At 42.3% G+C, this 111559-nt stretch overlaps 2 protein-coding genes across 7 annotated transcripts; one reads left to right on the top strand and one right to left on the bottom strand.

Annotated features, from left to right (window-relative positions):
- Nucleotides 1-10531: 10531 nt before the first annotated feature.
- On the top strand, nucleotides 10532-33587 carry Znf518a (zinc finger protein 518A). Of its 5 annotated transcripts, XM_013117287.3 has the most exons (6): nucleotides 10532-10606; nucleotides 12902-12981; nucleotides 23951-24099; nucleotides 25059-25147; nucleotides 26689-26771; nucleotides 27149-33587. In XM_013117287.3, the coding sequence occupies exon 6, from the start codon at nucleotides 27270-27272 to the stop codon at nucleotides 31713-31715; it is 4446 nt and encodes a 1481-aa protein (XP_012972741.1). In that variant the 5' UTR covers nucleotides 10532-10606; nucleotides 12902-12981; nucleotides 23951-24099; nucleotides 25059-25147; nucleotides 26689-26771; nucleotides 27149-27269; the 3' UTR covers nucleotides 31716-33587. The 5 variants fall into 5 exon arrangements, with proteins under 5 accessions (XP_012972741.1, XP_005063667.1, XP_021079638.1 ...); XM_005063610.4 differs by lacking the exon at nucleotides 25059-25147; XM_021223909.2 differs by lacking the exons at nucleotides 10532-10606; nucleotides 25059-25147 and adding an exon at nucleotides 10738-10881.
- A 12094-nt stretch (nucleotides 33588-45681) lies between these two features.
- Nucleotides 45682-111306, bottom strand: Blnk (B cell linker). 2 transcript variants are annotated; one of them, XM_005063609.4, is made up of 17 exons: nucleotides 111042-111306; nucleotides 91198-91263; nucleotides 86798-86847; nucleotides 80145-80185; nucleotides 78294-78450; nucleotides 75870-76033; nucleotides 71357-71438; nucleotides 70285-70356; nucleotides 64498-64567; nucleotides 61631-61658; nucleotides 60824-60866; nucleotides 57697-57781; nucleotides 56954-56985; nucleotides 55026-55102; nucleotides 53773-53856; nucleotides 51983-52138; nucleotides 45682-46038 (listed from the first exon to the last, which is right to left on the bottom strand). In XM_005063609.4, the coding sequence occupies exons 1-17, from the start codon at nucleotides 111086-111088 to the stop codon at nucleotides 45919-45921; spliced, it is 1374 nt and encodes a 457-aa protein (XP_005063666.1). In that variant the 5' UTR covers nucleotides 111089-111306; the 3' UTR covers nucleotides 45682-45918. The 2 variants fall into 2 exon arrangements, with proteins under 2 accessions (XP_005063666.1, XP_040600560.1); XM_040744626.1 differs by lacking the exon at nucleotides 111042-111306 and adding an exon at nucleotides 109883-110022.
- Between the last annotated feature and the right edge of the window lie 253 nt (nucleotides 111307-111559).

Below are 111559 nucleotides of genomic sequence, written 5' to 3'. Positions count from 1 at the left end.
ATATCCACAACCTTATATACACATTACTTTGAAGAGCACACAGACTATTTATTAATATTGACTATATTGAAGACTGTAAAGCAATCTCAACAGTTTAGGAATATTCAATATTGTGAGAAATATCTATTCTGATCGCATTGAGATTCATAACAAAAAGCATCAAAGAATAGAAAAAATAAAAGAAACACCTTGGGTTTAAATATTAAACTTATGTATTTCAAAAGAAAACCCAAGGGTTAAAGAAAAAATTCACAATAGAAGTTAGAAAATAATTTGAAACAGCTAAAGCAGTGTTAGAGGGAAATTTACAGGGTTGTGTGCATGAATAATGTGAAAAGAAATCAGTTAGTTCAGGGATTCTCTAAAGGAGTGGCCAGAAGCAGAAAACTAGCAAGCTGAAATCGTACAAAGAGAGGAAATGATGTGAACATTAGAAATGAGCAAAATATTCAATAAAGAGGATCAGCAAACTTAAAACTTTTGGTGCTTCAGATGCGGGGGCGGGTGAGAACTCAGTTTATATCAGCGACGTACAAGGGGATTTAAAAACATCTGCAAATAGGGAAATGATAAAATCATGACAATGAAATTAGCACTTCAGAAAAAACCAACATGTTCTAAGAAAATATAAAAATAAATGAACACAAGAGGAGGAAATGAATGTCTGGGAAATGGAAAATGTGTGGAAGATATGCATGTGATTCGATGACATCACTATCAATACACTTGGTTTCTAAAATTGTACCCCTCTTTGGTGTTGGAAATCTGACCTAGAGCCATATGCAATGATAGGCAAATTCACTGCCACTGAGCCACCTCCTCCAGGTAAGATTGTGCTTTCTGAAAAATCACCAACTATAATTTCATTCGATGTTGTTCATTTTAAATCTTATCCATTCTGGGAAGTGTTTGTTTATTTGTTGTCTTTTGAGACTGGGTTTCTCTGTGTAGCCCTGACTGTCCTGAAACTTTCTCTGTAGACCAGACTGGCTTCGAACTCAGAGTTCCACCTGTCTCTGCCTCCAGAGTGCTGGGAGTCATGGTGTATGCTACCACCACTCGACTTGTGTCTATGTACTTTTAGTTAATGCATTTTAAAACTACGTTCAAATGACAAACATATTTAATGTTAATATTCTTAAAACTCATGCTATTTATATGCTATTATTGTGTTTGAAATGTTTAATGTCTAGTGTTCTCAGTTTTGGGATTTGGTTAATATTTAAAATGTTAAAGAAAGCTCCAGTATGTAAAATAATATCTGTCTGTCTGTCTGTCTGTCTGTCTATCTATCTATCTATCTATCTATCTATCTATCTATCTATCTATCATTTATTTGTCCTGGTCTCAGAATGGTTTGCAAGGAATAAATTCTAGAAAATGTGTTGAAACTCTGTTTCTTAAAATTTATCCCTAAAGTAAAGAGACAGCTAATGTGATTGAATAAAGTATTTGTTGAACTATTGGTCTGACAATCAAGTCCCATTCTATGTATTTTTAAATGGGCAAAGGATTTGAGTGAAAACTTTTCCAAGGAAGAAATTCAAGTGGCCAATAAATATATATATATTTTTGAGAGAGAACACATTATTTATTTGGGATACTTACAAACTTTTCCTTTGTGTGTGTGGCACGATGCTTTCTGCCTTAAACTTGTTTTGTATTTTTAAAAATGCTCAGTGTCACTAACTGCTAGGGAAATGCAAGTCAAAACTACAATGAACGATTCTGTCACCCTAATTAGGATGGCTATTTAAAAACAAACAAAAAACTGAAATAGCAAATGTTAGTGACAAGGTAGAGAAAAGGGAACTTTCAGATAGCAGTGTGTTCCAACAAAATGGTTCAGCATGTAAAATGCTTGCTTCACACAAACCTGGCCACCTGAGCTTAACCTCAGAATGCACACAAAGGTGGAAGGAGAGAAAAGATGCACCCTGACCCCCCCATGCACACCTACTAAGAATACAATTTAGAAAAAAAATAACCGTACTGAATGTAAATCAGTACTGTTATTATGGAAAACAGTACGGAAGCTCCTTCAAAAAGTGCAAGTAAATCTGTTATACAGAATAAGTCCAAAGGACTGCATATACACCAAAGAGCTATCTGGACACTGTGTTAATTTCTTCACTAGTTACAGTAACTTAAGACAGGGAATTAACATAGCTGTTCATGAACAGGTGACCAAATAAAGAAAAGAGTATCATAATACACACAGCAGAGCATTGTTTCGTCATTAGCAAAGAAGGAAATCCTGTATTCTGTATTAAAATGGATGGAGTTGGATAAGATGATGTGAGTGAACTAATCCAGACACAGAAAAGCAGTTGCTTCATATTTCTCTCTTATGTGCAAGTTTTAAATAAAGTCGATCTGAATGTAGAATAGCGATTTTTAGAAGCTGTGAGTGGGAGTGCATGAATGGAAGGAAGCTGAATGTTATCATGCACACTGCATATATATACTGACATATTACACAAAAGCCCGTTAATGTGCTCAAGCAATGTATAGCAATAAAAATAAAAATTGCATTTAGTCGGGTGTGGTGGTTGACACTTGCAACTCCAGCACATGAGAAACAGAACAGGCAAAAGGATGGATATTTCTAGACTAGCATAGGCTACATAGTGAGACTGTCTTAAAGTGAGTTAAAATTTTGTTAATATGCTACTTATCTGTGCTCAGCTTAGAGGCAGTAATATATAAAAGAGATCCAGTTTGATGTTTTGTTGCACAAATTTTCTCTGCCCCAGGGGAGAGACGGCTCAGAGGTTAAGAGCACTGGCTAGTCTTCCAGAGGTCTTGAGTTCAATTCCCAGCAACCACATTGTGGCTCACAACCATCTATAATGAGATCCCATACCCTCTTCTGGCAAGCATGCCAGAACACTATGCATAATAAATAAATAAATCTTTAAAAAAATAAAAATCTTCTATGCGCCAACCCTGTAAGTCTCTGACAGATGTGTGCTAAGATTCCCTGTGATTGTGGATTGATCAGTTGTTTCCATTTAATTTTTAGATTTTGCTTTATAAAAAAATCTTACATTGTTATGTACAAGTTCAGGATTGTGACACTTTTTTAATGGATTGTTCTTTTGATTATTACTCTTGAGTGACTATTTCTTCATCCCTATTAAAGCTTTTGTCTTTAAATGATATTTTGGACCCTATTTTCTGTCACTGTTTTCTTGGTATGTCTTTCTATCTTTTTTTTTTTTTTTTTTGGTTTTTCGAGACAGGGTTCCTCTGTATTGTCTTGGAAGCTGTCCTGGAACTCGCTTTGTAGACCAGGCTGGCCTCGAACTCACAGAGATCCACCTGTCTCTGCCTCCCGAGTGCTGGGATTAAAGGCTTGCGCCACCAACGCCCGGCTGTCTTTCTATCTTTTGCTTTCAGACTTTCCGTATACTTTTATTTTAGGTTTTCTCTTGTACACAGCTCAGAGAAAGCATTTGGGGGCTCGGGATTCAGCCTCAGAATCTATCTTCCATTGCCTAATTTGTTAAAGTAGTTATTGATACAATTGAATTATTTTTTATTTTAGTACGGGAGCTTTATTAGGTCTTTATGTTTTCCCTTTCTCATATTGGGTGAAAAATGTGCATTAGTTTTTAATTTTCTCTTGGATTTGAAATTGTGGAATCTGTGTTTATTCTTTTAGTAGGCACCTTTAATGCTTAAGGTACATCCTTATGTATATAAATTTCCATAGTCAGTTTTCTTACCTTTATTCTGAACATAATAAGGTGTTCCCCCACTAAATACCAAGCTTAACTCCAAAATGTTTTAACTGTTACATAGTTTTGGTATCAAGATTTTTTGAAGACAAAGTTTTCTCAAAGAATTAATTTTCTGAGCCGGGCGTTGGTGGCGTACGCCTTTAATCCCAGCACTCAGGAGGCAGAGGCAGGCGGATCTCTGTGAGTTCTAGGCCAGCCTGGTCTACAGAGTGAGTTCCAGGACAGCCTCCAAAGCCACAGAGAAACCTTGTCTCGAAAAACCAAAAAAAAAAAAAAAGAATAAATTTTCTGAAATGCTTTGTAAGTTTCAGAAATCCACAATTTGTTAATTCTGTGACTTTTCCTCTAGGCTGACTTACCATTAGGCAAAGTTCAACATGTAGGAAGGTAATATTTGTTTATGCTTCCTATGTGCAAATATCTTTATTCTACCCTCATTGTACTATTATTTTAGCTAGCTGTGAAATCCTATGTTGATGTCCTCTTTACATTTAGCAGTTCAGACATTGTCTTATAGTATCTATGATGTCACTGGGGGAGGGGCTTTTACTCTGTCATTTATCTTCATTAATCTTTTTTCTTGACAGAGGATTAAATTTTTCTTTGCTTTTATTGTTTTACAAATCACTACAGTATGCCCAGATGTTTTTATTACCCTACTCAGTGCTCATTTGTTTTTTTAAATGGAGAATTATGTCTTCAATTCAGAAGAAATGCCAAGGCTGCATCTTTTCAAATACTGTTTTTTCACACACTTGTGTACCTCTGGTTTGAAACTTCTAGCCTATTCTTTGTGCTCTTAGCTTCTCTGTCTCTGTCTATCTCTCTGTCTCTCTCTCTGTCTCTGTCTATCTCTCTGTCTCTCTCTCTGTCTCTGTCTGTGTCTCTATCTCTCTGTGTCTGTCTCTTATTCCCTACATTTCAAGGCAATTCCTTAGTACTGTTTCCACATATATCTTCTTTTTCATGTTAGCTGCAGCAGACTTTTCTCAGTTTGTTCTTTGAAAATATTTCAACACCCTATTTTACAATATTTAAAGTTGTGTAATTCTTTTATTATTACTATTTTTGAGACAGTGGCTTGTCTCTAACTCAGGAATGGTCTTATATCCCTGATCCCTCTGCCTTCTCATGTCAAGCGTTGTTACAGGATGAGCCATCACACATAGCATTCAGCTGGAATTCTTTTTTTTTTTTTTTTTTTTGGTTTTTACGAGACAGGGTTTCTCTGTATTGTTTTGGAGGCTATTGGTCCAGCCCAGCCTCGAACTCACAGAGATCCGCCTGCCTCTGCCTCGAGAGTGCTGGGATTAAAGGCGTGCGCCACCACCGCCTGGCTCAGCTGGAATTCTAATTGATTATTCTTAATAATAATGGCGAAGTATTGGTATTTTAAAATATCAGCCCGTGCTCTCTTTCTGATCACCTTGTGGTTCATTGCCCATTCTTTTCAGCATCAATCTATCATTGACTCTTGTGAAGAAGTCTTTCTCAACCCACTTGGTCTTCAATAAATTGAGGCTGTCTCAACTCTATAGGGCTAATGGGTGATCCTTGTGTTTTCTTTGGAACCTCCTTTTAATATCATTCTTGAGGTTTTTATTTTTTTACTTCATCATGAGTTATAGCTATTATTTTTTAATTTCCATGTTTTGATATTTTTTGTTTAATTTTAGGGAATCATTATCTTTGAAAGATTGTAAAATTCAGAGAATTTGTTTTTCTGAAAATGTCCTAATTCTACATTCATATTTAATTAACCATGTATTTCACCACTAAGATGAATCAGAAAGCCTCTAACCCCTTAAAAAGTTGAAAACCAGTTTTATAACCAGAAAGGCAAGAAATAACCTACAGCAATTACCTATTTGATGTGGTTAGCATTGTTTTATCTGGGCATAATTTGATAGTCTTCCGTCTGGGATTGCTTAAGGGGCTAGCTTCTGGGATTGGCTGAAATTCCATTGGGTAGTTATTAGTCTGTATTCTCAGATTAGGCTTCAACCTACTTGCATATCAAGCTAACTAACTCATAGTTCACTACATTAAGATATTTCTTTGGGCCAATTCCTGTGGAGGATGGTATGGTCTATTTTATTAAGATTAACCACATTTTAAAGATAATTGCTTGAAAAATCTTTGTCAAGGATCTAGTCTTTTTCTGAAGAAATTTCTGGTTTGTTTGTTTGGTTGGTTGGTTTTTCTTCTCCCCTTTGAGTGGATCAGACTTCGCTACTGTTTGTATGCCTTGTGACAGTTGTGTCTAATGGTGTGATAACTCTGATCAGGAGATTACCTAGAACTAAGCAGCAGCACACCCCAGAGCAAATATGGGCTTCCCTCACCTCCTCCGGGCTTGCTGGGTTTTGACATTTTTTATTTTTTATCATTGTAGCCACAGCAGGAACATACAATGCTAAATGTCCACACAGGTATTTCTGAGCTTAGGCCTTTCTCTAGGAATGTGCAGTGAGATTCTAGTTACCCCTGGATGTGTGGTAAAAGGGGAAAGAGAAAAAGGAAAGGAAGGGAAAGGGGCCTTTTAGATGTCCTGGTGGTTGCTGCAGCTTGCGGAAGAGGGTATTGCAGTGTTGGCCGGTAGCAGGTTTGTGTGGCCATTGTGCAACAATGTCTCTTCCCCTTTGTGTCAGTGTCCCTGTGATTAGAAGTAATGATCAGTAATCCTAATGCAGAGTCCAGTGTGGGACCTAACCTCAGGCCTGCATGTGGACCACTGTGTTCCCATCCACCACTGCCACAAAACGTAACGTGGAAGGACAGGAGGGAAGAGGGGGAAAAGGAAAAGGGGGAACATACAAATTTTTTGTGTGTGTGAAGAACAAACACCTGTTTGTTATTGCACAGCCTAGCTTTTCCTCCAGGAACAAGAACCTGGGTGTTTTCCTAAAGGGACTACGGAGGTGGGCATGAGCTATGAGCTGAAATGGACTAAAATTACTAGCAATCAGTCTAGACAAGACTTCCTCTGGAAGTTGTAAGCCTTTAGTGGACTTCAGAGTTCCAAAATAGTTATACCAGTCAGACTGGGACAAACTGCTCTTGAGTAGGTAGTGTGGTACACATCTGGCAATTATTTTATTGCCATCTTCCCAAAATCATTTCTAGATGCCTCTCTTTTTGTAAGTCTTTTTTTTTTGATAAAGGTGAAATTTTTATTCACTGCATGAAGTGAATTTATTTTAAATGGTTAATTTATAATTAATCTCTCTGTGCCAATAATTAATAATTGTCTGGGTAAAAAGTCTTGCAAATACATGATTTTCACATAAGTGTTTAAATCCTTCTGTTATATACTTTGAGCTAAGAGTAGGATGCTGGCAGTGTGTATGTTTTTAACTACTTAAGTGCTTTGGGTTTTTAGAGAAGGCAGAAGAGGTCTCATTCTGCCTAAGAACATCCCTCCCCCTTCAATCTGTTGAGTTTCTATCTGCGGCCTTGAGATGAAGCTCCTTCAATGCAGCTGGTCCCCTGTCTCTGAGGAATGAAGGTTGTTTGGTGACTTGTCAGTTAAAGTGAAGACTGTGGGGCTACAGGTGTTTTTTTTTTTCACTCTCAGTTGACTTATTACATAATATCTATTCCCTAGATAATCTTTTCCTTTTCTTCCTTAAAAAGTTTTTAAATCTATTTTGTTGTATGGATATATATGTGTGTGTGTGTGTGTGTGTGTGTGTGTGCGTGTGTGTGTGTGTGTTATATGCTTGTGTACATGTCAAAAGTGCATCTGATTCTCTAAAGCTGAAGTTACAGATGGTTGTGAGCTTTCATGTGGGTGCTGGGAATAGAACCCAAATGCTTGATCAGTGCTTTTAACTGCCGAGTGATCTTCTTTTCCTGCTATATTCTAGTCTTCCCTTCCTATTAGGAAATCAGTAAAATATCTAATGACCTGACCATAAATCATTCAGCTTTTCTCTTTCCTTCTATGTCAAATGTTCAAATAAAAAGGAAATATTAAATGTCTTTTCTATCTCATTCTTTAGGGTCAAGAATTATCAACTCAAAGCCAATCATTTCATCTTTCATACATATTCTTTCCTAAATGCCTTCCTTTTACTTGTGAAATAAATTTCTGATAAACTATCACCTCATATGTTGAGATGCAATATAAAACCTAACAATATATCTAATATTACACTTAAATATTGAAAATTATCACTATCAGATATCTTGACTTCAAGTTTTCAATTGTCCCTTATCCATGTTTGTTTGTTTGCTTGCTTGAATCAGGATGAAAGTAGCATCCATACTCCCAACTCCTATGTAAAATTTCTTTTTCCCTCTCCTCCCATCTGTCTGGTGCACACGAGTATACTTGGGTCTGTGTAGGTGGAGACATGACGCTGGTTTTGAATGTTTTTCTTTCATTGCTCTTACATTTTTGAGACAGGGTCTCTCACTGAACATGAAACTCAGGGATTCTGCTAGGCTGGTTTGCCAGCAACCTTTAGGAATCTGTCTATCTTTTCAGAAAGGATATGCTTCTTTACTTGATATCTTTCTGTTCTATTTGTTAAATCTTATGAAGTTTTGCTCTTTCTTTAAATCAGGTTGGCCACTCTATGTGAGATCACCCAGATTCTTTATGTCTAATTTGTTCACATCCAAAGTCACTGGATTATATTTTTGGGGCATGGAGCATAGGCATGAGTTGAAAGAGCAACAGAAAGGGATTTAATTTTAGGAGAGTCTTGTTCTTTAAATACCTTTCTGGGCAGTAGTGGTGTAAACGAGGAATAGGCAGGTATATCTTTGATTTTGAGGCTAGCCTTGTCTACAGATTGACTTCTGGGACAGTCAGGGCTACTCAGAGAAAATCTGTCTGAAACAACAACAACAAACAACAAATATCTCATTTTTCATTATGTTTGCAATGCTTATGGTGTTCCAAGTTATGGTGACTTTTCTGTGAATGTATATGTAAATTGTGGCCTTTATTATGATATGTTACACGATTCAGAAGATAGAATGCCTAAAATTAAATGCATTATATCCATTTGTTTTTAGGAGCAAATGTCATTGTTTTATATTAACCTATTTCATGAATTAATAATACATAAAAAAGATTTGTAAGCAGAAGGAGTATTGTGACTGTCACCACCAGGTTTATTATGAGAAACTCAGAAATTATTGTCCTGTGCTAGTTAATAGCAGGTTGGTCTTCAGAGCAGGCATCCCCTGAATATATATGCATGTTTGTAATTTTATGGGAATGCTTCAGAGCACAATGGTTCATATTTTTTCTTGACATAAAATATAAATACTATAACAAAGTCTATCCATATTCCCAACTTTTTTTTTTTTTTGCTAATAAAAACAAGTTGGGCAGTGGTGATACCAGCCTTTAATCCTAGAACTTGTGAGGCAGATAGTTCTTTGTGAGACCAAGGGACCAAGGCTAGCCTTGTTCGCAGAAAGTGTTCCAGGACTTAAAAAAAAAAATCATTTTAGCCAATTGCTAGTCGTGATGCCTTTAATCCCAGCACTTGAGAGGCAGATCTCTATGAGTTCGAAGCTAGCCTGGTCTACAGGGAGAGAGCATTCCAGGACAGCCAGCGTTACACGGAGAAACCCTCTCTTGAAAAACTAAAAAAACCAAACAAGCTATTTTCCCCTTCTCAGCAATGTGTGTCCGCTGGTCTGGAGCAATACGAGTATTACGTTGTTAAGGAGAAAATATTCCTCACTATATAATGCCCTTTTGATATTAATAGACTTCTGCTTTGGTTTTATATTTGTAATACTTGTGAATTTCAGCTTGCCTTTTCTAGGAGAACTGTTGTACACCAACTTAAGTAGCATCCAAAACTGATGGGTTCTTAATTAAAGGGTAGAGGAAAACCTTCGTGGTGACAAGTCAACGTGTTCAAAAGCATAGTCTAGAAGCATGAAAAACACTTAAGCTGTTTTTAAGAAAAACTCCTAAGTGCCAGGCATATCTTTAAAAAGAAAAAGGAAAAAAAACTACGATACACAGTCAGAGCCAAAATTCTCGTAGTTTCGCTTTTTAATATTTTACTATATCCCTCCGCCTAGTGTTTTTTGATGGCAGCAATTGCCACGTGCTCCCGACGTGCTTTTTAAGGTAAGGTACTTATTTACCAAGGGTGATGAGTAGGCGGGAAGAGGGGAGCCATGTATGAACCCTGCATGGCTCTTGTGTGCCATGGGGGGCGGATTCTTTTGTTGGGGGCAAGGATTCCATTTCTGAGACTGCTGTGCATAGACCCGAGGGCTCCTTCGCTGACAGGTCGTCTGGCGCGTCGTGGGGAGGAGACCATCCCTCAGTGTCGCCTGTGACCCTGCTTTGGGGCTCAGTGTTGGCTCCCCGTGGGCCGCAGCTTCTTGCACCGACCAAGACTTGTAGGGGGCAGCAAAAGTTGCATGATCCGCGTAAGTAGTGGGGAGACGCCATTTGCCAAGACGGGGCTGGTTAAAAACCCAGTGTGGAGGCCATTTCCTGTCAGCCAAGGCTTGCCAAGCACACCAGCTTCTGCCCCTGGTGTCTGCTTGGAAGGAGGACAGAGCGGCCATTTCCCGCTCTTCCACCGGCAGTAGGGTCCCCGCTGCTGCTGAGCCAAGGGGAGTGCTGAGGGGGACCCCGGAGGCGCCTCGCTGAGACGCCAGCCGTGCACTCGGCGCCATGGCCTACTCTCGTGAGGGAGGCTGAGGCGCGGGCCCTTCCGGCCGCCGTTCTCTTCCGCTCGCCTCAGGTGCAGCGCGGATCCCTCCGCCGCAGCGTGCGCTGCCGGCAGCGCTGCGCTCGGCTTTCCGGCAATACCCGGATGGACGGGTAATGGCCGCCATCTGGGACTCGCAGGCCATGGGGACCACGACAGGTATTCCCTGTGTGCGGAGCCGCCAAGACCAGTTAGGAAGTCGGGACGCACGGACAGACAGCAAGGGGCCAAGGGCGACTTTGAGGGGTACCAGGGCCCCCCACAAGGTCTAGGGGTCCGCCTCTTGTGAGAGGGAGCTCATGTTAAATAGTCCCGTCCATTCAGCGCTTCCGCCCAACTTGCGGCAAAGTTTTTCTAGAGAAGCCAGTGGTTTTCAACCCGGGGCTTTTGCCAGCTGTCAGAGCTGGTCATTGTCGCCTCAGCCCGGGCTCGCTGTAAGTTTGTCTGTGTGAACTCTCCACGGTCTCGCAGCCTAGGGCTTGGGCGCGCGCGGCGGCGGCAGTATACCTCCGCGCCCGAGGGGCAGCGGAACTCCGGGGAAAGGGGCGGATCGGGCGCGGCGTTTGGGGGCGACACGGGGCGCCTGGCGCGCGAAGCCATCACTTGTCGGGTTCCGCGGCGGGTGGCGACAGGATGGACAGCCCTCAGCCCGCACCCCTGAGCTGTAGGTTCGCGGGCGCGCCTCGACGGCATCCCTACTGTGGGCCCAGTCTATGGCTCTTGGGGGCTGTTCCTTGCGTGGACTCCCCGCTCTCTGGCGCTCGCCCTTCTCAGAGTTGGGCAAAAAAAAAGTCTCGTCTTTGCAGACCTCCCCCACAACCACACCCAGTGGCAGATGGATTTCTTTGTAACTGGCTTTTTTACTTGTAGGGTCCATCTTGAATCTGTTCTTAACATGGTGTCCTCTTTGTTAAGTGTGTAGCCTCTGAGTAGATGGCTTTGGTAATTCAAAGCATACGGGCTGAATGCATATAGGGTGATGTGCTTTAACCCTTATCTAGACCAATGGGACAGATGGAGCTTCGAAGTTTTGAAAACAAAAGTTAAGGCTTAGTTTTCTCTTGAGGTTTAAGTTTGGGGCATTTAGTGTTTGTGAATTATTTTTTCAAAAGTCTTGAAAATAGAAAAAAAAGGTCAAATTTTAAGGACTTCATGAGAATGTTGAACTGTCTGTGGTTACCTCAGGGATGCAATGTGAAAATAACTCACATCGTGGTAGGAGCATCATTAATTTGAAAGTCTGTTTTTTAGGCACTCTTTATTACCAATTGAATTGCTCTTTTTCTAGCAAAACAGATCTGATTTGAGTGTGCTCTAGTATGGTCAGAGTGAACACAGAATATTTAAGTTGACTCACTAAAATTTCCAGCATTTTAAAAGTTATTCTTGCAACTCTGTGCAAAATGGGTTTATTTTCCTTCAGCAAAGCTGTATTTTTTTGAGAAATTCATAAAAGTCAGCTCATATTAACACTTTTTGGGGTATTGGCATTCTATGGTATTGGTAATCACATAGACTTTACTGGTTTTTTTTGACGAATTGTTATTACCAATTCAAAACATTATGTGTCTGGTGTTTGAAAGGATAAAAGGACAGCAATTACAATGAATGTCTACTGTATGAGCTCATACTTTATAAACTTTTAACCCGAGGATTTTGTCATTGCATACTATCTTTCTGTATATTATCTGGAGATAGTATACTATGATTCTAAAAGCTGATATACTTTGAAATATTATGCAGAAAAATTTTAATCTAAATACAGTATGATTAAAAAATACCTTACAATGCCTTTTTAATATGCTTTTATTGCTACTTTTTGCAGTTGTTTGGGATTGTTCTCACTGAAGCATTGTGCCTTATAGAGCACTTAATATAACCAGTCTTCCTACTTTCCTATTTTTTTAAATGCAAAGTTTGAATTGTGCATTTCTTCAGATATTCTTTTGAACATTTTGGGGTTTTTTTTTGCAATAAGTAGGGAAAAAGACTTATTGCAAATTATAAATTTTTCAAATTTTTATTTGTTGTCTGCTCTCCCATGTAGACTATAAATTTATTCATACTGGCTTCACATGGTGAACAATTTTCGTGGGATGTTAGATACCAGCACTGAACATCATCCAGATGCCTTTGTAGTGGTCTTGTAAGTGAACTATGTAAGTGGTTCAGAATCGGATGCAGTACTAGTTCTGCTTTTGGGTAGGGGAAGACCAGTCTTCTTTTTATTGTATTAAATGATGCTAATGTGTTAAATTTTTATACTTTGAGTTGTGACTTTTGTATTATACAAGTTGTGACATGTTATCACTGGTTGTCAGTGATATGCTTATATCCAAGTACTGAGGATCTTAAAAACAAATTTATATGCTTAAGTTAAATATGAAGTATAATTGATGAAAAACATTTTACTTTTGCAGTCAAAAATTTAAAATCTTGGTTTTTCATTTCCAGATGTCATCTCTTTTGATCACTGTGCCTGATTATGGCATTGTCCAAGCATTAAGTTGTGTGCCTTTGTTCCTGGGAGAAAGGTATGATAAGGATTGGAATATTAGAGTAGATAGTCTATTAAGTAGTAAGTTCACATGTTTTAATACTGAATTAAATAAACTGGACGGTTACAAGTATGTGAATTTCCTAAGTTACCTTAGTGTTTTATTTTTAGCCAAAATAGAAGAAAAGGTACTGGAGAATCACTAAAGAATTATGACTGGTTTCCTGGGATTAACATCTGAATATCCTGATACTGTAAGGGGAGCTATAAAAATGTAGTGGAAAATACTGTGCCCTTGTACAAAAACATGGTTTAATCTACCCTCAACACAAAGATATCTGCCACTTCTTTGTGTTAGTTAGGTCCTGATATCTTAATTCTCCTCTCCAAAAGCATTAAGTATATATTAAAATAGCCAAAGTTGATTATACTATTTTACATTGCTTGGTAATCATAACCATGTTCTTTCAAGAACTTTACCAATAGATTGGATTCTTTTTAGGGCCTATTTTTCACAAAGGCATAAATTTTTATTTATTTAGAAATTAATGTCTGACAACTCTGTTGAGTAGAACAACAAAAGTTGAGTTGAGATACCAAGTTTCCATTTGTGTTTCTTCCTTAAGTAACTTCTTTTTATATAAAATGTTTGACACCTTGCCAGATTTACATGGCACTTTGTTCTGTAGTAAAATAATGATGAATGTAGAGAATTTTCAAAATCACGTTTGATGTGTACTATGTTGGAAAAATGACTTCATGAATAGTGAAAGCACTGAATGAAGTGAAGTAAATAAGAAACTACAGCATGATTACATACTCAAATAATTTAGATTATTAGATGTTGTAGAATTGATGGTATTGCTACATGAGTTGGAAAAATAGATTGTATTTGAGTTTGAAACCTTAGGCTTCACAGGGCTCTCATTTCAAGAAGTAATAATAGATAAAAATAAGTGTTAGCTCTATAGACAGCTATTAATCCCGTTTTGTTGATGTTAAATATAAAGTATACCTAAATGGTATGAAATTATCCATTATGGTAAAAGCCTTCTTGTGTCTATCTTGAAATTAAAAAAAAAAAATGGTCGTTGTGCTAGAGCTATGGCTCTGTAGTAGAATATTTGCCTAGCATGTATCAGGCTCTGCATTCAATTCACATGCTTTCAGTAAACAAATGGTCATAATTAACTTGGAATGCTAGTCTGTTTCTTAAATATAGCTGATTTTTTTTTCTTACCTCGCCATTTTTGAGAGATCCCTTAGTAACAGATGTGGCAGTAGATAACAAGACATTTTGATAAACAGGATAAGGAATGAAATTTAAGTAATAATTGATTACTCACAGAATTCATCTCCTGAAGAGCATGCTGGGACACCTTTAATCTCAGCACTCAGACGCCAGAGTTAGGAGATTCTCGGTGAGGTCCAAGGCCTGCCTGGTCTACATAGTGAGTTCCAGGTAACCAGGGCCACACAGTGAGTACCTGTCTGGTACTAGGAAGGACATCAAAGTTAATGTGTCACCTGCTTGTTAGATGCTGGTGTTATCTATGATCATGTCTTCTATCCTCATAGCCAGATTATCTACCTCCAAATTTAAGATTGTTACTAGTTTAAGTATACCTGTGTTTGCAAACTTTTCTTATAAACAAACAAATATCTTAGGCTTATGGCTTCTGCTGCTGCTATCAGCTGTTATTGTAATATGAAAAATAGTCATAGATAATATATAGGTGACCAAATGTGGCATGTGTTTCAGTGAAATTTATTAAACAAGCTGTTGACCAAGTTTGTCCAATAGTTTGTAGTTTGCCAGCCTCCATGGTGATAACTTGATAGACATCTTGTTCCACAAGCCCTCACAGATTTGTCTGCTTGCTATCTGTGTCATTCCCTGTAGTTATTATTGATGAATTATCTGTTGTTTTCTAAGTATGATTCTGATTTACTCTAAATTCCATCCCTTCTGATCTACTGAGGGCACTGCTACTACTTTTTTTTTCTTCTATTTTCATCTTAAAAATTTTCTACCAGGCCATTTTCATAAATACTCATTCATACAATAGTTTTGCTTCTTAAAACACACACACACACACACACACACACATACCACCTCAGTTTTATCTGTAGATCTTTTGTGATAAGCTCCCTGAAATAGTTGTCTATAGGTCTTATCTCACTTAACCGAATTGATTGATCCCATTTTCTTCACCTTGCTTTTAGAATACCACATTCTCATTTAGCTTTAGTCTCAGTGGATGTTCCTTTTCTTCCTCACTGTTTTCCATCTTTTCCTCCTAAAAAATGTCATTTTCCTTTCCTCTTTTTCTCCAAGATAGGGTTTCTCTGTATAGCCCTGGCTGTCCTAGAACCCACTGTGTTGAGTTCAGGCTGGCCTCGAACTCATAGAGATCCACCTGCTTCTGCCACCACCACCTAGCAATACTGTTAATACCTTGAGACTTTAGGCTTTGAACTTTTCTGTTTACTTATGCTTTGGTGATTTAATTGTGTCCTCAGTACATAATTATAAACACAGTTATATCCTGGTGACAACTGAACTTTTATCTTTTAACTAGAACTCTGTATATTTCATGCAGTACTCATTATACAATTCCACTTGAATGTCAGAGAGATATCCTGAATTGTGCATAGGTATAATTAATCTGTTTCTATTTCTACTGCTTTTTAAAAAGATCTCAGTAAATGTTTGACATACTTTTTAGTTACAATACTTATGGCTTACAGTAGAACATAGGTCTTCTAGTTATTGGATTTGGAAGTTTTAGTTGCTTTTGGTAGATTTCTTTATGTCAGAGAAGATATGCCAATAAATCTTGTAGGTGCTTTCTCAAAATCAAATCAGAAGGATTCTGCTATGCCACTATCATCTTGTACAAGATAATTATAATACCCTTTAAATTGGTAAATTGATCTCTTAATAACTTACATATCTTCCCCAATTTTTTAAAAAATATAATAAACTAGATGGTCTTTTTTAAAAGTAGTTCAGGGGCTGGGGAATGTTGGTTAGTTGGAGTATGCTTGCCTAGCATGTCAAAGGCACTTTCAAGAAAGAAACAAAAATGACAATTTAGCTCATGTCCAATCTCTGCTACAGTGACTTCCTGTCTCATTCAGAGTAAAACCAAATTGCTTATACCTTCAGGCCCTATATCTGTCCCCATGTTATATCTTGTTTTTTACATTATTTTGCCTTTCATCCTTTCTGATCCAGTAATACTTATATATCCAGATATGTTAGGCATGATACACACTCAGGATCTTGGCACTTAATATTTCTTTGCTTAGAATGCTAGCTCTCTCAACTTCCCTTTCTTTCTTTTTATTAATTATTATTTAGAGGCAGGGTTATACTGTGTTGTTATTGACTGGCCAAGAACTAAGGCTGGCCTCATATTCACAGAGATCCACCTGTCTCTGTGTCCTGCGTCCAGGAACTAAAAGCAAGTGTATCCCAGTCCCTCCTTTTAACTTAAGACTCCCTTCTTTCTTTTGGCAGTGCCTAGGATCAAACTCAAAGCCTTATAGAGAATGCTAGACAAGCAAACACCCCAGAATACCATAACAACTTTTGAAGTGAGATTTTCCTGATAATATGGTGAAAATTACAGCACTCTGGTTCTCTCTTTTCCCCATTGTTTTATCTGCTCCTGCTCCCTTTGAATAGAGTAACAATGTGCCTTATTCTCTAAAGAGTAGAATATTAGCTCTGCAAGGGGAGGGGTAGGAGGGGCTTTTATCTGCTCCCCTTTCCCTATTGTACTCCTGATAGTTAGAGCAAGTCTGGCACTGATTTGGTGCTAACTACAAGCCCAGCACTATGTTGATGGAACAGCAAAGAACATTATAAAGTCTTTATGTAGTTCATATCATAGTATAGAGTTAGAAGATAAATTGGCAGATAGTAAAATGTTGCCAACACATTGTAAAAGTCTAATAAAAGGCATAAAATAGAGTTTTTGTTTCTTGTTGAGGAGGAGGTGATTTGTAGATTAAGAGAAGGCTTTGCTAAGGGGGCAGGTATTTGAGGTCAACTAGAAGAAAAATGAATGTAGCTCTTTGAGATAGAGCAGTTCAGGCAAGTAGTAACAAATGCAGAGGCCAAGTTAAGAAAGAAATATCTGAGCTGGGCGTTGGTGGCGCACACCTTTAATCCCAGCACTTGGGAGGCAGAGGCAGGCGGATCTCTGTGAGTTCGAGGCCAGCCTGGTCTACAAAGTGAGTTCCAGGACAGCCTCCAAAGCTACAGAGAAACCCTGTCTTGAAAAGCCAAAAAAAAAAAAAAAAAAAAAAAGAAAGAAAGAAATATCTGAGGAATTAGGAGACTATGGTGGCTTGCTAGACTATATTTACAAATGCCAAATGTAGTATGAGATGAAAGTGAAAAAAGAAAACAAGGATAAGGTGTGGTTTCCTTTACAAGTATTTGTTTTTTTAAATAGTTTTAAATTCTGCATAGGTATACATATGTCTGCATGTAGGTATGTACACTTGAATTCTGGTGTCCATTCTGGGCCAGAATTGTCAGGTCTCCTGTAGGTAGATGTACAGATGGCTGTAAGTCGTCTAACACATGTGCTGGGAACCAAACTCAGGTCCTCTGGAAGAGCAAAAACTACTCTTAAATTGCTTAACCATTTCTTCAGACTCAGGAATTGCTTTTTTGCTATGCTCTTGCAAAAAAGATTAAAATTTAAGGCTGTGATCCTATAGATTGAATAATCTTTATTATTAAGATATTATCAAGCCATTGGGGATTGATTAGATTATGAACAAAAATTCTTTATGAGTGACATTAGTGTCCTTATTAAAGAGACTCAACCAAAAAAGAAAAGGAAAAGAAAAACACAAATCATAAGCCAAACAGTGGTGGTGCGTGCCTTTTAATCCCAGCAGTCAGGAGGCAGAGGCAGGCAGATCTCTGTGAGTTCGAGCCCAGCCTTGGCCACAGAGCAAGTTCTAGGACAGGCTCCAAAGCTATAGAGAAACTCTATCTCAGAAAAAGGAGGGGGGAGGGAGGGAGGGAGGGAGGGAGGAAGGGAAGAAGAAGAGAGACCTACCAACTCTAGAGAGTTCCTTTGCTATTTCTTTTCCATCTATGAACTAGGAAGATAACAGGAATGTTAGTGCCTTGATCATGGCCTTCCCAGACTTTATAACTATGAGAAATAGAAGAAATAGATTTCTACTGTTTATGGGCCACTCAATTGATAGTATCCCTTTATTTTAATTATTTTTTTGAGATGGGTTCTCTGTGTAGTCCTGGCTGTCCTGGAACCCTCTGTGTAGATGGGGAAGTTTTTTAAAAAAAAGTTTTCAAAGAGATTAAAATAAACTGGTGAGTAGTGGCTACACTTTATATGATGAATATTCAAAGAAGAGATTAATGTGTAGGAGTTCTATACTGAGGAGGTAGAATTTGAAAGGGTGTTTGACCAGTTTTAATTGATGATGAGATGCTTGGTAGAAAAGAAACAGTCTGAACACAGGTAAATGTATTGGGCATACTGAGGGATTGGAGTTTCAGAAGCTATAAAGTTCCCTGAAGCAAAAACTGCATCTGTTTTTCAATTTTAAACTCCTTTGTAGCTGCCTTGTTGAATGGTATGTGGGTCATATATGCACTAGTGCGTTGGCATTTCCAGATCTATACTTTATCATATCTATTTTATGCATGTGAAGTCAATTGTTATGCTAATCCTCTATTTCTGTTTTCTGTATTTAAGTTGCTTATCAGCTCACACTGATTGGAAATGAGCAGGCTCTAGTTGACTGTATATAATTATATAGCTTGAGTTCCTTAGGTGGACATTTTAAAATTTTTAAGTGGCTACTGAAAGAAAAGAGAAAAGCTTCAGGTGCTTCTTTCCAAATATCATGGAAAAGACAGTATTTTGAGACTATTATTATAGGATCTGCCTTTAAAGAAATAGACAAGGTTTTTTTGTTGTCATTTTGCTTTTGTTTTTGTTTTTCTGGATTCTTAGGCAGAATAATCAGTAGTTTGAGTTTTTTTTTTCTGCCTTATGCTGCTTTGTTTTATTTTTCTCCAGTCACTTGTGTTTGTATGTCTGTTTGCACTTAGTGTCACTACAGAAAGAGGATTGAATTATTGTCAAGGCATGCAGTTGTCTTAAAGACAAAAGTCATGACAATTATTAGCTTTCTGATCTGTACTGTGATGTTTCAGAGCTGTGTGCTGAGTCACAAGCACTGTTAAGATTAAAACTAGGGCCGCGCCGTGGTGGCGCATGCCTTTAATCCCAGCACTCGCGAGGCAGAGGCAGGCGGATCTCTGTGAGTTCGAGGCTGGGCTGGACTGACAGCCTCCAAAACAATACAGAGAAACCCTGTCTGGTAAAACCAAAAAAAAAAAAAAAAAAAAAAGATTAAAACTAGGTTTTTTGTTATTTGTTATTTTTTACTATTAACTGGAATTTAGTGAATAACCCACAATTTTTCTTTCTTAGGCTCTGCAGAGTGTCTTTGATCTGTAGGAAGCAAGAATAACTCTAAGAATGGTACCTTGTGATTCACTCTATTAGGATCTCCTTATCCTTGGCATTTTGCTGTGGAATTTCTCAGTCTATCACCTACTGATTTCTAACCTGTGTCAGCATTGTTTCTTTCCTGGTTCCTGACCTTTTATGTTTTATTTTTGGTTTTGGAGATGGTCTCTCTATGTAGCCCTGGCTCTGCCTCTTGAGTATTGGGATCAAAGGCTTGTGCCACCACCTCCTGACCTAGTCCCTGACTTAAAAAACAAAAAATATATATATATATACATATGTATATATATATATTACTGTTTTTTGAGATAGGTTTTTGCTGTGTAGTGGCTGCCCATACTCCTTTTGCCTCTGCTTCCTAAGTGCTAGAATTTTTGGTGTTTACCACTGTAACCCAGTCTTATTTTGTCATGTTGATCTGATTTGTTTCCCTCTGCTTTTGCTCCTCTTCAAATTATCTTGTTTTCTAGTGCCATCCTGTTACTATTTTGGAAATCTTGCTCTTATGTTTTCTCTTTATCCACTAGCCATGCTCTGATAACCTTTCATATAAATTCAGAGTTGTCTATAATCTTGTTCTTGCTTAGCCTTATGTTAGGCATTCTCTTTGAGCTAGATCCTGTAGCACTTTGGGAAAAAATGTTTCTCATGTTTCTTGTTCTTTGGTATAGATGACCTTTTTAGTCTTTCTTGTATGTTTAAGTATTATTGTTCTTCATTTTCACAAAGCCTACCTTTTTGTGAAACAAGTACAGTTAACATTGGTTTGTCTACTATGTGTCTTGAGTATGAGTCTTTGGTTACATTTAATAGACACAGTATGAGCTATCATAAGGCAAAGAGGAGTTACTTTAAAGATTAAGGATTTCCAGGATTCACGGACAGGACTACATACACAGATGTCCCTAAAGGCTATGGTAGTCTTGTTGTCCTTTGGTTGTCTTCCATGTACTTGGGAGAGATGAAGAGTCTGCTGATTGGGGGTGTTTTATTGTACAAAATGTGCTGTTATTCATTTAAAAAATTCATTTGCTATCAGTGGCTTGGCGAGTGTCTTTCTATAGATTTATTTGCCTTTTAGATTCTTTTTCCTATCATGCAAATGATGACCTTTCCTCCTAAATTGAAAATACATTGTATGCTTTAATGTACAACTTCCTTTTTAATATTAAACTGTTATACAAACTATATTTCCCAATTCAGTAATATCTTTCTTTATAATGTTTTCTTGTGGATATTTTATAATTTACTTCATATTCTATTTTGGTTTTGGTTTTTCAAGACACGGTTTCTCTGTGTAGCTCTGACTGTCCTGGAACTCACTCTATAGATGAGGCTGGCCCCAAACTCAAGAGATCCACCTGCTTCTGCATCCCAAGTGCTGGGATTAAAGGTGTGTGCCACCACCACTTGGCTATCATATTCGTTTGTTTTGTTTTGTTTTTCAAGACAGGGTTTCTCTGTGGCTTTGGAGCCTGTCCTAGAACTAGCTCTTGTAGACCAGGCTAGTCTTGAATTCACAGAGATCCACTTGTCTCTCCCAAGTGCTACGATTAAAGGCCTGGCCACCACTGCCAGGCTTTCATATTCTTACTAACTTATGTTTGGATGATATTGATACATTCTCTTTTTATAAGATATATTCTGTTAAAACCATTTTTATATGTATGAGTGTTTTTGTAACATGTGTATGTGCACTATATGCATTCAGTGCCCGTGGGGCCAGAAGAGGGTTATGATGATTCGCTAACCAGTACAGAGTATATGACATGGTAGACTGTATTCTAGGTCATTGTTCAAATTCTCTGTAATATCAAAATCCATACAGTTAAAGATAGCATTAAAAAATTCTAAATAATACTTTATCAGGTAAAATCCAGACTTTCTTAAGGAATATGTTGAGATGTGTTCGTAGCCCACACACACTTACCCAGCATATATGAGGCGCTGGATTTGGTTTGCATCATTGTCCTCTCCTCCCTACCCTGTTCCTAAAAAATCAAAACAGTATTCTGCTGGGCATGGTGGTGTACACCTTTAATATCAGAATTGGGGAGGCAGAGGTAGAATATCTATGAATTCGAGGCCAGTCTGGTCTATATAGTGAATTCCATGACTATGTATAGAGACCCTGTCTCAAAACAATCAGATAAATAAAAAATAGTATTCTATCTAGAATAGGCTTCTTAAATTTTTTCCACTCATTGACCCCTTCTCCCAAGAAATTTTTATGTAACTCTGGGTAAATAGGCTTGTAAAAATAGGTATACAAATTAAATATTTACTGATAATGAATCATAAAAACTTGTTTTAAAACTGTTATCTGGTACACATATAATTTTATAATTTAGCAAAGGCTAAAGCAAATTTACATATTAATATGGTGGATGTGCCTATTTTTATATTAAAAAATATAGTTTCTTTCTCCAAATTTCATTTTACTTTAGTATTTCTACCTGCTTGGTACTGCAATTTCTGGGTCTTCTGAAAATTCAAGAGTATAAGATGGATCAGTTCTTAACTTTACCAGCTGTTGGCCAGAGAGTAAGTGCTCTTGGTCATTTATTGCTTATTTGCTTTTCAGCATTTAATATTTTCTTTTTATAATCTCTGCAACGGAAATTCCACTGTTAATTTTTCCCTAAGAATTTCTTATGTATTTGATGTTGTATGTTCCTTTTCTCCAATCTTTTGATTCCATAATTATACTAGTGATACTGTTTATATTTACTTATATGTTGCAGATTTTATTACATAGTCTCTGGATCTTTGTATACTTTTTCTCACTTGAGAGTTTTTATTAGATGTAGAATGAACTCTTAGGTTTCTCGTTTCCCCTGAAAACTCCAAAAATGTCTGTTCTATGTTCCACATCTCGATACATTTATAGCTGGCTAGTATTGGTATTGGGTATAGCTATTTAACTAGTTGATGCAGTTAATGAAAACTTTAATCCCATTTAAGATAACTCCTTTACCATATTTTGATAAAATTTTATTTTGTCTTTTTTTTTTTTTTGGTTTTTCGAGACAGGGTTTCTCTGTGGCTTTGGAGGCTGTCCTGGAACTAGCTCTTGTAGACCAGGCTGGCCTCGAACTCACAGAGATCCACCTGCCTCTGCCTCCCAAGTGCTGGGATTAAAGGCGTGCGCCACCAACGAAATTTTTACTAGATAAATTGTTAAGTGTTGAGTTTTATATTTTCTTCCTACTCGTTATCTGCCTAGCATTTGGAGAAACTTTGATTTTAAAAGTCAATCTCTTTTTAAAATTACTGTAATTTTTTTCTTTTGACTTCAAAATTATTTTTTCTCATTTACTTTGTTCTCTTATATAACATTAGCTGCTTTAAATATATATATTCATAATATATAATATATAATATATTTAAAATATATATATAAAACCTTGACTTTCACTGTGATTGCCAACTATAGAACTTTCCTATTTTTAACAGACTGTGATAGTCTGAAAATGGTGAATAGAAATGTCCAGAAATAATCAGTTGATATGTTGTTAATTGCATGCTACTCTGAGAGATGTGCTGAAGTCTATGTCTGTTCATCCGGGGATGCGAATTATTTGTCTAGCCTGTCCTCACCGTATATGCTGCTAGTCACTTGGGAGCTTGATGTTCATGGCATCATATTTCCCAGTATAGTAGCTGTGCTACAGTGTCTATATCATTTACCTTGCTTTGGGAGCATTGTATCATTAGACTTAACACCAGAAGAATGATAAATATAATACAATAACTACATACATTTTATTATTTTACTTTTATTGTTAATCTTTTACTGTGTCTATTTTATAAGTTAAGCTTCATCATAGGTAAATGTAAGAAGATAAATGTATATACAGGATTTAGGTATTTCCGGTTTTAGGCATCCACCCGGGGGTGTTTCCCTGTCCCTAGGTGAGATCAGGGGACATGGGGGAGCTGTTACATTACTTGATTTTTAAAAGAAATATTCTTTGTTTCTTTGTTTTTTTCAAGGGTAATAACTTGTTATAGTCATGTGGATAAGAGGAGAAAAAAAAGTTTCTCTGAATATTTAAATTGTTTCCTTCCTTCCTTTCAACCAACCATCACTTTATCTAGTTATTTGCGCTTATCCTTTTTGTTTGTTTGTTTGTTTGTTGTTTTTCTCTTTTTCTTTGATCCCGCTGTGTACCCCTGACCAACCTAGAATTCATTCTATGTCCCAGACTGGCCTCAAATTCACAGAGATCCTTCTGCCTCCCAGTGCTGGGATTAAAGGAAGATGCCACCATGTCCAGCTCCTCTTAACTTTTTTAATGACATCAATAGTTGAGATGAGATAAAACAAGATTTTCTCAGTTTTTTACTTAGAAAGTGAAATAGGCGTAACTTAAGAAAAGACAGTCTTAGGCAGAGGAAGATAGCTGTTAGTATAGGAAGGTTCATTTATGTTCAGTAATAATTTTCCCCTTACGTCTCTCCTGACAGTTTATACTAGCAATTCCTTATTCTTCCTGGCTTCTGGACTCAGCTGGAAACTCTGGATTCCTCTCTTCTTTCTCATATATTAGCCTGAGCCTTCTGTCCCCCAAAGAGCTCCAATCTGATCTTTCATTCAAGTCTCCATCTCTCCCAAGGTATGTTTAGTGGATAAAAGGGGCAAAATTTTGTCACTTCCTTGCTTAGGGTATAATTGATAGTCATTAAATATTGGTTGCATGGGTATTTCCCAGTGAACTTCTTCCACTTTCAAAAATGGTGGTTAACATCTGATTGTGATGGTTAAGCCTACCCCAGCTACTTACTAACTGAGGTGGGAAAATTGCATTTGAACCCAGGAATTTTAAGTCCAGCTTAGGCAACATAGGAAACAAAGTTTGTGTGTCACTTACAAACAAACACATTTTTAAAAAAAGTGGGTCAGCGTTTGTCTTTCTCACCACGCCATTTCCTATCAAATGTTTTGTAATATGTTTATGGAATTTTGTTTGTTTCTAGACCTTTACAGTTTTTCTTTATTAAGTCTTTTTGTTGTTTCACTGGTCAGTTGGTAGAGGGAAGAAAGTCTATAGTTTTTATTAGTAATCATGATGTAGGAAAATACAGATTATTGTAATACTTTTATAAAAGTGTCCTATTTCAGTGATTTTTGGATATTGGTAAACTTACAAGTTAGTAAAACCATAGTTAGTTCAAATAACCAGTAGTCTTTGTTGGTGGAGATGGAAATTGGACTGTAATTAAAAACTAGCTTAATAGGTAGGGGTGAAAATTATGATAAAATTTCTGTCCTGTGTTATCTGAGGTATTTATAACATAGTTTGTTTTCTTCCTTCCTTCCTTCCTTCCTTCCTTCCTTCCTTCCTTCCTTCCTTCCTTCCTTCCCTCCTTCCCTCCCTCCTTCCCTCCCTCTTTCCTTCCTTCCTTCCTTCCTTCCTTCTCTTTCTCCCCCCTCCCTCCCTCCCTTCCTGTCTCCCTCCCTCCCTCCCTCCTTCCCTTCCTTCCTTCCTTCCTTCCTTCCTTCCTTCCTTCCTTCCTTCCTTCCTTCCTTCCTTCCTTCCTTCCTTCCTTCCCCTTTTTTCCCTTTCCACCAAAGGTGGCAGCTCTAGTATAAGTTGTTCTCTGGGTGGCATTACTTACACACTTAGAGGGTAAACATGCTTCAAGATCACAGAGATTCTCCAGGTAAAGTTGAAATTTGAGTTCAAATTACAAGTCCTCAATTGCCTTAAATACATGAGCTCTTCCCACATTGTATTGACATTCTGTATTAATTCACAGTTATCAAATTTAAGTAAAAACTAAGGGCATTACTTATTTGTAAATTAAGCTTTTTTGTAGCTAGTCATTATTGAATCATCTTTAAGGTCTATCTGGATGAAGGAGAGCATTCATTTAGACATCCTTACATCCTGGCTTCCCAACAGTTCTAGTTACTTTTAGTAGCTTTTCTTCTTTTGGGACCCCATGCCCCTTATATGACCTTCACTGTTACACACACGTTCCCTTTGGGTAATATAAAAGTTTTAAAGATCCCATTCTAAGTTCACTATTTCAAAAATTTATGAGTTAGTAACTTAGTTTGCTCTCCTAATGGGCTTATCAGATCACATAGTGACTTTGCTGACAGTTGTCTTTGTTGATACTATCATTGAAAATCTTGCCTTGAAATTTATTAATATAATGCAACAAAATAGTTGATAGGAAGTTTGCTTATATAGGGTTTTTTATTTCTTTATGTTTTGAGGTTTCAGTATATTGTAATTTGCAGCCAACCGTCATTTCAGTTTAAATTCCTTTTAATATATGAGAAGATAAATACACACTTACCTCTGATGTTATTCATAGAACGCATTGTCTTTCTGTTCAGAGAGAGGCACAGAAAAATAAATATAGGCTATATATTAGAAAGAAAAATTAAGTCTTTAATTCTTTCATAATATTTCCAGTGTAGGTTTTTTTGTTTGTTTGTTTGTTTTTGGTTTTTCAAGACAGGGTTTCTCTGTGGCTTTGGAGGCTATCCTGGAACTAGGTCTTGTAGACCAGGCTGGTCTTGAACTCAGAGATCTGCCTGTCTCTGCCTCCCGAATGCTGGGATTAAAGGCATGTGCCACCACCACCTGGCTCCAGTGTAAGTTTTTAATTTTGTTGGGTATAAGGGATTTTTAGAACTGCAGAAGTACACATTAGGATGAAAACAAATCATATCTACATATCTTTCAGAAATATTATATCTGTAAATGTGACGTGGAATGATAGTTCCTGAAGCTCTCTGCAGATTTTTGTTTGCTTTTTAGCTTTTACAAAAAGCTTTTACTTTTTAAATATGGCCATTACAAGAAACAAAACACAAGAACAAAGTCATCTAGTCACAAACAGCTCAGCTTAATGTGTCCTTCTAGATTTTGTTCTGTGGTCAGAATCTGTAGCATATAGCAGCCTTTGTAATAGCAAAAGAGTAGGAGTTAAGTTCCACCAGCAGTAAGAAGTAGGCCACTCACATCCATGTTCTATAGCCATTGGAAGGGAGAACTAGATCTGTTTGCATTGGTGTTCTTAGAAAGAAGTGTATACAAAAGTAAAAAAAGTTAAGATCTTAAAAAGTCTTTTATGTAATACTTTTATGTAATGCAAGAGCAAACAGAAAACCATATTTTTATGTTGTATTTGTATTTATCTTTTCCATTCCTATTATCTGGTAATAATGCTCTCTGATTTTCTTCTAGGGAAGCATCCTATAATCCCTGATGTAAGCTCATGCTTGATGGTGCTTTATGCCTCTGGCTCCAATGAGGGGCCTATAAATCAGGTATGGCCATTCATAGAAATCTGTTTTACTGTAGGGAATGACATGTCAGAAAATTTGGGCCAAGACTGTGTCCTGCTTTTGGAGGAGTGATATGTTCTTTTATTAAATTTGTGCCTTGAAGGCTGCTAACTGAACTTGTATAGTCACTTTGCCACCACATAGAGCCTGGAGCTAAGTGAAAGAGAGATTTCAGAAGTTAATCATACTATTTCTATTTCTAGATGAAGCCTTCTCTAAACCTGGGCTTTCTTAATAGAGCTGGCCTTTGTGTCTTTAGTATATGTGTTCGATTAGCATTTCTGCTTTGTTGAGTCAGAATGAACTTAGAAGAAATTTACTTTCAATTGTGTGATGAAAATTTCAATTCTTTATTGTAGGTGAATTGATGTGAGGAAAATCCTAGTTATTTTGAAGATGTTGCAACTCAGCATTGTTTTGTGTTTAAGTCACAAGTAACTTCACAAGTTGTCAAAACAAAAGAAACTTTTTAATTAAATCATGCCATTTGAACAGACACAGCCGTTTTGTGATGAAAAACAAACTATTTTGAAAAAATTTGATTCAAGAAATGAGGCAGCTGATACTATTGGATCAATACCTACACCAAAAATTTCAGAAACTAGTTTTCATTATGAACTAAAAAACGTGAACATCAGTTTGCCCAAGGTAAATATTCCAGATGAAATCTTAAAGAAACATGAAGTTGAAAAATACAGAATATTATTTCAGAGTAAACCACAGACTGCAAGGAAATCTATCAGTATAAAGACGGTAAGCTGTGCAGAGGAGTGTGTACTGCCTTGTAAATCTGAGCGAGCTGAAGAAGAGAGTGTAAACATGTCTGCAAAAATACTCAACTTCAGTTGTTTAAAATGCCAAGACAATACTCAGTATAGTCCAAATGATTTGCAGAAACACTTTGAAATGTGGCATCATGGTGAGTTACCTTCATTTCCTTGTGAAATGTGTAGTTTTTCAGCAAATGACTTCCAGATATTTAAGCAACACCGAAAAACCCATAGGAACACTTTTGTAAAATGTGATATTTGTAACAGTGAGCGTTCATATACTTTATTGGACTTGACAAAACATTTCACATCTAACCATTGTGTTAATGGTAATTTTCAATGTGAAGAGTGTAGATTCTTTACTCAGGATGTGGGCACATTTGTTCAGCACATTCACAGACATAAAGAAATGCATTATAAATGTGGAAAATGCCGTCACCTCTGTTTTACCAAGGGAGAACTTCAGAAGCACCTTCGTGTCCACTCTGGAACTCTTCCCTTTACTTGTCACTACTGTAGCTATGGTGCCATTCATAAAGACCAACTTGTCAGACATGTTATAACTTTGCATAAAGAACACTTGTATGCGAAAGAAAAAGGCCAATATAATAAAAGAGTGGCAACTACAACAGGACTTAAACTAATACTTAAAAGATATAAAATAGGTCCAACAAAGACGTTTTGGAAGCGTAAGACAGTTACCAATGGGAATGATGAAAGTATAGGAAAAAATACTCAAGTGTTTAATACAGTGAGCAAAACACAGACTAAATCTGAAGATCAGAGTCAAGAGCAATTAAATGAAGAAAAGGGCGAAAGACTCCACTGTGAGAATGGTGATAAACCTACAGAATCAGAAAAGTCAACTCTGCTGTCCACTGGGCAATGTAGTAAAGCTGACGAGAGAGCAAATGCTGCTTCAAGTTTCTTGAAGAGTGGTGTACAAGGGCCTACAGTGTTACTGGTGAGAAATAATAAGATAACAATTCCTGCTAACTACAGTGCTAAGTTTATGGGTTTCAAGGTAGTAGATGGGAGACAGCACATTGTAATAAAACTGTTGCCTATCAGTAAACAGAATTTACCTGCACCAGCCTTACAACCAGACAAAGAAAAGGATAGTACAGCTAATTTGCCACCCCAGTCTTTGGACAACACTGAGTTTGCAACTGGAGTAACAACTGAGGTAAATGACACAGATTTTGTGAAAGCGGCTCCACTTTCATGTTCGTCTCCTGTGCTTTCTAAGAAAGAAACTTCTGAAAAAGAAGTGACTTTCGTATCTGAAAAGAATAATATGCTTCAGACAGTAAATAACAGTAAAAGTTCATCCTCTTTGCCAACAACGTCAGAATCAGTTACTGCGTCAGTGAGTTTAACCACAAAAGTTGAAGCTACAGATAATGTTGACTTGTGGGAAAATGATACCACTCAGAGTCATCCAGATGTGTTAGGTACCACCAACATTAAAAGTCCAGATAAAGTCAACCTTACCACTAAGCCAAATGCATACAGTTGTGGAGATATGCATAACTATTGCATTAATTATGTCAGCTCTGAGTTACCTGATGAATCCTCCAGCAATTGTGAGTTCTCCAGCCAAGGATCATTACCTTTTCATAATTACTCAAAAGTGAATAATAAGCGTCGTAGGTTTTCAAGAACAGCAGTGTTTGAAAATCTTCAGAGGGACTCTGCGAACAAAACAATTACTCAAGAGTCATCTAGTGACAGTGATACACTTTCCCCGCCAACGAGAAAGGAGAGCTCTGACTCAGACAGCCTGTCAGCATCTGTCAGCCCATTAGATGATAAAGATGGAACTTTAAAAATGAAAGCTGAAATTGAAGAACCATGTAATTTAGAAGGACAAAACTTTGATAAACAAAGCCTCTTCACTAATGAAAACCAAGATTTATTGAGTGTGCCTGAAGAAACTAAATGGAATGAAAGTCCCAGTGCTGGCTCCCCTATGATGCCTAGAATCACATCTGTTTTCTCTCTCCAGAGCCAGCAGGCTTCAGAATTTTTGCCACCAGAAGTAAACCAGTTACTTCAAGATATATTAAAACCAAAATCTGATATAAAGGAAGACTCTAATAACATTCCCAGTAAAAACCTTCTACTTGATTGTGACCAAACATTTAAAAAGGCTGAGGAAGAAGAAATGATAGTAGAATCTTCAAAAGACCTCCAAGTGCAAGACATCGTCCCAGGTCCATCTGCCAGTGTAGGTGTTAGTGTGCCTACAAATGATCTGAGTTTAAAATGTAATGGACAAGAAAAGCAAGTGGTTTCAGTATTACAAGATGTGAGAGATTCAGAGGTGACTGCTAAAATTCCAAGTATTATCACATTACTTAAGACTCAGTCAGATGCAATAATAACACAACAGCTTGTAAAAGACAAACTCCGAACCACAACACAAAATTCAGGTCCTGTATATATTCAGAATCCATTCCTAACCTCAGAACAGAAAAATCCTGTGTTTGTTCAAACTCCAAAAGGTTTTATTATACCAGTGCATGTTGCTAACAAGCCTGGATTCCATGTTTTCTCTGGAAGACCTCACCCTTTGGTTAATACACAGAGTGTACCTGCTTCTCTCCTTGTAAACAAGAAACCTGGAATGCTTTTGACACTTAATGGGAAACCTGAAGGTGTTCCCACTGTCAAAACTGAGAATGTTCAAAGTTACGGAACTATAACTACAGAACCTTGCAAAACGTCTTTTCTGAAAGTAGAACAAAACAGTAACTGTTTTACACCTACACTTTGTTCCAGTGTTGGCTCTTGTGTCAACATGAAAAGTTGTTCAGAGAATACATTGCCATTGAAGGGTCCTTACATTATTAAAACACCAGTGGGTTCTTCAGTGAGAACTGTTCATTTTCCTAACATTCTACCTGAGCAGCAGCAGGGCCCGAAGATGACTATCTTGGGTACAGGAAAACAACAGAATGAAAACTTGCCCAAAGCATCTCTGTACACCCTCATGCCTGATGGTAAACAAGCTGTATTTTTTAAGTGTATGATGCCAAATAACACTGAACTACTTAAGCCTAAGTTAGTCAGAAATAGTCCTTACCAGTATATTCAGCCAAAGAGACCTGAAGGAGCACCACAGAAGATACTGGTAAAATTTTTTAATCCTGTTTTAAGTGTGAGTGCTGCTAATAATCTTTCAGTTAGCAACTCTGCATCCTCAATGCAGAAAGGGAGTGTACCATCTAAACTAGCGGGACTTGGAGAGCAGAAAGAGCCAGAATCTTCTAGAGATGCCTTACCAGTCTCAAATGGTTTGATGCCAGCAAATGAAATTGTTCTTACTTCTACTACAACATGCCCAGAATCTTCTGAGGAACCAGTGTGTATCAGCAAGCATTCAGAAACAAGAGTATTAAGGTGTAAAGCAAATTGTACAACTGAGAGAAATTTCAGTAAAAGAAAGACTTGTAAAAATAAGTTTGCAAAAATTAAGACTCGTATAAGTCAAGATTCTGAAATCACCATTGTATCTAGAAACAGAAGCTGTAAACGAAAGTACATTGATAATTACCAAGAACCCCCAAGGAAAAAGTCAACATTGCATAGAAAGTGTAGAGAAAAGACTAACCTTGAAGATGTCCAGGAAACATTTGGATTTAGCAGACCCAGGCTTTCAAAGGATTCAGGTAGAATTTTGAGACTTTTCCCTTTTAATTCCAAACAGCTGGTGAAATGTCCTAGGAGAAACCAACCAGTTGTGGTTTTGAACCATCCTGATGCAGATGCCCCAGAAGTAGAACGTGTAATGAAAACTATTGCAAAGTTTAATGGACGTGTACTGAAGGTTTCATTGTCACAAACAACTATTAATGCTTTACTGAAACCAGTTTATTATAACACTTCTGAAACAACTTACAATGACTTTTCCAAGAGACACAGGATGCTTAAACCTGTTAATTCTGTAAAAGAAAGATTTGTGCTGAAACTAACTCTCAAAAAGACAAGCAAAAATAATTATCGGATTGTAAAAACTACCTCTGAAGATGTCTTGAAAGCTAAGTTTAACTGCTGGTTCTGTGGTAGAGTTTTTGACAATCAGGATGCGTGGGCTGGCCATGGGCAGAGACATTTAGTGGAAGCTACTCGGGACTGGAATATGTTGGAATAACTTACTGTGATTACCAAGGAAAGATACTTTAGAAGGAAAAAATGGGTTATGTTACCATAATTCAGGCATTTTCTACATCAATATAGTTTTTGAACATTTTAAGAGTTGGTTATATTTCTGTGGAAGAACAAAAGCTTTATGTGTGGTACTTGAAAATGCCACAAATACACGTTTTAAAAGAAAGTAATTATCCCAGATAGACCTTGATGCATCTGTGGAAAGGTAGGGCTAAGGAAATTTTTGATAAAAGTTTTCCCAGTTTAGAGACTGAGTAGAGAGAGGGTAATGGTGGATAGCCCTGTTCCCTTTCTTCTCCCACCAGCCTTATAGATGTAACAAAAGAGTTTCTCTGGAGATGGAGAACCTCTCACACGGGAGTTTCTTAGCACTTGTGAAGATGGACTGAGCTTGAATAAAGTTACTTTCTGTTACAGTTCATTTGAAAGCTATTATGTTCTTTTGAAGGGACATCTGACTGAACTGCACCTAAACTTGAAATAATACTTGAAGAGTTTTCAGCAAGTAAATCCTGTTGCTGTTAACTCTTCCTGTATCAGACTGGAATACCCTCCCAAGATGACTCCCTATTTCTGCGGCTGGCTCAATCATTGCAGTAAATGGAGCAGTCTCCAGAGGAGAAGGAAACTTTCCCTAAAATGAACTTGAAAGTAACATTTTCCTGAATTTGGTTCTATTCTCGAGTGATCGCCAACACATTAGGCTTATCTAATTTAAAAGTGTCCACAACCAGAGAAGGTTTTCTTCTCCCTTGGTTGGAACCCTTCAAAATGAACGAAAAGAATATAGAAACGCTTCAAAGGAAATGGCTTTTCTTGAAAATTAAAACAATTTATTTTTACAGAGATAATATTTTGAAGCAAGGTTAGCAAAGCAGATTGTATTTTTGCTTGTGTTTAATTACTGTTCTTACCTAAACATGTCAACTTTAGGGTAGACTATTTTCGTTAGTAGCTTTTCAGGATGACCAACAACCCCAAATAGTATTAATAGTTGGCATTTGAAAATAGAGAAGCCAGCATTAATGATGGACTCAGTAACAGTTCATAAGATTTTAAGAAAAATTCCCAAGAGACATGCCCAACAATTTCAAAATGGACTTTCATAGCAATTACCGATTTAACTTTACCCTACACATTTATAACAATTTTTTTTTGCCTCACTGGATAATGAAGTTCTATTTTAAAATGACGTACAATGTAATTTTTTTGTTTTGCTACTATACATATTAATGACATTTTCATTGATTGGATCAAAACTTCAGGGCTTCTTTTTGTATATAAAAATGTACATATTTTTGTACTTGATTATGTAAATTTGCACAGAAAGTTTAGGACGCAAAATTATTTTCTTTCAGTTCTGTGCATGCATTAATAAAAGTGGGTAATTTAAAAAGACTACCCATATTATCATGTTTTTTATTTCTGACTTTTTTTTTTGGTTTGGCATATATTTTATTTTTTTCAGGGATTAAACACTATTTTAGCAAGTGCCTAAAAATTACGTGAACAGTTTACATAAGTCAACTGTAACAGTAGGTCCTAAGTGGGCCCATTCCCCTAATAGTTTTGATTTAAACAAAGCCATAAATAAATGCTTCAAGCTATATTGCTATGCACATTATACTTGTACTGTTTTGTGCAGTTTATCTACTTTCTTAGTGGAGTATTTTTTGTATAAAACCTGTTATAATTGTGTTTCTTGAATTGAACCTGAGTGGAATTGATTGGATATACACAGTATATATTAATAATGTACATGATGTTTAAAGAATGATAAGCATTGTTCATTTCCTTGTTCACTGTTAATGAAGGTTTTGAAAGTTTTCTTCAATTAAACTTAAGCTTGTGTTTACATGAGAGTTCTTTATTTTCTTTTTAACTGAGCTAAATCTAATGGACATCCTAATGGGAAATACCTCTCCTTCTCTCTAATGTCTGTGACGAGTACAGAGTAAATACGGGACTTTCTTTTTTAATTCTAAAATTATTGATGAACTTTGAGAAAGATTACACTTATGGTAATCTATCCTTGGCTCTGCTGGGAAACACTTTTGATCTTGAGTACCTTAGTAGCAGTAGAGTTGAATTTAGTTGTTATGGATAGGTCCATAAATAGCATGTTACCTTCTGTGAATAGGAGAGAAGAGGCCACCGTGACAGCCCATAATATTCAAAAATATATTTCAGGGGCTGGAGAGAGGCTCACTGGTTAAGAGTACTTGCTGCTCTTACAGAGGACCCAGTTTCAGGTCCCAGCACCCAAGTGCTGGCTCACAGTCCCTTGTAACTCCAGTTTCATGGGTTCTGACCCCCTCTTCTAGCTTTGAAGGACACTGCATGCATGTGAACAGATGTGTGTGCAGGCAAAATGCCCATATATATGAGATGTTTTCTAAGAGCAAAATATTAACAGAAGGGCAAAATTAATTGAAGATCATTGGCTTTTATATCTTGAAAATTTTAAGATATAAACTGAGAGTTGGATTCCTAAGCAAAATATTAATAAGGAAACAGACCTATTTTATAGAAAAGGGCACAAAGTAATCTGCATGAGTCACCTAAAAGAAAAACTAAGAAAGTATTTCTCAGTGGACAATTATGTGTACTAAACTTAGCTGACTGCATTTTCCTTGGCATTGCCCTGCCTATAACTCCATCCCCTCCCTCTAGCTCCATGAGCAAAGATACTGACTGGTTCGGAGGAGGGCTAGAGTGAGCTTCAAAGACTTGCATAGTGCCTATCTCAAGGAGTTAGGTTATCTAGAGATGGAACCAGCACAAGATACAAGTATACATGACTTCTATTGGAGGGACTGGCTTCTGCAGTTAGGGAGTCTGGGAAGCCCTATAAATAGTCTGCAGACTAGAGACTCAAAGTTATTGGTAATGTGGCTCAGAACAAGTCACCAAGCCTGTGAATCCGTATGATTCTTCAGTCCGAGATCAAAAGCCTGAGAGCCAGGGAACTTTATCTCTGACATCCAAGGGCAGATAAATGTCCTAGACTTAAAGAAGGGAGAGACAGCATGCCCTATGCCCCCCACCTTTGGTGGGAAAAGCAAACAAAACCCCTTTATCAGTTCTTAGGATATTCTTTAGTACAGTCAAAGTGATTCCTTAAACCCGTCACAGGTCATGGTTTTATTCAAAACATGAGCATTTCCTACCCCATAGTGTTGCTTAAAATAGCAACTAGCAAGAACTTAGGGAAGTCCAGCAGTTGTGGATCATACCAAAGGTGCCACCTGGGAGTTTGAGGACAGGGTAAGTGAAAGAACCCAGTGAAAACTAGTACCTCTTCTAATAGAGTGGGCACTTGCTGTAAGCTATAAGTGCAGAGGAGTGACCAGAAGGATTCTGGGTTACACAGTCCTGATCAAACACAAGCAAATAAGTAAACTCCCTCAGCAGTGAAAGCTGTCTGTAAGATACGGATCTTGTAGTAAGGGGAGTACACTTTACAGATGCAGAGGGCTGACCACTAAACAGACCCAAAGCAACTCCGTGGCAAGTGAGACTTAAAAAATGGGGCAGGTGCTTGATAGTAACATCTGAGGCAGAACCAGGCTTCTGATTTGGCCCAGCCAGGTCACTACAAAATAATATATTGAAGGGTGTGTACGTGTGTAAGATGACAGGAATAAAGGTCCAGGTGCAAAACATTATATAAAATGTCCAGTTTCAATACAAAATTATGAAATACAGAATTAAAAGTGTGATCAGGTAAAGCATACTAGAAACCTTTGAGAAGTGGACCAGGTAAAAGATAAGTATGTTCAAAATCTAAAGGAAAACTGATTCAAAGAACTGAGGAAAGTTTAGTAATTCTTCATCCATAATAAATAATCTTTTTAGAAACCCCATGACAATTTCAAACTTAAAGCCAAAGCCAAATACTAACAATTTAACAGGTTCGAGCTGGTAGATGAGTCAACAAACTTAAAAATTAGAGACTTTGCAATCTGAAGCATAGTCAAAAGAATAAAGGGCAAAATCTGTCACTACACAACCCTAGATTTAAATGTAAGCAAGAAATGTAAAACACAGAAAATAGAGGTAAATATCTGATTTTCATTCAGGCAAATGCCTCTTAGATATGGCACCCAAAGAAACAAAAATATACTCTTACAAAGAATAAAATCCTTCATGCAGGAGGGTTGTAGTGCTGACCTATGTTACCACATTCAGATTAATTTCAGTTTCAGTAACAATATGTATTCTCTACAGTTTAGTTACTTCCCCATGCTGTTCTTGTCACAAAATGCTTCTAAATGGAGCGTGTGTGTGTGTGTGTGTGTGTGTGTGTGTGTGTGTGTGTGTGTGTGTGTGTGTGTGATTGCTTTTTGGAGTTGTCTCAAGTCAGGAAGAGGGAAAAACTTAACAAAGAAAAATGTATTTTACATTGTCTTTTATATGTATTTGTGTCTATCATTTTTCATTCTTTTGTGTAGATAGTGACAGATTTTGAAAAAAACAAAACACAAAACAAACAAAAAAAGACATTCACAAGGAAAGTTGCTCAATTTCGTTAGTCAATAAGAAAGTGCTAATTAAGGCCACAATGAGATACCACTAAATCCATAATTCATAGTAGAGTGTTAACATTTAAAAAGCCAGTAGAGTACTGATTAGGGTGTGAAGCAAGTGGCCACACTGTGGTACATGCATTTTGGAAGCATCCTGGCAGTTTCTGATAAAAACATACTTTTCAAGTGACCTAGGTTTACCTTCCTGTGCACTTACCAAAAAGAAATGAAAACATATCTACATTAAGACTTCTACACAAACGTGTGTGACGGTGTATTGGTTTAACTGCCATAGAGTGAATTACCAACTGAATGGAACAACACATTGATTTACAGAACAAATTCTATTGATCAGTCACCACACACTAGCGATACACACAACAATATAGTTGAATCTCAAAAGTATTGTGCTGACTTTCAAGGCCTGGAGTGTCTTTACCTAAGAAACTTCCCTCTATTTCCCTCTTTTATAGTGTCCCACTAATATGGAGCCTTAAGTATTTCAGATATGGCTTCATCCAATAGCAGGCTGCCTCTAGCCTCTTTGTCCACAACTGCATTCTTTTATTGTCAGAAAACACCACTTCTGTCTGTCACCATGAAGACTGTTAAGCTACCAGTATTCATGCTAACATTTGATGCAGCTCTCTGTGTGCCTGGATCCTAGAAAACAAACAAACAAACAAACAAACAAACGCTTTCTAAATTTCTTTTCAGACTAGTAGGGCCTCTTCCTTCGTACTAGTCAGTTTGCACTTGCATGGAAGTCTTCGGGCTCATTCTGCTTTAATAACTACCCTTGAGACACCTCTCTGAGTACTGTGTGACTAAAAATGTTGTGTGGGTCACTTGTACAGGAGACACTTCTCCCTTGGTCAGAGAACTTCCTTCTTGAAATCATCCATGTTTGATACACTGGAGTCCATGAGGGGCAGCTCTCTCCTCTGTCTTCCATGTGCAGTCAGTTAACGTCCATGATGTTCGTCCTCAGGCATGCGAACATGATGTTTCTGTGCACCCACCTATCACTACCACTGCTTAGGCCTCTGTTTCCTCAGAGAAGTTATTGGTAAGAGCCTTTGAATTGTATCTTTTACCTCAAAGCTTCCACTTGGTGCTGTCGGTTGTTTTTGGTTTTGGTTTTGGTTTTGGTTTTTACTCTTTGATCTTTGGGGCCTGACACTCAGCTCCCAAAGAAATCACACAGAGGACACTTAATTCTTGCTTATGAATGCCTAGTCTTAGCTTGGCTTGTTTTTGGTTTTTGTTTTTTAATATTTTTTAAAATTTAGATTAGAAACAAGCTTGCTTCACATGTCAATCCCAGCTCCCTCTCCTCATCCTCCTCCCCCATTCCCCACCCCTGTCCCCTACAAACCCTCTAACCCCCAACCTAATCCCCACTCCACTCCCCAGGGAGGGTGAGGCCTTCCACGGGATATCTCCAAAGTTGGTTATTTCATCCAGGGCAGGGCGTAGGCCCTCTCCCATGTGTTCAGGCTGAGAGAGCATTCCTCCATGATGTGGAGTGGGCTCCCAAAGTCCATTTGTATGCCAGGGATAAATACTGATCTACTATCCAAAGCCCCATAAATTGCCAAGGCTTCCTCAGTGACACCCAAATTTAGGGAGTCTGGATCAGTCCCATGCTGGCCTCTCAGCCATCAGTCCAGGGTCCATGAGCTCCCCCTTGTCCAGGTCAGCAGTTTCTGTGGGTTTCACCAGCCCTGTCTTGACCCCTTTGCTCATCACTCCTCCCTCTCTGCAACTGGGTTCCAGGAGTTCAGTTCAGTGTTTAGCTGTGGGTGTCTGCCTCTGCTTCTGTCTGTCACTGGATGAAGGCTCTAGGATGTCATATAAGGTAGCCATTAATCTCATTATCAGGGAAGGGCATTTAAGGTAGCTGCTCCACTATTGCTTAGTTTGCCAATTGGTGTCATCCTTGTAGATCTCTGGAAATCTCACTAGTGCCAGATCTCTCCTCAAACTTATAAAGGCTCCCTCTATTATGATATCTCTCATCCTGCTCTCCTCTATTCTTCCCCCGATTCAATCTTCCTGCTCTTCCATGTCCTCCTCTTCCTTCTGCTTCTCCCCCTCTTTTTCTCCCAGCTCCCTCTCTCTTCCCCTCCTCCCATGCTCCCAATCTTCTCAGGAGATCCTGTCCCATTCCCCTTCTCTGAGGTACCACGCATATCTCTCTTAGAGTCCTCCCTGTTTTCCAGACTCTCTGGCAGTGGGATTGTAGACTCGTACTCCCCTACATGCCTAAAATCCATATATGAGTGAGTACATACCATGTTTATCTTTTTGTGACTGGGTTACTTCACTCAGGATGGTTTCTTCTAGTGCCATCCATTTGCCTGCAAATTTCAAGATTCCCTTGTTTTTTTTTTTCCACTGAGCAGTACTCCATTGTGTAAATGTACCACATTTTCTCTATCCACTCTTCAGTTGAGGGGCATCTAGGTTGCTTCCAGGTTATGATTATTACAAATAATGCTTCTATGAACATATTGTAACAGATGTGCTCATTGTATGAATGTGTATCTTTTGGGTGTATGCCTAAGAGTAGAATTGCTGGATCTTGTGGTAGACTGATTCCCATTTTCCTGAGGAATCTCCATACTGATTTCCAAAGTGGCTGAACCAGTTGGCACTCCCACCAGCAGTGGAGGAGTGTCCCCCTTTCTCCACATCCTCTCCAGCATTAACTGTCCTTGGTATTTTTATTTTAGCCATTCTAACAGGAGTAAGGTGGTATCTCAGAGTTTTTTTTGACTTGCATTTCCCTAATGGATAAGGATGTTGAACACTTTCTTAAGTGTCTATCAGCATTTTTAGACTCCTCTATTGAGAATTCTCCATTTACTTCTGTACCTCACTTTTTAATTGGATCTTTTGGTGTTTTGGAGACTTGTTTCTTGAGTTCTGTCAGATGTGGGGGTAGTTTCAGGAGGTTCCATTTATTAGTTGTCAATCTCAGTGTCTGTGCTACTACTGGTGTTATGTTGAGGAAACGGTCTCCTGTACCAATTCATTCAAGTGTACCTCCCACTTTCTCTTCTAAGAGGTTCAGTGTGGCTGGATTTATGTTGAGGTCTTTGAAGAGGTATGGAGAGAGGGAATAACTGGATTCTGGAGTTTATCAGGTTTAGTGTATCTGCATTTATGTTGAGGTCTTTGATCTACTTGGACTTGAGGTTTGTGCAGGGTCATAGATATAGATCTAGTCACATTCTTCTACATGCTGCCATCCAGTTAGATTAACACCATTTGTTGATGATGCCTTCTTCTTCTTCTTCTTCTTCTTCTTCTTCTTCTTCTTCTTCTTCTTCTTCTTCTTCTTCTTCTTCTTCTTCTTCTTCTTCTCCTCCTCCTCCTCCTCCTCCTCCTCCTCCTCCTCCTCCTTCTTCTTCTTCTTCTTCTTCTTCTTCTTCTTCTTCTTCTTCTTCTTCTTCTTCTTGTCTATAAAGAACTGTGTTGGGACTTTAATGGGTATTGTGTTGAACCTGTAGCTTGCTTTTGACAAGATGGACATTTTTGCTATGTTAATCCTATTGATTCATGAGAATGGATGATCTTTCCATCGTCTAATATCCCTCCAATTTCTTTCTTCAAAGACTTGAAGTTCTTATCATACAGGTCTTTCGCTTGTAGTTAGAACTACACCAAGATTTTTATGTATTATTTGTGGCTATTGTGAGGATGTTGTCTCCCTGATTTCTTTCTCAACGTGTTTATTGTTTGCATATAGGAGAGCTATTGATTTTTTGTTGTTGTTGCTGTTTATCTTCTATCCAGCCACTTCATTAAAGGTGTTTATCAGCTGTGTGAGTTCTCTGGAAGAACTTTTGGGCCTGCTTATGTATGCCATCCTGTCATCTGCAAATAATGATACTTTGACTTCTTCCATTCCAATTTTTATCCTTTTGTTTTATTGCTCTAGGTAGAGCTTCCAGTACTATATTGAATAGAAACAAAGAGTGGACAACCTTGCCTTGTTCCTGATTTCAGTGGACTTGCTTTGAGTTTCTCTCTACTTAATTTGATGTTGGTTGTTGGCTTGCTGTATATTGCTTTTTGTGACCAAGATTATGTATGTCCCTTGTATCCCTGATCTCTCTAAGACTTTTATCATGAAGGGGTTTTGGATTTTGTCAAAAGCTTTTAAAGTATGAGGGGCTTTTTTCTTTTAATTTGTTTATATGGTGGATTACACTGATGGATTTTCATATGTTGAACCATCCCTGCATCTCTGGGATGAAGCCTACTTGATGCGTTAATTGTATTTAGTTTGCTGGTATTTTATTGAGTGTTTTGCATCAAAGTTTATGAGGGAAAGTGGTTTGTAATTCTCTTTCTTTGTTGAGTCTTTGTGTGGTTTTGGGTATCAGACTAACTGTGACCCCATAAAAAGAATTTAGCAATGTTCCTTCTGTTTCTATTTTGAGGAGTATTGGTATTAGCTCTATTTAAAAAGTCTGGTAGATTAATTTTGGTTTGAAGTCTATTTTGTTATATATTAGAATAGATACACCAGCTGGCTTCTTGGAGCCATTTGCTTAGAAAATCTTTTTCCAATCCATTACTCTATCTTTGAAGTTGAGGCATGTTTCTTGTGTGCATCAGAAGAATGGATCTTGTTTTCACACTCATTCTGTTAGTCTGTGCCTTTTTATTGGGGAATTGAGTCCATTGATATTGAGAGATGTCAACAACCAATGATTGTTAATTCCTGTTATTTTGTTTTAGTTGTTAATGGTGGTAGTGTGTGTGTGTGTGTGTGTGTGTGTGTGTGTTCCTTTTATTGGGTTGTGCTGGTGTGACATTATTTATTGCCTGTGTTTTTGTGGGTGTAGTTAACCTTATTGAGTTTCCTTCTAGTCCTTCTGTAGAGCTGAATTTGCGGATAGATATTGCTTAAATTTGACTTTATCATGGGATAGCTTGTTTTCTCTATCTATGGTGATTGAAAGTTTTGCTTGCTATAGTAGCCTGGGTTGGCATCTGTGGTCTCTTAGAGTCTACAGCACATCTGTCCACACCCTTCTGGCTTTTAAAGCATCCATTGGGTCTAATTTAATAGGTCTTTCTTTGTATGTTAGTTGGCCTTTTTCTCTTGCAGTTTTTAATACTCTTTCTTTGTTTTGTGTGTTTAGTGTTTTGATTATTATGTGGTGAGGGGTCTTTCTTTTCTGGTCCAATCTATCTGGTGTCCTGTAAGCTTCTTGTACCTTTATAGTCATGTCTGTCTTTAAGGTAGGAAACTTCTATGATTTTATTAAAAATATTTTTGGGTCTTTGAGATGGGATTCCTCTCCTTCCTCTATTCCTTTTATTTTTAGGTTTGGTCTTTTCATAGTGTCTGAGATTTCTTGGATGTTTTGTGTCAGGAATTTTTTAGATTTAACATTTTTTTGACTGCTGTATCTATTCTTGTATTGTGTCTTCAACATCTGAGATTCTCTCTTCCATCTCTTGTATTCTGTTGCTAATTCATACATCTGTAATTCCTGTTTGTTTATCTAGATTTTCCATTTACACAATTCCTTCAGTTTGTGTTTTCTTTATCACTTGTATTTCCATTTTCAGGCCTTGAACAGTTTTATTCATTTCTGTCAACTGTTTGTTTTGGTATTTTCTTAGTTTTCTTGACATTCTGTAAGAGATTTATTGATTTCCTCCAATTTTTTGATTGCCTTTTCCTCAGTTTACTGAAGGGATTTATCCATTTTCTCTTAAAGATCTCTATCATCATCATAAAGTTGGTTTTAAGGTCATGTGTTTATGCTTCAGCTGTGTTGGAATATTCAGGACTTGCTATAGTGAGATGGCTGGGTATTGGTAGTGACATATCACTCCGGTTGTTGTTTATGTTTTTGTTTTATTTGGTTGGTTGATTGCTTTTTTAAAACAGGGTTTCTCTCCTGGAACTCACTCTGTAGACCAGGATGGTCTTGAACTCACAGAGATCCGCCTGCCTCTGCCTCTACCTTCCAAGTGCTGGGATTAAAGGCGTGTATCACTACCACCATCTGAGTGTTGTTTGTGTTCTTATATTTAAGTTTAGGCATCTGAATTTGGAGTGATTATAGGTCTTGGTGCTAATTTCTAGATTTGTCTTTGTTGAACAGATGTTTTCTTCCTTGGTTTCTGTTTCCTCTCTGGTCTTCCAGCTGCTATGTCCTGTGGTTGAGTAGAGGATTTCCATGTGCATTGGGGGCTGAACTTCAGATGGCTTGCATGGCCTCTTGTCCAACAGGTGTTTGCTGCCCATGTTTGGGGCTGGAGTTCTGGCTATGTGCATGGTCTCTGATATGGCCAGGAGTCTTCTGGGGTTCAGGATCCTGGCATGGTTTATGATGGCATAGGATGCTTTGACTGGTTTTCAGGGAGTTGGCCTGGTCTCTGGGATTCAGGATACTAGTCTGGCATCTAGGGTTTAGGATGCTGGCCTGGTCTCTGATGGAGTAAGAGGTTTCTGCCAGATGTGTGTGTGGGCACAGATAAGATGACAAGAAGAGGTGGGGCATTGGGAGTTAAGCTAGTTGGGTGCAGACTGGGCAGGGATGAGGGAGAATGGTTTACTTAGTTTTCAGGGAGCTGGCCTGATCTCTGATGGGGCAGAAGGCTTCCACCAGAGGTGGGGGCAAGGATATGGTGATAATGAGAGGAAGGGCAGTTGGAGTTATGCTGGGCAAGCGTGGGTGGGGTAGGGGGGCAGTCCTACCTGGAGTTCAGGATGCTGGCCTGGCCTCTGGTGGAAGAGGAGGCTTCACCAGAGGTGTGGGCCAGGATAAGGTGACAGTAATTTAGTAATTCCTAAATTAAAAATTCTGCTTGACGCTTTTATAAATGGGAACTCTAGATTGAAGTATCTGAGTGGTTATTTGGGTACCTCCAAAGATGTAAGATGATTTATTTCCATACTTCATGTGCCTGACATATGTACTGACTGGCACACAGCAGGCTCAGTGACTGTAGTCTGGTTATAGCAATGAAAACTCACACTCCTGAATTTTTACAACTTTAAAACATTCTTTGAACAATCCTGTCAGATAAACTGCATTATCATCTCCATTTAATGGATGGGCAAGCCAAGTTCACACAGTCTGTGGACACAGAAGCTGGTGTTGCATTTAAAGAGTCACTCCAGAGGCCCTGTACTAACCCCATCCGTGCCTGCTTCTGACTCACTGAAGAAAGTATGTTAGGCTTGTTGAGGTCTTTTGTAAATAGTCTGCTCATTTTGATATATTAAAGTTTAAGAAGGGCTGTGAGTCATGGGCCTAAGCCTTGGATCTTTGGGTGTTTTGTCCATGAAGAAGCCCTAGCGTGCAGGAACCTGGGGAAAATTGGTAGGTTGTTGTATATATATCTAAATGTACTATTCTTCTTGGGCAAAGACTGGTAATGGCTTTCATGAGATTCAAAGAACTTCATAGTTACTGACAAAAAAATTAAAACTCATAGATACAAAGGAAAACCCTAGGGGTCTTCCTGATACATGATCAAAACAAATGTCCACAAGAAGTTTTAGGCAGATATATCTGAAGACTTTTTCACAAATCACTTTTTAATCTCTTCAAAGGAGATTTTAACTTGGGGGCTGATAGTTAATATTTAATAGGCATAACTAAGTTGTAGGTGTATTAAAATGTCGCTTTGTCCACTCTGTGTCGTTACCAAAAGAAGTTGTTTCACAAATGTAAAAGCTGATATTAACAAGGATAAGAAGAAGAATGTCTAACAGCACGCCAGAAAGCAGGACCCCAGAGCTGTCTAGCTCCGAAGCCAATACTGTCTCACCTTGTGCTCAGATGGGGTCGCTGCCAGAGGCATTCATTGCCCCTGAACTTCACAGAGCAGACCTTTACATCTTTTTGTATGCATCTTCACCTCTGCTTAGAGGTTGAGCTATACACTGTCTTCAGGTCATCTTGAGTTCGGTCCAGCTCCAAATCAATGCATCACATTTGACTAGGTTCGCTTCACATCAAGGCATTCTATTCTTAGTCAAACTTGTCCCCATTGCCATAAAGTAGTTTAGCTCCCAGGGTGCAGTGCTAATACTGGCTCATTTCAGTATAGGGCAGGCAGGCTTCTGATGGCCACAGGCCCTTTCCATCTCTGCTGTCCATTGGCACAAGCTTGCAGCCTTCCTGTTGCCACAGCGGCGATCTGCTTTTCGAAATTCTTAAAACAGGAAACAGGAAGTGGGATATTGCCTCCAGCTGCTGTGTCACTCCCATCCCATCATCGAGTTTGCCTGGGGATTTCTCTGTGAAAAATGGCTTGCTTATTAAGTATTGAAAATAAAAGATGAGCTGGGAGGTGGTGGCCCACGCCTTTAATCCCAGCACTTGGGAGGCAGAGGCAGGCGGATCTCTGTGAGTTCGAGGCCAGGCTGGACCGACAGCCTCCAAAACAATACAGAGAAACCCTGTCTCATAAAAACAAAACAAAAAAAAAATTTCCATGTAGCACTGAGCAAAACACAGAGGATGCCTGTACCTCCCAGGTGTTCTTTGTAAAAGATTGCCTTAGTCTTCCTTATTGTAAGTTAGTCTTTCTAGCACATTCCAAGCAATTACACTGTTTTTGTAAAAGGGAAAACACGCTCTATCCAAATTTTCAAAACTTCAGTGTACATACACTTAAGATTTCATTGTAAAAAGTATCTGTGAATTGTATTCATTTCACAGGGCTGTTATTACCACAAATCACTGCAATCTGACTCATTGACCCCTAATTGAAGTCTGAAGCCAAGGTGTAAAGGGCCCGCTGTTTCCTCTGAAGCTGGAGGGGATCTGCCCTTGCCCTTGCTGGGCTTTTGCTGGTTTGGTGAGTGCTCAGTTCCAGTCCCTGTCTTCACATGGTGTCCTCTGACGTCTCTTCACAGCCTTCTTGCTATGCATGACTGCCTCTGCACTCACAGCTCTTTCCCTCCTAAAGAACAAGTCGACAGGTCACCTGGTGGGTTCCTTACTGACCCCATCTTAACTTGACTTTATCTGTAAGGCCTTGGACACAATTCAACCCATAATTTAGCAGTCACGAAACTGACACATAAAACCATGCCTTGCTGTTTAACTAAAACTGGGTATGATGGTGCACACCTCTGATCCCAGCACTTGAAAGTCAGAGTCAGGTAGATCTCTGTGAGTCTGATCTACAGAGAAAGAGAGTTCCAGGATAGACAGAGCTACATAGTGAGACTCTGTCTCAAAAAGGAAAAAAAAGTTTAACTAAGACATAGCTGTCAAGCACCAGCAGTAGACAGCCTGGCTACACTCAGGGGCAGTGGTTGCTGACAGGCCTGTACTCCCAGCAGCATTGTTGCATCCGAGAGTAAAATTTTCTCAGTTAAAAATACAGCGTTGTGTTCTTGCATGACTGAAAATGCGTTACACCTGATCCTTTTAAATACATTTATTTGGAGAATATTAGTAGCATAATAACTGAACTTCCCAGCTATTACTTCATCAGGTCAGGCACTAGAAAAGTTCATGTGAGCATCTTATGAAGTTCACCACGTCAGTGGCTTCATTCATCTTCTCTGTTACTGCTGATGATTCGTATCCAGAACAGGAAGTTTTCCCAAAAGAATAAATGGGGGAAATGTCAAGAACAGTGGCATTGATGTCTCTTTCTTTATGAAACTTTCACAGCATATTTCAGTCTTGTAGAATCCTTTGTGTTATTCTGACTGTCAATGAGAACCAGGGGGTTGTGCTGATGGTTCTTGACGATGTCCACAACACTTCCGAAGTACTAGGGAAGAAAAACATGGTGAATTAACATCTGTATGTTACCTCCATGCTCTGTGCCTCTCCTCTCCTCTCCTCTGCTCTCCTCTGCTCTCCTCTCCTCTCCTCTGCTCTCCTCTCCTCTCCTCTCCTTTCCTCTGCTCTCCTCTCCTCTGCTCTCCTCTCCTCTCCTTTCCTCTGCTCTCCTCTCCTCTCCTCTCTTTCTCAAGGTGTTCACAGTTACCAGGTCTCAGTTGATATTCTGCTCAGAAGTGTCCATCTAGTTTAACAAAGACTGTAGCCTGCAGGATGGTAGGTTCTGGACCTTCCTGTATTTAGTAAGACCAAAGTTCCATGAAGAGCTTCAATTAGAATACCTACTTAGTCAAGTTACCTCACTGATTAGGATGTAATAGTTTTTAAATGTTTTGCTAAATGAGTTTAAACATTTGCTTCTGAGTTGGGTGTGTTGGAGCACCTTTGCTCCCAGGACTTTGGAGGCAGAGACAGGATGAGCCCAGAGTGAATTCCAGAACAACCACAAAGAAACCCTGTCTCAAAAATAATTAATTGAAAACCAGTTCTTATTGTCATACATGAAACTGCCATGTGATAGGCTTCTCTATATCCCCCACAAAACACAAATTTGATGTGGAATGTCCTTCTGTAGGCTGTGAATATGTGTTGCTTTTATTGGTTGATGAATAAAGCTGTTTTGGCCAATGGTCAGGCAGATTATAGCTAGGCAGGAAACCCAAACAGAGTTACAGAAAGAAAGCAGGCATGAGGTTGGGCGTTGGTGGCACATGCCTTTAATCCCAGCATTCAGGAGGCAGAGACAGGTGGATCTCTGTGAGTTCGAGGCCAGCCTGGTCTATAGAGCGAGTTCCAGGACAGGCTCCAAAACAATACAGAGAAACTCTGTCTTGGGAAAAGACAAAGAAAGAAACAAACAAACAAATGGCAGTGTTCCCACAGTGTTACTATTACGCTAGTGGACTCTTTAAGTAGCAGACCTCATTGGAAGTCTTTACTTCATTCTGGATGTGCCTTTGAGGGCATTGTGAGACCCCAATCCCTCCTTCTTGTGAGTAATTTCACTCTTCCATGATGTACTGACTTACCATGAGGTCCAAAAGTATAAGGCCAGTCTATTACAGACTAAGACCTTCAAAACTGAGTCAATATAAACTTTTTATCTTTGTAAATTGGTTATGTTAGGTATTTTTGTTATAATGATGGAAGCCAACTACAAAACAACTGAGAGAATAAGTTACTGTCAGGATCCAGTACCAAGAAAACTGATTTCCTAGCTACATTTATAATTTTGTTTTCTGAACAAGGAAGGGGAGCTTTATGAATTCTCTCATTTCTACCTATATTTGGCTGCTTGCAAGCATAGAGCTGACTTGATGACAAGGCGGTAATGAAGTTTTATTGATTGTTTGGATGACTAAGGATGCATGGATCAAGATTCACTGGACTAGGCTCAATATAGGTTAATACAATTTTATTTGGGGAGAAGCACTTACACAGGAAACAGATGACCACTGCAAGTTCCCGCTCCAAGGATCCACCCAGACTGCCCTCAGTGACCCGACCCAGAAGGAAGAGAGCAAGCTGGGGTCAGGACCTAGTCCTACCCTCTGTCAGGTCCGCACCTGTGACCACGTCCAAATAGACTCTACAGGTGTGTGTGTGGTGAATATCTCACTACAGATGACTTCCAAGATCTACATACTGAAAAAAATATATTCATAATACTGGACAGCTTCTGAAATGAAATACAGTTGTGTTTTAGATGGCTGGCTATCCGCATGTTAGACTGTGGGGGAGAGGCAAGTGGTAGAGACTTCCACACGCTTTCACTCTTATGCCCTCCTTCTCTGCAGCCACTCAGCGCTTTTGCAATGGTCAGTGGGATTCCTCTGTGAGAAACGCCATGATACAGTCATCTGGGGAGGGAGCAGGTAGGCAGGGAGAAGGCACAGAATGTTGTCAGACCCAACACAGTCAGAGATTTGAAAATGAAAGGACTAGGAGATGAGCAAAAACAAGTTCTTAGATGCTGAATTTGGAGAAGTGTGTCCTGAACTTAACACAGAAGTGGATTTGAATTGAGTTGGAACTGAGATAGAGTTGAAGCACATTTGTGGTTTAAATAAAAGATGGACTGGTGATCATTTAGTTGTTGCTTTCCCCCAGTTCTCCTTATTTATGGTCATATTAATACAGTGTATTTGAGATGCCCGTGTATGTACAGAAAATAACTTGTTCAGCAACTCAACATCTCATGGACAATAAAATAAAGTAGTCATCAATGCTATGAGGTTAATATACTAAGCAAGCCAAACAACTGCATGAAAAATTAAACAATTAATTAATTATTTTTTGCTCTATATGTTATATTCTACACAAATAGAAGTAGAGAAACAGGGGGGAGGGTCTGGGAGGAGAGAAAGAAGGGGAAACTGTGGTTGGGATGTAATATATGAGATAAGTAAAAAAAACGTAGAGAAACAATCTTTAAAAATACATGCATAGTTGATATTAAACAGCACAAATTTTCCTTTTCCTATTTTATGTTCAGTATATTGAAAACATAATTTTTTATAGTTGATCCTCAGCATTGCCAGACACCATTATCATAATCTACTACACAGTTTAGTTCAGGGGCTGCTTAGGCTAAGAGCGGAAGAAAAGTGCTGACCTGTTAGGACAAGAAGAACTAAAGAATTCTTGTTAACTAGTGTGGCTTTTTTTTTTTAAATAAGGAAGCCCAGAGCCTCTATGAGTTCAAAGTTTCTGTAAGAAAATTTCAGGACCTGTGAGTGGGACAGCTCCCAGCTCCCTGCTCCCCGTTTTCATGCCTCTAGAAGGTGAGCTATACTAAAAAGACTTGGAAAGGAAGCCACTCTGTAAGAAACGTTTTTCAAGAGGCTTTTAAGATAGCGTTCCCAGCAGGAAGGAATCAGACAGAGACTTGTACGTAGTTTTATCTTGATTCCTTCAACCATCCATACCTCTTTCATTACCAGTGAGACTTTTGTGATAAATGCCACAATACATTTACTATTTGTTTGGCATGAGGAGCTGTGAAGTCAGGCATAATTGGAAACTAAAGGGCTAGAAAGAAATAGAACAGTTATTTAACTTTGTTAAAAGACAGTGTAATTCTGTTCTTGATTAGTGTTCTCAGATTCGAAAGTTTGTCTTTTCTAATTATGACAAAAGAAAACATTGACATTGGATTTGGCAATGATTTCCTGGATGTGACACAAAGAACACAAGCACCAAAACCAATATGCATCAATGAGAACATATCAGAGAACAAAACAAACAGTTAAAAGGGTACCCAAGTAAGGAAGGGAATATTGTGATACATGCCCAAACTCAGAGCTGGGCAGTGGTGGTGCACATTTTTAATCCCAGCATTTGGGAGGCAGAGGCAGGGGGATCTCTGAGTTCAAGACCAGCCTGGTCTACAGAGTGAATTTCAGAATAGCCAGGGATACACAGAGAAATCCTGTCTCAAAGAACCAAAACCATAACAAAACAAAAATTCCCAAACTCAACAACAGCAAAAACTGTAACACTTGCTTGGAAAGCATACAAAGGAATAAACATTCTGCATGGATGATATATAAGTGGCCAACAGACATATGAAGAGATGCTGAACAGCACTAGAAATTAGAGGACTGTGAATGAGGTACCATGATGCCTCCATTGAGATGGCTGCTATAACAAACAACCCAGAAAATAGCAAGTTACAAGTACTGGTGGGATATGAAGTTGAATGTTGTGTACTGTTGGTGGGGTTGTAAGATGGTTCTGCGTCTCAAGCCTCATACCTAAACATGATCAAAATGGTCCATGACATTGCGCTATGTGTGTCGCTTTTTAGAAAACAAAATAAAGAGTATGCAAAGGCTATTTGATTTGTCTTACAAATGTTGTTCAACCAACAGTTGAAATCATTCATTTAGTGCCCACTAAAGTAAGACATTTTACAACAGTTCTGTAAAGGTGAAAGTGAAGAAGACATAATCCCGGCCTCATCATTGGAGAAGACAGATGCATTAGCAACTGTGATTTAAAAAACAAATAAGCAATGCTGGGTTTAGAAGGGTGTGGCTCTTTCCGAAAGTATCTTCAGAAAATGTTTGTTTCTTCCATACCCTCCTTCCTTTATCCCTACCTTCTTCCATTTTAAAAGTTGAGGTAGGGTCTCACTTTATAGCCCAGGATGAACTCGAACTTAGAATCTTCTAACCTCAACCTTCCAACTGTTGGCATTACAGGGAGGTACCACCACACTCACTCTTAAGTGTCTTTTCACTAGAACCTCGATTGTGCTATTTTCTCTGTTTAAACTGTCCTTTCCACCTTTCTTCCTTTTCCTTCCTCCAACTTTTACCACAGATCCAAATCCAACCCATCATTCTAGATGAGAACAAGTATTCCTTTCTGGGCCACTCATAGGTGTGGTGTGTTGACTGGCACCCACAGGACCATACATTGGAATAGTCATTAGGGAAGAGGCACTATTTGAGAAGGATTAGGAGGTGTGGACTTGTTGGAGAAGTTGTGCTGCTGGATTTAGTGATTCAAAAGCCCACACTAGGCCTGGTGTTGCTCTCTTTGCCTACAGATCAGGCTATAGCTCTAGCTACTCCTCCAGTGCCACGATGTCACCGTGCTCCCCACCATGATGATAGGACTAAACCTCTAACCCAGTTAAATTCTTTCCTTTATAAGACTTGCCTTGGTCATGCTGTCTCTTCACAGTGACTGAACAGTGACAAAGAAAGTGAGTTATTCTTACTCATACTCCAAAATTCCTTTATAGGAACAAGTTACCTAAACAGAAACACTTTGAGCTTCCATTTTGCTCTTAATTAAAGACATTTCTTTTTGTTATTTAAGACCTATGTGAATGTTTTCTTTTCATTGCATAAGCTCATCTTGGCCCAAAATTATAGTATAATGCTTCAAATCAAGTTCTGAATTCTCAAGTCCTTCCCTGGTCACCTAACTTAGTGCCAGAGTTGAACTTCTAGGCCTTGATTTTGGAGAGCCAGTCCATGACCTTGATTCTAACAACCTTAATTTGATTTGGCATTTCAGCTTCCATTTGTAAGTTTTCTTGAACTACTAAATTATACCATATTGTCTTTATTAATGATGGGTGGAAAAAGGGTTTGAGGAGACGGCTCAGTGGATAAAGCACTTGCTGTGCAAGCATGAAGATGGGAGTTCAGAGTCCCAGTGCCCATAAAAATGCCAGCTGGGCATAGTGGCTTGCCTGTAATTCTGGTACTCAGAAGACAGAGCCAGGGGATCCCTAGAGTAAACAGGTAGCTAGAGTAGTCATATTCAATCAAGAGACCCTGGCTCAAACAACAGTGCGGAGAGCCATCAAGAAAGACTCTCAAGTGTTAACCTTGGGCGTCCACATACACGTACATAGACGTGCATGTGTGTGCCACACCCGTGAATACCATACACACAGGCATACATAATTTAAAATTTAAACAAAAAGACTAGCACATATATAACACTTCCTTCTGCTTCCTCATAGGATATATTATTACGCAGTGTGTGTCATATACTATATAATATAGTATGTCAAAGCATGGCATTTCTACTGATGACACGTGTGTGTGTGTGTGTGTGTGTGTGTGTATGTGTTTTGTGTGTGTGTATTTGTATTTTTCCCTTTTTCTCTGGCACCTAATAGAGCATGGTAACACTGTGTTCAAAACATAGACATAGAGCTGAGTTAAAGAGAAGTTACCAGCCACTCATAGTGGTATCCTCCTCAGGATCCCACACTCAGGAGGATTATAAGCTCAAGGCCAGCCTGGGCTAGGGAGTCTCAGGCCCACCCAGGTTACATAATACAACTCTGTTTCAAAATAAGTAAGTTAATAAGTAAATGAATAAATAGAGAAAGAATAATTACTAACCTCTTCACCATTTTTCTTCTTTCCCAAAGCATATTGTTTGGTTGCTTCAATGAACCGTACAGGAATATTATATACTCGCTTATTAAAGAATGCAACTAGTGTATATGGCTGCTTAGAATCATGGCCAGAGCTTTTCCGAATAAGAAATGATCCGTCCTGTTAAATAAAAGTAAAGCACAGTGATAGTGTTAGTTATACTTCTGTAAGCCAGAAACTGGTTTATGAAGTATATTTTATTTTCAAATATTGATTATTATTGATTAGAATTTATTTTATTGTTTTTCAAGAATACTGTTCACAAGACAGATATGCAGACAAACTTGAGTGAAGTCAATGCCAGTGTTTGATGTGTTCCCTGAGGTATTATGCTTGTTGGGATTTAAAAGTATGTAAAAGAGCACAGTAAGATCAAGCCTAGAGTATCTTGAGCTAGGACCCATGTTTTCCAGGTCCCTTAGTGAAAGTCTAACACATTCTTTGTGCAAGAGCTATAAGAAGGAAGTCGAAGCTGGGAATTCAAGCTTTCAGATGAAGAAAACGTTTGTCTCAAAAGACATAATTATGTTAAAGTAGAAAAACTGTAACAGAAAATTTCAATTTATATTAAATATTTTATTAAAATAGTTTAGTATCACATTTTTAAAAAGTTATGAGAAAAACCTGGCCAAAAAGACAGGAAGAAGAAATGCAATAAATTGTGATCAGCTTTAGGAAAGAATTTGAAGAAAATGAAAAAAATCTATTTCAGAAACAAAGGAATGAAATTTACAAGGTCTCTGGGGAGTAAGTGAACTCCAATAGAGATTTAATGTGTGACCCGAGGGAAGCTGTGGGGACAACCATGACATCTAAAATGGAGTGCAGCAGAGTCGGCCAGACGGTGATGGCCACTGGAGAGTGACTCGGAGGCCTTGAGACAACTCTGAAAAGCTTGCCCCTGACTATCCGGGCTCCAGAGGAGATGGAGTCCACCAGGGCTCACTGGAACAGCTACAGTGACGGGGACCCTCACTCAACTCTAGATGGCCCTGCAACCATTTGGCCAAGGGGTTAGCCCTTCCCCTTGTGGACTAGCTAAGGCGATAGACACAAACCTCAGTGACTGTTGTTGATATCAAGGCAGAGCTGTTATTGGCCCACACAAACACACCCTCTCCTCCACCCTGTCTCTCTCCAGGCCACCTTCCCTGGTGTGCAGCACTGGACCACCCAAAAAGGTGGTCATTTTTATCCCTAAATAGTGTGGGCTGGACAAGAAAGTAGCAAAAAACTGAGGAAATCCTCAACTTGGAGACAGCCCTAGAAGGATTTCTGGGCTACCCACAATTCCCAGCTAGGCTGTGCAAAGGAACCCTCACCAGTCAATTGATGACACTTTGACAGGGATTCAGGCTTTAAAAAAAATGGGAGTGCAGAGGAAGTAAAAGGGGAGTTTAACCTTGTATTGTCCTATCCATCCCCAACGTTGAACTCTCAAAAACAGACTGCCAGGTAGTTTGTGCTGCTTCATCCAGACCTTGAGTGGGTTTAAATAGCCCATTCTCCCTCACTCCAAGGCGGGCTTCTGCAGCATCCCCAAACCTCCCCTGCCTCCCACTTTTCTCCATTGTGTGAGGGGCAGTGGAGCCCACAGAGCCTTGAGATTATAGGTAAATAGGAAGGAGACAGAACAAAATGCGTAGTTCCACGAGAGGAGAAAGCACAGGGAAAATCCCTGCGTCTGTACTCCTGACATTACTTAGTTGGACGTATGATGAGCTCCACAGTGTGGGATTTTTAGGTGGCCAAACCTTGTTGGATCTGTGCAGGGCCTCTTCAGCAGACTTGCGGTCACAGGCACCAGCATACCAGGGCTTCCCGTGAAGTTCGGCCTCCTGTGAGACAGGCATTGTGAAGCATGAGTTGATTCTCAAAGTACATGAGCATTTAGGGGAGGAGCGTACACGGGCAGTTTTGCAAGACCAAGACACTAGTGATGTTCATCAACATCTTCACCAGTGATGTTAAAACCAGTTTCGTGGTTTTTTTTTTATCCAACCACAAGGCTTATATGGCTAGCTCACTCCCATTTGGCATTAGCTGCTAAATTTAGTCCTAAAACATAAATGGATCTTACTAAGTTCCTGAACTATATATTATGAATTATGAATATATATGAATTATATATTCTCTTCTCATAGTGCTCTTATTCTTGATGCTTTATAGAGTGTTTCATAATTTCAGTGTGTGTGTATGTGTGTGTTCATGTGTGTATGTGTGTGTGTGTGTGTGTGTGTGTGCAAGCAGGGGTGCACACGTGCCAGATGTCAACACTGGATGCTGTTCCTCAGGAACTGTGTTTTTGAGTTAGCACTGGGCTCAAAGATTAAGCTAGGTAGGCTGGCCAGCCCATCCCAGGAATCTACTGTCTCTGTCTGGCCAGTGCTGGGATTACAAACACATAGCACTACACCCCTCTTTCACTTGTTTCCTTTCGCTCCGTTTGTTGCTTCTGGAGATGGTTTTAATCCTCGTGCTTGTGCAGCAAGCACTGTGCCAACCGAGCCATTTCTCCCATTGCCAGGGTTTCAGTAATATTATCTTACTTGATTTTGGCAAATAAGGATATTTGCTCCCTTATCATCTTCACATTTTGTCTAAGCTCAGAGACTCACTCAAGGGCACACAGGGTCCTTTCTCTGTCTTTTTTATGCTTTTCTGTTTGGTATAGCTTTAACATCATGAGCCTCCACAGGTCTATTCTGAGGAAATTATAAAGTTTAAATAAAATCTATGTGAGAGGAATAACAACAAAAACAACACATTCCCTCACGATTTTAAAGAAGCACTAACTGTTATTCAGGGTATCTGGAACAGAAACGAGAAGAAATGGGTCAAGGTCTTTCTTAATCACTGAAAACACAGGACATTGTGTATCCATCAGATCAGCTCAGTTAAGATTCAGATTCCATCCTCAGCCTTCCTCCAAATTGTCTTCTCAGAAGACATGTCCTTTCCCAGAGTTCACTGTAAACACTCTGATGACATCAAGCTCATGTCTTACCTGGTCTGCAAAAGTGGAATTAGATGACAAGCTACATAATGGTCCATCTACACCTGGGCTTCCCGCTTCTGGAAACCCTAAAAGAGATTTGACAAGTCCATTAATCTTCACGAGTTTCTGTGCAGTTCCAGTGCCTATGTCTCACTACTGAGAGAGCACTGTGGAGCATACACAGAAGCTAAAAATCCTTAGGACAAAGCAGTTCAGAAGTAGCCCCAGGACCCCTTGAAATCTCCAAGAGCCTTCCAGAGGTTTGAGAGGTCTTTGCTTTTTGAAAAATACCTATCTTTGAAAAACCAGGGTTTTCTTCTTGTTTTTCAATGAGAAAGCACAGCAATGAACTGTTAGCTCTAGAAATTTAAAAGTTCTGTCAAGTTGAACCAGGACCAGGTAATGCAAGCTGTAATACCAGCTACTAGGAAACTGAGGCAGGAGGATCACAAGTTTAAGGCCATCCTGGTCTACACATAAGACTCTGTCTCAGAAGTAAATAAGTTTTGCAGAATGTAATCCAGTGTCCCTCTATACACACTCACACACAAATAAACATACACAAACACACAGAGAGACATACAAACACACACACAAACACACAGATATACACACAAATGCACACACACATGCATTTGGTTTGAAATAGTTTTCATGAAAATATTTACATTAGTGTATAATGACTTCATGCAATTTTTAATGGCTTACTTCACAGTTTTTGTTTTTTAAGCTTTGATAATAACAAGCAATCTCTTTATGCTCCATTTTGAGACTCATACAACACATAAAACAAGGGAGTAGTCAGTCCATACACCTACTGTTCTAACCTACAGTTTGAAAATGGTCTGTTTGCTGAATGCATTCTATTTTTGTTGTTAGCGTAATTATTTTTATTTTATTATGCAGGGTCATTTTCATGAACACACAAAGTATTTTGGGCATATTTCTCCCTGTTCCTTCATCAACAGCTTTAATTTATAATATACTTATTATCAGTAGGAAGAAATGTTTGAAAATTATTTGGGTCTTCAATGAATTTTAAAAGTATTAAAAGTGGTCTCAAGGTGAAAATGCTTAGGAATCCTTGCAGGTGCTGGGAACCAGACTCAAACTCTCATCCATCTCTTCAGATCCGATTCATCTGATTCATATACAAGGTGAAGTGTACCTTGGGAAAATTACCCAGATAATTACCACATTCTCATTGTAGGGTACATTTTACAGATATATCTGAAGTTCATTAAAACATATTTCAGATTTAAATTAAACACCTATCATTTATTGAGAATCTTCTAGGTGCCAAGCACTCTATTAGGTATTTCTCATGTGCTATTTGACTTAATCTCTTTTTGAAAATAGCTGTATTGCATTTTGTTTAAATGATGATGACCAATAAGTAAATGTTCAACCAATACTAGAGACTGGAAATATTTACCTTTCAAAGTAACACTACGAGATAAATATCTCTGGCGCTAGCTTAGAGACAAGGAAGCAAATAAGAGAAGACACTGGAACTGCACAGCGGAAGTGACAGTGTTGTTAGCTCCTGTACCTGGCCCTACCCTCCACCTGTGGTTGACCTTTGTGGTAGCTAGAATGCAATTGTCCCCCACAAGCTCACTACTAGGAGGTGTGGCTTTGTTGGAGTAGGTGTGGCCTTGCTGGAGGAAGTCTATCACTGGGGAGGGCGGGCTTTGAGGCCTCTTATGTTCAAACTCCTCCCACTGTCACAGTCCACTTCCTGTTGCCTTCTAATCAAGATATAGCCAACACCATGTCACCATGCTCTCTGCCATGATGACAATGGACTGAACCTCTGAACTTAAGCAGCCACCTCAGTTAAATGTTTTCCTTAATAAGAGTTGCCGTGGTCATGGCATATCTTGACAGCAATAGGAACCCTAACTAAGACAGCCACCGTGATTTATCGTACTTACGTGGCAGAGGAACAGGCTTTTGATGGATGGGTCTGAAAGGAAGAAATGCAGGTTGAATAAAAGGCAGAGCACAGTACAAAAATCTGGAGAACCCACACCAAAGGATAATGAGATCTAAAGATGGGAGGGGCAACAAAACCTTTGAAAAACCAAGATTTTCCCCTTTAGCTTTGAAAAAGGAGGAGCCTTGACTGAAGTGCTATATTTTAGATAAGACCAATGACCTGAAGAATGGGTCTCTGAAATTCTACAGTTTCTTAAGTTGCTAACACCTTTCCAGATTTAATTAAGAAGTGATGAAACAATGGTTCCCTGTGTGGCCTTGTATGAAAATGAATTTCCATAGCAACAAGAAGAAACTTGTTTTTAAAGGGAAAGATTCTACTGCTGGGAAAAGATCTGTTACCCCACACTCTAGAGGCTGAGGCAGGAGTTAAAGGGCAGCCTGGCTACGTATATCAGGAAGGCAATGTGAACACAGCCGGGGCTACAGAGTGTGACCCCACCTTTAACAAATATTTAAAACAAAGAGGTGGGAGAGGTGGTTGCTTCCTGTTGTTCCAGAAGACCTGAGTTCAGTTCCTAGTGCCCACACTGGATGGCTCACAGCCATGTAACTCCAGCTCTAACCCTAACCCTTTTCACACACATGCAACATATACCTACGTATATACATAAAAACAAAATGAAAATGAAAACATTTTTAAAAGAATGAATAAATAAATAAATGGGAGGGTTCTTACTTCTGGGTAGGAGGAAACACTGGTGACTGTACGGTGTCTTGTCTGTGACTAGACCCTCGGTGGCGTTCAGCAGGGACAGGCTTGTCTGGATTAGGAGAGGTCTCACATTAGTATTAAAGTGAAATATCATCTGTCCCGTCCCCAAATCCAGCCACATCAGCGTGTAGGACCCTCCATGTCTCCCCAATACCCTATCTTCTGAGGAGTTCTCAGTCTGTGTACTTGTCACTCTTTTGGCATGTGTGAGCTCTTAGGACCATGACTCCCTCTTGGCAGTGTTACCATGTGCTCCTCCTTCATGAAAACAGAAGCCCTGGGCACTGGACCATAGCGTCTGAGCACAGGTGGGTACCAGGAGATGTACAGGCTCGACAGCCCTCTGCGCAGCTCATTCGCTGCTTTCTGTGTGGCCTCCCTTCAGGTGTTAGCACACCTCCCTGTGTCTTGATTAGTCATGAGATGTAACTCATTACTGGTGAGAGGTAAAATCTCAGGATTCATGAATAATCTACTTCTTTCGAAAAATTAACTGAATCATAGTCCAGTTTATCCTCCAGTGTTGATATCACTTGGAGCTCAACATGTTCTTGAGGGGGTCGGGTAGGAAATAGGCATAACGAGGGAACCTAAGAAATTTCTGTTGAAGCCCACGGGGAACTTTCCTACTGAGACATTAAGAAAAGCAAACAGCTACAAAGGCTTCGAAGGAACAGAAGCAGCGACTCAAGCACTGTAAGTGGTCAGCCCCAGTACCCTGACATTCAGCCAGCTTTGAACTGTAAAGGCATTTCAAATGCGTGGCAGGTTACCTTGAACTGTCACAACAACTTTGTGCTCATCTCTTTAAAACTCAGAAATTCCCAAAGGAGCGCAATGCCCACATTAGGTTCCCGCAGCCTTAAGCTTTGACTACACCGTGTTTTCTCTATCCTCTGTTAGCCAGGGCCTTGCCATCTTGTGAGCGCCTTCTCTGTATTTGGTAGAGCTGTGACAGTTCCCTTAATTACAGTAATTTGGTTTCCAGAACTGTTAGGTCTCTTGGGCTGTCCAAATAGCCGGAAATGAGCCCAAGCTGGACTACAGGATTTCTGGCTGGTAGATAAAAGCCTGCATTCCTCAGGAACTTGTGAAACTGGTTCCTACCTATGAAAAGGAGCATTTCCCTTACCTCTGGCAGGAGAGACACATGGCTACCTGTGGCCCCTATTAGGATACCAAAGTCCATGCTGACCTCTGGGCTCCCTTAGTACCACAAGGATCCGTTACACATTCCAAAGTCCATGCTAGCATTAGCTGCTCCCCTCCCCCGGCTACTCATCCCTCATCCCCTGGCTACTCTTGCTATTTGCTCGCTCATTCTCTCCAGGAGTACTCTATTCTCAACTTCGTGTTATCTCAGCATCTCCACTGTTCTCTCCTACTTCCCCAGTCCTGGCCATGTCCAGTCTACTTCTTTCTCTCTCTCTGCTCTGGACTCTTCCAGATGTCTCTGGCTGCTTCCTCTCATATCTGCAATAAAAACCCTAACCACATCACAGATCAGTTACATCAGCAGTTTCTTTCCTGCAACCACTCACTCAAGAGCTCAAGTAGATTGTCTCTCTGGATTCCTGTCTTCCTGCCCTGGCCCCTCCCACCCATCACGAGAGATGTCTATCAGTCATCTGATTCTTTAACTGACTACTCACTGGTCATCCCAGCAATGGTCAAATGCCAGCTGAAAAAGGAAACTTTTCAGCCTGTGCCCCAGCTTGTAAGCAGGCTGGGGGCAATGATTCTCAGAGTTTGCTCCAGCCAAACAAAGCCCTACATGGTCTCACTCTCTGTCTTTCCTTCTCACGCATCTTTCAGCGTCCTGAAATCTCCTCCCCAGGGCAGAGATGGCTGCTCCCTCCCTCTGGGTTTAAATGGCCACTGCCTCTGCTTTTGGAAGGGGTCCAAAGGAAGATAAGCTCCTCTGTGGGAAGCCTCGAGCAGCAGGGGAAAGCCAGCAGCTCCTCCATCTTGGTTTTAGAGACTCCCGGAGCCTTTAAGTTTGCACAGAGACCTGGTCACTAGGACTCTCTGCCCTGCTCCTACTCATCAGGGTGGAGGGCCTGGAAGGCATGGGAGGCATGCATGGGATGTCCAGGAACAGGGGAGGCGGGGAAGCACAGGACAGAGAGGAGGGGGTGGGGGACTGAAACAGCCTGGGGGGGAGGAAAGAAGAGAGAACTAGAACCTATTGGTCCAGTAGAAGCAGAGATGAGAGCTGGTGTGCGCTCAGAAGAAAAGGCCCCTGTCTCGGGAGCAGGGACGCCAGCAAGCTCTGCGCAGACATAGACTTAGGACATGGAGAAAGGACATGCACTGAGATGAGGCACAGGGTGCCTTCCTGAGGGCAAATGGATGGGTGCAGGACTTCATTGTCTCTACCTTCTGAGTGTTGACATCATGAATGAGTCTTACTTTCACGTTCCTGTCCCCATCCATGCTTTTTAAATACACGATTTTTTAATTTTTTAATTTTTATTTTTGGTTTTTACGAGACAGGGTTTCTCTGTATTGTTTCGGAGGCTATCGGTTCAGCCCGGCCTCGAACTCACAGAGATCCGCCTGCCTCTGCCTCCCGAGTGCTAGGATTAAAGGCGTGCGCCACCATCGCCCGCCCGGCTAAATACACGATTTTTAAATGGGGGTCACTATTAAAAAGCATGTTGGTGGGTGTTTTTGTTTTGTTTTTTGTTTTTTGAGATATGGTGACACAAAGGCAAAGAAGTAGCTGAAGATAGATTAATAATGGGCTTTTGAACTTTGGAAACTTTCCAGCAGAACTTCTTTAAAAGAACAGAGTTTTAAAAATTCATTACCTTCTTTCTCTAAGCTGTTCGGAGATTTGTAGGTGGCTCTAAGGTCATAGATTGTACCACCATATTGCTTTCTAGCTGCCTGTGGCCCTCTGCCTGCAGCCTTCTCCACAGCCCCTGCCTGCTCAGCTCAGGCTTCTGTGCTGGCTTTGCTACTCACTACTAAATGCAAAACACTAGTCGTTCAGAAGACGTGGCTTCATATTAACGTTATATGGAAATCGTTAATTGAAAACTTACTTTCAGAGTACATGCTCAACCATCAGAATAAATACGTTTACCTTCACAGATATTTGATGCATTCGGTGGAGAGGCAACTGGAGTCTGTGAGAAGGAACAAAAAGATAGACACTCAACAGAGCAGAGCATGAAGATAAAAGTCAGAGCAATATTAAATATGCTGGTAGAGATTTGATGAAGCTACTCTAAATCATGACAACAAGCCTAAAGCAGTTTCCATTCACTGAAAACTGTATGGGTGTGTCTTGTGGGAGACATTTCATTGTGAGGACATCATTCATCTGTCAACAGTGTTGATAGACACTATGACCCCCGCCCCCAGCAGCTTCCAGGCAGTAGTGCTTGTGCGGTGGGCATCAGGCACCTGGCTTTGGTCTCATGGTCCCATGTATTTTAAGTGATAGCCACTGTCAGGTTCTAATGTAAGCTCAGGTCCAGCTTGGCTGCATTGCATCATGGGCTTGCCCAGGGTCACCCCATTCTGGCCAGCAGCTGAGTTTAGTCTGTGGCTATTTATCTGATACACAGTGGTCTGCCAGTTGCTCTGGGGTCATCGAGGCAGGAAATGGACAGAAGCTTCCTGCAGTGATGGAGGCGTGGATGCCTGCACATCTTCTGTGATCTCTGCACACATTCAGGGAGGCTGACAGAGTCCATCAAGGACCAGCTGGCCAGGAGTAGAACCTTCCCAGCTACCTGAGCATTAGAAGCTCCTCTGGGTTGTCAGGGCAGCAGCTGCTTCAGTTGCTAAGCCTGCGGTGTCAAGCACAACTGGATGCATTAAGTAAGTGGCTAACAATAGATGCTGCAGGAAATGTGAAGCACTTTCAAGTGCAGAATCAACTTACTGTCTTCAGTGGTGGAGCTGTTTTCTTCCTAGGGAATAAAAGATTAGCCTTCTTAAACGCAAGGAAGATGAAGCAGAGCTACTACCTTCTTCTTAGACCTAACCACTGAAATGAAAACAGTGGGTAGGAAGACCACTCTCGAAGAACTGATAGGGATGGACAGAGGAGCTAATTGTGATGATCCTTCCAACAGGCAGAGAAAGCTTAACTGTCTTAGTCGGGGCTCTTGCTGTGAAGACCCCATGACGAAGACAGCTCTTTTAAAAGAAGGCATTTAATTGAGGGCTTGCTTACAGTTTCAGAGGCTTAGTTCATTATCAGTCTGACAGGGAGCATGGTGGCATGCAGGCAGGTGCTGGAGTAGTAGCTGAGAGCTATATCCTAAAAGCCCACCCTCAGTGACACACTTCCTCCAAGGTCACACCTCCTAATCCTTTCAAACAGCGCCACTCCCGAAGCATTCAAGTCTATGAGCCTATGGGAGGTATTCTTATTCAAACGGCCATATTAATATTAATAAGCAAGGGCGTAGTTGCCAAGAGACATCAGAACAGCTCTTGTCTCAGGTCTGCTGCTACCTGCTTGGTGACCTTGGGCCCCTTTTGGCCATGGGGCACCCGTGCACTCTAGCTTCCTCAGCCTGAACCTCAGTTCATTTACCTCAGTAAGGTAAATGCGGACCCTTCCCATACCCATGACACTCTATGGGTACCACCTGGGACCCAAGGTCCTGCAGGTGAGGTTGCAACCATCACCTTCCTGTATCCACTTCTGTTCTACTACAAGGTGACTGCTCTCTAATGCCTGTCTTCCTAGAGATCCAAAACACAGCTAGTTCAAAGCCATTGTGGTGCACGGTCCCAAATATTTGCAACCTATGCCAACATTTACCGTTACCTTGGCTTTAATAGAGCCTGGACTTACCATCACTAAGGCTTTACACTTCTTGTTGGGGTTTAGTTTTAATTCTTTTCCCTTTCCTCGATTCAGCTCCTCACTCTCTTCTCTCTTCCTCCCCACTGCACCCTCCCCTGTTTTGTCTGAAGTAAGTGAAGAATACTAATAATAATGTCTGTAAGTCTGGAACTAGGCTAAGCTCCTCACAGGTTACTTCAACCATTTAAACAACCTTTCCAAGTGTGATATATATATATATATATATATATATATATATATATATATATATATGGAAACCCTGTCTCAAACAAAACTGAAAACCTGCAAGAAGCTGCCTATAGTAGCATTGGCTTTTGATTCCAGCATGCAGGAGGCAGAGGCAGGCAGGCAGCCGGCCTAAAAAACATGTTCCGGGCCAGTCAGGACTACATAGGGAGACCCTGACTCTATTTTTTCCCTATTATTGTCACATCTTAGAGATCAGGAAACAGGTTCAGAAAGACTAAGTAACTGCTCAAAGTGAAGCCAAGAGAGGAGTGCAGTTTTGGTTAATAAGCCCCCCAAATTAAGATTTATTTGTCGTAACCGTGTCAGCCAGTTTTGTATATATTTAAGTGTGCTTTAAAAATAGATTTATTTTATTAAAATGTGGGTATGTGTGCATGTGTGTGGTGTGTAAGTGTGTATATGGTGTGTGCGTGCGTGCGTGCGTGTGTGTGTGTGTGTGTGTGTGTGTGTGTGTGTGTGTGTGTGTGTGTGTAGTGTTTGGATAGGTGCCATGTAGGTCAGATTTGTCAGATCCCGTGGAGCAGGAGTAACAGGTGACATGCCTCCTGGCTTGCATCTGGGAATCAGACTCGGGTCCTCTGGCAGGGTGTTGCCTGCTCTTAATAACTTCCCAGCTCATAAGTGTACTTTTGTAACAACCTATTGAGCCAACATAATTGTATGGAGTATATGGTAGTTTGAATAAAAATGTCTCCGATAGACTTATATATTTCAATACTTGCTTCTCAGTAGGAAGAACTGTTTGGGAGGGATTAGAAGATGTGGCATTGTTAGAAAATACGACACTGGAGGCAGACTTTGAAGTCTCAAAAGATGTGTGCTGCCAGGCAGTGGTGGCACGCATCTTTACTTCTAGCACTCAGGAGGCAGAAGCAGGTGAATCTCTGAGTTCAAGGCCAGCCTGGTCTTAGTTTCATGTTTTGAGACCATGATGGCAGAGTGAAGGAATGATTGGGAACTTATATCTTGATCCACAACCATGAGGCAGAGAGGAGAGAGACACTGGGAATGGTACAAGTTTTTGTTGGTGGTATTGGTTTGGGGGGGTGTGCATGGAAGAGGTGGGTTTGTGTAGCCTCAGTTGTTCTGGAATTCGTTCTGCAGACCAGGCTGGCCTTGAACTCAGAGATTCACCTGCTTCTGCCTCCTGAGTGCTAGAAGTAAAGTTGTGTGCCACCACCTCTTGGCCTAAATTCTTTCTTTTATAAGCTGTCCTGGTCATAGTGTCTTATCACAGCAATAGAAAAGTAACTAATGTGGTGGTGTCATAATACTCACCCAGCAGTTTCCAAAGCCATCTTAAATGCCAAAGCCATAAGCATTGTCCCCAAAACACCCTAAATCATGTTCAGATGTATGAGCACCAATGCATGTTCTGATGCCGGGCCCAGCTGCAAATGAAACCGGGGAGCAGAAAGTAAAGGTTGAACCTGACTGGAGATCTCAGAGCTATCGGTGTTGAAAGCTGGGGTGCTCACAGTGAGCCAATGAACTCCCATTGTAGCTAAAACTGACTCTATGTGAGGCAAGACTCGTCATTTCCAATTTTGGTGGCAGCTCTTCTGGTCCATCATGAAGGCTACCTTGGGGATGGAGAACTAACAGGAGTCCTCAGGGCGGCAGGACCTCACCATCCCACACACCCAGATCTCGTACAACCAGTGTCCTCAATCAGTACTCACCCAGCTCGTGGCAGCGGGGATGGCGCAGCAGGCAAAGATGACTTGGAGTCCCAGACCCCACTGTTTCGACCTGCACAGAACATACATGAGTCAGGCACTGTGCCCTGCCAGCGGGGATGGCTGTATCGGTGAGGCTAGTACTTGTGAGACACATACGCTTTGTGTTACTTTAAGTGAAGTGTTTGTATCCAGTGACACTGAAGCTAGGGGCAAATGAATGGGCACAGATGATAAGAAACTTGAGATGCCAATATAGGGGCGGGGGACAATCCAGTAGTCGGAACACTTGCCACACATGTGTGAAGACCAGAGTTCAGATCCCCAGAGGCCATGTAAATGCCAGGTGGGAGCGGCAGCTTGCTTGTAATGCCAGTCTTGGAAAGTAGAGATGAGAAACTCAGGGAAATCTAGGAGCAGGACTAACTATATTGATGAACTCTAAGTTTGATTGAGAGACCCTGACTCAAAGAATTTCATTAATCTCAGGCCATATGCACATGCACCCACACATCTGTGCCTACGCAAATAAAAAAGGAAAATAATGCCAACCTATAATCTCTTACACAGGCTGTGGGTTAGAATGCCACTGTAATGCTTCTGGCAAACCTGCTCCTTAGACTCATGGGCAAGTTCAGGGATGCAGTAATATTTTGTTTATGATCTAACAAATAAAGTTTGCCTGAAGATCAGAGTGCAAAGCTAGCCACACTAGTTAGCCGTAGAGGTGGTACACACCTTTAATCCCAGCACTTGGGAGACAGAGGCAGATGGATCTCTGTGATTTCAAGGCCACCCTGGGCTACATGAAATTGATCCAGTCTAAAAGAGAAACAGAGCTCACACAAAGGTGATCCCAGAACTTGGAGTCATATGCCTCTAATCCCAGCACTAAGGAGGTAGAGACAGGAGTGATATGTCTGGGAGAAGAGAGGAATATAAGGCGGAAGAGACGGGAGCTCAGGGCAGTCTGAGGAGCAGTAAATCTGAGGGTGCAGTCAGTCTGAGGGTGCAGTCAGTCTGAGGGTGCAGTCAGTCTGAGGACACAGTCTGAGGATGCAGTCAGTCTGAGGACACAGTCTGAGGGTGCAGTCTGAGGGTGCAGTCTGAGGGTGCAGTCTGAGGGTGCAGTCAGTCTGAGGATACAATCTGAGGAGCAGTCAGTCTGAGGGTGCAGTCTGAGGAGCAGTCAGTCTGAGGGTGCAGTCTGAGGAGCAGTCAGTCTGAGGGTGCAGTCTGAGGATGCAGTCAGTCTGAGGGTGCAGTCAGTCTGAGGGTGCAGTCTGAGGATGCAGTCAGTCTGAGGACACAGTCTGAGGGTGCAGTCTGAGGGTGCAGTCTGAGGGTGCAGTCTGAGGAGCAGTCAGTCTGAGGGTGCAGTCTGAGGGTGCAGTCAGTCTGAGGGTGCAGTCAGTCTGAGGGTGCAGTCTGAGGATGCAGTCAGTCTGAGGACACAGTCTGAGGGTGCAGTCTGAGGGTGCAGTCTGAGGGTGCAGTCAGTCTGACGATGCAGTCTGAGGATGCAGTCTGAGGGTGCAGTCTGAGGATGCAGTCAGTCTGAGGGTGCAGTCTGAGGGTGCAGTCAGTCTGAGGATACAATCTGAGGAGCAGTCAGTCTGAGGGTGCAGTCTGAGGGTGCAGTCAGTCTGAGGATACAATCTGAGGAGCAGTCAGTCTGAGGGTGCAGTCTGAGGGTGCAGTCAGTCTGAGGGTGCAGTCTGAGGATGCAGTCAGTCTGAGGGTGCAGTCTGAGGATGCAGTTTGAGGTTTCTTAGAGAGCACTTGGTCTGAGGATTCATGGGGACAGAACTGCCCATTCAGTCTGGGGTAAAGGTAAGAGTTAGTGGCTGACTGCTTTGCTTCTCTGATCTTTCAGGTCCCCACCCCCAATATCTGACCTGGGTTTTTATTATTAAGACTCATGCTACACAGGGACCCTGGTTCTGAGAGCCCAGTGAAAACACACAAAAGTCCCTTTGAGAGGGAGCCAAGAAATACCACTGTACAGGTGTGCTCAGCAATGTATCCAGAGACATAAGGGTTCGACCCACTCCTCCTGGTGCTCACGGCCCTCCCGGTTCATGCATACCACACTTGAGTGCAGTGTCTGCGCCTCATGCACATCAGAGAATACCTACTCACTCACAGCCAAGTGAGGGCAAGGGCCAGGCCGTTCCCCGTATCGCACCTTCTGAAGTCACAGAAGGGACCCAGCAGCCTGGACCTTGTATTCAGCCCTCCCCCACCTATCTGGCTGAAAACAGAGCCAGACAACCATGAAGGAAGCAGCTAGAGAGGCAATAGAGTCCCCACGTGGGTGGCTGCTTGGACACTGCTACTCGTTAAGACAAGAAGGCTCATGATGAGAACTTTGTTGGGTCAAACTGAGCTGAATAAATATTGTGTGTGGTGTATATGCACACATGTGTTTGTGAGTGTGTGTGCAGAGAAGAGAGGAGTAAACATTGTGTGTGGTGTACATGCACACACATGTGTGTATGTGTATGTGTAGAACAGAGGAGTAAACATTGTGTGTGGTGTATATGCACACATGTGCTTGTGTGTGCATGTGTGTAGAACAGGAGTAAACATTGTGTGTGTATATGCACACGTGTGTGTGTGTGTGTGTGTGTGTGTGTGTGTGTAGAACAGAAAAGGCCCCCACCTCCTCCCCACCCCCTGTCCTCCAAAAGCAGTCATTTCCCTTGACTCTCCATTGACGTGGCAACTCTCAGGATACCAACACCCAGGCTCCCTCAGTATCACAAGTACCTGTTACACATTTCAAAGTTCATGCTAGCATCTGGGCCCTTCCCTCTCCCAGCTACTCATGCTCCTAATAATCCACACGATTTGTTCACCGCACGCCCTCCCTGTCTCATGCTGCTCTCTGTCTTGCTGTCTGTCATCTTGCTCTCCTGCTGTTTTCACTGTTCACTCTCCTGCCCTGCTCTGCTCTCTACTGATAGCTCCGCCATTCTCTCCCGCTCCTGTTGCCACCCTGGCCCAGGTCATGTCTCTCTCTCTGTCTCTCTGTCTCTCTGTCTCTCTGTCTCTCTGTCTCTCTCTCTCTCATATTCTGGACTCTTCCAGGTGTCTCTGGATTTCTTCTCTTTCACTCACGGTAAAAACCTTCCCCCGTATGGTGGAGCAATCACGTTGGCAGTTTCATTACTGTGCCTCCTCATACAGTAAGCTGTACGTGTGGCATGGAAATGGAGAGAAATGTCATCAGACTATGGCTTGTGAGTCCCCCTGTGACTGTCTAACGGCCGAGTAACACTGAACATCACATTTGACAGCAGGCAGAGAGGCTAGCCACTCATACTCAGAAGAATTCAGGGCAGAGGAGGCAACCATGTCTGAAAAGGCAGGAAGCAGATAAGAGATCTAAATCAGACCCCACCCTCACTCCACCCTTCGTTAGACCCACCGCCAGTGCCTGGTTTTTCTACTGAGCTAGCCTTTCCTCCAAGTCCCCAACCAGCATGCCAACATGCCCCCTTTCTTTCCTCTCCATAAATAGCCTTACTCTAGTGAACCAGAGCCGAACCAGAGCTAACCAGAGCGAACCAGAGCTAACCAGAGCTAACCAGAGCTAACTAGAGCTAACCAGAGCTGAACCAGGGCCAAACCAGAGCTAACCAGAGCTAACCAGAGCTAACCAGAGCCAACCAGAGCCGAACCAGAGCTGAACCAGAGAGTGATGCTGGTGCGAGCCCATACTCTTAGGCTGGCGAGGTGGCTCAGCAGATAAAAGTGCCTGCCACCATGCCGGAGGACCCAAGTTCAATCCCCAGAACCCACATGGTGAGAGAGAGAACCGACTTTACAAAGTTGTCCTCAGATCTCCTCATGTGTACCAAGACATGAACATGCCCTGTTCCCTGACAAATACATTTTTTTTAATCCACCACGGTCTTGTATTAGGAAGACAGCATCCTAGTTATTCCTCTGTCATCAAAGTGGCTGGGTGACCTCTTAGAAACACTGTCTCAGGTGCTTTGTGAAGTGGGAACACTTCTCATCTTCTCAAATTCACTTTTTATGGTCAGACAACAGCATATATCTGACATTTTTAAAGAATCAACCAGACACAGCCAGAGTCTGGGAAAGAAGCAAAACTTTCTGATGGCTAAAAACTTTACAGTGAGGGAAAAGAACTAGATATTCAGAAGCCAGATGTGTAGGACCCCCCAGTGAGTGAACCTGCCTATCTGAAATGTCAGCAAAAGCAGGTTTACAGCAGTGGATGCAGATAAGTAGTTGCCTGGAACCAGGAATGGGAATAGCACTGACTATACAGAAATGGACATAAGGGATCTTGGGGGCTGGGTGGGCATGGAAATTTTCTAAAAGTAAGCTGGGGCAATGATTACACAATGTGTTTACATAAATGTCACGGCTCATAGAAATCACTGACTTTATACTAAGATGGGTGAGTGTTATATATAATATTCAAATTATAACTCATAAAGGACGATTGTAAGTGTCTTGTGATGAATACCCCAGTGTCTCCGGGTGCTGGCAGAGTTCTAGGGACTGCACACATGCTATCTGCACCTCACTAACACAGGTGGGACAGATGGCTGCTCAGAGAGGGCACGAGACAGGGCCGTGTGAGCTGTGGACCCAGGCAGACAATTCCCTCCAGCCAAGAGTTTGTATCGCTCTGCAGGTCAGGGTCACTGTTGCCTTTCTCCAAAGGAGGGTGCTAGGGTATTTCTGTGACTGTGAAGGGAGAATGGAGACAGACTGACCCCAGCTAGGCCCTTCTGCTCTCCAGAGGGCAGCCAGACCAAGAGACACATCAGTGGGGTGACCCCAGCAATGGTATAGCAGGCACCCACCTTCCTTTCTGGAGGTGCCCGGTATTTGGTTGGGACACTCTACAGGAGACGTGTGGTGGATGGTGTACCAAAAGCACAAAAGTAAAAGGGAAATCAGCTTTAGTCTCTAGCTGTCCTGAGCAGAAACTTACAAGTGTGTATTTTCAAGGTGCAGGTTGGGTGGCAAGTTCTGCTTACTTTCTCAGCTAGGAAACTCACTCACAGTGTCCTGCTCCCGTGTGTTTCCCACACCAGTCTGCTTCAGCTTCAGATTCCACCTTTGTTCTGCCAACCCCACCCCCTATGTCAGCCACGTACACCCCAGTGCTCCATCTCTTTGCAAGCATTCCTGAAGACTGCCATTTCCTGCTATTAGTAGACTATGTAGCGTCCCATCTCTGAAACATGCACACAAAAGATTCCACCCAGCAATTCTGCAAAAATTTGGGCTGCGCTAGTGTGCAATTCAGTTTGCATGTTTATGGGGATTTGTATATTTCAAGGTATTTGTTTATTTTAGTTTTTTGGGGGGGAGGGGAACAGAATTGTAAATGATACCAACTTAGAGAAAACTCAGAAATACAGATTCCGTCTATCCTTTCCTGATAAGCGATCCAGACCAGCCAGCCATTATACTCTTTTCAAATTTCCACTGGGAGATGTCCCTATGGACTGAGTGGTTTGGCTTCTTTAAACTTGTGATTCTCACCTGCCTAGAAGTTGATCCAACTCAGAGACAGTTGGCACCATGTGGGGTATTTTTGTGCATCATGTTTAGTGAGGTGACTTTGGAACCTAGTGGGTAGAGGTCAGAGCAATGGCAGAAAGTCTGTGGACATGGATGAAATTAAGGCTTTGTCCCCCATTATCAGGAAAGTTGGAAATATAGGTGATGGTTCACGTATGATCTTAGTAGTGTATCTCTTTTGGAACAGATTATAAAGCAAGCCAAATACTTTACCTGTGACATTCCCTGAAGGTGACATTGACTTTGAGGAGCCGTTTGGCTTTGTTGATCTGTTCACCATGGGAGCTGAAACACACAGATGTGAACACATGCAGTAGTTATAGGCACGTTCCTCTGAGGAAAGGTCTTGTAGAGAGAAAGATGATCAGTCAAACCAGACAATCTGCAAAGATTCCATGACCCTTATTAATCCCATGAACCATCCAAAGAAATTTTCTCAAGGGGAAGCCAGGGTTTGTGATTAAATGAATGAAATAAGACGATTAGCTAAAGTATACTTGGATCAGAATGTCACCCACCTGGGAGGGTAGGAGACAAAAGAGGGTTTGACTTTGTTCTGTTTTAATAAAAAGTATATTAAAGCTAAACATGATACCAAGTTAACTAATCCTCCTTCCCTTCCATACACAGATTCTCTTGGATTTTGAGATGTTCTGCAGTAGCAGAGACAGGACATGTAGGTATTGTTTTGTGCATTGGTTGGCTCACGCTTGGGGAGCACAGGAGAGTGTTGTCATAAAAAATAAAACAAAACAGGAGAGTTGAGGACAGTTCTCTCTGGTCTAGTTCATTAGATGGGGAGTGTCATCTGAAGAGGGTCACATGCCTGGGACTGTATTTTCCAAAGTCACTATTTCCGGAGGGTGCTGCTTCCATGTCTGATCTGAGACAACTGTTCGTGATAGCATTCCTGGCAGGATTTGCAGACAAAGTGCCCCATAGGCCTGAGACATGTGGGAGTAAAGACCAGGAGGGAGAGTACCTGGGCTCTCATTTTATCATTCCTCCACAGATTTGCTCGCCATGCACTGTTTCCAAGTCCACCCTGTGGCTTGCAATCCTGAGAGCATCAGCTTCTGAGAACCGTTCTGAGCAAAGGCAGCTGAAGATAACAGCTCCAGCTTTCATAACCTGGGTCTAAAACCATGAACGAGGAAGGAGAAAGGCTCTGAACCAGCCAAAGGGGGTGTGGTTACAGAGGAGGAGAGCCTGTCAGTTCTGAGTTCCAACCTGGTGTGGGCTAACTGCCAGAAGCTTTCAGGTACTCCAAATTCCAAATGCTTACCTTTCTCTGCAGGCAGCGGGCTGCTTTCTCTGGGATGGATATAGTTTTCATCATTATCCTCCACAGGGACCACATAATCAGCCTGAAAGAAACAGAAGTGAGTGAAGAGGATGCTTGCTCTAAGTTAAGGGAGAAAAATTTTGTTTTTCTGAACGCTTTCACGGGCTGTAATTCACATACCATAAAATTGCACCAGGTGAGGTTAACAGTAGGGTGCCTTTACTTAGTTATCTGTTGGATCTACAAGGGACTTGTCTACCAGACTCTGTCCCATGAATGCTAAGTCCATGACTGGATAATATCAGTTGTATGTTCTGTGATGAAACGTCAGAAGCAGATGCAATTTATAGGAGGAAGAGTTTGTTTGGGCTTAGGGATCCAGAGGGATAAGCATCCGTGATGGTGGGGAGACACAATAGTAAACAGAAGCCATGGCAGCAGGAAGCTGATGGCTCCCGTCTTTAATCATAAGCGTGAAACAGAGCCTTATCTGGATAGGGGAGATATTATATAAAGTAAGAAGCCCATCCCAAAGACATACTTCTTCAGTAAGGCACACCTCCTGTACCTCCCCAAACAGTGCCACCAGTTGGGGACCAAGTGTTCAAATGCCTGAGACATGGGTCCATTCTCATTCAGACCACTACATCAGTATTCAGCCGATGCATGGATACTTTAGTCTCTAGGCTTCTAAAATACCTAATATGACTTCAGGTGTGTCTTGTAGTTTGGCTCTATATTCCTTTGATGGCTACTGCTTAGGTACTTAGTGTACCTCTTAACATCCTTTCCCACTTTTAACCGTGTGGTTTACCTTTCTATTGTTATGGCATATTAGTTCTTTGTATGTCCTAGATATAAGTCCTGTATAAGATGCATGACTTGCATTTTTCTCCAATTTTGAGTCTCACTATGTGCATAGATTAACATTGAACTGAAGTCCGCTTGCTTCAGCTTCCTTCTGTTGAATTGTAGGAATGTGTAATGCTTTCATGATGCATCCCTTCTGGTACAAAGATCTAAATTATAAGCCCACTCTGTGTATCTTTTTTCTCTACTGCTTGTGTCTTGGTATCAAAAAATAAACAAAACATTGCCTAACTCAAGGCCATAAAGATTTCTACTTACGCTTTCTTTCCTCTAAGAGTCCAATAATTTCATATCTTAAATTTAGGCCTGTGATATGCCTCTAGTTAATATTACATATGGCATAAGACAGGGTTCAATTACTTCATTTTGCATGTGGATATATAGTTTTTATAGCACTGTTACTTTTTTTTTTTTTGCTGTTTCGCATCTCTTCTTCACTTTCAAGAGGAGTCATCCTATCTATACTGCCTAGAATCCAATCTATTTAGAGTAATGCTATTTCTAGAATTTCTGGAACCAAGACACTTTTATTCCAAAAGAGCAATGACAGAAAAGACTCAAGCCAATCCCAACAAATTCTGTTTGTTCAAGGAGGGGGTATATGCAATGTGCATTTCCAGTACTGCAGTTCCATGGTTTAAAATTGCTACCTGCCAGCCGGGCGGTGGAGGCACACGCCTTTAATCCCAGCACTCGGGAGGCAGAGGCAGGCGGATCTCTGTGAGTTCGAGGCCGGGCTGGACCAACAGCCTCCAAAACAATACAGAGAAACTCTGTCTCGTAAAAGCCAAAAAAAAAAAAAATTGCTACCTGCCAAAGCATGTGTATGATGAAGACCCATCACAATCTGTACCTTAAAGAGACCACCAGCATTATTGTGATGTTTTGATATAAACTCCATTATCCAATGGACAGCCTAGGACAGCCAGTGCTACATAGAGAAATCAAAAAAACCCAAAACAACAAACAAAACAGAGAAAAATAAAAAAAAGTTTTAGGGATACATGAGATTCTAAGTACTAGAAAAAGAAAAGAAAAGGTGGGAGGGTGGTTGGTTTTGTCTTTTTTGTAGATTCTCTCTCTCTCTCTCTCTCTCTCTCTCTCTCTCTCTCTCTCTCTCCTGAGACAAGGTCCCATGAGCTCCTTCTGTCAGCAAGGATGACCTTGAACCCTGGCCCTCCTGAGTGCTGGGACTACTGGACTCTGTCACCACTCCTGATCCATGTGGTGTTGGAAATGGAATCTAGTGCTTTATTCATGCCAGACACACCCTCTACAGCTGAGTCACATCCTCAGGCCCGTGTGTGTGCAGGTACAGGAGCACGCGTGTTCACAGAGGATAACCACAGGTGTGTGTGTGTGTGTGTGTGTGTGTGTGTGTGTGTGTACAGGTACAGGAGCATGCGTGTTCACAGAGGATAACCACAGGGGTGTGTGTGTGTGTGTGTGTGTGTGTGTGTGTGTGTGTGTGTACAGGTATAGGAGCAAATGTGCACAGATGATAACCACAGGGGTGTGTGTGTGTGTGTGTGTGTGTGTGTGTGTGTACAGGTACAGGAGCAAATGTGCACAGATGATAACCACAGGCGTGTGTGTGTGTGTGTGTGTGTGTGTGTGTGTGTGTGTACAGGTACAGGAGCATGCGTGTTCACAGAGGATAACCACAGGTGTGTGTGTGTGTGTGTGTACAGGTACAGGAGCATGCGTGTGCACAGAGGATAACCACAGGTGTGTGTGTGTGTATGTGTGTGCAAGTACAGGAGCACGTATGTGCACAGAAGATAACCTCACTCACCATTCTTTCAGTGCTGATCACTTCTTTGTGGCTGTTTGATTTTTTAAACTTTAATTTTATTTACTTTTATTTTCTGGTTTTTCAAGGCTGGGTGTCTTTGTTTGACAGGGCCCCTCATTGACCTGGGATAAGTTAGGCTGGTCAGGCAGTCAGGCCATCCTGAGGGATCAGCCTGTCTCCACCCACGACTTTTTAAAGTGGGTTCTGTGGGAATTAAACTCTAGTCTTCTTCCTTGCAAGGCAAACGCTTTACCAACTGAACTATCACCCAGTCCCTTGTTTTGGTTGTAACCTTTTTAAAATCTCAACTTTCCATCTGCTCCTTGGAGAACACAGCCTCCTCCATACTTCTTTCCCGCTGGTGCAGGCTTTCTCAAGCCACCTCTGCAGGGATGCTGTGTGCAGAGCTCTGTCTCCTTACTGTGTGTAGACTCTGTCTCCTCACTGTGTGCAGACTCTGTCTCCTCACTGTGTGCAGAGCTCTGCCTGGCCTCACTGAACTCCTTCCCACCTAATCACAGAAATGGAGACCCTGCCACAGCCCATGGTGTCCCAATTCACATATTCATGTGAATTTGCCAATGGCTAAGAGAGTCTTTCTCTCTTCTGCTCTACTGCTCCCTATGCCCTCCTGAAAGAAACAGCACCACCTCTCTGACAGACAGATTGAGAAACCACCCTTCCCAAAGTCTGTTGCTTTCTGCATTTCACCATCCCTAGAGTGGGAGTCAGGCCCTGAAGGTGACAGGAGGGAGGAGTCCTTCGGGATGAAGGTGAGTACAAACCATACGGTATAGGAGTGGTGAGCCTGTGGTAAGGGAAGGTGTGTGTGTACAAACCATACGGTATAGGAGTGGTGAGCCTGTGGTAAGGGAAGAAAGGAGCAAGATTCATTCACAACTGAGCTGAGCTACCCTGAGGCTCAGCAGCTCCGACTCGGTGCTGGCCACCGCCACCTTCAGTTCTCAGGAGGAACTAGAAAACTGGCTTTGTAAAACGTCTGGAATATGATAGGAACATTGTGTGTGTGTGTGTGTGTGTGTGTGTGCACGCATGTGTGTGTAAGAAATATATCTCTATCATATTAAATATTAATTAAATAAATATCAAAATAGTAAAGTGAAAAAACAGACCCGGGAATGCTAGCCAGTTTTCCCAAAATCACAGAGCTGACAGGACCTGGAGGAATTTAGACCTAGAAGCTGTCTCTCCTGTGAGTTAAAAGGTTCTCTTTTCTGTCTCCTGATGGGAAATTACATTAAGATGCAAATAAAGGTCATTTCACAACAGGTTCCCAAGCCACAATGTCTATCACCTGTAGCGTCTCAAAACAAGTGATTTCTAGAGCATCTTCGGTAAGATTAGAGGTGTCTTTTGTTTCCTCTCGTAGGACTGTCTTAATGGCTGTGCCCAAACTAAGGACTATCTTTTAAATGCAAATGCCATGGGAGCCAGGACCACTAGGTTCACAGCCTGGCCAGTTCACTGGATTACTTTCAAAAGGCAATACTCCCAAGTGGCAGAAGACTCTCCAGAGGCAGGCCCTGACCAGGGAGGTTGATGAGGTGGGTCTCTGGATTCCCGGGGGCTGAGAGTGGGAAGCAAGAGCTGGGAAGGGCACTGAGGGGCATGGCAGGGGCGATAGGAGACACAGATCCAGGACACACACCACACTTCTGAGAAAGGTGAGACAAATGGGCCACAGGTACCATTTTTAGAGAAAGCAACCTCCCCTCAGTGTCATCTCGAGGGATTTGGAGGACAGTGCAACAGCAGGGCTAGGAGGAAGGAAGCCCCCCCCCCCCCCAGCTTCCCTCCTAGGCGGTCCTTTGAGCAGGCTTACTTTACCTCATCCTCAAGGAGGTCTTTGGGCTTGGGGGGAACGTGAGGCTTCTGCAGAGAGTTGGGAGCTGGCAGAGTGGAGGCCAGTCTTGTTTTTGCTGAGGGCCAGCAAGGCTTACTGGGGAGTGTCTTGCTGAAGGGTGGAGAGTGCCGCTGGCTGGATCGATTATCTTAAACAAACATAAAACAGCGCAGAAGAGACTCTAGGTCATTCATTGTGTAGAAACCATGGGGATCTAGAAAACACACAGCATGTTTGTAGCTGCAAAGGGTCGGTGTGGTGTCCTTAAAGGGGCCAAGTGAACAGGTAGGCAGACCTACCTGTTCTCAGGACCACACTGGGGCAGGGGAAGGGGAGTGATAAAAGCTCTCCAAGAGCTGAGAGTCCAACAGCCCACGAATCACAGTGGGTGGAACCAGGGAGTGAGGCTCTCACTTGTATTTACACACTAGATCCGTCTTGGAGGCTTTAAAAGTGGTCCCTCTCTGGGGCTAATTCTGCACTTCTGGATGAAGTCTATTGTGGTGGGTTTTTTTTAAAGTTCCTCAGGATCCCCAGGAGAAGACAGATGACCCTGCTTTGTCCAGGACTGTCCTTTTCAGCAGGTATCTGAGAGCCCAGTCTCTGAAGCCAGATGGATCTGGGTTCCTTCTGCTCTGCCACTGATTAACTGCACCTGTTTGGACCAGTTACAATTTCCCTGGCACTCCCTTGCTCATTTTAAAGCAGCAGATCACGCTATCCGCTTTCGAGTTACTGTAGGAATGAGAAAAACTGCAGAGAAGGCAGCAGGTGCTGTGTGGATGCCTAATGCATGGATCTGATACCAGCATGCTCCATAGACCTTCAGATACCCAGCCTGCCCAGCAAAGCTGTGAGCTGACTTCTCATTGGATCGACTTCTTTTCAGAAGTTCTTGGCATAGGGATGCCCTGGCATTCTCCATCTTAGGCAACACCCTGGCTTCCAGCAGGCTGCTGGGTTTCCTGCTTCTTTCTTTGACATCACCTTGCCTGACATAGCTTTCAGAACTTGCTTCTACTTTGCCTGAGGTATGTGCTCAACATTAAGACATCTGCATTGCTGAGTCTATCATTGCTAGTCTTATTTGTAGCTCTTGGATTTTTCCCCCCTCTTGTTTTCTTTTTTTCCTTTCTTTCTTTCTTTTTCTTTTCTTTCTTTCTTTCTTTTTTTTTTTTTTTGAGACAGGGTTTCTCTGTGTAACAGTTCTGGCTGTCCTGGAACCCACTTTGTACATCAAGCTGGCCTCAAACTGCTTGGCTCTGCCTCCCAGGTGCTGGGATTAAAGGCGTGTGCCACCACTGCCCGGTTGCTCTTGGTGTTTATATAGAATTCTTAATGCAATGTTTAAACCCACAAGAAGTAGCAAAACACAGAAAGCAGGCTTTGAAGAATTGAATTGTGGTCTCTGGTTTGCAATGTGCATGTAATACAGCCTCTTCCCTCTCGGGATCACTGCCATGAGTGAACCAAGTCACACACCTCAGTAAGGGCCTAACAGATTAACTGCGGAACACAGAACCAACAGCACCGCACCCTACGGGAGGCTGGGGAGAACAGCAAGGCTGACCTTGCTGCATACATGCAAGCACTGCCCTGGTTGTGGGCACACTCAATCCCCCCACCTTCAGAAACCTAGTCACCTGATGTGATGCGAACTTTCCTGTTCCTCCTGATGCCCTGCACAAGCCACCTAAGAACTCTACCACTGACCTGTGCCGCCAGTTAGCTTCTGCTTCGTTTGTTTTTAAACTATTTTTAATTTTGAGATAGGGCCTTACTAAGTTGCCCAACCTGGGAACTTGGGATCCTTCCTCATCCCCGCTCAAAAGTTAGGATTATAGGATTATAGATCCCTGCTACTACACCAGACTTCTTGATGAACTACAAGAGGCAGGCCTCAAAGCCAGACTTGTGCTATGTCCATTTGACCTAAGAGGTGGAATCCAGGTCCAGGGTACATTGGCACCCCTATTCCCGCTCAGACACCCACAGTCTAAATGGCCTGTGTGTAAAGCTGTCTGGCACCAGAGCAGAGGAGATTTAATGGACACTGAGGTCCTTGAAGCACACTGTTGTTCTGTCTGGGCTTCTCAGAAGTTTCAGAGCCTTGCATGAAGACACTCTCAGGAGAAAGAGGACTAATGTCCAGGTTGTTTTTTTCTTGGAGCTATAAGGGCACAGGGAGGTCAGCCCTTAGGATACACTTCCTTATCAGTACAGGCAACCTGTTTGTGCTTACAGTCTGGGGGGAAAACGCTCCCCATAAAATGAATAGAGCATAGCATCGTGCCCCCACACCTGGACTGCCGCTTGGAATTGAGAGTGGAGAAGGGCAGGGGACGGCAGGCAGCAGCTAGGTTTGCTCATCTCCCCTTCTGTGGTCCCAGAGTCCACAGTGACCTCACCTACATACTCGCCCCTGGTGAAGGGCAGGGCTGGATGAACCACCCTGGTCTGTTGCTCAGCGGGTGGCGGCTCATAGGAATCGTCGCCGGTCTCCTCCGCAGGCATCACGTACATCTCGGAGTCCGAATGTTCATCTGGATTTTCATAGTCACTATCCTGCAAATATAAGCGCCATGTTTGGCATCCCTGCAGGTGCCGCCAGATGGACAGGTCCTACCTTAGGAGGCAGGAGCGGTTCCTGCTGCGGGGGACAGGAAACTGAGACTGCGGGAGCCCTTTTCGCATCCGCCTGCCCCACGCAGCTCGCACCACAGCCACACAGGAGTCACACCGGGGCAAACACGGGACACTTGTCTCCTTTCACTTGTGATGTTCTGAAGATGTTCTTCCGTCTGCTCTAAAGGCTTTGGGAAGAAGCCTACATTTCATACTACCTGCAGTGGAGACCCACTCAAGTAAAAATAACGGCCAGGGGCATTTACCCAGTGGTTGTTAATTGTGGCTATTTGACTTTGGGAGTAGGTCAGACCCTACTCGCCAGTCCCCCCCCCCTCCCTTTTTTTTTACTTTGTGTTCTTCGCTCTGTGGCCGCTTTAAAAAATTACTTCATATAATTACACCATTTTCCCTTCCCCTTTCCTCCCTCCAAACCCTCCCATATGCCCATCCTTGCTTTCTTTCCAATTCTTAATTCAACCAACAAACTTTGCGCATATGTGATCTTGCGATGCCGCCAGCAGGGGGGCGCAGCCGGGACACTGGTTCCGCTAGACAGGGTTCTGGGAGGAAGTTTATGCCCAAATGCCCCGCAATGAAGTCATGCTTCCCCTTATTTTTCTTTTCTTTTTCTGCGGTTAAAGGAGGAGGAACTGCTGTCTTCAAAGACCACATCCACTCCAGGTGGTGAACACAAATTTGATTCTGAACACTGACCTGGATATCTGTATCGTGGGTCCTCATCCTACTGAGGGAGAGAGGGAATACCAGTCTGTCCTAGCCACCTCTGCTTCCTTTTATGTAAGGTAGGGGTGTGGTCTGTGTAGGATCCCTCACAGATCCAAACTCAGAGCATGCTAACACTGTAGAAGGACACAACTGTGCTGAAGAAAACTTGCCTAGTCCCGACAAGACTCAGGTCCCCATCAGTGCGGACTGCAGAGCCATTTGGAGACTTAATCTTTTTCACTCTGTGAACTAGGAAGCTGGGCTGATGGGTTTTTGGTAATAGCAGGTACTTTGGTAGCCAGCATCCTGGTTCTGAGGCCCGAAGGCCCAGATTTGAGTTTGGGAACTGCAAGCTAACCAAATATTCCGTTCTGGTTCTAGAGGCACCCGTGCCTAGCATTAAGCTCCTTTAAAAAAAATAGGATTTTGCTAAATAGCAATATGACCTCACACCCTCCAAGTAACCACGATTAGCCTTGAACCCTCAGTATTCCTGCCTCAGCCTGCTGAGTGCTGGAATATTATGTGTGTACCAGTTCTGTAGTAATTAATTCCTGTTTCCATGGCTCTCCGGCCCGGGAGTAGTGGGGAGCTTAGGTCAGAACTAAACACCAGTAAAGAACTATTTAAGTACTTCTGGTTTCTGTGTCTGTGAACTCTGAGAATGGGGTTAGAGTACCTACTTCCCAGGGCTGTATAAAGTGCTTGGCCTGGCATGCGGTCAGCACTGGTCAAGTCAGCTGCCGGTGACCTCACTGGTGCCTGCCTGGAAGAGGCTTTTCGTCCTTCTGGGCCCCTCTCCCTGTGATGTTCAGCTAGCCATCAGCATTCAGAAACAAGCCATTGGAGAGGACCCCCAGGAGGCTGGCGTGGCCCCCCATCCCATCCCAGGAGCAGACACTTACAAAGTCGTCTGACCACCGCTCCTCTTCCTCCGCAGGGCTGTCTGTAACAGGAGAGGGACACAGAGCAAAAGGCGTGAGCCCAGCTGGCCAGACCACCCGCCCCAGGCAGCCTCCTCTCCCGTGTGCCCGATGCTGCATTTACTTGACCTTGAACCGCAACTGCGGCCGTATCGTCATTCATGTTCGCTCTCTTTCTCAGACAGCTTACTTAAATCTCGAAGCATAGACAGAAGTCCTGTACAAGCAGAGCAACGGGGCCCTTTACCTAGGCCTGTCGCCTTTGTCAAAGGACATTAGTGGAATATTATACTTTTTTAAAAAAATAAACTCCGTGACTGTCAGATCCAAAGGGTAGCCCATTCCCCTCCAAAAGGGCAGGCCCACTAACTCATTCCAAAACTAAGTCTAGGCCCAGCTCAAACTGGACTGTAGGGGGATTTCTGGTGGTTAGATAGAAGCCAGTATTCCTCAAGAACTTGTGAAACTGGTTCCCATTTGCTAAAAGGAGTCATTTCCCTTACCTTTGGCTGAAGGGACAAAAGGTCTCTAATGACCAGCTGTATATCAAAGCCCATGCTGGCTTCCAGGCTTCTACAGTCCCTATTCACAAGTACTTGTTATACATTTCAAAGCCCTATCTTGGCCCTTCTCACCTCAGATTCCCACTCTTTCTAACCCAATTCTCTCTCTCTCTCTCTCTCTCTCTCTCTCTCTCTCTCTCTCTCTCTCTCTCTCTCTCTCTCTGTCTCTCTTTTTCTCTATCTCTCTCTGTCTGTCTCTCTCTCTCTCTCTCTGCCTCTCTGCTTCTCTCTCTGTCTCCCTCTGTCTCTCTCTCTCTGCCTCTCTTTCTGTCTCTGTCTCGCTCTGTTTGTGTCTCTCGTTTTCTCTCTCTATCTCTCTGTCTCTGTCTCTCTCTCTGTCTCTGTCTCTCTCTCACTCTGTGTGTGTGTGTGTGTGTCCCAGACAGCCCTGACCATGTCTGCTTTCTTTTCTCTCTCTTCTGAACTCTTTCAGATGCCACTATTTTTTCTCTCTTACACACAACACAACAAAACCCGTCCCCTTAGCCATACCATGGAGGGGTTGTGTTGGCAGTTTCTTTACTTCACCCTCTTGCAAACAAAGAGCAAAAGTAAGGGAAAGGGAAGGCCTTATTTGGCCCAATCACAGTCCATCGTTGAAGGAAGTCGGGAGAGGAACACAAGGCAGGAACCAAATCGCAGGCCATGGAGGAGCACTGCTTACGGACTTGCGCCCTGGGGTTACTGAGCTCGCTTTCTCATACAACCCAGGACCACCTGCCCAGGGGTGGCTCTATCAACAGCAGCCTGATCCCTCCTACATCAATCATTAATCAAGAAAATGACCCACAGCCACGCTCACAGGCCAATCTGATGGAGGCAATTCCTCAGTTTAGGCTCCTTCTTCCCATGTAATTCTAGCTTGCGTCAAGGCGACAAAAACTCCAGAGAGCAGCGCTGGAGCTTGACAGGGTCAGGATTTAGTGTGGAGACTGAGGAAGGGTGCTGGTGAAGCTGGCTGGAAGAGGTTCTTTTAGTCCAATCACCTAATGGCGCAAGAGCTCCTTTTGCCCAGGTGTGCGTTCATCTCTCCACAGGATCGACATGGGACCCATGGTCTTGGCTCAGTCATGGCCGTCCTGTGCAACTTTGGACAGTTTTGGTTTGTTTTGTTTTGTTTTGTTTTTTTGCCTCTCTGGCTCTACTTATCTTGGAAGTCTAGACTGAATGATGTTCCAGTCCTTTCCAAATTTTAAAAATACCACGAGCCCAAGTTGTTTCTTCTTTTTTAGTTCTGTGTGGAGCACTGGCTCTGAATGGTTCTGTGTGGAGCACTGTCTCTGAATAGTGCTCATCTATGGCGGTTTTGTGGGTCTCCACCAGGGTGAAGGTAAACAGATGTGGAGCAGCAGGTGACGGGGGCTCCACTCAGGACCCTGGGAAAGGGCACAGGCAGTGTCAGGGCTCCTTTCTCCAGGGATGAAGGGTGGCTGTGTGGACTCTGGGCTTCCATGGCAGGCCGCACCTGGGAGCCCCTCCCTTCCTCTCCGTTGTCCTCTCCTCTCTTCCTTTTAAACACATAATCCTATTATTTTATCACTGTCTAATGGGGTATGCGTGCCTATGCGTACACATGGACCAGAGGCAGCCATCAGTATTGATCTTGGCCCTAGCTTTTAAGACAGAGTCTGACACTGAAGCTGGTGCTCACTGTTTCAGCTAGGCTGGCTGGCCAGGCATACTGTTATGCCCAGGCTTTAGGTGAATATTCAGGATTTGAATTCAGATCCTTTTGTTTTCACAGCAAGCACTGTACCCACTGGGGCATCTCATTAGCCCCAAAAGAATTAGTTTTAAATAAAAGCTATTTTAACTGACACATGAAAACAGAAAAAGTATACAGTTCAATAGGTTAATACGTGGAATTTCAATATGCATATCTATTGGATAATGTTTAAAGCAGGGTAAACACAGCTGCTCTTCAAACAGGACTTCCAGCACCTCTCTTTAGTTATTGGAACACCTCTCTCTAGTTACTGGAACACCTCTCTTTAGTTATTGGAACACCTCTCTTTAGTTACTGGAAACCTCTCTTTAGTTATTGGCACTCATTATACACTGTTCTGTACAACCATCTGTGAAAGCACACCGGCATTCCATGCTCCCACAGGACCCACTGCCCAGCCTCCTTCACCACACCCTCGCCAGCTTCCGGTAACAACCACTCTGACGGTTGGTGTCCCAGTTCCGTTTGGTTCTGTGAGAGCCCCCATGATAGATTTCACATGCAGCGTGAGAATGTGCCGGATTTGTCTTTCTGTGCCTGGCTTACTTCAACTTGGCATAGTGACCTTCCATTTGTAACCTCCACCCAGGTTACAAATGACAGGATTCCATTCTTTCAATGACTGAATAGTATTCCATTGTGTGTGAGTACCACATGTCCCTTGTCCACTCATCAGCATGGGGCCTCAGGTTATTTCCCATGCCATGGCTCAGCAGCAAACACAGGAGCTCAGGTGTCTCTTTGGCATACTGCCTTCCCTTTGGCCATTCACCCTGTGGCAGGGTTGCTGGATCACGGTGAAACTCTAGTTTCATTCTTTAGGGGAAGTCTCTACTTTCTCCACCATTGCTCAGTCCCCTTCCTGCATGACACCAGTGGGGACAGGTTAGTACTAGGCAAACTTCTGTGGGTGGATGGCAGTGTCTCCTAACAGTCCCTGGAGGTCAGGGACAAAGGGTACAAGTAGAGAAGCCTTGTTCAGATCTGATCCCTCAGGGGTTTGTGGAGTGACCAGAGGATTTCTGCAGTGACCCCTAAAACTAGGGACCCTTCCCTTGGAGGTTCTCTTTATCTGCAGAACCGAGACAGATCTTCCCCACCTCCATGTCTGTCTGTCTGTCTGCCTGTCTCTTGTCTCTTCATGTAACCTTTGAGGTGCTTGGACACTCCTTGCATTGAGAAGCTTTGGGGCTGATTTCTGAGACTGTTCAGGCAGTTGAATAGGAACCCTAAGACACAGGGGAGCAGTTGCAATTGTCCCTGGGGCACAAGCAGCTAGGGGTGTGGGAGGACAGGGCAGGGAGGGACCAGCATTAATGCTGGTTTTTCCAAAAGGAGCAGGAGTTAGAGTGTGTCTAACAAGCTCCCAGCTGACTGCTGCATCCATAGTAGGGATCAGACTATGGAGCAAGCCACGTCCCTGTGTTCCAAGAGTTGTTGATATACTGCCATCAAGGGTGCACGGACAGACTGGGGCTGTAGATCAGTGGCACAGCCTTTGCCTAGCTTATATGAGGCCCCTGGCTTTGAGCCATAGCACTGCGTGAGAAAAGACTAAACGGAGCATTTCAGGAAGAGGTCAGGTGTTTGAGGTCAAAAAGAACACTTTTGGGTGTCCTGCAGATGGGAAGATATGCATTCCTAAAACCAAGGAATGGCAGAGATGCTTGCTGTAGCATCAGGACCCGGGCTCCAAAATCTAGCAGATCTCCCTTCCTCAACTGACAAGGATGAAATGAAGGGTGACGCCCATAGTTACACAGCCAGTTAGTGGCCAAATGTGAAAGGACCTTGTCACTTGGCCCTATGACCTGGGACCGCTCTCTGGTGAGATAAGGAGAACTGTGTTCTTTATAACCATCACTGCTCTGATGGAAGATACGAGTTAGGAATGGACTTAGGTGGGTGTTGAGGGCCGCTTAGAAACTCCGTCCAAGGACAAGCAAGAGATGATGAGGGGGACTGAGCTGTATCCATGGCAACAGAAAGGAAAGATACTTGAAGGCTGGAGTCAGTGGGATTCAGCAGAAGATTCACTCCTCCAGAGGACGAGGAAGAGTAGGAATTGACATGTGGTTTAGGCAAAAGGATGAAAATGTGTCGGATCTTTTCTGCCTTTCACCAAAGAAGAAAGCAGAGCAGGAGGAGGTCATGGGGAAGGGATGAGCAAGCAACAGTGAGGAGAGACGTCCCTCTCACAGATGGTTAGGCTTCTGAGAGCTGACTGAGGTACAGCATTTGTGTCTGTCATCTCTAATACTCTGTCCATCTATGAAGGACAGAAATGCTTGCACATTTGCCCCATAGCACTTGAATTAGAACTCACCTCCCCAGAGAGACTCTCCCAGACTGCCTAAGTCGTCCCCATCTACGATTCTTGGCCACTGCCCTGCCAGTTCCTTCCTATTCTTCATAAAAACCATCATGCTTGGGAAATTATTTTTAAAGTGTGTGTGTGTGTGTGTGTGTGTGTGTGAATGTAGATGTGTGTAAGGACAATCTTGGAAGTCATTCCTGGCCTCACCTTGTTTGAGATGGGGTCTCTTGATCATTTCTGTGTATGCTAAGCTAGTTGGCCCACGGGCTTCTGGGAATTCTGCTTCTGCCTCCCATCTTGCCACAGGAGTGCTGGGATTACAGGCTGCTACAGCACTCCACTTTATGTGGTTTCTGGGCACTCAAACTCAGATCCTCACACTTGTATGGCACGCCCTTAAGCCACTGCCACACAGGACAAACTCATGACGTATTTGATGAGTGGGTCAAATCTGAAGCACCTGGAGATGTTTGTTTTACAGAATAAACTGTTCAAGTGACACCAATTCTGAATTGTCTGTGTTGATGTCTTCGAGATGTCAAAGCTTGTACTGAGTGGCTATTTGGTGATACAGGAGAGCCTTACATCCAGCCGGGGCTGCCCATCTCTTGGGGACCAGGTAAGCTTTGGAAACTATCATGGGAGATGGCCTCATCTGTGAGGGTACTGCTGGTGGGGGTAGGGATAAGTCCAGGCTGGATGTTGGGCTGAATCACCTCTAGTACTGCTCTTAAACAAAAGAATCCATCTTTCCAGGATTTTCCCATCATACCTGTTTGAATACTGAAAAGGTTAGAGTTGTTTCCCTTCTCCATCACTGGAGAGAATGGTTTGTTCCTATTTAGCTATGCTTGGGAACAGGTTTCCTTGACTTATGAATCAGGTAGATTTTGAAATCCCTGGACAAAAAATCCCTATTTCTTAGTTCCAGGCTGCACAGGAACCCCAGGCTATCTGTCTGAGAGTGTGTGGTTCTGTCTATTCCAGACAAAGGTGTTGGCTATTTGACTTTGGTTACCATTGCTATAAACATACCGATCTCAAGCTTAGTCTTTTTGTGGTCCAAGTTGGTTCTAATTGAAACAGAGATGTGTATGTGCACGTGTATGCAGAGTTCAGAGATCGATCTTGAGTCCATTCCTTAGGGTCCCTCCCCCATTTTTGACAGAGTCTCTCTCTGGGAATGGTTTCCCAGCAAGACCCAGGGATTGGCCTGTCTCTATCTCCCCAGTTCTGGGACTATATATGAAGGCTATCATGCACAAGTTTTTGTTTGTTTTGTTGAGACAAGGTTTCTCTGTGTAGCCTTGGCTGTCCTAGAACTAGCTCTACAGACAAGGCTGGCCTCGATCAAACTCAGAGTTCCTGCCTGCCTCTGCCCTCTGAATGCTGGGATTAAAGGCATGCACCACCATGGCCAGTTTTTTGTGCAGTTTCTGGGGATCAAATTTCTGTCTTCATGCTTGCATATCAAGCACTTTACTGACTGGACCATCTCTCTGATTCCTTAAATAGCTTTTATGCAGGATACATTAGTCCCCACTGCCATGTACTGCACAGGACTGTGCTTTCTTGCTACATGAAGTTGTAGATATTTCTAACATCATCTGTCTTCCCTTTGTGGCAATCAATTCCATGGCAGTGGGAACTATATTCTACTTGCAAGTATGGCACTTCTATTTACTTTGTATATGCCAGGTACGCGGGAGCTGCATAGACACACAGATGGATGTACAGATGGACAAATAGATGATGGGTGGGTAACTGGTCAGATGAATGCGTGGGTGGGTGAGTGGACAGAAGAATGGGTGGGTGGATAGATGAATGGGTGGGTGGATAGATGGATGGGGGAGTGAATGGGTGGGTAGAGTATATTTTCACTGTAGTGGAAGGCCTCATTGATATTGTCATTCTTAAAATCAGGCTGAGAATCCTTTGTTTTCAAATAAGTACAACGTATTTCCTTCCCCAAGAGATAAATGTGCACATTAGACAAAAGCCAGCTAATGTATTTTAGAAATACTCTTACCTAATGCATAGTCCCTTCGAGGAACACTTGGAGGTCCTTTGACTTTTAGCCTGTAGATGAACCAGTAGAACAAGGGTCAGTGGGCAGGACAAGCCAACACAGAGATAAGAGATAGATAACTACTAGAGTATCTTCTGGGCTGCTCACACTGAGAACTCATTGTATTGTAATCTAACGAGGTCAGTATTATTCACAGTGCACTGGGAGCCTATGAATTGGCTCAAGTTAGACTGAGCCGTGGGACAGCTCTACGAGGCCCAAAGACCAGTTAACACTGCATTCAATGATTCAAGAAAAGTCGTGCTCATTGGCTGATGGGAGAGTAAGAGAAGATGAACGGTGTTTTAATGGTTCACAAATGCTTTTTTAAAAGGGACAAAATCATCAATAATAAGTATTTTGCTCACAGGTTAAACAAAAATCATTTTGTACCATTTAAAACATGACATATGGTGCCTAGGCTATGACTTAAAGGTAGAGCACTTGCCTAGCAGGTGTAAGGCCCTAGATTCAATCCCCAGCATTAGGAAAAAATGAAACAAGACCCATAACAAATAGGCAAGCATCATCTCAAGATGGAAAGTTTATAGTAATTTACTAACTAATAATAATTACCCATTTTACTTAGGAGTGGTATCCTTAATGAAATTTAAAGTACACACAGACAAAACTTATATCCTGTATCATTTAATTACTAAAACATTATTTCCTTTTATAGAAGCAGTATATATGGTAATAATTACATATATTTATTTCATTTTCAAAAAGTCAACATAGGAATTCATAGTTTATTTTAGAAATACACAAAGCCCCTTGCAAACCAAAATTACATATTATAAAAATAACAATATTTGGTTTTGTATAAGAATCCTGCCTTTCCCATCACAGGTTCTCCTGTCCGTGTTTGCACCCCATTCTCATCACACACGAACAATTCTCTTCAAAATAAACTCATAGTGAAGTCTAGAAAGACAGCAACCAAAGGATTGCAGGGAGGAGCAACAAGAAGAAAGGGGGCCTGGTGTCCAGGGACAGCAACATTTCAAGACACTTACTCCTACCCACTATCATCCTGTAGTCACAAGAGTCACAGCTCAACTCATCTTGGAATAAAGGACAAACTTAAGGATGGATCCTGGGGAGATTTGTCAGTAAGTGCTTGCTGCACAAGAGCGAGGACCCGAGTTTGGATCCGCAGCACCCACCCACATAAAAGCTGGGCATGGTGGTGCCTGCCTATAAATCCAGTGCTGGCGGCTGGACACAGGAGGATTTGGGGTGCTGTCTGGCCAGGCAGTTTAGCTGAACTGATGAACTGCAGTTCAGTGAGAGATGCAGCGTCAGAAAACTAAGGTGGTTTGTAGAGGTCCCGGGATGTGGGACTCTGGTGTTCACACACATGCACATAGATGTACACATGCACCTACATGCACATGTGCACACACCCACACAAATGTGTACACGCAACAGAGGGAGAGATAGAGACAGAGACAGAGCAAGAGAGAGAGAATGACCACGATGACAAGCCAGGAATAAAAGGTGTGCTTTCAAAGTAATGAGTATCTGGCAGCTACACACTAACCCCAGGATTTCACAGGTCTTTCCACACATGGTCCATTACAGTGTTTGTGACAGGAACCAGTGTGCTGGACGGTGCTTCCTCCTCTCAAGGGAGAACTTGTTGTCTGACTTCACAGGGGAACCCAACTGCAGGTCACTTTGAGACGAGGAGCCCTTGACCTTCATGGTAATGGCCATTTTCCAGGCTAAGAAGAAACACGGCTCATCAAGAAAAGCACTTTGGGGGCTAGAAAGATGCTGGGCGGGGGCAGGGTAAGAACATTTGCTCTGCCAGCGTGAGAACCTGAGTTCGAATCCCTGTCATCCACATGAGAAGTCAGCATGTCTGTGCATCTCTCTAACCATAGCATCGAGGAGCAGAGAGACTGGCACATCTGGAGAGCTCTCTGGTCAGCCAGCCTAGCAGAAGCAGTGAGCTCTCAGTTTAGCAACACCCTCTGTCTCAAGGCAATGACATGGAGAGCATAAAGGAGGTCACCTAACACACACACACACACACACACACACACACACACACACACACACACACACACGGAAAAGTGCTCTGGGGACAGAATATTTGAAATAGAAACTGTCAGGAACATTTGCTGTTCCATGGCTGCTGTCACATGACTGTCACACATGACAGAAACCTCATACCACAGAGAACACTGGAGTTGCCAATCTGGCCACTGGGGCAGCCCACAATTGCTAGTGACTCTGACAGTGACTAGTGTGGGGAATGAGATCCCATAGCAGAAAGGATAAACAGAAATGACCACATGACTCTGCCAGCCCCCGGACAGAGCCTGAAGACACACTGTCCTCCTCTACGATGACCCCCTTCCCCTCACAAAGGACCACAGCCGCTACCTGTCAATCCCCATGTGTGCCGAGGCTCCTTCCTGTACATGTTAGGTTCTGAAAATGATTGGAAATAAATACGCTGTTCTACAGACACAGAGAAACGAACTGAACTATTGGGGGAGGGAAATAGTTATAAAACTTTAACTTCCACTTAGAAATTTTATTTCAGAAATTTAGATTATTGGAGTACTTGAAGTCTGAAAAGACCCTCATTAGAGTCTTATCTGTGCCAATGAATGGAAAGGAATGGCTAGAGAATTTTGATTGATACGAAACCATCACTCCAAAACCACTTTACCGGTCAAAACTCACACCCTCCCCTTTAACACACCCACAATCTATAATCAGTCTGTCTGATTATAGTTCTGTTACAATAGACTACTAGCCAGGACTTACAAAAATATGGGTTTTTTTGCATACTAATAAAGACGTCCATGATAAAACCAGCACCACAAGCAGGGAGAATGGTATATGCAGCTGCTTGAGATGAAAATGTCTCACCCAGGATGATGCTTGTTTTGGGGGAGGGGTTAGTGGGAGAAGATGAGGAAGTGAGCATTCCTGGTATGTTTCAAATTCTTTGACTTTTTTTCATGGTGAATCAGAATTATATTAATTTTAAAAAAAGCAAATTTGAAGACTAAACACTAGGTAGAGTGTGACAGCAAACACCTTTAGTTCTAGCACTCACCAAGGAGGCAGAGCCAGGTTTCTCTCTGTGAGTTTGAGGCTAGCCCTGTCTACATAGTAAATCCAGAGCCACCCAGGGCTACATATGGAGATCCTATGTTAAAAGACAAAACAAAATACTGTTTCTCTTTTCGTCTTGAGTTAGATTTTGAGTGGTAAATGCAAAAAGTATGTACAATTTCTGGTGTGTGTGTGTGTGTGTGTGTGTGTGTGTGTGTGTGTGTGTGTATAGACTGAATCCAGGGTCTTATGCATGCTAGGACCCTGCAAGTGCCTTAAAACTGAGTTAAAATTTCAAGCAGTTGGGATTTCAGTTGTGGTTTTGTTTGTTTGTTTTTGTTTTTTGACATAAGGGGCTCTGGGGTTTTGGTGCACTTGAAAATGCAAGATTCTGGCTTTACTTCTTCCAGAGTTCATCGAAACATGATTTTAAGGCAGCAATTTAAAAAGCAGACATCAAAATGTAGGTCAGCGATATGACATCACAAGAAAGCAGGCATACTTGCCTGGACCGTACTTAGACAAGGCTGAACAAGAGAAGCCAGACTGAGTCTCCTGAGTTCTTAATGGCTTCTTCAGGTTCATCCCTGGGCCTCAGCTCATGGTCACCCAAGTGGTTTTCCTGATAAGTGCCCTGAGTGGGCCCAGCACACCTCTTCATGGAGATGGAAAATTGCAGACCCCCAAGTCCCAGTTCATTCATTCACTGCCCTGTTTCCAGGATGTAGACCTAACCACCTAGTAAACAGGGGAGAGGCAACATGGTCCTCACTCGATGGCAGAGAGCTTTGCTCTCCATTCAGCACAGATCAACTTCTTTCATATAAATTGTTAAGGTGGAAGCTTCACCCCAGCCTCTGGCATCCATATACCCAAAGAGTCTGGGATGATATGGTAAAAGCTTTGCCCCCGTCGCTGGTATTCATATAACCAAAGAGTCTAGGGTGTTATGGTGGAAATTCCACCCAAGCCCTCTCCCCCATCTCCCTCCAAACCCTGCTGCATCTCAGAAAGCCCACCAAATGATGATCCCCTCCCCCAGAGTTACTTAAGACCACTCCCACAGGGTATTTAAACTGCCCTCCAGAAACTAGACTGGTGGCTTTTCTGGTCTCCCTTTCCCTTCTCCTCTTTGTGGGGCTGGAAGGCCACCCAGGAGTGCTGTATCCATTAAACTTGGGCTTTTTCTAACTTGATTTGATTTGGTCTGATTTAGATTGCTGCATCGGCAAAGAGGCTTACTGGGGTCTAGAAACTTTTCATAAATAATCGAGACTACTTACTTTTTTATTTTATCCATTATTCCACCTTCATTGTTCTTAATATCATGGACCATCTTTTGAAGCTGTCTGTAAAAAAAAATCACAAGCATAAAATACTAACATCTAAGCTGATTTTTGCAATACAGTTTTACCTTCATTAAAACCAAAGGTAGTGGTCCTATTTGAAGCACAGCTAACCCTCAGGGCTACTTTGTCATTCCTAATAGGCATTCTAGAAATCACTACCAGAAATTGAATGGCTGGAGCTGGAGATGCCACTCGTAGTAAGACAGATGTTTTGGATATACAATGCTTCATACCGGTCACTGGAAAAAGAATTCTGAGAGTGGGAATGTAGCTCAATTGTAGAGTACTTGCCTAGTGTGATAAATGGCTTTACGTCAACGAGAAACAAACTACAGACCTCTGGGAAGAGGGAACCTCAGAAAATGTCCCACAACATTGGCCTGTGGGCAAGCCTGGGGGGGTATTTTCTTGATTGATAATTGATGTGGGAGGGCCCAATTCACTGTGGCAGGTAGTCCTGGGTGCTATAAGAAAGCAGGCTAAGTAAGCCACGAGGAGCAAGCCAGTAAGTAGCATTCCTCTATGATTTCTGTTTTAGTTCCTGCCTCTGGGTTCTTGCTCTGACTTCCTTCATGATAGAGTGTGACCTATGACTATTTTAAATTAAAACACATGTCAAGTGAAAATAAACCAGTTCAGAACGTCTACATACTGTCTGGTTCCACCTGTGTGCGTGACACTGTAGAAAGGGGAAAGCTGAAGAGATGGCAAAAGATCAGTGGCATCCACAGGCGGGAAAAGGTGGAGCAGGAAAGAAACATCTATAAGGTTCTGCAATAGTAAATACATGAAGTATATATGACTGTACAAGTGATACTATGGAAGGTATTATGGAAACAATACTAAAAATGGCCCCTCTTAATTCCATTCCCCACTAGTAACATTCCATGAAACAGCTGTCCAAATTCTAATGGCTAATGCATAGAAACATTTAATTAATAAATTTGAGGACATCTGTGACCTTATATTTATTCTTAATATATGTATGTGTATATATGGTTCCCTCTAAACATATTCAATTTTTGAGTCAGTTGTATTTTTATCTCAATAGACACATAAAGGTTGAATATATTTATGGGGTCCATATATACACATTGTGCAGGGTTCACATCAGGCCAAATGTTACAGATCTCAAGCAGTTATCATTTCTCTATGGTAGAAACAAACTTTCCTTTTTCCTAGAATATCAGAACCTACTTGTACTATCAAAGTATAGTTGCTCACACTTACAGGCTGATCCCATGCTCAGCAGTAGATGGCCAACACAAAACTGACTCAGTCATAGTGCTTTGTACCTTACAGGTCTTTTGGTTATTTATATCGTTTCTGATTTTGTGTTTATGAGATTTCTGTGTGTGAAATGTGTGTGACTCTGTCTCCGTGTATGTGCCTTGTGCTTTTCTTTGGTTCTTTTTGTTTCACCTATCCTGGTTTTTATTTTATTTCTTTTCTTCTTCCTCTTTTTTTAGATGCTTGTTTTCTGCAAGAGAGAAAGAAAGGGTGTATGCCCATAGCCTTGTCATGGCAGTTGACTTCAGGGTGTCAACCCACCAGGAGCCTAACCCCCGATGGGTGAATCTCCAAGAAACAAGGCCCAGAGACCACAGACTCCAGAAGTCTTTTGCTCTACTCTGTCTTTACATGTTTGCTGCTGCCATCTTTCTTTAGTGTCTGGCATGGTGTGAATGGGTGTGGGGAGATCCCCACTGTCTGTACTGTAGTGTGTTTATCTCATGGAAACATTCCATCATACTGGGCATTTTCACCTGTGGATTATTATAAAGATGATTTCTTCCTAAGCTCTACTGTTTAATTGATAATAATAACATTAGTTTAAATAGAGTTCTGATGATAAAAATGAAACAAGGAAGTGTCACACAGCTAGAACAGATGAACTTCTATTGAAGATCCACACAGACTATGACTTGAATTAATGATTAAGAAAAACAATTGAGTCCCAGTATCCCAGCTAGTTTAAATTCTAATCTTAATGTTGGGTGATGTGTTCACAGGTTTCGGAGAGCATCATAGCTGAAACAAAGCTCTGAAAATAACTTAAAGTTAGATTAAGATGGTTTTGCTAAATAGCTTTGAGGTGAAAACCTAAGAAGACAATCTAAAGTTTTAGAAAGGCACACAGTTGAGTGAGGACCTCTTTAAAGTCAGGGAACAAGAACAAAGCAGCCTCGTTATCATTAACTGACAACAGGCCTTTCTTGCTTGGATTCTCAATAAGAAACTATAATGAGTGGGCATGCACCCTAAAGATTTAAAGTAGAGCTGACTGATTGTTTTTCAAGTATAAAAGTTTAGGTTTGATTCCCTTAAGATTCCTTATAAAATTGCCTTCCAAGTAAGTAATAAAGTGATTGACTTACTTTGTAATCACAATATACAGTCTGCCAGTAAAAGATGGCTGAGAAAAACATCCTCTGCTTGCTCACATTCTTTTAATCTCTAACAGGTTATTTGGATGTAAACATATGTGTGTTCTTGGGATGACTTTGTTTTAATCATGTAAGGGAGATGAAAAATACATTTTTACCTGTATCATTATAATCACTCACTTGGAAAATAGAATGTAATTACATTGTAATTCCTATGTTGCCTGAAAGACTTTGTTGGGGTGTATAGGCTGTAGAGAAGAGAATATACTAGAAGAATAAAGGAAAGAAACCATCAAGAGATAGTGTGTGAGTGTGGTGTGTGTTTTTTCCCTTACCCCCTCAGATAAAAATGTCACAGTACACCAATTAGTGGATTTTCCTTTGAGCCTGACTGCTGGAGGCCAGTTCCTAAGGCACCAAAAGGTGTGGATTTGGGTGGGTGGGGAGGACCTGGGAGTTGTGGGGGTGGGGAGACTATAATCAGAATATATTATATGGGGAAACGAAACCCATTTGCAATAACAAGGGGGGAAATAAAACCCTGTAATTTATCAATTATCAATCACTAGTTCCCCATCCCTCTTAATTTATCAATTATCAATCACTAGTTCCCCATCCCTCTTAATTTATCAGTTATCAATCACTAGTTCCCCATCCCTCTTAATTTCTCAATTATCAATCACTAGTTCCCCATCCCTCTAAATTTATCAGTTATCAATCACTAGTTCCCCATCCCTCTTAATTTATCAATTATCAATCACTAGTTCCCCATCCCTCTTCCCACGCTTCCTTACCCATCCCATTATGTTTTTAACAACTGAATAATATTCCACCATTTATGTGCATCACATTTTGTTTTTCTATTCATTGGCTGTGGACTCTTGGGTTGTTTCCATTTCTTTGCTCCTGTGGCTAGTGCTATAGTAAACATGGGAATGTAGCTGTCTCTTTGACATACTGACTTCATTTCCTTCAATATGTCAAGTAGTGGGGTTGCTGCATCATATGGTAGTTCTATTTTTTTCTTTAATTTTTGGGGGAATGTCCATGCTGCTTTCCATTATACTAACTACTGAAGTATATTCCCACCATACTTTCCTCCACACCCTTGTAATCCTATGTCATTTGATAGTAGCCATTCTAACTGGAACAAAGTGATGCCTCAATGTCCAGCAAACAGAATGTTCCCAGCCTTCTGTTTCAGTCAACAGCCTATCGCCCCATCTACCTTCAGCTTGGGAGAAGAGCAGGAAGGGAGAGCTGTGGTTGCTGGTGGCCCTGCCTTCTGCCTTTATCTCTACTCAGCAGGTATGCCAGCCAGGACGGTTCCTGCCTGCTGGGTGTCCCTGCACCTGGGCCCAGCATGGAACATCAACCCCACAAGTCACAGGCATCTCAACTTGTCTTCCCCAGTAAGTGTGTGGGCAATCTCATTACAACTTCCCCACGGAAGACAGGCTAAGCTAAAGAAGTGGCCTTATTTAGGCTTGAGGGTTAGAATCACCCAGTATGTTCTTTAATCATCTTGATATGTTGACCTCACTCCAGACCACTGAACCCAGAGTCATTGGCTCTCAAGTGTCTCCAGTGTGTAGCTGAGCCTGAGAACCTCAGACAGCATTATCATGGTAGGAGAGCCTTGAGCACCCCTCCACACACACACACACACACACACACACACACCATAGCCCTGGGGATCTGGTCTGTGAAAGCACACCAGGGAGGACCACAGCCAATCTTCAGAAGATCCCTAGGTATTCAAGGGGAGACAAATTCTGGAAGGATGGTTCGTGGGGCACCAAGGTGTGGGGCCTTAGGGAAAGCAGTCATACCGCAGTGTGGCCAGTCACTAAACAGGAGTCCAACAAAGCTCACATTTGACAAGATTCATGCCCCATTGTCTCTTACTAAATACAGAAGGTGATACAAAAATGGGAGCATCTGCCACAAGCATATTTTTTAAAGGCTAGCTGAAAAAATTTAAAGGTGTGTGTGTGTGTGTGTGTGTGTGAGTGTATGTGAGCATGTGTGAGAAAGTGTGTGAGTGTGTGTGTGTGTCTGTGTGTGTAAAGCATCTTGCTTTTCTTATAGCTCCGCTGCACTCACTGGACCATGAAGAGGGGACTTAGCACCTTGGCATTTCCCTCACTTCACTTCCCAGAAGAAAACAAATACGAAGCAACCAGCTCAGAGAAAATCCCTTTGTGGGCTGGTTTTTGGATTAACAGAATCTCAAAGGGAAGCAAATCCTGCAAAGTTCTTGTGTTTCATGCTTCTGGAGCTGTAGGGCTAGCCCTGCCTGGTGAGCTGGTCAGGACCCAAGCGTGCCCCTCCCTACCTGGAAAACGGTGTGCCAGGCTTTGAGACCCCCCCACTCTGTGCTGTTCCCTTCTTCATGAGCTTGCAGTCGCTCCCCAGTTTACTCTGAGCCTCGCCTGACATTTTCATCTTGGCTGATCATTGCTGGAGCTCATTCTGATCTCTCACGAAGCCTGTCATCTCAGGCACTTTTAGGACCTCTGCACTGATACAAACCGATAGCTTGGTGTCTCCAGCTACTTGTTCCTAAGGTTAATTTGGAGCAATATTTTCTGTTATCCTCTCTCTGTGTCTCCCCCTGGAAAGAATATATCCAATCTCTTCACTACTTCTTACTACAAAGATATGTTTAAAACTGCTTTTGTTTTAAACTTACAGTTTAAATTAAAAGTATTTTAGAGAACATCTGTAGGTCTATTGGATTTTTGGTGTGTCTGTTCTCTCCTTCCTTTTGGGTCCAGAATAGGCTTGGTAGCAAGTAATCTTAGCTGCTGAGTCATCTTTCTGGTTTTTGTTTGCTTGTTTGTTTTGGGACAGCCTGTCAACACCTTTTGAGTGTGTACATGGTTTGATATTTTTGACTCCAGATTGCTTTTTAAGTTGTTATTGATCATCTTCACAGGACTTCTATTTTCAATGCTGGGGTTGAACTCAGGGCCTCACACATGCTGGGTGTGTGCTTTGCTAATTGAGCAAAGCTAATTGAGTGGGCTCCAGCCCACTTTTTTAAAAGTTAAATTGTAATAATATTTAATTTAGAAAAAGCGAAACTTCCAGGAAGCCATAGAAAAGGAAGAAAATGGAGCTTGTAATCTGGCGTCCTTGGACCTTCAGGTTTGGAGCTTCTGAGTTCTCTTAGATCTTGCTGGTGTTTTGTCACCATCACGAGTCATGTGAACAGACCAGGAAATGCCAGACACAGGAGAGGAACGGGAGGTGTGAAGGCTCAGAGGTGAGCTCATCTGGGACCTTCAGGGCCTGGTGGGAAGGTCAGAGAAGCAAGTGGATGGCTGCTGTGAGTGGCTAACCGGCCAAGGGAGTGACAAAGCCTTGGTAGTCCACAGGCTCAGGGTGAGCATAGTCCAGACAGCAGCAAGTGCTCAGAGACCATTCCTGGGGTGTGCCTATGGTTAAGTGGGGAGAATGGAGACAGCATGAGCAGGGGACACTGGTGGCCAGGAGCTCAGAGAGACCTTTCTCTGCTGAGCCTGCACCTGGAACAGTGAGATACTGAAGACACAGGACTGATGTGAGGTTTCTTCCTGGGAATTCAGGCTGACAGCTTTCATACAAGACACTGTTGCCCACCTAGTGCGGCATTGCAGCCAATAACCCCAGCCCTAGAGAGCCTGAGGTGGGAGGCCAGTCTAGGACATGTGGTGAGACTGTCTCAGTAAAACAAAGACTGGGGTGGCAGCTCAGTGGCAGAGCATGTGAGACACGAGGGCCCGGGTTTTGGCTCTGTCACAGAAAAAAAAATCTCTGGCGTAAAGCTGCAATCAGTGCTCCATCTTGGAGTCTGAGGTAAAAAGACATTAACAACAGCACCGTCCTATCCTGTCTTCATTTAAGATTTCTTTTTTTCCCTCCTTTTTCTCATTCTCTATGTAATGCACATGTGGGATTCACGTGCACACGTGTGCCGGTGCATGTGGAAGGAATCTCCTCCATCTCACTGAGGAGGGGTCCTCAAAGCCAGAACTTACCAATATGGCTGCTTCTGCAAATTAGCTTGCTCTGGGGATCCCGTTGCTGCCTTCCAAGTCTGAAACTGCAGGTAAGTCTTGATGTCCCCTGACATGGCTTCTGGAGATCTGAACTCTGGTTCTCACCCTCACCAGTGCTTTAACTGGTGAGGCATCTACCCAGGCCCACATTCAAAATTCTAATACTTAGTTCTTCACATTCTTTTTGTATTATTTTTTATTTTGCTCAAAATATTCTTTACCTTGATTTACTTCTTTTTCCAGACTACTCCTTAATGTTTGGTGTCATTATTTGCTAGTTTTGTCTGATTTGTTCTACAATTCAAGGAGCCAGCCAAGCTTGGGATCCGTAGTTAAGCTAAATACACATACTGCCCTCTATAAGGGAGGGCAGGGATCCCTCCCCACTCCATGCTTGCCCAACTCCTCTGGCCCCTGCAAAATCAGAGCAAAGATACAGAAAAAAGCCAAGGAGTCTGAGTCCTACACGTCTTCGTCTTGTGGAACTTGTCTTAAACGTGACATCACTGGTTCCCTACCCACCATTCTGAAATGATGCTGTTCCGTTATTTGCATGCCACAGACATCCTCCGGTGGCCTCCTTCCTCACTCTCTCCCCTCAGAAGGCTAGCCTCTTTCCTCCATACTCCTTGTCTGGCCTCAACTTCGCCATGCTCACCTCCTCTAGTTTGACCTTCCTGTGGCATCATTGGTGTTATATTTAGGTTTGTGGATTCAGCAACCACAGTTGCTTCCTCCTAAACAATGCAATGTAATTGGCAAGACATTTTGACAGTTCCTTCCATGGCAGGGTAGCCAGAGTAACATCCTAGTGTTAAGTGCCAGCATCCCATCTTATAGGTATAAATACTGAAGCCCAGAAAGACCATGGTGCTGTTTCAGACTGTCTGGCTTTGAAATCTAGGCTCTTTGTTTTGTCCATGAGGTCATAGAAATTTAGAAATGACAGAGACCTTGGTTATGATCTGAGCCAGCCTCAGATTGCCCCAGGGGAGAGAATTAAGTTCTATGGCAACTGACCAGTCCCAGGGTTAGCTCAGCAGACAATTGCTTTGTTTCTTTTGTCAAACCCCTTCCCTGTTCTTTCCCACCTGGCTTAGGTCTCCTGGGAGACAAGGTACCTATTCCTTCCTGGGACACAGCCCAGAACCCTGACTGAAGCACAGACTGAGCGAGACAGTTCTGAAAGTCTGACCCACCCTTAGGCCAGCAGACAGCCTTGGACTAAGAACCAGAAGTAATTGCACGTGTCATGACCTCACCTGACTGTATCTACAGTAGGATAAAGAATATTTATACTGCTGTGGGTTCCCCATTTATACAGATTAGAACTTTTGGTCTGAGAAATTGAGGAACTCTTGTAGTCTTATCACTGGTAAGGGGTGATAGGCAAAATGAGGTGTGACTCCAAGGTGTATGATCTTTGCCCTGTCTGGATGGCACGGTGATTTATTTCAACTTGGGCCCTCTTCTGGGAAGATGATCACCTTCACCATGGGCCTCTATGGCAGGTTCCCTTCTATCTGTGGAGACAACACTGAGTCCCCCTACCTGCCCAGCAGTCATACTGGGCACACACGTGTCCTCATCCCTGCCCTGTTATTGGCTTCCAAGGTCAAACGTTTTTCTGGTAGGAAGCATGAGTTCTTAGGATGTCTTAGCCTTTAGGGAGGAGCAGAAAGAAAAGAGGAAGGGACAGATGGCAGTGAGAGGGGAAGGGGACAGAGTGGTGCTTGTTCGATAGAAGAGGGAGATGTCATGAGGCTCTCCAGGTCTGGAACACGTTGGTGGGGCCCAAACAGACTGGAAGAAGAGTAGCGCCAGGCAGAAAGGTCCCGTGGAGTCTGGGGCAAAGAGCCCGTGTACACCTGACAACACCCCACAGCCAGCAGCCATGGAAAATAGATGGCCAATGCTTCCCACATCCTGCCCTGTCTCTATTTTCCCACAGACATCTGTAAATATTTGCTGCTAGTGGTTGGCATGTCTGTACTGCTGAGCAGGGTCATAAACAGACAGAAGTTGGACTGGATTTGGCACCACTAAGGACAGGGACACGTCTACAATTATTTGCTACCTTATTTAAAGTTCTAGTTCCATTTACCCCGTCAAGGGAAGACTGGCCAGGGAATCTCCACATTGAGGCAGATGGGCTGATCAAAACCTGTGCTATCCTGACTTCAAAAGTTCTTGGAAGATTTGTCACTTGGCATGACCACAGAAATTGCCATGGTCCTTCCTCTTCCTGATTTCAGTGTCTAGGAGCCCTTGGTGCCTCGAGGGCTGCAGCTTTTCCTGTCCTCCAAGCATGAAGGGGCCCTGCTGATCTTGGTGCTTACCACTTGTGCTGTAGGGAAGTGGATAGAGAGGAAAGCTCTCCTTGAGTCTGTAAAAAGGCAAATTATGAAAATCACACAATCGCACGAGGTTTCTGTGTCCACAGAGACATGCGCCCTTGGGTGAACCACACATGTTAATTAATTCTCACTGTTTCTACCAGGCGCCGTCTAGTGAAGTTTGGTATGCTCAGCTTTTCCATTGCCAGCAAAAAAATACCACCTCAAAACAAACAAAAAACAAAAAACAGGGTTTCTAAACCAAAGCAGCTAGGAATTTTTTTTTATAAAAGGAGGTGACCAAGAAGTCATTCAAACATGCTTTCAGAAAATTCTGGAAATGCTTTTCTAGACAATGAACATGCTTAAAGAATTTCAGTGTGTCATTTTTCAAAACTAACTTCTTGGGAAACGAAGGGGTGATGTAATGCTTATTCCTTACATGATTAAGGTACCTTAGCTACATCTGTGAACACCTCAGAATGGACTCTATTGTTTTATATGATTATTATATGTTAGTAAAAATATTTATGTTAACTTATGATCAAAATGTATTATATATTATGTTTGTGTATGTGAAGATCTCATAATGAAACCCATTGTGTATGGCTAGTGCATGCCAACATAAACAAAATGTAATTGACTCGACTGGAGAAAAAAGAATCTTGCCTTTGACTGCATAGTATTACACAGTCGGGCCACCTTCTTGACTAGGTACCCATTCCTGCAGCTGAACCCCAAAACATTGTTAAAAGTAAAGAGTTTTTTGGGGGGGTTGTTTGTTTGGTTGGTTTTGGTTTTCTGAGACAGTGTTTCTCTGTAGCTTTGGAAGCTATCCTGGAACTAGCTCTGTAGACCAGACTGGTCTCAAACTCACAGAAATCTGCATGCCTCTGCCTCCAGAGTGCTGGGATTAAAGGGATGTGCCACAGATACCTACTTAAAGATCAATTGTGAAGAATAGTTTTTCCTAGGTCCTGAAAACATCTGACTCAGTTAGACTTTTCTTCCTGGGCTCTGAGTTACAAACAGAGACACTAAGGAACATTGTGTGTGTGTGTGTGTGTGTGTGTGTGTGTGTGTGTGTGTGTTTTTGGGGAAGAGGATAGAGAATTTAAAAAAAAAACCTTGAAATTCTTAAAAAGCATCTAGAAATGTATGTCAAGAATACCTTTAGGGTTGCTGAGAAGGCTCACTCCTTATTGCTATACAAACAAACACGAGGACCTGAGTATAATCTCCCAGAACGTATGGGATTGGGGGCAGAGACAGGAGAATCCCAGAGTTTGCTAGCCAACCAGTCTAGCTGAATCTTTGAGCTCCAGGTTTAGTGAAAAACCTGTCTCATAAAATAAAGCAGAGAGCAATTGAAGAAGACGCTAAACATTGGTCTCTGCCTCTGGCCTCCACATACATGTGCACACATGTACAAATGCTCAAACATTCAGTTACACACACTTAAATGCACACAGCACAACACAAACACATTTTTTAAAAACCTTGAAGTAATATCCAATTGGTCAAAGAAAACTATGACCAGTACCCCTTAAATAATCTATATTATCAATTTTTAGCATTTAATTTATTTGTTTATTTGCTTGCTAGTGTGTGTGCACACACACTAGTGTGCATGTGCTCCTTGGTGCCATGTGTTGTCCAGGAACTGGTCCTCAGCTTAGCAAACTCATTTACTCACTGAGCTGATTCGCTGGCCCAAACATGTTTTTGATTGTAGCAAAACACACACAATCCAAATTTCACCGTTTATATAGTAACATTTAGTAAACTCACAAGATCATATAACCTCCGACACCATTCAGACACACAGAGTAGTCAGTAATAGTTTTAAAACATTATTTTCCTCAATACTTTTGAAGTTTTAAATGAATAGCTTTGTTTTAGTGTGTGTGTGTGTGTGTGTGTGTGTATGTGAGAGAGAGAGAGAGAGAGAGAGAGAGAGAGAGAGAGAGAGAGAGAGAGAGAGAGAGAGAGAGAGAGCACTCAAATGCAGGACCTTGCACTTGCTGGGCAAGGCTCCCTGACTGAGCTTACCACTAATAGTGCTATTCTCATTTTAAAAGAACAACACTCACCCTAAAATACAGCACTAGGCACATAGGCCCAGCCATCTGGGGTTGGCATGGCAACTGTGAGATCTTTTAAAAAATAATAATCATATGTATGCAGAATTTAGCTTTCTAAGATTTTAGCAATATCCTTTCCATTCCTTTTCTTCTCTGTATTTTGCTGTTTTGTTTTGTTGAGACAAGACCCCATATAGCCCAAGCTGTCCTGGAATTTACTATGTAGGTCACGATGACCTTGAACTTTCTGTCTGCCTCATCCTGCTAATGTTGGAGTTACAGGTATATGACACAGTGCTTGGCTTTCCATTTCTCTTTTGAAAATGTATTTATCAGGGCTGGAGAGATGACTCCACAGTTAAGAGCACTGGCTGTTCTTCTATAGGACCCAGGTTCAATTCCCAGCACCTACATGGATGCTCATAACCATCTAAAGCTCCAATTCCGGGGGCTCTGACACCCTCTTCTGGCCTCCTTGGGCACTAGGCATGAACATGATGCACAGGCATTCATGGAGGCAAAACACACAAGATAATTTAAAAAGAAAGTATGTTTCTCACGTTTGAGCCTATCACAAAAAATGAAATTATTTCTTATTTCTTGGTTTGTCCAGTGCCGTGTGCATGGGTGTGTGTGTGTGTGTGTGTACTTAAAAAAAACCTTATTCCTCCTGCTACATATTTTCACACCTGAACCAACTACAGTTTTTGTTTTTCTTCCTATTGTTTTCAGTAGTGGGCATGGGGTTCAATGCTTCATTCATGCTAGGTAAGTACTCTATCACTAAACTGTATCTCCAGTCCCTCTCTTTACTTTTTATTTTGAAACTGGGTCTTTCTAAGTTGCCCAGGATGGCCTTGAGCCTGTGACTCTTCTGCCTCAACCTTTTGAATGCATAGGGTTACAGGTTGGCACTAACAGATGTAGCTTACAGGTATAGTTTAAAGCAGTGATTCTCAACCTTCCTGATGCTGCAACCCTTGAATACAGTTCCTCATACAGTTGTGGTGACCCGCAACTATAAAATTACTTTCATTGTTACTTCATAGCTACACTTTTGCTACTGTTATAAATTGTAATGTAAATATCTGTATTTTCCTTAGGTGATCCCTGTGAAAGGGTCCTTCAACACCCAAAGTGGTCTTCACCTAGAGGTTAAGGACCACTGGTTTAAAGTATGTGTGGGGATGCAGGAAAGCATTCTATGTCTACGTTTCTGCTCTATTGCCCACAGGCATCATCTCCCACCTGGGGAACTCTGTGGCTGTGTCTCCACCTCTGACCTCCTTATCCAGAACAGTTTTCCATTCATTCAACTCATAACCCTTGCTAACTAAACGATCTCCGTGCTGGAGGCGGGAAGATTGCAGATGCTTCTGGGTCCACACTGGCTGTCACAGCCATGCCTCCTGACTGATGCCAGCATCCGAGAACAGCCAGGCTCCTAACTACTGTACTTAGTGATTCTGACCCAGAACCCCAAGGCACTTCATCATCTGTGGAGCTCTCTAAGGACACAATCTGCGTATCCAGGACATTGAGACCAGGATGTATGGAGGATAGTCCCACTGTTAGTTTTCCATATTCACTGTTACGATGCCCCTAGTTTATGTGTATATTATTAGCATATGGTATTATGTCTATTTTCCAGATGAAAGAGCCAACGTAAGATGGATTAAGTGTCCTCCCAGACTAAGCAGGTACCCAGACCCAGGTCCACCTATTCCAATTAATGTGAATTCTCTTTCTAGCACAGCAAAGACACTTTCCCAAAGCATCTTCTAAATTATACCGCACTGGCGATGGATGCTTGGACTGCAGCTAAAGCCAGTTATGCTGTTTGTAATTACAACTTATCCTCAGACAATGGGAACCACTGTAGGCCCCGTCACTGTAAAACACCAGTGTGGTGCCACTCACACCTGAGTCAGTGGAATTCAAGTTCGGGCCTGAAAATATGCAACAACCTGAGCTGTATCCGAGTTACATCTAAGTCTACAGGGCTTCATGGAGGTTTCTGACAAGTGAGCAGGCTCCATTTTAGCTTTTTTGGTTTTATTTTTATTATTTTCTGCGCATGAATGTTTTGCTTCTGTATACATAGGCATGTCTGTGCACTATATGCATTTCTGGTACCCAAGGAGATGATGAGACTCTATATGGGTCCTGGGAATCGAACCTGTCCTTCGACAACAAGTGCTCTTAATCACTGCGCCAACTCTCCAGCCCATGCCTTTTAGCTTTTTAAAAACAGTTGTCTAGGACGCTGACTAAACTAGAAAGTTCTAAATGGCTCCGTGAGGCAGAGGAAGCAGAAGGGATGGTGTGCCACCTGCTTTCTCTCTTCATCCATAGGCAACAGGGAAAGGTGAGTTGCTGTAGTTGGCTTTATTGGCACAAGCTTGCACAGATGTCTCGACCGGACTTGAGACATAAGGAGGCTTGAGAGATGTCTCTTATGTTCTGGAAAGGTAGGACTCAGTGTTTCTCCATAAACACCATGTCTCCACATAGGCAAGCAGGCACGCTGCAACATAGATGCCTTGACCAGCACTGGCTGTATAATGTCCAGTGTAAAACAACAACAAAGCCTCTCATTGAAGTTACTAAGGCCTGTGACAACAGAGTTAAACTCTATGTGGGCTCTTCGGTGTGTGTGGCTATGCACTCAAGGAAGCACAGGAGCCTGGCTGCATGTACCCTGCCTACACCGTGTGAAGGGGTGAAATCTGAAGAAGGTCTGGGGACCCCGTAAGCTTCATGGAGGCAGAGATGCTCCTGCGTTACTAAGGTCCCTTCATCAGGCAAATGGTCAACAGAAGAGTATAGCCCAGCAAGGGGGGGACATCCAGTGTTCTTATGCTGGCTCCTTTGCCTTTGAAATAGGCTTTGACGAACACATGGCATTTTAAAGGCCTAGTAGTCATGGGGGAGTTGTGAAAATACCAGAATGAAAACTAAGACTGCAGGAGTAGCTGCCAGTGTACTGCTTTGGAAAGAAAGTAAAGACAAGTCTGACAGAGCAGGGTGGGTCAGGTGGAGGGGGCAGGAGCCTGGAGGAGGATGCCTTTAAGTAGTAAATGCCCCTCAGCTTTGGAATAAAATACAGGAAGGAAGGAAATGAAAAAGACTATTTAAACCATGGTTTAAATGTCAAAATGTCCCTATAGGCTCATGTGTTTGATGATGTGTCTCAGAAGGCTGTGGAACTTTCGTGACCATGGACTAGTCAGTAGAAGTGGGTGTCTCTGGGAAGATCTCAAAGGTAATATCAATTTATGGTTCTATCCCAAGCTCTCTGCTTCCTGGTCTTCCAAGATGTAACCAAGTCATGATGCTGGCTCCTAATGCTGTTGACCAAGCCATACCCTCCAGGCCATGATTGGATTGTGAACCAAAGTAAACCCCTCCTCATTTAAGTTGTTCTTAATGTCACAATTTCTGTCACAATGCTGAGAGAAGTGGCTAACACACTGGTGGATGGAGACCCAGAGACAGAAAACATGGCAGGGATAAAGAGGCTTGACACATGGTCAAGAGGTGGCATGGCATGCCCCAAAAGAAGTTTTCTTAGTGGCCAGACATCCTTAAGACCCCACATCAGCCATCACAGGGGCTGCTGCCTCAAAATGGTGCTAGGGCCTTAGAGGGCAGATGGGACCTAGAAGCCAGCAACTAGTGTCACATTTCAGGTGTTCCTGCTCTCTCAGAGAGACCCTTGAGAGGAGGGCTAGATTTCCAAACCTCAATCTGGAGTAATGGATGTCATTCTCTTACCCCCACCAACTGTATACTTAGTCCCTAGGGTCCTAAGAGGTCCTAGGGTCCACGGGGGAGGGGGGGAACCCAGGAAACCCAGAGAGGCTGTGGAATGACAAAATTAAGTCCATTTCTGAGACAGCCACCACAGCAAACAGAAAGAAGCAAGGTCACTCCTAAAGGAGCAAAGTACCACTTTCCCACAGACAACCATTAAACTAAGTGAAGTATGTCAGGCGTAAATAGACAAATACAGCATGGTTCCAGTTGTTTGAGGTTCCTAGAGGAGACATAAAGTAGACTGGCTTGGGGGGGGGGGGGGGCTGGGAGGGTAGTGGGAGGAGTCCTGGGAATGGATGGTGGTGGCAGTTACACACGGTTATAAAAGCATCTAATGCTACTGAACTGTATGCGTGAAAACAGTTCAGATGGCAAACTTAGTTGTATGAATTCTGTCAGAATGAAAACGGGGAAGCACAAAAATGAGGAGGAGTCACTGAAGTATAATCATAAAGCCAGAGTCACAGGTGTCTGAGAGAGGCACTGTGGCATCCGTGACACTCCTGCAGGGTCAGAGTCCTAGTGGAGCAGGCTTAAAGGTCCCACTGATGAGGCTCTGTCTACAGATGGTAAGCGCCTAGAAGCTCCCTGAGTTCAGAGGCAGGATCTAGGATCAGCCACCAACCTTGAACACCCCACTTATTAGCAGTAATCCTGGGAACCTTCACATAAGATCAGATAAACCGTTCTCTGAGGCCTTGAAAAGACCAAAGACAAAGAATCATTTTATAGGGCAGAGGATGGAAAATACAGAATTGATTTATAATGGTGCCAGGTAAAACTCCTAAAAGAAAAAAATGTACTCTCAAAATCTACTCATCAGGAATAGCCTGATGGGTGCTTTTGGGGAAGTTAGCCTCAGGGATGCCACGGTGGCTGAGGGAAGATCACTGCAAATCTGTGTCTAATAAGCACTGCTGGAGATTTGTAAATGTGACTAAGTGGATCTTTAAAAATGGGTGACAGTGTGTGTTACCATCCCTGCATCTCCTTAGCCTTTGCTTTCAACCTTGGGACATGCTGCCTCTCTTCTTTGGGCCCCAAGGTTGGTGACTTTGGAACCAGCCTTTTGGCGTCACCTCTGTCACCCTTCTGAATACATTACAAGTACTTTTTGATAGTCAGAGAGCTCAGTGCTTAGGAAATATATAAGATTGGCCTCCCATGTTTACTGCAAAGCTCAGGCTTAAGAAGGACTTTGGGCATTGTTTAGACCAAATTGCCCATTTTGTGGAGGAGTGTAGGTCAGACAAATGTAGGAAACATGGAAAGGTGAGGAAGAAGAGAACACAGACATGAAGTGAAGGGAGACTAGGGGGTGTGGCCGGTGTAGGCGTGAGTGAAGTGCAGGGAGGATGAGTCAGACGAAGAGTCGACCATGAAACCTTTGACAGAAACAGGGAGGGCCTGAGAGGAGGAGGCAGAGGGTAAAAGAAAGCTGAATCGATCTATGTAGAACTCCAGGTGGAAAGTCCAGGCACTGGAAACTCCAGTGGAAAATCTCAGGGTGTAAAAACAGAGCTATGTCCTGGAGTCTGTCAGAGAAAGTCCAGAGTAAATCCCTAGCCAGCAAGGCCTGGACACCCATGACAGAGCCTTCTGTCCTGAACAGTTTCACTGGCCACTCAGAGGAGGCCTGAGAGACATGTGCCATGTCTACAATCCATGCAAAGCTAAAATGCCACAGATGTTAGACCCAACAGAGAAAATGGTCAAAATAGAAAGAAGAAATGAAACTCACAGGAAGCACACTAGGGATCAGTATAAAGTCCTCTGTTTATGTCCAGGAAATAATTGCAAACTACAGAATTATTAAGAATGACCATGATAAAACATCATTAATAGTTATTGTCTTTTAAACTTAGTAATTATGCTATGCCAGGATCATGGTGTCAGTCGCTTCATGGGACAATTTATTTAATTCCCACAATAGCCCTATGGTATTGGCACTATTATTATAATCTTTGCCTTTAGGTGAAGAGATTGGGGCCAGGGAAATTAAGTAAACTTGCCTAATGTCACAAAAACCTTGACTTGTCCGACCAAAATCAATACTGTCTCCTCTAACCAATAAGATAAAGATTGAGGAACCATGATATGACCAGCCTTACGGTAAAAAACTTTTTCTAGTTAGACAAATAGGTATGTGTTCACGTGTGTTATACTGAGGGAAATACACAAGCACAAATGATCAGTCTGTGGGGAAGTTGTTAAAAATATAAAACTTCATTTTCAAGTTAGCCACAGCACCCTGAAAAGAATGGCTGCCGAAGCTCTTTGGGATTGTAGACTCCCAAATGCTCACCTAGACGCACGGTGCCTGTGAGGTCCTAGGGAGGTTTGCTGTGGAAGAATTGAGAACCCAGGTCTCAGGCAAGTTTATGTTGATGTCACTACTTTATAAAACTCAAAGGGAAATCATGGCTAGAACCAAGTATGAGAACTGAAAGTCTGGAAACTTCTATTAACAAAGAGATATATGCATACATTGGTGTTCACACACACCTGGCCACCTCGACTGTCTCAGTTCTGGTACACTGAGAATCTCCCAGCGAGAATCTACCCTCAGTGGTGCCTTAGGAGCCTTCGTCCTTCATGTTCAGGACCCTTCCTTCCCAGCCCCCTCCTCCCCAGCCTCCTCCTCCCCAGGCCCCTCCCCCCTCCCCAGCCCCCGACTCTGCTTGTCCTCATCTACTTGGTTCATTCTGCTTTATTCTTTTCTTAGCCATCCCTTCTGCCCCCAGGCTCTTTCCAGACCGGGCCATACATCCCCTGGGTCATTCAGTGGAACCCCTTTCACTAACACTCCCCGTGTGGCTTGTCCTGACATTGCTGTTTACTTTGCTTTACTTGGAGCAGGTTCCTCTACAAGCTTCGAGAGGCCTGAAGAAGTCTGAATATCACTCTCATTCACATCGCTGTCTGGTGCTAAATAACTCGCTAGGCAACTGTCTGAATCGCTGTTACCAGTCAAGGAGGGCACACAAACAGCGGGGGCAAGCATTTCATCTGCCAGCTTCTCGTGTGCTCGCAGAAAACATTTTACATGGCGCTTTGGGTTGCTTTACTTCCAGTCTCAGGCCTTTGCAAATTTCCATGCTGATGGCGCACATTTCATAAAAACAGGCTGATTCTGTGCAGACAGTTTAGTAACCAGGCAGGGGCAATGCTGCTTTGCTCCAAGCAGATTCCTATAGCGTGTGATTATCTGAAGTATAATTTTGGTCTTCAAGCCTATAATATAATTACGTAATGCCCATCACCCACTCCATGATTAGACTGGACTTTGTCCAAGGGGGGAGGGGTCATAAAGAGATTAAAATTCTATTGCTCTCTTTATTTCGATTCCCATCCGGGTTCCCGAAAGAGAGTTAGGAGGCTTGGGAGGGCTTTAAGTTAGGGACCTTTGGGACTGTTCAGACCAGCCCCGGCACTGAGGCCTTGGCAGCTCTCCACCACATCTTCTGATCTCCCCCTGCTTTCTCGCTGCTGTGCCTTTAACTCTAAATGCCTGGGTTCCTTAAGTCCCCAGCACCCAGTAGCTGTCCCTCCAGCTGCCTCTATCCAACCTGTCCTGTTCTCTCTCTATCGCACAGCCACTGCCATCTCTGCATGCTTAGACCGCCCCCCCCCACTCTTACTTTTCCTGCCGGCCCCACAAGCCAGGACCGGCTTCCCAGGGCCCTCTCATCCTGTACACGCCACTATACAGCCTCTGCTGGACAGAACTTTCCTCAACAGCAGACTGTACTCATATCAGCACCATGTAACTACCTCCCCCCAGTTCTCCATCTCTTTTATCTGAGCTGCCTCTCAAGAGCCTAATTCTTGAAACATCTCCAAGCCTCTGCCACTCCGATCTTCTTCTCTACTTTGCAACAGTAAAAAACCTAGAGTGCCTGTGGGACCCTCTGATGCCCATCCATGTTAAGGACGCTCTGGCTCACCTGGTGCTGCCCGCCATTCTAGACCCTTCAGAGCACTCGGTCAGCTTCTTACCACGCCCCTCGGGGTTCGAAGACCCACAGGCTAACTGTGAAGGGCTGTCCCTCTGCCAAGTCCAGGTTCATTTCTCTTCAGCTTTGTCTCAAAATCTCCAGTTCTCCAGCTCCTAAGTATGACCCCATGAAAGGCCAAAGTTCTAACCAGCAGCTGGAATATAACACACCCCTGGACGTTTAAAAGTTCCAGCCTCTGAAGGCCATTGGCACCACTTTAGTGGGACAAAAAGATCTTCAAACTCAAAATGTGGGAAGTCATATTTTCGTGATCCCTTGACTTATGTCTTAGTTCACTGCTAGTTTATTCTTTCTTAATAAATATATGTTTTTAATTTGCTAAAACTGTTTTTAAAATTATTGTTGTTGTTATTATTTGTGTGTGTGTGTGTGTACATGTGTGGTACGTGTGCAGGCATGATGTGTCAGGGCATACGTGTTCTGGGCAGTGAGTGTGAAGTCAGAGAACAACAGTGTGGAATTGGCTCTCTCTCTCTCTCTCTCTCTCTCTCTCTCTCTCTCTCTCTCTCTCTCTCTCTCTCTCTCCTTGTATCTGGTTGTGGGGATGGAATTTAGGTTGCCGGGTCGCTAGGCTGGTACAGCAAGCACTTTAACCAATGAACCAAGTGAATGGCCCTGAAGTAGTTTTCAAAATAGATAATTGTTGTCCTGTCATGAAAGCATTGGAAAGATATACAGTTCCCCACAAGAAACTTGAGATGAGCACTCACAAGCATAAACAGACGATAACCAACAATGACCACAAATGTTCCCCATGCAGTGGTTGTAGACTCCATTTGGACAAGCCCTTCCTCGGCATTGTGCCCTATTCAGACCCAGAAAGCTGGCCATTGGTAGCATGTGGGCCACAGAATTTTCTATCTCTTGCCTTTCCAGAGCTTCACCCTTTGCCCTATCACTGGCAAAAAGCAGCCACTTTAGGTCCACTCATTCCTACACATTTCTTAAAAACCCTGTCTGCTTCCCCATAGGCATCGTGAGTCATTTCCTTGGAACTGGTGGAGTACTCTAGGGTATTGGCGCCTCCTAAAACAGTAGGGACACTAGTGGGGAAGGAACAGGGCTAAGGATCCGAAGGGAAGCTTACCTCAGCTTCTGGCTGGCGGGGACAGTTATCTTATTCAGCTTGTCCATTTTTCGTGAGAGGAGATGTGGGTCGCTCTCCAAGGGAATGTCAGCAGCTCCTGGCCTTCCTGGGGAGCTGCATGATAAGGCTTTGGGCTCAAGGACTCAAGCCTCTGGAACTAACTTCTGAGAGCAACTGCAGGCTGCTGGCAAACACCCCTGCGTAGGGGAAGTAAAACTCGCTGGAGCGCATCGTCAAGTTTCATGTTTCTACGAGATCATGTGATTCAGGGAGTCAGCCTGCTTGGCAGATTACTGTGCGTTGTGTAAACTTCAGTAGTGAAACCTTATTGGGCATGCAAATCCCTTTCCAGCAGCTCTCTTTTATGACCAGGTTTGTTGCCAGGTTGGAATAAGCTGTGGCTGGGCACTCCTTCCTGTTTGCCCCAAATCTTAGGTAGTCCCTGTTTTCAGCAAATGGCCAGTGTCACCTGCAACTTGCCAGGTACAAGGAAAAGCAGTCAGTTACATCTGGGTGAC

The sequence above is a fragment of the Mesocricetus auratus genome, unplaced genomic scaffold (genome assembly GCF_017639785.1).
Source record: "Mesocricetus auratus isolate SY011 unplaced genomic scaffold, BCM_Maur_2.0 Super-Scaffold_4256, whole genome shotgun sequence".
In the NCBI taxonomy this organism is placed as follows: domain Eukaryota; kingdom Metazoa; phylum Chordata; class Mammalia; order Rodentia; family Cricetidae; genus Mesocricetus; species Mesocricetus auratus.
The sequence above is the reverse complement of the archived record's forward strand: the minus strand, read 5'-3'. Positions and strand labels throughout refer to the sequence as shown.

Excerpts from the sequence above, each read along its gene's own strand:
- Znf518a (XM_021223979.2), top strand. The coding sequence starts at position 27,270 with ATGCCATTTGAACAGACACAGCCGTTTTGTGATGAAAAACAAACTATT.
- Blnk (XM_005063609.4), bottom strand. The coding sequence starts at position 111,088 with ATGGACAAGCTGAATAAGATAACTGTCCCCGCCAGCCAGAAGCTGAG. Across the intron at positions 57,782-60,823 it reads TGCATCAAATATCTGTGAAG|ACAAGCCTGTCCCTGCTGAA; the intron begins GTAAACGTATTT and ends CTCCTAATCCAG. Across the intron at positions 46,039-51,982 it reads AGAAGAAAAATGGTGAAGAG|TACTTCGGAAGTGTTGTGGA; the intron begins GTTAGTAATTAT and ends TTTCTTCCCTAG.